The sequence below is a fragment of the Hemicordylus capensis genome, chromosome 6, assembly GCF_027244095.1.
Source record: "Hemicordylus capensis ecotype Gifberg chromosome 6, rHemCap1.1.pri, whole genome shotgun sequence".
In the NCBI taxonomy this organism is placed as follows: domain Eukaryota; kingdom Metazoa; phylum Chordata; class Lepidosauria; order Squamata; family Cordylidae; genus Hemicordylus; species Hemicordylus capensis.
This window is the reverse complement of record NC_069662.1, coordinates 1,702,270-1,811,761: the sequence shown is the minus strand read 5'-3', so window position 1 is coordinate 1,811,761 and position 109,492 is coordinate 1,702,270. Positions and strand designations below refer to the sequence as shown.

General features: G+C 52.7%; 6 protein-coding genes and 2 non-coding genes across 14 annotated transcripts; 6 read left to right on the top strand and 2 right to left on the bottom strand.

Moving 5' to 3' along the window:
• The first annotated feature begins 238 nt into the window (after positions 1 to 238).
• On the top strand, positions 239 to 12,758 carry LOC128331792 (thialysine N-epsilon-acetyltransferase-like). 4 transcript variants are annotated; one of them, XR_008310429.1, is made up of 7 exons: positions 239 to 948; positions 3,880 to 3,931; positions 7,001 to 7,084; positions 8,403 to 8,547; positions 8,828 to 8,868; positions 11,602 to 11,797; positions 12,156 to 12,758. XR_008310429.1 is itself a non-coding variant. In XM_053265682.1 (7 exons), exons 1-6 carry the CDS (start codon positions 526 to 528, stop codon positions 11,779 to 11,781), a joined length of 882 nt encoding a protein of 293 aa, XP_053121657.1. In that variant the 5' UTR covers positions 239 to 525; the 3' UTR covers positions 11,782 to 11,797; positions 12,156 to 12,758. The 4 variants fall into 4 exon arrangements, 3 of the variants coding, with proteins under 3 accessions (XP_053121657.1, XP_053121656.1, XP_053121658.1); XM_053265682.1 differs by having other exon boundaries at positions 8,403 to 8,504; XM_053265681.1 differs by having other exon boundaries at positions 8,403 to 8,504; positions 11,602 to 12,758.
• On the bottom strand, positions 12,625 to 24,811 carry LOC128331793 (asialoglycoprotein receptor 1-like). Of its 2 annotated transcripts, none has more exons than XM_053265684.1 (10): positions 24,674 to 24,811; positions 24,394 to 24,533; positions 21,147 to 21,248; positions 20,209 to 20,325; positions 18,793 to 18,888; positions 18,183 to 18,254; positions 17,001 to 17,093; positions 16,067 to 16,218; positions 15,773 to 15,879; positions 12,625 to 14,149 (listed from the first exon to the last, which is right to left on the bottom strand). In XM_053265684.1, exons 3-10 carry the CDS (start codon positions 21,217 to 21,219, stop codon positions 14,002 to 14,004), a joined length of 858 nt encoding a protein of 285 aa, XP_053121659.1. In that variant the 5' UTR covers positions 21,220 to 21,248; positions 24,394 to 24,533; positions 24,674 to 24,811; the 3' UTR covers positions 12,625 to 14,001. The 2 variants fall into 2 exon arrangements, with proteins under 2 accessions (XP_053121659.1, XP_053121660.1); XM_053265685.1 differs by having other exon boundaries at positions 18,183 to 18,248.
• A 9,286-nt stretch (positions 24,812 to 34,097) lies between these two features.
• Positions 34,098 to 49,747, bottom strand: LOC128329509 (asialoglycoprotein receptor 1-like). Its single transcript, XM_053260868.1, has 11 exons — positions 49,700 to 49,747; positions 49,525 to 49,539; positions 47,868 to 47,988; positions 44,782 to 44,883; positions 43,619 to 43,747; positions 42,365 to 42,460; positions 41,962 to 42,033; positions 41,097 to 41,183; positions 38,231 to 38,382; positions 37,992 to 38,095; positions 34,098 to 35,400 (listed from the first exon to the last, which is right to left on the bottom strand). Exons 1-11 carry the CDS (start codon positions 49,745 to 49,747, stop codon positions 35,250 to 35,252), a joined length of 1,077 nt encoding a protein of 358 aa, XP_053116843.1. The 3' UTR covers positions 34,098 to 35,249.
• A 184-nt stretch (positions 49,748 to 49,931) lies between these two features.
• Positions 49,932 to 66,864, top strand: LOC128331566 (zona pellucida sperm-binding protein 3-like). The gene is made up of 12 exons (XM_053265130.1): positions 49,932 to 50,299; positions 51,552 to 51,670; positions 52,242 to 52,345; positions 52,861 to 53,038; positions 54,838 to 54,964; positions 56,300 to 56,391; positions 57,743 to 57,882; positions 59,153 to 59,272; positions 61,186 to 61,311; positions 65,197 to 65,280; positions 65,554 to 65,667; positions 66,673 to 66,864. Exons 1-12 carry the CDS (start codon positions 49,979 to 49,981, stop codon positions 66,807 to 66,809), a joined length of 1,662 nt encoding a protein of 553 aa, XP_053121105.1. The 5' UTR covers positions 49,932 to 49,978; the 3' UTR covers positions 66,810 to 66,864.
• Positions 66,865 to 73,218: 6,354 nt separating this feature from the next.
• SENP3 (SUMO specific peptidase 3) lies at positions 73,219 to 88,704 on the top strand. Of its 2 annotated transcripts, none has more exons than XM_053265514.1 (11): positions 73,219 to 73,467; positions 75,543 to 76,522; positions 76,861 to 77,163; positions 78,640 to 78,751; positions 80,624 to 80,771; positions 81,732 to 81,779; positions 82,559 to 82,636; positions 83,032 to 83,169; positions 84,016 to 84,099; positions 86,050 to 86,100; positions 87,954 to 88,704. In XM_053265514.1, the coding sequence occupies exons 2-11, from the start codon at positions 75,556 to 75,558 to the stop codon at positions 88,062 to 88,064; spliced, it is 2,040 nt and encodes a 679-aa protein (XP_053121489.1). In that variant the 5' UTR covers positions 73,219 to 73,467; positions 75,543 to 75,555; the 3' UTR covers positions 88,065 to 88,704. The 2 variants fall into 2 exon arrangements, with proteins under 2 accessions (XP_053121489.1, XP_053121488.1); XM_053265513.1 differs by lacking the exon at positions 73,219 to 73,467 and adding an exon at positions 73,667 to 73,794.
• A 4,507-nt stretch (positions 88,705 to 93,211) lies between these two features.
• EIF4A1 (eukaryotic translation initiation factor 4A1) lies at positions 93,212 to 102,250 on the top strand. 2 transcript variants are annotated; one of them, XM_053264143.1, is made up of 11 exons: positions 93,212 to 93,318; positions 95,323 to 95,371; positions 95,595 to 95,727; positions 96,407 to 96,546; positions 97,664 to 97,832; positions 98,397 to 98,506; positions 99,366 to 99,509; positions 100,410 to 100,547; positions 100,849 to 100,938; positions 101,250 to 101,329; positions 101,445 to 102,250. In XM_053264143.1, exons 1-11 carry the CDS (start codon positions 93,296 to 93,298, stop codon positions 101,587 to 101,589), a joined length of 1,221 nt encoding a protein of 406 aa, XP_053120118.1. In that variant the 5' UTR covers positions 93,212 to 93,295; the 3' UTR covers positions 101,590 to 102,250. The 2 variants fall into 2 exon arrangements, with proteins under 2 accessions (XP_053120118.1, XP_053120119.1); XM_053264144.1 differs by lacking the exon at positions 93,212 to 93,318 and adding an exon at positions 93,357 to 93,490.
• On the top strand, positions 97,342 to 97,474 carry LOC128332196 (small nucleolar RNA SNORA48). The gene has a single exon (XR_008310613.1). It is a non-coding gene; the product is annotated as a small nucleolar RNA SNORA48 (small nucleolar RNA).
• LOC128332205 (small nucleolar RNA SNORD10) lies at positions 98,174 to 98,309 on the top strand. The gene has a single exon (XR_008310621.1). It is a non-coding gene; the product is annotated as a small nucleolar RNA SNORD10 (small nucleolar RNA).
• Positions 102,251 to 109,492: the final 7,242 nt, after the last annotated feature.

Below are 109,492 nucleotides of genomic sequence, written 5' to 3'. Positions count from 1 at the left end.
ACATTATGTGAAAATCCAGCTGCCTTGAGAAGTCCATAATGCTGGGGAAAGCGGAAGGCAAGAGAAGAAGAGGACGGCCAGCAACAGCGTGGATGGACTCGATGGCGACAGCCACGAATGCACCACGGAGAGACCTTCAAGGCCAAGTGGGAGACAGATCAGCCTGGAGAGAATCTCTCCACGTGGTCGCTAAGAGAAGGGCACTTACCCAACCAACCAATGCATCAGTGCAGTGGGAAGCAGCTTGCCTAGCGTGCAAGAGGCTGTTTGTTCCAGTCCCCACCGCCGGTGGTGTCGGGCGCTTCCCAGACTGTGCCTAGGAAATACATATATCTATATTCATAGCCAGCGATATCAGGCGGGCAGCAGCGCTATAGGGAAGTGCTGGAAGGCCTCACCCTCTCACGTTGCGCGGGAGGAGGCCAGGGCAAAGCCCTCTTGCCTGCTCCCAGGGAGGGACAACCACAGGGCACCTCTCTGGCAGTGGCGGCCAGGAGTCGACAGCGACGGGAGGCCCCCAATCTGATGCAGCAGCAGCAGCCTCACCGCCGGGCCCTCCTCGCCGCGCCCTCTGGCCGGCCAGCGACCGGGGACTCCTCGTCGTGCTTGAAGGAGCGTCGACACACCCCGCTGGCTCCAGCGCCTCCTGCCCGGCGGGCGGGCGGGCGGGCGGGCTCCTCTCTGGCGCGCCCTCTGCAGCGGCGGCGGCGGCGGCTTCCCGGCCAGGAGGGCAAGGCGGGCGCGCAGGTGCTGCCCTCCTTGGTCGAGCTGCCGCCCTCCGAGTCCGCCCTCCTTTGGCCACCTCCCCCCGAGCCAGGCCGCGGCGGCGCTGCCTCCCTCCCCTCGCCCGCCATGGCCGCCGCCGAAGCAGCTGCCGCTGCCCCGCTCCCGGTGACGGTCCGGCCGTGCAGAGCCGAGGACTGCGCGGAGATCGCGCGCTTGATTCGGGTAGGCGAAGAGCAGCAGCAGCGCCCCTCCCTCACCAAGCAGCAGGCAGGCAGGCAGGCAGGCAGGCATTCAAGCGGTGCAGCATCACCACCTGTTGGGCTTCTCCTGTCCTCTTCCCTCCCCATCCCCCGCTCTGTGGAAGGCGGAGCCGCCGCCGGGCCGGCTTGGGGAACCCTCTTCGCCGCTGGCAACCAGAAGACTCCAAAGCCTGGGGCGGGAGGGGCGCAGCCCCGGCGGCACGACCCCGCCTGCCATCCTGGGCGCCCTTACTCTGCCCTGAAGCTAGCAGCACCCCCTGGCACTTGCTGGCTTCCCAGCCACATCTCTCACACAACGCTAGAACCAGGGGTCACTCCATGAAATTGATTGCCAGGAGGTCTAGGACCAACGGACGGAAGTACTTTTTCACACAACGCGTGATCCACTTGTGGAACTCTCTGCCACTGCATGTGGTGACAGCCAACAGCCTGGATGGCGTTAAGAGGGGTTTGGATGACTTCATGGAGGAGAGGTCTATCAACGGCTACTAGTCTGAGGGCTACAGGCCACCTCCAGCCTCAAAGGCAGGATGCCTCTGAGTTCCAGTTGCATTGCAGGGGAGTGACAGGAGGAGAGAGGGCATGCCCTGAACTCCTGCCTGTGGGCTCCCCAGAGGCATCTGGTGGGCCACTGTGCGAAACAAGGTGCTGGACTAGATGGGCCTTCCTGGGCCTGATCCAGCAGGGCTGCTCTAAGGTTCTTAGGCACATGCAGAGGGCTGCGGTCAGTAGGGCGAGGAGCTCAGTCACCACCCCCCGCCGAAAGAGGCCCCCCGCGCACAGCGCATCTGGCATCCAAAGTGGGAAGAAGCGCGCAGGGTGATCCTATCCTCTCGGCCTGCTGTGCTCCGGCCTGGAAGGGCTGGACCAGTCTATTTTAGGCTGGACCGAGGTCCAGGTTCCCTCTGCTCCATACATTGTGGGTGGCCTGCCTGCCGCTGCAGTCGGGTTTCTCTGGCAGGCTCAGGCAGCTGGAGCTGGAATTGTGGCGCCCGCTGCTGGGCTTCTGGCCCGGCTCCTCGTGTCCCTCCGGTTTGTCAACTGGGGATGATGACCCAGTTGACCCTGATGACCCTGATGGCACGAAACACTCCAAGGAGAATGGCCCCGGGGAGTGCACCCAGGCATGCCCCTTGGCAGGGACCCCGGGCATTTCTTACGGCGGGGGAGGCGGCAGCTGATGCCACAGTACAGAGAGGCCAGCCGGCTTTTAGGCGCCTCCAGAGGCTCGCTGTTGATTTTGCCACCCCCCAGACTGAGCCCCTCTCCCTCGGCTGATCTTCCCAAACAAGGCTGCACTCCTCGGACACTTCCATGGCCTTTGGCCTCTTGCCTCTGTATTCAAGTGCAGAGCGTGCATGCTGGTTGACTGATCGCTTGATTAAGTGCCGACTGCACTCTGAGCGAGACCACATCAATAGATTCTCTCCAGGCTGATCTGTCTCCCACTTGGCCTTGAAGGTCTCTCCGTGGTGCATTCGTGGCTGTCGCCATCGAGTCCATCTGCCTTGCTGCTGGCCGTCCTCTTCTTCTCTTGCCTTCCACTTTCCCCAGCATTCTGGACTCCTCAAGGGAGCTGGGTCTTCACATAATGTGTCCCAAGTATGCTAGTTTGAGCCTGGTCATTTGCACCTCGAGTGAAAGTTCTGGATGGATTTGTTCTAGGAGCCATGTGTGTGTTTCCCTGGCTGTCCATGTGAGTACCCTCACAAGTGTGTGTGTATACTGTAGAGTGTGCATAATCTGCCAGCGGAAGACACCAGTCCGTGCATCTGTCGGTGGGCTCTCGCCCACAAGAAGCATCTGCCAACAACCCCCCCCCACAACCTTCCATCCTTAAGGTGCTGCAGAAGGTCCCCTGCAGTGTTTGCTACTTTGTCACTGAACTCCTGTGCCTTTATATGCAGCATAAACGCCTATTAAGAGTCTTCTTCTATAAGACCAGCTTCAAACACTAGTGCATGGAGGTAGCAGCCTTCATGGCTGCTTGCCCCCTCTCAGCAGCTGATAGTCAGAGGTAGGCTGCGTCTGAACATGGAGGTTCAATTTAACCATCATGGCTAATATCTGCCCTCTTCCTCCTCCTCCTTTCTCATCCATGGCAAATCCCTTTTTAAAGCTAGTGGTTTTTGCCACATCTTGTGGCAGCCAGTTCCACAAGTGAATCGGCACCTTTCTGAAGTGGCGATTCTCTTTGTTTAGCAGCGGGAGAGCAACTGGCCCTCTCCATCCCCAGAACAGCATCCCTCCAGTGGCTGCTGCTAATGTCTAGCTTATGTTTCTTTTTGAGGTTGTGAGCCTTTTGGGGAGCCGTTTTATTTATTTATTTATATCTATGTGGGAACTTTTGTTGAAAAGCGGTATAAAAATTATTATTATTTTTACATTTATATCCTGCTCTTCCTCCAAGGAGCTCAGAGCGGTGCACTACATACTTAAGTTTCTCTTTCACAACAACCCTGTGAAGTAGGCTAGGCTGAGAGAGAAGCGACTGGCCTAGAGTCACCCAGCAAGTCTCATGGCTGAATGGGGATTTGAACTCAGGTCTCCCTGGTCCTAGTCCAGCACTCTAACCACTACACCGTGTTGTATTCCTGCTCCCTTTTCCCCACCCGGAATCTCCTGCCAGCCAGCCAGCCAGCCAGGTTCTCCTCCTGCTTTTTAGCAAGCGTCCATGATGCCCCCACCCCCACAAATGGGCCGCTGACCAGATAGGACAGGGGATAACGGGAGGGTGTCTCTCAAGAGAGTTTCTTCGAGAGCACTTTTTGAGGGTTTGGAGGAGCATTCACACAACATTCTGGGGCTCAGGTGCAATTTTTGGATCTGGAGGGAGAAATTGGGCTGGGAATTTTGTCACCTGTTGCTGATGGTGTCTCCCGTCTCTCCTCAGGAACTGGCAGAGTTTGAGCATCTATCCGAGCAGGTAAAAATCAGCGAACAAGGTGAGACCCAACCCCTGGTGATGATTTTTCATCTCCCCCCCCGGCCATTATATCAAGCTTTTTAAAAGGCAACCAAGGAGGCAGAAGATGGGTCTCACTGGGTAGAGTGACCCACACCTGGGGGGCTACCATTGAAAAGGCCCTGCTTCCAATAACCACCCCCTGCACCTCTGGAGGTGACGGCACCAGAACAGGGCCTCTGACCCCCAGTCTTCATGAAGAGGCAGTTCGACTGCCTTGACTTGCTAAGAGCAGAAGTAACTATGTTGAGTAGATGAAGCCCTTCGTTGACTGGGCAAAGTTGTTTTGCGAGGATTATACCGCTAGGAAAGTTCCAGAAATGAAATCCAGGCAGCCGAGGTAATGTTCACGGAAACCGTGATACTGGAGTGCTTAAACTAGCCCCTCAAAATGGGTTCAGGTTCCTTCACTAAACAACTCACTCTCACAACAAGAGTGGATGGGGCTATTTCAACTTTAAACCTCTCCACACGTCAGCTGTGTTATTAATTTATTTATTGTATTTATATACCACCTCATATAAAATCTCTGGGCGCTTTACAGTTAAAACCCAGCAACAATTAAAACCTTAAATCCTATAAGACAAATTAAAATAACCAACAATAAAACTTAATGTAATAAACTGAAAGCCTGATCAAATAGGTGCATTTAAAAACAGCCAGAGATGTGGAGGCTCTGATTTCATTGGGGAGCGTGTTCCAGGGCTCTAGGGCAACCCTAGAGATTTAAACCTAACCCAATTTAAACTTGCAATGTGCGGGGCGGGGGGGGGGAACCCACACATCAGCTGATAAGTGCAGGGAGGCACGAGGAGGTTTAAAGAGCCACTACCCTGCTTCTCAGCCGATGTGCAGAGGGAGATTTGAAGATGTGGGAGAGGTGAGAGTGGATGGAGCAGGCTATGTTCCTCTGGCTGTGCTGCTCTTTTAAATCTCCCTGCTCACCAGCTGAGAAGTGGGGAGAGTGGAGATTTAAACTGTGTGCCAGTTTAGTTGAATGGGTCGGAAACGGCAAATAACTGAAACCACCCCCAACACCCGTGATAACAAAATTGGTAAACAATTGTGAATGGACGAAACCGCTCTTCGAAGTCCACCTTTACATGTCATAGAATTGTATATCAATGTGCTTGCAAAAGGGAAATTAAATAACAGTTTGAAATTTGTAACATTTCAACTGCAAACATTCATTTTACGGACTAATTATCATATATAGTAAAACTGAATCATAGTAAATTTGAATCGGAAAAAGATCTTCTGCTTCTCTTGGAGATGATGTCATTTTGGAATTATTTATTTATTTATTTATTTATTTATTTATTTAACACATTTCTACACCGCCCTAACCCAAGGTCTCAGGGCGGTTCACAACAATTATTGATCTGATTAAAAATCTGTTGAGAACAATCACAGTTAAAATAGGATGATTATAAATTTTCTTCTTTAAAAATACAAAAATAATTATTTGAGCCATTCACCCAGCATATTCTGGTATAAAAAGTAAAGCATTCCACTAATTTAAGTGGCAGCATTGTTTATGCAAAATTTGGTATCCGTAGATCACTGGGTCGCTAAGAGTCGACATCGACTTGACGGCACTTAATCAATCAGTCAATCAATCTGATCACTGGGAAGTATGATATTCAGAATTTCTTCTAAAAAATACCCCCCCAAAAAAATAAATTTGCACCATACATATCCCAGTTTTAAAAGTAGTGCAGGATTGTATATGCAAAATTTGATGTCTGTAAGTCATTGGGATGTATGACTCTACTTTGCACAAAGAAATGAACAAACAAAAACGAATTCTTCAAAATAGATAATAGATGTATTCCTCGTAGTGCCATCAGTGTGCCTGAATTCAAAATGTCAGGCCCCTGCCCCAACGGGCTTCCAATTTAAAATTCAACACAGGGGAGACAGGCAGCAGAGGAAGGGGTGGGTAATGCAAGACAGCGGAAGATCCAACAGCCTTGTCTGTTTCTGAGAAAGCAGCACTCTTCCCTTCAGAAAAGACTGGGGGCGAAAAACAGCTGTACTTCAAGGTATTCTTTGTCTCTCCGGCTTGTACTTTTCCAGGGTTTCGCTTCTGTCCTGCTCCCTGCTTGCTTCCCTGCTTCTCTCCTCCTCTTTGATTCCCCTCTCTTCATTGATGCACATTGGGAGATGCACATTGGGACAAAAAAGCCCAATTTCACTCATACACTGATGGAATCTGAGCTGTCGGTGACTGACCCGGAGAGGGATCTTGGGGTCGTGGTGGACAGCTGATTGAAAGTGTCGACTCAGTGTGCGGCAGCTGTGAAAAAGGCTAATCCCATGCTAGGGATCATTAGGAAGGGGGTTGAAAATAAAACGGCTAATATTATAATGCTCTTATACAAAACGATGGTGCGGCCTCACCTGGAGTACTGAGTACAGTTCTGGTCCCCACAACTAAAAACGGACATTGTAGAACTGGAAAAGGTGCAGAAGAGGGCAACCCAGATGGCCAGGGGCCTAGAGTACCTTTCTTATGAGGCAAGGCTAACACCCGGGGCTAGAAAAAAGACGACTGTGGGGAGAGATGACAGAGGGCTATAAAATCATGCATGGGGTGGAGAAAGTGGATAGAGAGACATTCTTCTCTCTTTCGCATAACACTAGAACCAGGGGCCATCCCACAAAATTGATAGCCAAGAAATTTAGGGCTAAGAAAAGGAATTACTTTTTCAAACAACACATAATTAACCAATGGGATTCTCTGCCACAAGATGTGGTTATTGCCGACAGCCTAAGAGAGATTTAGATCAATTCATGGAGGAGAAGTCTATCAAGGTTTTCTAGTTGGAGGGTTATAGGCCACCAACTCAGGATGCCTCTGAGTACCAGTTGCAGGGGAGTCCCAGCAGCAGGAGAGAGGGCCTGCCCTCAACTCCTTCCTGTAGGCTTCCAGCAGCATCTGGTGGGCCACGGTGTGTGAAACAGGATGCTGGACTAGATGGGCCTCCTTGGGCCTGATCCAGCAGGGCTGTTCTTATTTCTTGTGCCTCTTTCCATCCCTCCACAGAACTTTGTGAAGATGGTTTTGGCCCGGACCCCTTCTATAAATGTGTGGTGGCCGAGGTGCCCCCCGAGTGCCGAAGTAAAGGTGGTGAGTGATATTCCTGACCCACACCCTTTCCAACACTTGGCGAAGAAACCAATGGTTATTAGTGAAACCAATGTCAATGGTTATTAGTCACTAATAAGTGACTAAGTAGAACTTCCATGCACAGCAGCAGTCTAGGTGTCTGAGGAGAGAGCCATTAGTGCTGCCATGCTTTGGCTGGCCAATTGGGAAGCAGGATGCTGGGCTAGAGAGGCCTTGGACCTGATCTAGCAAGGCTCCTCTGAGGTTGTTAAGAGGTCCCCTGATGGGGCCTTTGACAGAATCCTCCTTGATGGGAGTCAGCTGGGGGTTACGGACTGGGGCAGGGGGCCGGCAGAGGCTGCCTGCGGCGGGAACCGGATGCAGGATATCTCCAGACTGGCTGCCTTCTGTGGACATGCCTCTAGTGACACTTCACTGGTGCACTTGCAAAGGCAGCTGAGATTGCAATCTGCCTTGAGTTTCCAGGGCTCCCTGGTCCAGAGAGGAGTATGGCTGCCCTCCTAGTCCTAAGCCCTCTTACTTGGGAGAAAATCCCCTTGAGCTCAGTGGGCCTTCCATCCACGTAGACATCCCGAGGATTGCTCTGCACATGCTGCCCCTGCCGCTTCCAGAAGTGGAGTGTGTGTGTGTGTGTGTGTCCCTAGGCTCCCCTGGGCACACAGAGTCAAACTGATAGAGTCAAACTGATTTCAAACCCGATTCAATCCCTATCCAGACATTGGGGTAGTGAATACGGTAGCTGCTGGGCACGCTGCCGTGTTCTGCTCTCATATGTTGCATCCCTCTTCTGTTGCATGAGTGTACAGATGTCTGTACGCTTGAACATGTGTTTGTGTGAATGACTGTACCTGCGTTGGTTTTCAAAGTGAACCTGGGTACAGGCCCCTCAAATGCATGGCCCGGGCTGGAAGGCTACTGCTGCCAGGGTGTGCAGCATAATGCGTGAACCTGTGTGGTAGCAAGCATGACTTGTCCGCTTTGCTAAGCAGGGTCTGCCGTGGTTTGCATTTGTATGGGAGACTACATGTGTCAGCACTGTAAGAGATACCTCTCAGGAGTTGGGGCCACTCTGGGAAGAGCACCTGCCTGCTTGCATGCAGAAAGTTCCCAGTTCCCTCCCTGGCAGCATCCCCAAGTGAGGGCTGAGAGAGACTCCTGACTGCAACCTGGGAGAAGCTGCTGCCAGTCTGGGTAGACAGTCCTGAGCTAGATGGACCAAGGGTCTGACTCAGTATATGGCAGCTTCCGATGTCCCTGTTCCTACGCTGGACATAATGTGTGAATACGGCATCGGTTCTCCTTTCCTGTTTTCCTGCAGGTCACACCATCGTAGGCTTCGGCCTTTATTTCTTCACTTACAGCACCTGGAAAGGCAGAAATATCTACATGGAAGATCTCTACATCATGCCAGAATTTCGGGGTACAGAGTTCAGATGGAGAAGGGAAGAAGGCAGCTTCTTCCAGTGGGTGGAAGCAAATGTGTGCTTCAGAGTGAAATGGGTGATTGGGAGGGTGCTGGTCAGCTTCTGTGGAGAACGCACGCTCTCTCTCTCTCTCTCTCTCTCTCGCTCTCTCTCTCTTGCATCCAGTGTGGCTGTAGACAAGATGCTGGGGTGGGTTCCACCAGGAAGGGGAAACGGGGTGGGAACCTTTTGGCCGGAGAGAAAGCCCAGGCATCTTGGCTGTCCCTTGCAGGTCCTTTTGCTAAGCTGGGCTCTCTCTGTTTCTTTTTCCTTCTTGCAGGAAAAGGGATCGGGAAGAAACTGATGGGCAGCATTGCGGAGGTATGCCACACTTTGCTTCTGTGCTCCCCATCCCAACATCACCCCGCGTGCAAGGAGGGAAGCGAGCATCTGATTGATTAACCCCTCGACTTGCCTGGTCCTCTCCGCTTAGCAGGAAGTGGAAATCCTTCAGGGATTCTCCCTCTTAGGTCCCCAGACGTTCCTGGACTACAACTCCCATCACTCCCAGCAAGAGTGGCCTTGGGCTGTGGTGAGTGGTGGGGATGGTGGGAGTTGCAACAACGCCCGGGGACCCAAGCTGGAGAACCGTGGAGGTGCTGGGAATCAGCCCAGCCAGCCCCTTTCTCAGCAGCAGGGGATGCAGCCCCAAAGCCACGACCTCCGGTCTTGGGCCCACCTCCTTGCTCACCTGAGAACCCAGCAGCAGCCAGCCTTCTCCCCACTCAATTCCCCTGGCTTCCCAAGGAGCGCATTCCACACCATCACTTTCTGTTTGCACCCCACTTTTCAGGCAGGATTTGCCTCCCACAGCAGCTTCCAGTTAAAAATCCACAAGTAGGTCCCATGCATTAGAGCAGGGGTGGCCCACCGGATGCTCTCCTCCAGACGCTGTTGGACTGCAACTCCCATCACCCCCTGCCACCGTTTGTTTTTGCTGGAGAGAACCCAGGAGTCCTGGCTGCCCCTTGAAGGCCGTTTTGCCATTGGTTGTGGTGGGGGTGATGGGAGTTGTAGTCTAACAGCAACTGGAGAGCCTCAAGTCGTCTGTCCCTCCACTAGAGACATGGGTTGGTGTTGGTGGCCAGGGGCAGACTCTTCCTTCCAGAGGGAGGGAGCTGCAGAGAGCCCCCGGGCCGGCCGATGGCGAGGATGGTAGCCCTCTGCTTGAGCAGTGCAGGATCTCCTGGTGAACTCTGGCTCCCCATAATACATGGCCCAGCTGGGGTGGCCAGTAGCGTCTGGTGGGAGGGAAGTCTGCAGCCCTAGAGAGGGCCAAGAGGTGATGGCATTGCAGGTGCCCTGCTGCTTTCCTTGCCCTGACCCTCGGGCCTGCAGTGGCCAAACCTGCAATGGGGTTTTAAAAGATGGCTTCCGTTTTCAAAACGACCATAAAAGGTCATCGGAGTTGTCAGAGGGATGGAAACGAAAACGGGCCGGAATGTCCTCCAGCGAGGGCTCCACCAAGGGAGTCCCACCCCAATTCCTTCGCTGCCTTGGTGGGAGCCCAACGAGCTGTGTTTTCGGCTTGTGGCGGGCGGAGTGAGCTAACTTGAGTGGAGCCGTCCCACTCCCATCATGAATGTGTTCAAAGAACTGAATGGAGAGGCTGAGGTTCAGAAACAAAGGAAGGGTTTTTTTGAGGGTTTAGGGGTACAGAAAAGCCAAAAATAATGGTGATTAAGCAATAATGTGTACCTGAGAGAGACTACGATAGCAATACCGACAAGTTCCAGAGACAAGTTCCAGCTCACAAAGAGCTGGTTTGTCTTGAGTTGTCAAATTAGGTTCACTCGGGGCTGGATAGAGAGAAAGGAACAGATGTGGATCTTGGGAGAAAGGAGAGCTTAAGGATATGGGGGTTATGTCCTGCCTCACTCCTTCCAAGAGAAATGCGTTGAAACCTGCTGGGGCTTCTCTTCTCCGGGGTGGGAAGGCAGGGAAGCAGGAGCAGGGGTCCAGGAGCCAAAAGTGAATCCTAAAATGAACAGGACCTCGGCAGCCATGAGTGCTGGGCAGACCGGGCTAGGAAAAGCCAGGATGGAGGTGGAGATCAAGGCAGGGCAGAATGGAAGGGCCGAGGCCAAGGCATGGGGGTGGGGGAGTGGTGGGTCAGAGGTGACCCAGATGACACACGGATCAACGGTGGTTTCACCAGGCAGAGGGAAATTCTTGCCTGAGGGCCTTGTGTTAAACACACCTTGCAAAGGCAGACAAAAGGGACAAAGCATTGGACCTGCCATTGTGCTTTTCAAAAGTGAACTTCTTCTTTGACAAGAGCTGCAGAAGAGTACAGTTTTTCTTGGATAAACACTAGGGAAAGCCCGGAAAACCCCATGCAGGGAGAGGCCAAATGAACACATCGAAGTGTATCTCTTGTGTTGTTTATTAGAATATTTGTGAGTGATGCGCTGTGCCAACATAGGGAGAATACTTGGCTTGTTGTTTAAAGAACTGCTCTTGATTAACTCAGGTCTGTTGAGTAATGTGGGGTGTCTGTGTGTGTGTGTGTGTGTGTGTGTGTGTGTGTGTGTGTGTGTGTGTGTGTGTGACTGCCAGGTGCGGGGGGGGGGGCCCTCCGGCAGTCTTGAGCTTTGAACTTGACCTAGGAGTTCCTCCTCCCAAGCCACCTGCCCTTTGAGTGAGCCACACAGGCGAAACAAAGTGGGGATCTCACAGTCCTGTGAAATGCAAACCCTGGTAACTACAGGCTTGTAGCTCCAAATACGACTCTGGTGGCGATAACAGCTCTGCGCAAAACAGGCCGCCATTAATCCAAACCGTTTGGGGGATGAAGATCACGCAGAGGAAGCCGGAAGAGCCGCAACGTTACCACCACCACCACCACGTTCCATTTCGGGGGGGGGGTGGACTTGCCCAATAGCGCTATGAGCATCCGTCCCCTAAGATGGTGTGGGTGGCCACAATGTGTGGGTCGGGCCCGTGGACTGCCACCACCGCCACCGCCACGTCCCTGTCTTCACCTACCCACCCACTCCCTTCCCGAGCAGTCTCAAGCCCCCCGTCTCACCCCTCTGCCTGGTTGCCCTCCAGATCGGCTTGGAGCAGGGCTGCACCCAGATGAAGTTCGCGGTGCTGGACTGGAACCGCTCGGCCATCGATTTCTACCTCAGCAAAGGGGCCGTGGACCTGACAGCCACCGAGGGCTGGCACACCTTCCGCCTTGAGGCAGACGCCATGCGGGGACTGGCGCTGGGGGATCCGGGCCAGTGAGCCACACTGTGATCAGGTGCGCGGACACCTGGGGCTGTGTGTGTGGTGGGGGGGCTATGTCGAGGTGCCGGTGCTGTGTGCCCAGAGCGGGATATCCTCCCCCCTCCCCCTGGAGAGCCCAGGAGTCTTGATGTCACGTCCCCCCCAGCACCCCCCCAGGCAGCCTAGGAATCCTGCCCCCCCACAGCACCCCCTCCCCACATGAGAGCCGGCACCAGCTGGCAGGAGGGTGAGGAATTGAGGTGGGTGTGTGTGTGTGCTCTCTGTAGGGGTCCCTACTTCACCAAGGCCTTATGGACTGGCAATCGAGTAGAAATAAAAACCGATGGAAATCGGCTACACCTTGTTTGCAGCCTTTTTCATTCTCCCCGCAGCTCCTAAGAGCCACACAAGAGTCCTGCTGGATCTGCCCACGAAGCCTGCCTCGCCCTGTACCCTGTTTTGGCCTGCCAGGTGTCCCGTTGGGAAAGGCAACTGGAAGGAATAGCCCTCTCCCATTGAATGTTCCCGCATCTAACATCTACAGGTATACTGCCCTGGACATGGAGGTTCCGCAGCTCATAGCTGTTGTTCGATCTCTTCCTCCTCCCCCATTAGATTGTCTAAAATTGGGCTTTGCTCCCATGTGCAAAGAGCTTTTGAATCCGGAATTCAGGAGGAGCCTCTTCACAATCCCATTAAATTGTGGCGAGTGGGTGCAGGACAGAAAAAAGAAAGGACTTCACAGCTCGCTTGCGGAACTCTGTTGTGATGAAGTCCATTAAGCCAGATGGATTAGGCACATTCCCAGAGGCGGAATGCAGCAATGGAACCTCCCATGTTCAAGGATGATATGCCTTTGAATACCAGATGGTTTATTCATTTATTTTTTGTAAGCCTGCCCCAAACGCACATCTCTGAGTGGTTTGAAGTAAAATAACCAACATTAAAACAATCAACAGATTCTACATATCTAATTAAAAGCCTCAATGAATAAATGTGTCTTGAGGGTCCATGGTCAACATAAGATGATGGGGAGAGGCAAGCAGTGGGGCTGGGGGAGGGAGGTGGGCTTGGGGCTCTTCTTGTGGACTCCACAGAGGCATAGAGAAGGGCAGCTGGTCTTGCAGTAGCAAGCACGAATAGTCCTTTGTGCTGAGAAGGGCCTGCCTTGGTTTGTGTTTTGGATGGGAGACCATGTGGGTGCTGTAAGGAAGAGGATGAGGCCGTAGCTCAGTGGGAGAGCATCTACCAGCTTGCATGCAGGAGGTTCCCAGTCCCCTCCCTGGCAGCATCTCCAAGATAGGGCTGGGAGAGACTCCTGCCTGCAGCCTTGGAGAAGCTGCTGCCAGTCTGTGCAGACAGTACTGAGCTAGATGGGCCAATGGTCTGACTCAGTCTATGGCAGCTTCTTCCCATGTCCCTGTCATGCTGCCCCTGCTGGAAACAGCCTGCATGGCTCAACGGGCCTTGGAGTCTGACCCTGCTTCGGCTGTTCCTGCGAGGTCGGCTCAGCAGCAGCGCCATCGGCTTCCCAACAGCCGAGTGGGGAATCCAGGGCCAAATGGGCCCAAATGGAGAGCTGCGGTCATCAGCGAGGTCCCAGGGCGTGGTACTCCGAAGGCAGCGTGCCGTGCAGCAGACCCCTTGCTGAAGTTAAGCCGTTCTGAGACGGCTGCTGAGCACCTCTCCCTCTAACTGGGATTTCTAGACCTTGTTCAGTACAACTCCCAGCATCCCCAGCTGCAATGGCCTCTGGGGATTATGGGAGTTGTAGTCAGCAACATCTGGGAATCCCTGTTGGAGGGAACACTGCCAAGGAGCCTCTTCATCCTGCTGCGTGTGTTCCATCCTGGAAGGAAGGCAGGGTATAAATTGTGTATCCCAGGGTTTCTCAGCATTGGGTCCCCACATGTGGCTGGACTACAACTCCCATCATCCACTTCTGCAATGGACTTCACGATGGTGGGTGATGGGAGTTGTAGTCCAGCCACATCTGAGGACCCAAGTCCGGAGATCCCAGGAATACACAAATAAATATGGTCCACCTAGAACGAAACGCTTCCCCCACCCCAAACATCACCATGCGTGCACCACTGTTCTTGACAGAACCATTATTTTTATTTGCTTCCGATGCCTGGGGGCTGTGTCGCAGGCTCCCCTCCTCCCTCTGTCCTGCCTTCCTCTTCACAGCATCGCAGGAGTAGGATGGAGAGGAACCCTTCGCCTTCGCCACCACTATTAGCTGGCTTCCATCTCACACAGCCAGCTGTACCGCCGAGCACAATGTTCGTCACTCCACAGGCCATCGCCGTGATACAGGTGCACGCAGTGCGCCACCTCGCCCATGCGGGGGGAATAGGTGTCGGGCTCTCCGGGCTTCCAGTCTCTGGAACGAGGTCAAAATGAGATCGCAAAGAGGCACGAAATGTTGCCTACAGCTAGGGAAGTGCAGGAGCACAGACACATCTTGAGAAGCCGTGCTGGCCTTCTTGTCATGTCCCCCCAAATCCCCGGCATCTGGCTTCTCAAACTTGGGTCCCCCCTAGATGTTGGACTACAACGCCCATCATCCCCTGCTATGGCAGCTGATGGTGAGAGTTGTAGTCCAGCAGCCTCTGGGGACTGGTGTTCCTTGCAACAGGGATTCCCAGATGTTGTTGAGCACAACTCCCATCATCCTCAGGCCCTTGCAGCTGGGGGTGATGGGAGTTGTAGTCAACAACAACATCTGGGAATCCCTGTCACAGGGAACATTGCTGGGGAGCCAAGTGTGAGAACCGCTGCCTCAAGAAGGGCATGAAATACAACAACTCACCATTTTGCTTTGGGTGGCATGCAGCGGCAACTTGACATATTGGGGGGTGGGGGGAACGCTGGGAGGGGCCAGTCAGGATCTCGAACTCGGGGCCCCCAGGGGCTGGGTTCCGGATCCTGCAGTCCCACAGCACCAACTCTGATTCCCTGGCGGACCGAGTCCTGTGCTCCGACAGCGCCATCTAGGCTGCAGTACCAGCCTGCCTGCGCCTCCCATCAGCTGACCCCCAAGGGCCAATCCCAACACACCAGGCCCTATATATAAAGCCCTCGCCTCAGCACTTCTGCTGCCTCAGTCTGAGCTGCTGGTCTCTGCCATGAGGCCGCAGCACCAGCTGACCACACGCCTGCCTGAGTCTGGCCCCTCTGAGCCTTGTTTGCGGCTCTGGAGCTCAGTCCCTGCCTGTTTTGGCCCAGGGGCCTGCTCCTGACCCATCTGGAGGTGCAGCCAGCTAGACCCCGGCTATCTAGGGCTTGACCCTTGCTGCGGTCTGGAAAGGGCTTGGTTTCTTAAGGGTGCTGGACCTCAAGCATGCTTGGAGAGCTGGTCTGGTGGGAGCCAGCATGACTTGGCCCCTTACGCTAAGCAGGGTCTGCCCTGGTTGCATATGAAAGGGAGACTAGAAGTGTTTGCACTGTAAGGTATTCCCCTCAGGGGATGGAGCCGCTTTGGAAAGGGCAGAAGGTTCCCAGTTCCCTCCCTGGCAGCCTCTCCAAGATCGGGCTGAGAGTGACTCCTGCCTGCCACCTTGGAGAAGCTGCTGCCGGTCTGTGTAGACATTACTGAGCTAGATGGACCGATGCTCTGACTCAGTATATGGCAGCTTCCTGTGTCCCTATGTTGGAGGCTGCACCCTGTGGCTTGAGAAGCTCTACCTCGTTGCGCTGGGCGGGTAAGCACCCCGGGGTTTGCGCTTTGGCATGCTCAGAGGCACTCTTCACCTCAGGCTCCAGGAGCTGAGTCAGCACTGGGGACAGGTTCTGGGGCGATGAGTGGAGTGGGCTACCTACTGCCGTCTTTCCCTGCTCCCCTCCCAAGGAAAACGCCACTGGCTCTGGGCCTTCCCTGAGGCTGCTGCTCTGTGGCAGAAGCAGGTGCCATGTGCTGCTGAATGCGATCGGTGGGGGGGGGGGCAAAAAAGAGCAAGACGGGTCTGGGAGCCGCCGCTGCTGCCGCCGCCGCCCCTGAACTCACATTCGGCGTACGGTGTAGATGTTCCCATCCACCCACTTCCAGCTGCCACCGGTGAAGCTCAAGCCGATCCAGGTGTGCCGAGACTTTGTTTGCTGGAACACGAATTGCTAGGAGGAGAGAGAGGAGGACACAGCGCGCCGCCCGTGAGCAGCCTGGTCGACTCCAGGGTGCATCATTCCCACCCCCACCCCCCCAGTGGAGTAGGCAGGAGGAGGAGGAGGAGGGCCACCCGCCACCCCCTCCTCCTGGCCGCTGAGGAAACGGGCCGAAACGGGAGGGAGCCCGGCCACTGACTTGCTCTTGATAGCTGGTGATGATGGCCAGGTGGGAGCCTTTCTCCTGGCAGTCGGCTTTGGCTTCTTCCCAGGACTTCTCTGCAGGGGCGGCCCAGTAGCAGCTGCGGCTGAAGGCAGTCCAGCCTCTAGGGCAGCAGATCCCTGGGCTGCCTGGGAGGCAAAAAGGAAAGGGGTCGGGGGGAAGCAAGGTAGTAGCCGCATCTGCTGGGCTGAGAGGGGGTTCTTCTTCTGCCCAGCGTTGGGTGCAGATGGCTGGAGAACTCCCCTGGTGGGTCAGGCCGTCGCTCAGCGGCAGCAGAGCCTCTGCTTTGCAGGCAGCAGGTCCCAGGTTCAATCCCCAGCAACACCTCCATAGGAAGATAGCAACCAGCTGCCAGATACTGAGTCAGACCCTTGGTCCGTCTAGCTCAGTACTGTCTGCACGGACCGGCAGCAGCTTCTCCAAGGTGCCCGGCCGGAGTCTTTCCTGGAGGGGCTGCCAAGGAGTGAACCCGGAACCTTCTGCCAGCCAAGCAGAGGCTCTGCCACTAAGCGAGGGCCCCATCCCCTGGGTGGGGCTGGGAGAGACCCCTGCCTCTGCCAGTCAGTGTAGAAGACGACGCTGAGCCAAAGGGCCCAAGGGTCCGACTCAGTGGAAGGCAGTTCCCTTGGAAGGAGCTGGAAGGAGAGAAGAACTCTGTGTGGCCCCCACCCGCCTGCTGCTTAGGGCGGGGGTCTCTTGTCCAGCCCAATCCTGTCTCCAGGTGACAACATGAAGATGGGACCTGGGCAATCGCTCAACCTCAGTTTGAAGGAGCACACAGTGAGCTGTGAGGAGTCCCCGGTGAGGACTGGGCTCAGAGACATCAAAGCAGACCAACGGGCCTCTCTGCCCCCCCCTCCCCTCGTATAGCCCCTGCCCCTTGCATGCCTCTTCCCAACTCACTCCTGACCTGTTTTGTTATGTTTCACCTTCTCCAGGTCACAGTTCAAGGTCCTGAGGCTGCCCCGGAGTTTGAGGATTTGGTCCTGGTACTGTGACTTCGCTGCAGCAGGAGAAAGGGGGAAAGGGTCATTGGGTATGGCTGACATCACAGGTGAGTTCTAAAACCGAGACGTTTCTCTCTCTCGCATAGATATTTATTTATTACAAATTTTATTCCACCTCACCCAGATGGCTCTAGGCGGTTCACATAAATAACAAGAAGCTCTGGTGAGAACTAATCTGCCGACTTTCCTTTCACAATGATTACCCTCTTCACAAGTGAGCCCACTTCCGCCTGAAACATTCATGTGTCCGCCATCTTGAATTGGGGTGGATGACATCACCACAAACTATGCCATTGAGGTGTCCCTACCGTACGTGGCCCTACAACTGCACCAAATTTGGTCCAAATCAGTCCAGGCATTGTGAAGGGGATAGTGCGGGCAAGCACCCCCCCAAGGAGATGGGTAATCTCATAGGGTTACTTTCCTTAAGGAAAGTAGGCTCAAACAAATAAAACAGCCCATTAACAATAATTAAAAATCAAAATTATTTTTAAAAATCATGGAATGAGCTTCTAGGACTCTTTCAAAGGATGGTAAAGAGCGTAAGCCTTGGATACCCACAGGGTGCGCGTTCCACAGCCCAGGAGCAGCGACAGAGCAGGTCCAATCCTGAGTCACCACCAGACGAATGACCTTAATGTTGGGCGGCCGGGATCATGCTGAAGGAGACACTCTCCCAGGCATATCCAGAGGTTGCCCAGTGAAACAGATTGGAGTTGAGGAGAGCTGGTCTCCTGGTAGCCAGCATGACTTGAGCTAAGCAGGGTCCTCCCTGGTTGCATTTGAATGGGAGACTTGATATGTGAGCAGCACCGTAAGAGATTCCCCTCAGGGAATGGAGCCACTCTGGGGAGAGCAGAAGGTTCCAAGTTCCCTCCCTGGCAGCATCTCCAAGAGAGGGCTGAGAGAGACTCTTGCCTGCAGCCTTGGAGAAGCCGCTGCCAGTCTGGGAAGACAATACTGAGCGAGATGGACCAAGGGTCTGACTCAGAATATGGCAGCTTCTTATGTTCCATCCCAACACCTGAGTGTAGTCCTCCTGACAGATCTCTGGCTTTCCCCCACGCGCCCCCACCCTGACTCACCGTGCTCCACCGCCTCAGTCAGATTTTTCGCCATATGATCAATCTTCACCAGTTTCTTCAGATCCTCTGTTTCTGGAATGGACACCAAAGGGTTAGGCCCAGGGGTAGGAAAGCCATTGATGAGCTTTTTCTCCCCCGCCCTCTGCCCGCCGCCACCACCACTCTCTGTCCCCAGGGAGGCGATGCAGGGCGCGGAGAGTCTCTTCAGTGGTGGCCCTCCATTGAAGGAAGCCCCTCCCTAGAGGCCCCTTCTAGGTCAAGCCTTTTAGGTGGCAAGTTAAGACCTCTTGACTTAAGACCGTGCAAGCTTTTGTGTGGACGGCAATCCGCTGAGAGTGCAGGCATGGACTGTTCCCACCACGGCTCTTTCTGGCCGTTGTAATGACTCCGATGCTGCAGAGCCAGAGCCGGGTCCTTGCAAGCAGCCTGTAAACGAACGGCTCACGAGGTTTGCCTTGCTGAAGGGGGAGCCGTTTTTGCTTCTCTCCCCTCCCCGCAGAATGAGTGATTCCAGTTAGACGGGAAGCCCATTCTTCCTACTTCCCTGGGGGTGATTCCCTTGGGCTGTATCGGAGAATTGGCTCCCCGAAGCCATCCTTTCTCTACTCACGCTTGTTTTTCAGAGCCACTAATGCCACGGAGACTGTGCGGTTGAGGCTCTTGAGATCGTCCTGCATCCCCCCCAGATCAGTGCCCAACCTGCGACCTGCGGGGTGAGAGAGGCAGAACTAGGTGAGCTACCTGGGCCCCCTGCCCTGCCCCACTCCCTGTCTAACCCTCGCCTTGAGCACTTCTTGCTTTTGTACTGCTATGGCCTGGCCTTCTGGCCCCCTCTGGAGAGTTCCCTGTTTACTTTCTCATCCACTTCCTTGAGCTTTCTCATTGACATACACCCCCAAGGGTGGCGGCCCTTTCATGAGGCACGGTGAGACGGTCATCCCAAGCAGCAGATCACTGGGGTGGCAAGATCCCCCCTGCTGCTGCCATTGGAGCTGCTCTGTGGGACCTGCACGCTTTGCAAGGGGTGCCTCTCCTTGAGCAACTGGCAAGAAGGGCAAGGAGAGAAGAGGAGGCTGCTACCCACCCGCCCTCCTCCTTGCCCCACTTGCCAGGGTTGGTTTTGAAAGGGGGCCGGTCGCCACCAGGGACAGAGGGCAAGCCAGCATTGGCAGCCTGCCCAGGCACCCCAGTACCCTGGGCACACACCCCAGGCGCGGGCAGTGAACTCGCCTCCGGGGGGTGGGGTGGCGGGCAGCTCCTTTACGTGTAAACGGAGCCGGTGCTCTGTGCCGCCCAGCAGCCCCCGTGGTAGGCAACTGCCTCCGCCACTCACCTGGCTCCCACGGAAGTGAGCCCCCGCCAGCGGCCAGGTGAGTGGCGGGGGCGATTGCCCGCCGCGGGGGCTGCTGGGCAGCACAGAGCCCCGGCTCCGTTTACACTCAAAGAAGCTGCCCGCTGCTGCCCCAGAAGCGCATTCGTGGCCCGTGCCTGACGCACACACACTCCTCCCCTCTTGCGGCTTGTGCTTTTGCCTGCATGGCCAGCTCGACACAAGCGTCTTTCCCCGTGATGACAAGTCATTCGTCTCAAGGCCCCTGGCAGGTGCCAGACACTACCCAGGACCCAGTTCAGAGGCTTCCACACCAGGGTTCTTGAGCACTGCTTTTCGGCAATGGAAGGAGCATTTCTTACAGCACTTAAAGTGCTGTCTTATCTCGCAATGCAAGTTCCTCCCAAGGAAAAACATCAGTTTCTCCACATCCCTGATCGGAGTAAGCTCCGTTCGACAAAGGTCCCCACAACGTTAATTGAATGGCTCCTTTATTGCCCCTTGCATTGCACACTGACCCCTGCTTCTCAGACTTGCTCTCGGTTTCCACCTTGGCCACATCATCCAGCATGCCCTCCTCACTTCGCCCGCACAGTGATGGTTCCCCACTCTTGCAGGATAGCTCACTTCCCCTCTTTTCCACCCGCACGCCCACCTCCCAGGCCCAGCCTATCCCCACACCCCCATTCCACTCACCACTGATGCCAAATGCAGCAGTTGCTATGGTGATGACACAAAGAAGTCCCAGGAGGATTAGAACCACTCGATGGCCCGAGCAGACACGTCTCCCCTGTGACCGGGCTGGGGGGAACTCTAAAGGGATTGGGGGAAATGCACAGTCACCAAGGGGCCCCTTTCAGCCTGCTGATCTCGCCAGTCCCACCAACTTCAGTTAATTTGTTTGTTTTTTTCCTATGCAGCATGCAAAAACAGAAAAACACTTATACCTGTTTGACAATATGAATTCATAGTATAATTATCACACCTAGAAATATTATAAATGAGTAGGGGAGGCCTGCTGTTGACCAGGCAAAGTCACTTTGCGTAGATTACACTAAACAGGAAAGTTCAAGAAATTAAATATACGTAATAGATTTTTTTAAATTAATGTGCTTGCAAGAGCAAAGTAAAATAACAGTTTGAAACCTGTAAGATTTCAGCTTCAAACACTATATTGAATAATTACCATACGTAGTAAATTGAATTTGAGAAAGATCTTCTGTTTCTCTTGGACATGATGTCATTTTTGAACTATTGATCTGATTATTGAGTGTTAAAAATCTGCGGAGAACAGCAACAATTAAAATATGCTTATTCTGATTTTTTGGGGGTGGGTGGGGGCAGAACTAAAACTTTCACCCAGCATATTCTGCTGTAAAAAGTAATGCGTTCATCTAATTTAAGTGGCAGGATTGTTTATGCAAAATTTGGTATCTGTAGGTATTCAGGAAGTATGACTTTATTTTCTACAAATGAATCCACAAACACTTCAAAATGTATCATAGATAATTTGTGCTGTTTTACTGTAACCCGCCCAGAGATGTGAGTTGTGGGAGTATATAAATATGTTAAATAAATACAAATTAAATAAATAAAATGAATAGATGAATAAAACTATTGTAGAAAATATGCACCTCTCCTGCTATCCATTTCACCCTCATTCTCCACATCCATTGATTTAATGTCTGCGTAGTAATCCTTGATCATTGTGGTTTGATGCGGATGGTGAGTCAGACCTGGAGAGAGGCAGAAAGAGACAAGAATCACTGTTGTAGCATTTTACAGTTTCCAAGAAATTTTAGTTTACAACCAGCTTAGCAAAAGTGGAGACTGAAAGTACACCCTGATCGGAAGATGCAACTATGACACCCTAACTCTGCACATGTGTGGGGCAAAGGTACTGCAGCTGGCTTTATTCTGCCTTCTCCTAACCAGCCCCCCAAAGAGGGGGCAGCTCCTTTGCAGCTTCTGTCACAGACGGATCGGTCTGCAGGCGCTTTTGCAGGCTGCTAAGATCTGGCCTTAGGAGTGCAGGGGGTGGGGGGCACCCAGATCTTATGGCACTTCAGCTGGAGCTCAAGAGATATCAGAAACACCTGCTGTGGCATGACTTACATTTATGAAGGGATTCCCCCACCCAGCCAAAGAATACTCCATCTGCCCTGGAATCCCTGCTCTTTACTTCTGAGTGCAGCGAGGGGATTGCATTTAGTGGTGGCTTTAAAAAGGGCACTCTGCACATGTCTTCTTGGCACCACAGTTAGTGACTACCGCAATTATTTCTGGGCTTAGCAAATTCCAGGGCAGATCTCTTCAACAAAGGGAAGTCTAGTCTCTGCTCTCAAACTAGACTCTCCTTTTCCTGGGGCAAGGGAAGACTTTAGAACCTAAGAACAGCCCTGCTGGATCAAGCCCAAGGAGGCCCATCCAGTCCAGCATCCTGTTTCGCACAGTGGCCCACCAGATGGCACTGGAAGCTGCAGACAGGAGTTGAGGGCGTGCCCCCTCTCCTGCCGTTACTCCCCTGCAACTGGTACTCAGAGGCCTCCTGCCTTTGAGGCTGGAGGTGGCCCACAGCCCTCCGACTAAGTAGCCATTGATAGACCTCTCCTCCATGAAGTTATCCATACCCTTCTTAAAGCCATCCAGTTTGTTGGCTGTCACCACATCCTGTGGCAGAGAGCCACAAGTGGATCATGTGTTGTGTGAAAAAGTACTTCCGTTTGTTGGTCCTAGACCTCCTGGCAATCAATTTCATGGGGTGACTCCTGGTTCTAGTCTTGTGTGAGAGGGAAAATAATTTCTCTCTCCACTTTTTCCACACCAAGCATGACTTTCTAGAGGGGTATACTGTATTGATATCCTGGCTTCTTCTTGCCTTCAAAATATCATTGTGTATTTAGAGTTGTAACCATTTCATCAATATGTGCAAAAACCACTTCTTTTTTTGAAAAGGTGATTGGTAGCTAGTTCAAAATGTGCAGATTGCTGTTATTAGCTAACTTTGAAGTGCTTGTTAAGGAAAACTATAACAGTTATAGCACTGGTGGTGGTTGTCTTCTTTTCTCCTGTAGGTATGGTATGAGTAACAGCTGACAACACAATAAATTCTGTATGTTAGGAAAATAGCCCATTCCAGGATGAGATTTAAGCACCTGCTTAAATGCCCAATTTGTCAGGTCACAGTCCAAGTGTTCAACATGTCCCCCGCTGTCTGGTTTAATACATTGTAATTTATTACTGTTTGATTATTTTTTATTTTCATCATTGAATTTAAAATAATTCTGTAGCTGCTCTGGAGGTGCTCATTAGGGCTGAAAAGTAGAGTATAACTACCTAAATAAATAAATAGGTGTTGACTCAAAATCTCATCCATTATCAGCCCAGTGTGCAGATTATATTTTGAAAATTAGTGAATGTATTTGCAGCAAACGACAAAATTTTCCTTAAAAAAGAAATGAATATTGGACTTTTGGGGGTGGTTTAACATACAAGAAAAAAATGAATCTTAGCAACTGATTTTCAACAAAGCCTCATACTTCATACAAAGACTGGCTTTTCGATTAAACCACCCATTCTGTACAACCCAAATTGCAAATTAAAATTTTGACTTCCCAGTCACATCTTTAGTGTTTGAAATGAGTTACCTCAGCCAGCAAAAAACCCAACAACAACAAGTCCTTACATTTCAGTTTGAAATGAAATTTGACTTCATACCTGAAGCTGGCTCAACTATTTAAGTCAAAATGGACCACACTGATAATCAAATTGTCTGATATTAGCCAAAAGATATGTTTTTCTCCTTCTTTCATAAAGCAGAACTAGGGATCCTCTGATTTAACTGATTGGCAATAGATTCAGGAGAGACTAAAGAAAGTCCTTCATGAAATGCAGAATTAGCCTTTGGAACTGACTGCCACAAGATGTGGCAAGGGTCAGAGACTTTTATGGCTTTAACAGGGGACTAGACAACTTTATGGAAGGGATCTATCAGTGGCTATGAGACAGGATAAGGGAGGAGAGTTGGCCTTGTGGTAGCAAGCATGACTTGTCCCCTTAGCTAAGCAGGGTCTGCCCTGGTTACAAATGAATGGGAAACTAGAAGTGTGAGCACTGCAAGATATTCCCCACAGGATGGAGCCGCTCTGGGAAGAGCCGCTCTGGGAAGTTCCAAGTGCCCTCCCTGGCAGCATCTCCAAGATCTGGCTGAGAGAGATTCCTGCCTGCAACCTTGGAGAAGCCACTGCCAGTCTGTGAAGACAATACTGAGCTACATGGACCAATGGTCTGACTCAGTATATGGCAGGGGCTGAAGACTCCAAGATTCCTTCCAACTCTAACATTCCAGCATTCAATGACCAACATATAATCATAGAATGTTAAAGCTGGAATGGACCTCAGAGGTCATCTAGTCCAACACTCTGCTCAGTGCAAGAAACTGTGACAGCATCACTGACAGATGGGGCAACAATGGGATTTGGGCTATTGCCTTCCACCCCTACTTGTGGGCTTTCCATTGGGGCATCCTGCTGGCCTCTATGGGAAGGAGGACGCTGGACTAGATGGGCTTTTAGGGACTCATCTAGCAGGGCTGGACTTTTGAATTCCTCATGAAATAGCACCCATATAACACTCACCCTATATATCCGAAATCAACACTTCAAAACTTAACACTCCATTTCCCCAAATTATTGGCCTCTTAACAAGAAAAAGCCCACAATTAAGCTACGACATTAAGTTTACATTTTCTTATACAGAACAACAGATGCACTGTCTCAGTGAAGATGTCCAGCTTCCCAAAACACGGGGACCGTTTTGTTTTGGACCCCACATTTTTTGCTCTGCAGCTGGTGGTGCAGACAGAAACATCTAATTGCTTACCTTTCAGAAGCGGATGCTTTGATTTCCAGTTGAAATAAAGTCTCTAACTGGATGTCTGCTCCATGGGAAAACACACAGCTCCCAAGATCCCTGGATTTGTCCAGATTTTGAACCACTCAAGATGTCCACAGATCTTATTGCTGCAAAGAAAGGAATCTGGAATGACACTGACATCCAAACCATTGGCCTCACCCAACAGGATTGCACAATGACATAATCTCTCCCTCTCTCACACTCACTCACTCACTCACACACACACACAGAGCATGTGCATGCATACCAGTTTCTGATGCAAAAGAAACGGGTACAAATTGGAATCGCGAGGGCTGCAGCAGGTCTTTCCTTAGTTCCTCGTTTATCCTCTGGGCCCACTTTCTAATTTTCCGTTCCCCTTTCCCTCCTACTGACAGTCACCACCCTGGTGATCTTTGAACTGTCAATATTATCTGTCCTCCAGGATCAAATTTAGAACTCTCCAACAGCACAGAAATGTGCCAGGTGCATCAAAGGGGATGCCTCATTGCTGCCTTCCCTCCAGCCAAATGTAAGCACTCAGACTGTGCCTTGAAATGGGCTCCTGCCTCCCTGCCCACAGGAGCCTTGGAGCCAGTGTGGTGTAGTGGTTAGAGTGCTGGACTAGGACCGGGAAGACCCAAGTTCAAATCTCCATTCAGCCATGAGACTTGCTGGGTGACTCTGGGCCAGTCACTTCTCTCTCAGCCTAGCCTACTTCACAGGGTTGTTGTGAGGAGAAACCGAAGTATGTAGTACATCGCTCTGGGCTCCTTGGAGGAAGAGCAGGATAGAAAACGTAAATTAAAAAATAAATACATTCTACCTTAAAATGTGTTGTCTGAACCGAAGGATCTCGGTTTATTCTGGCTGACTTCCTTCCAATAAACTAAGATCTGAACCTAAAATTTGAAGGGAGGGTTCAGATCTTGGTTTATTACAAGACAGTAAGTTTCAAAACGTGGGACCCCAAAGGCTGCAGGGGATGATGGGAATTGTAGTCTAGCAGCCTCTGGGGACTGATGTTTGAAAACCTTTAGGTTAGAATAAATTAGGCTGTGAGTGGGAGTGTCCTAGTGCTCTAGTAATGTTGGTTGCAGATCTGCCCCTCTGGCTTTTGTTTTTCTCAAGAACTAAGTTTCGTACCTGTCTTTACTGCTGACTCGTCAGTGTTCATTATATCTTTCCATGGAAAGATGCCAAACAGGACAGCGTTTAATTTCGAAAGCGGAAACCTCAGAAATGAGGGGATTCCTTAGAAGGAAGTGGGGAGGGAGAACTCTCCAGGATGCTTGGGCAATATTTATAACTGCAGTGACCAACATCCGGAGGGAAACTGCACTTGCAGAACCAACAAAATTGTGTCAACGTAAGGCTGTTGTATAATTGTACTATGTCATGGGGTTTTTCAGAATTGTGCTCTTGTGCAAAGGTTCCCTGGAAAAGGATGAGGCATGCCACAGGCTGCACACCTTGCTGTGCAAACCCTAATTTGAATGCAAACTTCTGGGCCCAACACTGTCCTTGGAGGCGCAGATGGCGGCAGTGTGCAGAAGTGCCTTTTACCAACTACAGCTGGTACGCCAACTGTGACCCTACTTGGAGAAGTCAGACCTGGCCTCAGTCACTCATGCGTTGGTAACATCCAGATTGGACTACTGTAATGCCCTCTATGTGGGTCTGTCCTTGAAGACTATTCGGAAGCTTCAGCTGGTTCAGAATGCTGCTGCAAGGATGCTCATGGGTGCAAGTCGCTTCACAAGTATTACATCCATCCTACATAAGCTTCATTGGCTACCGGTCCACTTCCGAGCTAGATTGAAGGTGCTGGTCTTGACCCTTAAAGCCCTACACGGCTTGGGGCCGGGGTACCTGTTGGTCCACATTCGCCCATATGAACCTGCCAGGGCCCTCCGCTCATCATCTCAGGCCCTGCTTATGGCCCCGCCATTAAAAGAGATCCAGTTGGCGGGGACTAGAGACAGGGCCTTTTCGGTTGTGGCCCCTTGGCTTTGGAACACCCTTCCTGAAGAGCTTCGCCATCCTCCCTCCCTCAGTGTTTTTAAAAAACATCTTGAAACATACCTTTTTAAGGAGGATTTTTAATGCTCCTTTTTTGTTGTTATATCTGTTAGGTTCTTTAGCTTTTTATTATTTTCAGTTTTTTAGCTTTTAAAATAACCTTTAATTTGCACCTAATAATGATTGTGGTTTGTAATCTGTCAACTTTTTTGTTTAGTTAATTTTAATACTTTTATTGTATCTTGAATCTATCATTGTTATGAGCTGCCCCAAGCAGTAGTGCACTGGAAAGGCGGGGTATAAATATTTTAAATAAATAAAAACAAATAAGCGCCAGACTTAGCACAACAGCCCTACACAAGTGTCGAGCTAGGATGTTGGCCATTGACAGGAGCTTGGATTTAATGTACACCTTGGACTGGGAAAGGTCGCTACAAGTCCATGAAGGTGCCAGTGCTGTAGACAATGAAAGTCCAGGGTACCATAAAACCAAGGAGGCTCCATCAATTGCTGGAAGATTAGTGATGAATTGCCCCTGAATTGCCCCATAATGCTGGTTTTTGTTCGGTAGGGGAAGGTTCCTTGCATTAAATTGCATTATAGCTTTCTTTGAATTAATATGTCTTTTCTTTTCTATAGCAATATCACAGTATTTTGCTATGACAAGAAAAAAATGATGACAGGAAGAGACTCATAATTAAAGCCTCTGTTGTATTCTGTCCCATATCTTTTATGTTTTGTTGTTTAGAAATTTGTCCCAGCGGGGATCCTGTCTGGAGTGTGGGGAGTGGAATCAGAAAGGAAAAGGGAGCGAAAGGAGAAGGAGAAAATTCCAAAGTTTAGGAAACTTTTGTTTTGTTTTATTTTTACATGTATATCCTGCTCTTCCTCCAAGGAGCCCAGAGCGGTGTACTAAATACTTATGTTTCTCCTCACAACAACCCTGTGAAGTAGGTTAGGCTGAGAGAGAAGTGACTGGCCCAGAGTCACCCAGCAAGTCTCATGGCTGAATGGGGATTTGAACTCAGGTCTCCCTGGTCCTAGTCCACCACTCTAACCACTACACCACACTGGCTCAGCTTTGTTGAAAGTTTGCAGAATGGAGTTGTTTCCGAATAATTAAATCGACATAACTTTGTGTTTATGAAGGAAGCAGCTATAGAACAGCCGCCTATGCAGAGGGGACAGAATGGATATGAGGCCGTTAGGAGAGACCTTACTTCAGAGTAAGCATGCCTAGGGGGATTGCTCTGCTCCTGCGCCCAGGAAGGGAGGGGGGGCTTCAGGCCTTCCATCTTCTCCCCCTTCCTTTATTGCTGCAAACTCTGCTGCCTCCACCTCCTAGACTCTGTACTTTTAAGCCAACTTTCAGGCTAATTTATGTCAAATGCTGAATGAGCTTCCCAGCCTTTGGCCTCTCTCTCTCTCTCTCTCTTTCTCTCTCTTTTCAGGCAGAGGCAAATTTGATATTTGCGAACTGATTCAGAAAATGGGCCACATCCCTCTTAGAAAATACTCTTTGTGGATCAGGCCAGACCTTCCTGTCTGCTTTCCAGGAGGTTTTTCACACAGGGCTCTATGCCTTGGGGTATCTGAAGAGCGAATCTGCTTCGCAGCAGATTCGAGGCATTTTAATTCAAGGGATTAGATGGACCATTTGCATAGCCATCAGCACCTCCACCAACACCTTCGGAGAAAGCAGAAGCCCAGGAGTTTTCCCCCCAAGAGCTGCTAGAAATAGAGGATTTTTTTTTACCCCGGACGTAACTCACATAACTCGAACTAAGCCAGAATTCGCAGCCTCCCTTTAGAGAAAAACAAAGCCTGTCCCGCAGGAAGGCCGGGTTAAATCCAAGGAATATGTGGACTGGCACACTCCAATCAGGAGTGGATTGCGGGGGGAGCCCTGTCTGTAAAACTGCCAGGTGAGTTTTCGTTCCCTGCCCAAAACTATGTAGCAGACAAGCTGAAGAATGGGGCGAGAGGTCAGTGCCAGGGGGCTCGCCAGTGGCCATGGGGCAAGCTCAACTGGAGTCCCCCTTCTCCTGCGGTTGTCTGTGCGCCGGCCACACACCTTGCACACGGCGTCATCCACAGGGCTGTGTGGCCACCAGAGACAAGACGGGCAAGCTCTCTGCCGGCCGGCTGCACTGGCACTTCCTTGAATGCTGTTGGGGTCGGCTGGGGGGATGAGTTCTTTTGCTGCCCGGCCAGACTCAATGGCACACCCAATGCAGCATGCCTGTCATGGGGGTGGACGGGCGACTCTGGCGGCCCCCCTGAAGGTGTGGCCGGGAAGCCTGGGCGAGCCTCTCTCTGGTGGGCCCTGGCAGTGCTTGGGGCCACAGCAGCGGTGAGACGCTTGTCCTCCCGGGCTCAGTGATTGATGGCCACACCCCTGGTACTAGGCCAGCTGAAATCAGCAGGGGGGGTGACCCTGCACCCCCCCGCCCCACACACACATGGTCTCACCCAGCCCAGTTCCTGGCCAGGAAGGAAGCAGAGGGTTGGCCAGGCTCCTGGGAGGATGGAGGCATCTCCTACCTACCTACCTACCTACCTACCTGGAGGCGTGCGCGCAAAGGCCTGAAATCTACTTGGCTGGTTTCAAAGTAGAAGGCGGGCACGAGCGAGGATTTCCTTTGCCGCTCTCTCCACCTGCTTCCAGCACGTTCACTAGCTAGCCCGCCCGCCGCCCACCACGACCTCACCTGCCGTGGTTTGGGAGATGGGCACAGAGCTCTCGCCACCATCCCTGCCGCCGCCACGCAGCAGCAGCAGCATTAAAAGTAAAATAACAAAGTCAAATGATAAAGTCAAAATGCGGGAGAAATGGAGTTCGGAACGGGGTGAGCATTTCCCCCCAGGAAATAGGGACATCCAGTGCAATGCGGGACAGTTGGCAACCCTAAATTGGGACATATTTGGGATGGGGGGAGCACCCACTACCTCTTGCTTACCCATTGAAGTTATCCCTGGGCAGCGGATGTGAGTTTTGCTCCGCACTGGTTCCCAGGAAGCACAGCACAACTGGACTGTGTTGTGCCTCTTTCGTTGTCTTTGCGCAAAATTCAGGAATATACTGTTGTCCACCAACTTTGGGAAATGGTTTTGTCTGTGTCTCCAGCCCCATGTTCATATTACCAATAATTCCCCAGAAACTAAAGCCTCAGATACTTTGGTGCATGCGTGATTCCATCATGCCAGCATTGCATCATGGGTGTTACAGTCACACATACAAGTTTGGCCCAAATGCTGATATGGCAGATATTTGCTATGCAGAACTGGGCAAGATTGGGCAGATCTAAATTCTGGCACAGAAGCTGCTTTGCTGATAATTTGCTGATAGTCCATATTTTTCTGAGTTTGCAGAAGATAGTATAGTGCTGCAATGGGCACTTCCTGATTAACCACTACAACACTGTCACAACGTATCTGCTAAGTGTCTTTCCATACGTGCTGTGTTATGACACTGCAGTCCCTACTCTGTCCACAGAGTGCTGTTCACATTTCGGATGCCTCATGTTGGATTTTATCACTGCAATTTAGTGCTATAACGTTGTATGTCCGCTGCAAAAAAGTAGCTGTATTTTCCCATTGTAGATTCTGGGGATCATTTTCAATTCGATCCTGCCAGGGGCGCTTTCCAGACCAGCTGCTGGAACAGCAGCAAAATGCCTCCGTTCGGGCAAGTCGCATTTGGAACGTAAACAGTAAGGGGAGCAGTCTTGCAGCAAATAACAACCCGGAAAAAGCAACTTTTTCACGCCGGATGTATGACCTCCTTGCTCTATATCGCAGCAATTACATTTGCAACAAGGCATCAGAAATGTGAACGGCCCCCTGCTGTCCCCGTAGGGACTGCGGTGTCAGGACGCAGGAAGTGTGGAAGCACCCTTCCGAGATTCGTCCTGCCCCCGTTGTAGGGTCTAGTCTGGAAAGCGCCCAGCCGAAGCCTTTCACCACAGTTCTAGCCATGGTAAATCTGGAAAGCGCCATGGAGAGTTAGAAATACAACCGGCTAAATTGTAGAGATCATATATACCGCCTAAGTCCCTGTTTGTTTGTTTGTTTGTTTGTATATTAAATTTATACCCCGCCCAAACTTAAGTTCCTATTTGACATTGTTTTACCCTGACCATCAACCTACTTTCCCACCCAAGGGGCAAAAGTGCTTTTCACTACCACTGGTCAAAGTGGGCATCAGCCACAAACCCTATGGAATCATTGAACGTTGCAGTTGGAGGGGACCCTGGAGGTCTCCTCGTCCAACCCCTTGCTCGGTGCATATTCTAAAGCAGGGTATGCCAGATTCCGTCTAGTTCTGTGGGAGCAAGCATGCATTGTGCTAAGCAGGGTCCAGCTTTGCTTGCATTTGGAGGGGTGATTTAGCAGGGGGAGAGCGGCTAGCTCGTTCCAACCCCAGCACAGCATCCCTGCCATGGCTGTTGCTGGGGTCTACCTTGTGTTTCTTTTTGTAGACTGTGAGCCCCTTTGGGACAGGGAACCATCTTATTTATTTACTGTTTATTTTTCTGTGTAAACTGCTTTGGTAACTTCTTTAGTTGAAAAGCGGGAGAGACTCCTGCCTGAAACTTTGGAGAGCTCCGGGCAGTCAGTGTGGACAGTGCTGAGCTAGATGGGCCCAAAGTCTCGCTTGGTTTAAGGCAGCTTCCTATTGTGAAGAAATATCTACGGTGCCCCAACCATTTCTGATCGGACTGTAGATGCTAACGGAAGAGAAGCATGATGGTTGCACCAGACACACACACACACACCGTGTGCTCCTGGTTCTCCTAGAACTGTGTGTGAGCTTTGATGGAGGGGACCGTATGTATTCTGTGGCCAAGAGGCCATTTCACACACTATGCCACAGAAAACTGGGTTTCTGCACCAGAGCTACAGTCAGTCCTGGCTCTCTGCTCCACGGACATGAATGACAGATGCGTTTGCGTACATGCATTGCATTCCCAGTCGTACGTGCTGTTCAAAAGTGTGCTGTGTGAAGCAAAAGAGGGCTTGCACAAGAGGGCTTCCAAAGTAACTCCCTGGAGGCAGTTTTCCGTCCAGGTTTTGTTCTCCCAACCACCAGGCCCGGAAACGGCCCTGCCTTCCTTTGCTGCTGTGATTTCCTTAGAGGGGTAGACTGTGGACGGAGTTTCATCTGCTGCAAATGGAGCTGGAGGACACACACCTGTAGACTGAGTGACAGTAATAAGGTGTGGTCCATTCTCAGCTGAGTTCCTCCAGGGTTGTATTCTCTCTCTTTTGAGCAATGGGGTGGAGTGTGGGGTGGGGGGTTGGAGTCTGCATCAGCGATCTCCACTGTTTCTGAAGCAGGGGCCCTCTTGGGCAAAAACCCTTCCATGCGAGAGCCTTTTCCCCCTGTGCTGGCCTCTGCACAGGGCTGGGCTTTTCTCAGTGCTGCTGGTGGTGGTGGGGCTTCAAGAGAGATGGAGCCCACCCTCAAGAGCTCTGTGGGGAAAGCGCTGGGGAGGGCTGCACTTCCCAGCAGCACTCTGCACACATCTTCCAAGATGGTGCAGAGCCTCAAGAGAGATCTGTTTCCCTAAGGACCCCCTGCCATGCACCCACACACACACAGTGCTGAGCAGAGCAAAGCACTGAACTATGAGAATGGTGCTGGTGGGAGGGTGGGACTGTGCAGTTTTCACAGAAGAAACTCCACCCAGGCCACATAAAGAATTAGGGAGCTGCACATTTATCATTGCAAAGTCAATAAATCAATAATAAACATTGATTAAATTAATTAATAATGGTTGCTAGAATACTACACAATTAGTCATAGAATTATGATCCAGTTACATAATTATAACCGAAGTCCAGGGTACTGCTTCCCCCCTCCCCCCGCCGCCCCCCATGTCAGGTCACTAAGCTAAAGGGTGGACTTGGCATCTAGCTGCCTGCTTAGCTTGCAACAGATTAGCCCTTCCTGTATGAATCCCCTCTGTTTCCCCTAAGAAAGCCTGGAGAAATGGCTCTTTGTTCTGTAACCGCGGGAGATAAAGGAATACACACAGAAAGTGACACTCAGGAGCCCGAGGGATCGTGCAACGATCGTGCAATGTTAGCCCACGTTTATCAAAATGCCTCAGGACTAGCAGAGATGGGAGGGGGGCGAGCGGAGTCCTGGTGTCACTGGAACTTTGGAAGTTTTCCTATCTAAGACTGATGCGAAGTGTGCTGTCTGTGCTTGCTTTGGGAGTGATCCTCAGCGCCTTTGTTCTGCGCAGAATAAACTGGGAAAGATTTCTACCCTTGGTGCGCTCACTGACTCTTGCACGGCAGGCACGAACCCCATTTTTTGGGACCACACGTGCAAGATATCATCGGGGAGCACTTTAGGCACAATTCAGGTTTTTCCTTGTGCATTGCGGCTGATTTATGTCTGGGGTGGCAAAATCCGCTTTTTGCGTCAGGGTGTTTTTTTTTACAAATTCGAACTCACAGTGAGCCTCTCAGTAAAGCCTGCTGTCTGGGAAATCTCTAGGTGAAGAGCTTTCTATTCACTCAGTCTTTAAAAAATTAATTTTAAAAAAAGTTTTAAAATTGTTTTATATTGTTTTTTTCACTTTGTGTTGTGATTTTTATACAATGTTTTTTGTGCTTTTATTGGATGTTCTTTAATGTTGTGAGAGAACAATGTGTTATGGGGCGGCTAACAAAGTGTGTTGTTGTTGTTATCAGGATTGACTAGGTGATTTCTGCTGAGACACACAGAGGTATCCTTGGTTAATTGATGGCTCATACTAAGGGATTCTCCTAAAGATTACTTGCACTTCTGGAAGGCTATTCCAACAATAACATGATTCTTGAGGATGCATGCGCCCACCCCAACAGCCATGCCTATCCCAATGGCCACACACCACACTTAACGCGGTGTGCAATAATTTGGAGGAGTTTCCGTTACAAGAAATCGGGGACCATTTCCTAATTCTGCAGAGCTCAAACCTCACGTGGGTCAGTCACAAAGTGGACGATACTCCTTGTCACAGAAGACAGGAAGAAGACAGGTAATGGAATCAGTTCTAGTCTGATATGGGATGACTGTATTTACCCCAATACAAGATGACTGGATTTGAGACGAGCCCTTTAAAAAACAGCGGTTAAATACAGGCTATACCTATAGTTACCCCCCAAAACCCACGCTGGAGTAGCAAAAGCAACACACCATTTCCATGGAGAAAGCCAAAGGTTTTGCGTCCCTGCTGAGACCCTGGAGGGGGGAAAGCACCAGGACTGTGGCCCTGCCCATCCCTGCAGCACGATGCCACCTGTCTGTGGCTTTAACAGCTCCACAGTGGGCAGGGATCCAACAGGTGCTGTTTTTCCCCATCTGATGCCAGGGAAAGTGGAACCAGGTGCCCTGCTGAATGTCGCCACAACCTGACATGAAAGCAAAGGCAGGTGTGGGGCAGCACCTTCTGTGCAATCCGGGGCACAGGGCCTATCTGTGGCTCTCCAGGGCCGCCTCCTCAGGCAAAGAGGGGCCTCCCTCTGCCCCTGCGCATTTTCCACTGCAGAGGCCGAGGCCTGAACCCGTGTCCCTGCACAGGCACAGCAGGAGCGAGAACAAACCCTGACTGCTCTGGAAACCGATCTCCTTGCCATGAGGCTCCTTGCGAAGAAATGCAATACTCAAAAAATGCTATGCTTTAAAAAATAACTTTATTAACTGTTTAAGCATAGATGGATATAGATTTCAATTCACAACCCAACAGACTCCTACCCAGAAGGGTTAGGGTTGGATCACAATACTGCTCATACTCTCCTTGACATAGGGACAGAGGAAGCTGCCTTCTACTGAGTCAGACCCCTTGGTCCATCTAGTTCAGGATTGTCTACACAGACTGGAAGCGGCTTCTCCAAGGTTGCAGGCAGGAATCTCCTCTCTCAGCCCTGTCTTGGAGATGCTGCTAGGGAGGAAAATTGGGACCTTCTGCATGCAAGCAGGCCGGGGCTCTTCCCAGAGCGGCCCCAGACCCTGAGGGAGATATCTTACAGTGTTCAAATGTAGTCTCCCATTCATATGCAAACCAGGGTGGACCCTGCTTAGCAAAGAGGACAATTCAACGATGCTTCCACAAGACCAGCTTTCCACCCAATACACAGGGATTCTCAAGCTTGAGTCCCCTGTAGTTCTTGGACTGCAACTCCCATCCCCCAAAGGCCATTGTGGCTGGGGATGATGGAAGTTGTAGTCCAAGAACAACGGGGACTCAAGCTTGAGAACCTCTGTCTTACACACACAAACCTGATTCCTACTTTTAAAAGACCAGTGTGGTGAAGTGGTTAGAGAGTATTGGACTAGGACCGGGAAGACCCGAGTTCAAATCCCCATTCAGCCATGAAACTCACTGGGTGACTCTGGGCCAGTCACGTATCTTAACCTACCTCACAGGGTTGTTGTGAGGATAAACATAACCATGTACATTGCTCTGGGCTCCTTGGAGGAAGAGCAGGATATAAATGTAAACAATAAAACAGATCAGGCTGTCTGACTTGACCCAGTTGAGTCCATGCCAAAAGTGGGATCAGAATTCAGGAGGACCACCCAATGCTCTGTGCACTGGAATACCCTGGCGCATGTATGTAGTATGTGACCAACCCTTCTACTCCCCCCGCCCCCCAGTTGGAATGCTCATGAACATTCTGTGACATTCACCCCAAGCAGCCAATCGCTGACGAGAAAGTGGGGTGGCTGAGGGCAGCCTGTCTTAGCCGATTCTATACAAAGATGATGATAAAATCGGTTATATGGGACTCTCTGCAGGACTCGGAGGGTTTGCATTTGCTTCATGCTAGGCGTTCAGCTCCAGTTCACACATCCAGGGGAGAGGACGCGAGCAGTGGTTGTCGTTCCATTGGCCACTGGCGAACATTTGAACGCAGTCTTCCCCGCCACCAAGGCCGTGGCCATACCAGTGGTCTGGCTGACCTTCACCCCAGTCCCTAAAAAGAACGGGGACAAGAGAGAGAGAAAAGAGCATCAAACAAGACGACCCCAGCTGGATCGCAGGGGCCTCACGGAAGGCCACAGCCAGGACTGGAAAACGGCAGTCCCCCTCCCTCATTGCTCCCCTGCAACTGGTATTCAGGGGTACACTGCCTCTGAACAAGGAGGCTCCGTATACCTGCTCCATATACCTAATAGCCACTAATAGACCATCGGATCTATAAAAGAAAGCTGTGGCGTTTTTACAGATGTGTTCTTGTGGCACTGCAGAAAACGGGTGTAATATTTTGAATTAATTAACCCAGCATGGTTTCCAAACCATGGCTACAGATTCTACCCTCACTTAGAACTCCAAATGGAAGCTCTGAAGCCCTCTTGGGAAGAGGCAACCCAGTTCAACCTCTTGCAGCAACCAGCAACAGAAAAGCCATGAAAATCTATGGGTGAGTAATGTAATTCACGGGCAATTATTTTATGAATAGCCCTTGGTATTCAAACGTGGATGTAATTTTAAAATTTAAATGTGCATGTAAAGAGCAAAGATATTCAGGGTATAACCTATTAGCGTTCATCTAATTTCACACGTAAATGCAGAGTTAAAAGCAGCAGACTGAAACGAAAGGTAAAGGTAAAGTTGCGCCATTGAGTCGGTGTCGACTCCTGGCGCCCACAGGGTCATGTGGTTGTCTTTGGTAGAATACAGGAGGGGTTGACCATTGCTTCCTCCCACGCAGTATGAGATGATGCCTTTCAGCATCTTCCTGTATCACTGCTGCCCAATGTAGGTGTTTCCCATAGTCTGGGAAACAAAGCAGCGGGGATTTGAACCGGCAACCTCTTGCTCGCTAGGCAAATTACTTCCCCGCTGCACCAGACTTGCTATATTGGATGCTGGAAGGCACCCTCAGAGGTCATCTAGTCCAGGGGTTCCCACCCTTTTAAAACAAGTCTACCCCTTCAAAAACCTCCAGCTCAGGTATGCCATAAAGAGTTTGGGTGTGCGCGCACATGCACATACATTTAAGTGTTACAGTTAAGGAGACAGGCTATTCCAGTCACTGGCTCACATCCATACCAAGTTACTCATAAGCAGTCTTATTGAAATTAATGGGACCAGAATTGGTTTCAGTGGGAGCACTCGGTGCTAATTTTCTGAAGGCTGTCAATCAGGCTGAAGGGAGGGGTGTGCTGAGCTTCAGCCCACAGCCAGCCAATCGGGAGCAGAGGAGGTGGGTCTTCACCTAACTACCTCACATTGCTGAGGATGGGTTGGCTTCAGGCTTCAGAGAGTGAAGAGGCAGGAGGGCTCTGGATACCCCTTGGGAGCCCTTCAAGAGCCCTTAGGGGTACTAGTACCCCTTGTTGGGACCCCCTGTTCCAGTCCTGCCTAGTACAGGAATCTGCTACAGCATTCCTGACAAGCGGCCATCCACTCTCTGTCTGAGAGCCACTGGTGGAAGGAAGAACCCTGAACCTGCTTGCTTGTAATTCCTCTATGTAATTTTTTAAACATTTGTATGGCATTTTTAATTTCCTTGTAATTTCACTTGTAACATGTAAACAACATTTAAAAAGTGCATGCTCTTGAGTTGTCAGGTCTCAGAATATTTAGAAGCATACACGTAATTTCCAACTCAAGCTGTACATTTTTGGATGTAAATTTAAACCATATTCAATGTGCTTTACTCTTCTAATACAATACTTCAGTTCAAACACTCATGGCAAACGTTTGAAATCATTATACAGTTAATGCAGAGTACTTTTTTGGTTCTCTTCTCTAAGCCATGGAAACATGCTCAGCCAATTTTTCTAAAAAAAATTCTAATTCAGAATTTCCTGAACACCCGCCTCGCTGGTATTGGCAGTGAAATTTTGCACGGCTTTCCTGCAAAAGACCAGCCGTGCTCCGTCCCTGATGGCACTCACAGAAGCAATGGCTGAGAGCAGAGCTGGTCTTGTGGTAGGAAGCACGGACTGTCCCTTCTGCAAAGCAGGGTCTGTCCTGCTTTGCATTTGAATGAGAGACTACATGTGTGGGCTCTGGAAGTCGAAGGTATTCCCCTCAGGGGATGGGGCCGCTCTGGGGAGAGCATCTGCATACTTGCATGCAGAAGGTCCCAAGGCCCCTCCCTGACAGCATCTCCAGATAGGGCTGAGAGAGACTCCGAGTCCTGCCTGCAACCTTGGAGAAGCCATGGCCAGTCTGTGGCTAGATGGCCCAATGGTCTGACTTGGTAGAAGGCAGCTTCCTATGTTCCTACCTCTATAGGTAGCTGCCTTCTCCTGAGTCAGACCCTTGGTCCAGCTAGCTAAGTACTGTCTACACTGACTGGCAGCGGCTCTCCAAGGTTTCAGGCAGGAGTCTTCTTTCCCAACCTCACCTGGAGACTGAACCTGAGGGCTTTCTGCCTGCCAAGCGGATGCTCCTCTGCCACTGAGCTAAGGCTTCATCTCCAAGTTCTCTTCCGGAAATCTTTTGTGGGGTACTGATAGGAACTAAGATTAGATGCACCAGTGGACAGTCAACTTCCTCCCTGGGAAGGGGAGTAATATTGGGAGGGCGAGAAGGATAAGGAACTGAGCTCACTCTTGTCGAAGCGAGTAGGACGATCCATCCACCCACTTCCAGCTGCCGCTAGAATCCGTCAAGCCAATCCAGATGTCCGACCTCTTGTGCTGATTCACAAAAGCCTAGCACAAGAAAAGACAGCCTAAGCCCCGGCGCTGCTTCTCCAGGGAGGGTGCCTTGGTGGGGGGGGCTCCCTTCCCACCCCTTCCAGATCCCCCTCCTGGAGGACCAAGGGCTGCCAAGCTCACGCCACTCACCTTCTCGTCAGGTGAGTTGATGATCACCAGGTGGGCAGACTTTTTCTCACAGTCAAGTTTCGCCTCTTCCCATGGCAGCCTCATCCGAGTCGTCCAATAGCAGCTCTGGTGGAAAATCGCCCAGTTCTTTGGGCAACAGCCGGTTTTGCTGCCTGGTGTGGGAGAAGAGTCCGTGATGGAGAAATATGGAGCCTCCACATGAAGCGAACCTAAGGACAGCCCTGCTGGACCAGGCCCAAGGAAGCCCATCTGGTCCAGCCTCCTGTTTCCCACAGCGGCCCGCCAGGTGCCTCTGGGGAGGGATGGCCCTCCCTCCTGCTGCTGCTGCGGCTGCTGCTCCCCTGAAACTGGGATTAGGAGGCATCTTGCCTCTGGGGCTGGAGGTGGCCTATAGCCTTCAGTTTCATGGGATGATGACCCCTGGTTTTGGTATTATGTGAGAGGGAGAATAATTCTCTCTGTCCACGCTCTCCACTCCCTGCATAATTTTATATACCTTGATCAAGTCCCCCCCGTAGGAGAGGAGAGCTGGTCTTGTGGCAGCAAGCACGACTTGTCCCCTTAGCTAAGCAGGGTCTGGCCATGTTGCATAGGAATGGGAGACTAGAAGTGTGAGCAGCACTGGAAGATCTTCCCCTCAGGGGATGGAGCCGCACTGGGGAGAGCAGGTGGTTCCTCCCGGGCAGCATCTCCAAGATCGGGCCGAGAGAGAAGATGCCTTCCTGCAACCTTGGAGAAGTTGCTGCCAGTCTGTGAAGACAATACTGAACTAGATGGACCAAGGGTCTGACTCAGCATATGGCAGCTTCCTATGTTCTTAGTTGCCTCTTTTCCAAACTAGAAAGCCCCAGATGCTGTAGCCCGGCCTTCTAAGGAATGTACTCCAGGCCCCTGGGTTGCCCTCTTCCACACCTTTTCCAGGTCTACCTATTTTGAGATACCTCCCTAGTAGCTGGGGGGAGACGGGAGAGCGGGAGAGAGTGCCTGCCTTCCTGCCCTGCTTGTGGGCTCCCTAGAAGGATCTGGACCAAGCAGTGATGAGAGAGGCCTCCAGGCTCTTTCAGGCTCATGGAGAGCGACTCCCATGCAATAAACGTGCACCATTTCTTGCTGCTAGGTGCAACTTGCTCATCTTGGTTTTCTCTGCCTTTCTTTACGAGGGGCAGGGCCTTTTCAGTGGTGACTCTTGCCATGTTTGTAGAACCCTGCTCCCAGGGAAATGGGCCAGGTAGCCCATTTTGCCCTTCCAGGTGGTCTCAGGAGCCGTGGGCTAAGATGACTGCCGTATGCTGCTGGTTTCAGGAACGTGCTTCTGCTGAGGTTTATCAATTTTATTTGATTTTACCAGGGATTCTCCTGGGCTCATGTCTTGCAAGCCGCCTCAAAGGCCCTGCTGGGCCGAAAGGCACAGAATAGCTGTCACATGGTTCATGGACTGTGGTTTTATCTCACCTTTCCTCCAAGGACGTCAAGATAGAATATGTTGGGGGTTCTCAAACTTGGACTCTCAGATGTTGCTGGACTACAACTCCCATCATCCCCAGCCACAATGGCCTTGGGCTGGAGCACTCCCAACATACATGGCATACATGATTCTCCCTCCCGCCATCTTGGTCCTCCGATGCATGAAAGCTAGGAAGACAGGAGGGCAGTCCTCCTCACGATCTTTAGTAGGGTAGGGCCAGCATCCTACCCACGTTCGGAAGCTGCCTGAACTCCTGGTGTTTGATCATCTGCAAGGGGGAAACGAGCTTGGAGGCACCAACAGTGATCTCATGCTAAGCGGCAGCTGGGGCGGAGAGCTTTTCCTGGTCTGTGATTGTAATAAAGGAACTGGATTGAATTGAGAGCTTTTCCTCTACCTCATTAAAGAGCCGGGTCCAGCTGCAGGGGTGGGGGACGGGACAAAGCCCCCTGACCCAGCTGCCGCTTAGCAGACGATCACTGTGGGCACCTCCGACCCTTGCTTTCCCCTTGCAGATGATCCCAAATTGGGAGCACCCAAAGCTCTTGGATGAGGGTAGCTCGCTTGACCTACCCTACTCATGAACGTGTGAATGGGCCTAGTGACTCGCTGCCACAGGGTCACCCCACTGCCCCACAGCCGAGTCAAGGGACTCTGACCTTATGCCTCCGCAGGCCTCCTCAACCGTCTCACCACTAGACAACCCTTCTTAACTCACTTAAGAAGAGGCTGAGCTAGCATCCTTCCAAGCCCAGGAAAACCCAGTCTGGACATTACAACCCTCTGGGATCTGGAGACAGCAACCAGGCCTGCACATGGCCCTGTGGAACTGCTGCGTGAGCCACCGTTGTGACCTGTAGGCCCTTCCAGCTCTGCTCCCACCACATGCATTGGGGGTGGCCATTCAACATCCTCACCGCCGCCCCTCCCCCACCCGCCAGTTGACCAAGAACTGGTCAACCCTGATAATCCTAGCATCTGCAGCAATGATGCGTACATTTAGGAACATAGGAAACTACCACATACTGAGTCAGACCCTTGGTCTATCTAGCTCAGTATTGTCTACACAGACTGGCAGCGGCTTCTCCAAGGTTGCAGGCAGGAATCTCTCTCAGCCCTGTCTTGGAGATGCCAAGAACTTGGAACCTAGATATTCTTCCCAGTGCGGCTCCATCCTCTGAGGGGAAGATCTTCCAGTGCTCACACATCAAGTCTCCCATTCATATCCAACCAGGGCAGACCCTGTTTAGCTAAGGGGAGAAGTCATGCTGGCTGCCACAAGACCAGCTCTCCTCTCCTTAGGGCATCAGAAGGGCCAAGCTGGGGAGGGAGAAGGGGACAGCCCCACTAACCACCACCCCTAGCAGCAAACACCCCCCCCCATACTTCCTTGGTTTTTACCATTGCTTTTCAGCTCTACTAAGTCACAATGGAAAATTCTGGAGTCTCGCTGCAAGGAATCCAGATGGTTTTTCAGCCGGGTCTTGACTGGGAGAGTAGAAAGACGCAGTCAAGGAGAGAGCGGTGGCCAGCTCAGAGAGTGGGAGGCTTAAGCCCCACCCATACTCTCAAAGGGCCCTGCCCCAAGCCTTAAGCCCCACCCCAACCACCAGGCCCCGCCCTCAGTGTCTCCACTACTTTGGCCCATGATGAAAGCAAACTCAAGAACTAACTCCGTCGCTACATTCATTCAGGTAAGGTCCTAAGCCTGGGCATCTGAGCCTTGGGTCCCCAGATGTTGCTAGACTATGACTCCTATCATCCCTCAAAGCCATTGGGGCTGGAGATGATGGGAATTGTAGTCCAGCAACATCTGGGGACCTACAGTTGAAAACTTCTGCCCTAAGCAGATTTACCGGTTCAGGACTGCGGTGCAGGGAGAGAGGCGATTTCCCCTTTGTCCCCACCATAGTCCTCATCTAAAGTGGACTGCATGCAAGTTCATATGCGCGCACACACACACACACACACACACACACCCTGCATCTTTGCCCTTGCGTTCTTGTTCTCTAAACAGCAGCTGCTGCCAGGGCAAAGAGGTACTTGATGTAATGCATAGCTTGTGGCTTAGAGCTGAAGTTGGGGCAACTCAGGTTGAGCAACGGGCATCTTCATTCATGTGCGGTGGTGCGAAGGGCTGGCCAAGCCTGCTTGCCAGAGACCTCAGGTCTGTCTGAGCTGCCTTCTCAACATGCGCCACATGCCCTGTTGGGCCATGCAAAGCAGCTGCCTCTCGCTCTCACACACACTCTCCGCTGCCACCCACCTTTCTCCATCTTGTTTCCCAGGCTGCTCAGCATTGTCTCCAGCACCTTCAGCTTGGATCTGGTGCTGTTCTCTAGAATGGGCAAGAGGAGGGGCGTGTCAGGACGGAGCTATCCCCCTCCCAACGAGGGGCGTGCCAGGGCAGGGCTATCTCCCGCCCCTGCCCCCCCCCAACAAGCGGCAAGAGCCCCTTCTTTTCTCTTCTGCCCAGGGATTCTTACCTGCTGGGCTGGGCCCCTGTGTGGCAGGCAGGCAGGCAGGCAGGGGCCACGTCCTCCCCTCCCAAGGCCTGGCCCCTGTGGCTCTTCAGGCACAGGCCCGGCTGCCACCCCAGAGACCTCCCGCCCCAGGGGCCTGGCGTCTGCCTCGGCCCCTCCCGATCGCCCCCCTGCCCAGTCACTCACCCTTGTGCTGGCCGCCAAGCAGCCCCTTCGAGAAGGTCACGTTGAAGCTCTGAAGGGCCTCCCGCGCGCCTTGCTGGCCTGTGCCGAGGTGAGCCCCTGGCAGGAAGCAGAGACCCCAGTGTGGAAGCAGCAGGACGGACCCCTCTCCTGGCCTTGCAGGCTCGTCTGGCTGGCCTTCTGCTCCCCCTCCCTGGACCCTCTTTCCGCCGGCACCGACCTCCACCTGGCCCACTCACACCTCCCCAGGCACACCTGCCTGCCTCCTCTCACAGGCCCCTCGGGAGCTGCCGCCTTCTCCCGCTGGGCCGGGGTCGGGCCCTTGCTCCAGCCAGAGTCCCTGAGGGACTGGTCTGGCCGTGGCCCTCCAAGGCGGTCTCAGGCCGGCGGCGGCACTAGCAGCAGGAGTCTGCCTTCCCCAGACTGGCCCGCGTGGGGCGTTCCCAGGTGGCGGTTGTGCTTGGCTTAGCCACGGAAGGGCAGGTGGGCCTTCTCACCTGGTCCCGCTTTGGGGTCGCAGCCCCTCCCTGAGAGCTCTGGGGGAGCCCTCCAGACACGAGTCGGGGTTTTCAGGGCTCACGGGAGCGGAGCCCCACCCCCGGTCAAAGGACGGAGGGGGGAACAATCCCTTGTTTGCGCCGGGCTTTAAGCCACCCACATTCGACATATCTGAAAGCCGCAGGAGTCACGTCACCCCTGGGCATCCCGCGGGAGAGCCTGGAGCTGCTGCCAGGGGTGGGACCCGGGAGGACCCCCTTGTGCAGGCCGCGCAGGGAGCGCCGGCGGCCCCCTCTTTCCTCCTCCTCTCGCCGCCTCCTCCCCGCTTGCGCTGCTTTGGGGGTACCTTTTCTGCAGACCCGCTTCATCCGCGCCTGGCTCTGGCTTGGCAGCCTCCTCCTCCTCTCTCCATCCCTGCCCCGCTGGTGCTGCCTCGCCCACTCCCTCCCTCCCTCCCTCCCTCTGCCCACACAGCCGCAGCCTCGCCCTCCCAGACCGCGCTCGGCCAGGAGTGACTCTGCTGCTGCCGCCCAGCAGCCCTCTGTGCCTTGCCTTGCCTTGCCCTGCCCTGCCCAGGCGCCCAGTGATTCCCCCCCCCACCACAACCACCAGCTTGATGCCGGACTTCTCTGCCGGCCAGCTGCACGGGGCCTCCCTTGTGCAAAGGAGCGCCCCCCACTCCGCCCAGCACCCCCACCCCCACCCCGGGGCTGCTGCCTCCTCCGTCCTCCTCCCTCTGCCCCACGGCCAGGCACTCACTCTTGACGCCCAGGATCACCACCGAGAGGCTGAGGAGGCCGCAGAAGACCGTCAGCACCAGGAGGAGGCGGCTGGTGGGGCAGATGCGTCTCCGGGGCGACTGGGGCGAAGGCAGCCCTGCTGCCGCCGCTGCGGATGCCAGAAGAAGAGTGAGGCTCCCCCCGCATTAGCCCTCCCTCCCTGGCTGGTGGTGGGGCCCAAGCAGGGAGCCCAGCTGCTCCTCCGCCGAGCCTGCTGGAGAGCCTCTCCTGTCTGGGGCCCCTGCCCACACAGCAGACCCCAACAGGATTCCCCAGACCGGAGTGTTTGCCGGGTGAAGGAGAAAGGGGGTGTGGAATTCAGGGCACAGGGGCAGAGGGAGGGAGGGAGGGGGGGAAGGAGCCACCAGGAACGCCAAGCGACAGGCTCCAGGACAAGGGGGGACCCCCCCTGCTGCCCGCCCGCAAGCCTTCTTTTGAGCATGGCTCTTGGCCTGCTGCATCTTCCCACCCCCACTGGGGAAGCAGATGCTGTTGATGCTGGGGCTGGTTTCCCTTTGGCCATCGATATGGGCAGTCGCTAAAAAAGCCACCACCAGCTGCACACTGAGATGATGGCTCTTACATTCCGTGCATCCCATTCCCAACAGCCCTTTCGTCGGAAGTTGGAGCCCACCCATGCATTTCTCCCACCCTTCCTTTCGGGACATCCCACAAAAACAAGGCAGTCCCTACCAGCTCAAGGGGAGGGCGACCTGGGGATCTGGGAGCAGAGGTGCTCTGACCCCTGGACTCCACAGCCCCTGCCCCCCCCATCAATCCCCTTTGGTCTGTCCCGGGTAGTGTGGTCGCCCAGCAGCGCAGGATGATGCTTAATTTGCAGAGCGGGGTGGGGGTGGGCCTCCAAAGGCCTTGAGGTCCAGGCTCCAAAATCACCCGGGTGCATCTCTGTCTGGGAGTGCAGGCCGGTGGCCTCCTCTTGGCTCCACGATCGATCCTCCTCCTCCTGCTTCGCAGAGCAGAGCCCGGCCTGCACCCACCTCTCCTCTCCTGCCTACCAGCCACCCCACCACCAGATGCATCCCAGGAGGAGGCAGAATCCTTCTCCTTGGACCTCCCCCCTGCCCACACACAGCCTGGCATTGCAAGCAGCCAGAGCAGTTCTCCCCGCAGGCAGGCAGGTACCTCTCCGGAAGCCTCCTGTGTCTTGGTCCACCACATCCCAAGGCTTGCTGCTGGCCTCCTCATCACCTCTGGGCTCTGTTGGGGGCTGGGCTTCCAAGGCGCCTAGGCTGGAACGGGGTGGGGGGGGACAGCAGCAGAGGGATGCAGGTGAGAAGGGGAGGAGGGAGAAGAAGAGGCCTCTGTGGAGTCAGGCCAGGGGGAGAGCAGCTAGGCATGACTGGTCCCCTTAGCTAAGCAGGGTCCACCCTGGTTGCATAGGAAAGGGAGACTAGAAGTGTGAGCCCTATAAGAGATTCCCCTCAGCAGGGGATGGAGCCGCTCTGGGAAGAGCAGAAAGTTCCCAGTTCCCTCCCTGGCAGTATCTCCAAGACAGGGCTGAGAGAGGCTCCTGCCTGGAACCTTGGAGAAGCTGCTGCCAGTCTGTGAGGACAATACTGAGCTAGATAGACTAATGGTCTGACTCAGTAAATGGCAGCTTCCTATGTTCCTTTGGGGGGGCTGCAGCGGAGAGGCTGAGGCCCCCATCTGAATCTCACCTCCTTTGACCAAATCCACTCGTGTCCTCACTCTGCAATATGGAGATCAAACACCATCCTGCCTTGGAGGGTTGTTGCAAAGTTTACAACCCGACAAACAAAGTTTCATCCCCATATGTGCTGATGGCGTGTGTGTGTGTGTGTGTGTGTGTGTGTGTGTGTGTGTGTGTGTGTGTGTTAGAAGCCCTGCTAACTAGGCAAAGAGGCACCTTTTAACGTGGTGATTCTCGTTATTTAGCAGGGGGAGAGTAACTGGCCCTATCCACCCCCAGCACAGTAACTCCAGTGACTCTTGCTGGTGTCTATCTTATGTTTCTGTTTAGATTGTGAGCCGTCTGGGGACAGGGATCCATCTTATTTATTTATTATTTCTCTGTGTAAACTGCCCTGAGCCATTTTTGGAAGGGCAGTATAGAAATCGAATAAATAAATAAATAAATAAAGTGCATACATACGTACATATATGTATATTGTATAAAATACAAGCAGTGTTTCCTCTAACAGGGATTCCTTGTATCCCATACAGGAGGGAATGCCTCTTTTTCTGAGATTATAGCCCTGTTCAGACAGTATGCTGTATGAGTGTACAGTTGTCTATCCACTCATACATGTGTTTGTGTGAAGGACTGTGCTTGCGCTCATGTTAAAAGTGAACCAGGGCACAGGCTCTCGAATGCAGGGTACAGACAGGAAGCATACTGCGGTACCTGCGTTCAGCATAAGGTATGGATAACTGTGCGTGTATCCATGAGTGTTGGACGTAAAGTGTGAATGGGGCTTATTCACTGTGAAATGTAAATGCGCCATCTGAACGCAAAGAAAGAATGCTTTTTGCTTCAGCACAATCATTTTCACCCATCTGCAAATTTAAACAATTAATTAGTCAGCCAAAACCTACACAATCACTCCACTAGGATTTCTTTACTCAGGTGACAGCCTCTAAACAGAAGAGAAGCAAAGTTTTTTGAACATGACATGAATGCCAATTATTATTATAATGGCATTAATCAGCGCTTCTCACTGTATAATTCTTTAAGATGATTCTGCTGGCCAGAAACATTCATATCTGTCATGTTTATTGATCCTGGAGGCTGCACAGTTGTGTACAGGGATGGATTTGTATCTGGGCGACTGGTTTGTGTAGCCCCTAATCCCAGGTGTGACTGTGGGGTGCGGGGGGTTATTCGACAGCTCTGGAATTAGAGACCCATGACATTTAACACTGTATAGAATGAAGGAAACAAAAGGCACTGCTTTTTAGGAAACTTAGGGCCCACAAAATGAAGTACTTTTTTACACAGTGCGCAATTAATCTATGGAATTCTCTGCCACATGATGTGGTGCTGGCCACTAGCTTGGGTGGCTTGAAAAGGGGCTTGGATACATTCATGGTGGCCAGGTCTATCAATGGCTACTAGTCTGGTGGCTATTGGCCACCTCCAGCCTCAGAGGCAAGAGGCCTCTCAATACCAGTTGCAAGGCAGCAACAGCAGGAGAGTAGAAGGCATGCCCTCAACTCCTGCCTGTGACTTCTGGTGGCATCTGGTGGGCCACTATGTGAAACAGGATGCTGGACTAGATAGGCCTGGGGCCTGATCCAGCAGGCTGTTGTTATGTTCTTAGGGCAGGGTAAGACTCCTGCCTGAAACCTCGGAGAGTTGCTGCCAGTCAGTGTTGACCCGGCCTGCACAACATAAGACCCAGGCAAGGGTGTAGCTATAATTGAGCGGATGGGTTCAAAGAACCCGGGCCCCCGATCTCCTGAGGGCCTCCCAGCTCCACCCCTCCCTATTTTCTTCATTATCTCCCTCACTCTGAAGGGCCACCGGGGGAGGGGTGAACATGGGCCCCCCTCTCCCCTAGCTAAACCCCTGGGCCCAGAGGCCAGATCCAGCCCACGGGGACTTTTTTGTGCTGGCCCTCAGGTAGGACTATCCTGCAGCAACAGCAGGAGCCATGCAGAGATCTTGATCTGTCAGCTGACATGCAGCTGTGGCTCGGTGCAGTTGCTCCTTGACGCTAGGTGCCCCCTAGCTCTGGGCCAGAGCCCAGTGAAACCCTCCCTCTTCCCCTTTTTGCTTCATTCTCCAACTCCAATCTGGGGCTGGCATGCACCCAGATTGTGCCCCACTGATTGACAGGGACAGAGCCTATTTTCTGACCAGTATTCATTGTTAAAGTTGTGGGTCCTTTGATGCAAATCCACAAGCCACTAAGAATTGCTTCCATTCCTAATTTTAACGTAAATGAATGCACTGACCTCGGCCCCACACACCAGGTCATGGGTGGCTCTGGCCCACCAGGCCATTTAAGTTGTGCACCCTTGGTGTAGTAGACAATACTGAGCTGGACCACTCAGTATATGGCAGCTTCCTATGGTCCTGCGCTGGTTATGATCTCCATAGTCTGAACGGTGCCTTTGCGGGGAGGGGGATTCTGTGGGGCTTCATCAAGCAGGCAAGAACCCCAGAGGCCAGGACCATCACATGGCCAAATCCATGCCAAGATGCTCACTGGAAGGCCAGATCTCCCATCTTTTCAGTTACTTACTTGACCAAAGAGCTTGCCATTCTCCAACTTGGAGTCGGTCTTCGCTTGTTCTCTGATGGGACTGAATGCGCAGCTGGGCCACACAAATTCCTGCACTTCCGACGTCCGTCAAAAGGTTGACCTGGGCAAAGTTTGGGAAGAGTGAAGGTCTGCCCAGCGACTGATTTCCCAATCTAGCCCCAGCGGCATCGCTGGTGGCGTCCAGATTAGCAGGAGAGCTGTGTGGCGGCCAGCTTGCCACTGGTGGAAGCCGTGGCCGGGGAAAGTGCTCAAGGGCCGGGACTGGATGGACCCCCCTCTTCCTTCTCCCCTCTCTCTCCCTGATGCCCAGGGGGGCACCCCAGACTCGGCACTCGTGGCCCGGCTCGTCCCAGCAACCTTTGCTCTGTCAATATTATTTCACTCAAGAGCAGCCAAGCGCAGGACTTTCCAAAGTACCAAAATAACTCCCGGGGCTTGGTCTCAAAGGTACCCCAGCCTCAAGCCCATTTCGCTGGCTCTTGTTTGGACTTTCAGGGCCCCTGGCCAAATTCCATCTGATGCACTTTTGGGGAGAACAATTCCCTAAAATAATGAGCATTAAAACCTGCACTGCTGAATGCACTTACAATTAAATTTAATGCAACCCTTCCCTGCAAAAGGATTAGGCTTATCTGTTACAGTAATCCCTCACCAACCGCAAGGGTTCTGTTCCGGGAAATCCTCGCAGTTGCCAAATTCGTGGTTGGCAAGCAATAGAAATGCATTGGAAACGGGGTTAGGGGGATCATGGTCGGGAAAAGACCAAAAAATAAAGAAAAAAGCCAAAAAACCACCATGCCACCCACCACCCAGAATCAGTCATACCTGTAGTTAGCAAGAGGAGTGAGGTGGGACTTCCAGAAATAACCCCAACCCCCCCCATCACCCTCATCACCTCTGAATCCCTTGAAATCACCCCAAACCCCCGAAAATCCCAGTAGTGGATACTTAAAACCACGATTGGGAAACCCACAGTTGTTGAGGGATGACTGTATATATTTTGAAGAATGTGTATGTATGTTTGTGCAAAATAAAGTCATACTTCCCGCACAGATACCAAATCTTGCATACACAATCGTGCCTCTGAAATTAGTAGGATATACCACTTTTTACACCTGAATATGCTGAATGAAAATCTAAAATTTATATATATATATATATATATATATATATATATATATAAATTTTGAATATAATCATGTTTTAACTGTGATTGTTCTCAACAGATTTTTAACACTCAGTAATCAGATCAATAATTCTAAAATGACATGCCCCTTGTGCTGGCCCTTGGCTTGGCATCCAGCCTGAAGGGAAGTTCTAGAGAACTCAAAAAGGCTTGTTCACAACAACTTGGCAATGCTTTAATTGGTCAGCAACTACCTCACTGCAATTTTGGGATTAATACCTAAGGCCATTAGGGCTGGGGATGGTGGGAGTTAGGAACATAGGAAACTGCCATATACTGAGTCAGACCATTGGTCTATCTAGCTCAGTATTGTCTTCACAGACTGGCAGAGGCTTCTCCAAGGTTGCAGGCAGGAATCGCTCTCAGCCCTGTCTTGGAGAAGCCAGGGAAGAAACTTAAAACCTCCTGTTCTTCCCAGCACGTTTCCATCTCCTAAGGGGAAAAACTTACAGTCTTCACACAAGTCTCCCATTCATCCAGGGTGGACCCTGCTTAGCTTAAGAGGACAAGTCATGCTTGCTACCACAAGACCAGCTCTCCTCTTTTCTACAAGTTGTTGTAGCCCATCAACACAGGGGCCTCAAAGTTGAGAACCCCGGCCTGCAATCAGGTGATCTGAGAACACCGGAAACTGCCTTATCCCCGGGGGAAGCAGCCGTCCATCTCGGTCCATTTCGTTGCACTGACTAGCAGCTGGTCTCCTACAGATGCCAGATCCAGGAACCAGTGGACTTGAGGACTCCAATGACCGGCTGCTAGCAGGCTGGGAAGGGCGGAGCTGGCTCATAACACCTTGAGTCAGGTGACCCTTGTGGGGTGGGCGGGGCCAGGAGAAGGCCTATAAAAGGCCTTGCAGCCGAGCGCTCAGAGCACTTTGTTTGTGGGCTGGGTGAGCAGGGCAGAGATGTGGCTGTGTTTGCTTTGGGGTGTATGCACCTTGCAGGTGTTCTGTGGGGCTCAGCAGTGGGCCGCTTGGAGATGGCTACAGACCCCCCGGGCCCCGCATCGTGCTCAGCTGCCTCTGGCCTCCCCTGCAGTCACGGTGGCGTGTGGGCCTGACCGCATGGTGGTGACTGTCCGCAGAGACCTCTTTGGGGTGGGGAAACCCGTTGCCCCCACAGACCTGGCTCTGGGAGGGACCTTCTGCCCTCCTGTGTCCTTTGACTCTGCAGCGGACCTTGTTGTCTTTGAGGCTGGTCTCCACGAATGCGGCAGCGTCCTGCAGGTATTCTGTGGCATGTGGGGCTGCCCCTTGGCAGTATCTGCAGCTGGCTCTAGATGCTGCATTACTTGGGATGGAAAATACCTGGAGGTGCCAGGTACCCACACGGGCCCCATGCTCTTGTGCCCTGGCTGTCTGTTCCAATGGGGCTTGTGCAGGAGAACTTCCTAGCAGGTTCATTGTGCCCTCCTGTGGGTCAGGCCTGTCTCTTGCTGCTGCCCAAATCCTTGCTTTGCACTTGCTCAGAGGACGACTGTTTCTGTCAAAACTCTGGTGGGCTCTCCAGAAGCCTAGTGCTAGCAGTTGCCACTTGGGGTGGAGGGGAGGACCCCGGTGGCTTTCGGGACTCTTCCTGGCGTCATTTCTGTGGTCTTCCTGCTGCGTATGTCTCTAGCCAGGGCTTCCTGACTCTGGGTGCCTGGTGCTTGTTGGACTCCGAGACCCATCATCCCCTGCTGCAGTGGCCTCTGGGCATTGGGAGCTGCATGGAATTACTGTGACATCAGAGGAGCTCAGCTGGTGCCTAGGGCGTTGTCCAGACTGCAGGGCTTCTCCACCCTGGGCCCCCAGGTGTTGTACTACAGCTCCCATCATCCCCAGCTACAATAGCTGGGGATGATGGGGGTTGTAGTCCAACGTCTGGGAACCTAGGGCTGAGAAGCTCTGCCTTTTGTCCTACGTTGTCAGCTGCTTTGGACACCTTCCTGGGAAAATGGGATACAAGTGAGATAAAGAGGAGACAGTGTGGTGTAATGGTTAGAGTGTTGGACTAGGACTGGGGAGACCAGAGTTCGAATCCCCATTCATACTTGCTGGGTGAGTCTGGGCCAGTCACTTCTCTCTCGGCCTAATCTACCTCACAGGGTTGTTGTGAGGTTAAACATAAAACCATGTAAACCAGGAAGAGTGGGATATAAATGTAAAACTAAACTACATATGCCTAGTAAATGGTTGCTACTGGCTTGGTTGGTGGTTCCTCAAAACTGGGCCTTTTCTAGGGCTGCCCTGGGACCTTGGAATGTACTCCCTCACAAAAGTAGAGCCTCCCCTTCTCTGGACGTGTGAAAGAAAAATCAAACCTACCTGTTTAATCAGACCTTTTAATTTAAAGTTTTAATTGCTTAGTTTGTATCCATCTATTAAATTCTGAATTGTGTTAACGTTTTGATTTGTATAATGGGGCGGTATAGAAATGTGCCAGATAAAAGAAGCTTCAATGTTCTAGACTGAACATGTCCAACCCGCCTCGTTCTAGATGACTCCGGACTTGCTGATCTACCAAACACGCCTCTATTACACTCCGTCTCCTGCTGCCAACCAAGTAATTGTTAGAGCCAATGCTGCGGAAATACCCATTGAGTGCCGCTACCCCAGGTAAAAGGGGTGGGGAGGCCTTGCTGTGCTGGATTTCTCTTACCCAAGTCCTTAATGTTGGCCTAGCTGCCTCCAATGGAGCCCCTTTACAGTGGGGGGGGGGAAGATGCTGGGGAATGGGGTTGCCTCTCCCGAAGGAAAATTCCTACACCTTTAAGATCTGTGGGGGCACAAATCAACAGGTGAAGCTCTTGGCTGGCCAGAGGCTTTTGAGTAAGATTGATCTGGCACGGTTAACTTGCAGGTTACTCCATCAAGTGGGAGAAGACTGGTGTCTGCCCCAAAGAGCTTACAATCCCAAACTCTGAGGGAGACAATGAGGGGAGGGGAGGTAGGCTAAACAGGGCAGTCACACAGGGTGCCTCTGGTCAAGGTGGGCTTTGTGGAGGCATCATTCAGGGGTCTTGGGATGGGATTCCAGGTGTAAGGGGGAGGAAGGGTGGAGTTGGGACGAGCAGGAGACTGTAGGCTATCTGTGGAGGACTAGATGGCCTTTTGGTGCCCCTTGAGCCTTCGACTAAGTCTGTCAACTGGCCACTCCAATCCTCAGCTGCTTTTCTTCCCTGCCCAGGAAAGAGAACATCACCAGTAAGGCCATCAAGCCCACCTGGACTCCATTCAGGTCTGCCTTGTCAGCTGAAGCAAGACTGAAGTTCTCCTTGCAGCTCATGAGTGGTAAGGCTGAGGGATATGGGGGGAGAGAGGAGGACCGAGGGAAGAGCTAAAGCCGGAGCTTGGCCCTGCCGCGGGCAGCCCAAGGGGACCAGGGCTGAAGGACAGAAGGCTGCTGCAGGATGAGAACAGCAGTCCAGCATACTGCCTCCAACAGGGGACAGCCTGGTGTTTCCAAGGAGCTCTCAAATAGGGTGCAAAAGCTTAAAGGCCTCCCTGCCCTGCCAGCCTCTGATATTTGGAGGTAGGCTGCCTCTCAGCATGGAGGCTCCACATGACTAATGACCTCTGGTAGACCCCTCTCCCACCATGAGCATGTCAAAGCTGCCTCAAAATCCATCCAGCTTGCTGCTTCTCTTCCTCCCCGCTACTTAGTTCTTTCCCCCCAAAGAAAACGAAGGTGCCTCTGTTGGGGCATGCTGCTGAGAAGCTTTGTCTAGCCAACTGAGCCCTGCATAGGCTTAAAAACTGTGGGCCCAAGAGTTGGGGGTCAGCTGCTCTTTCTCTCCCTTCCCCAGAGGACTGGAGTGCAGAGAGAACCTCAACCACTTTCCAGCTAGGAGATGTCCTGTGCCTGCAAGCTGAAGTCAAGGCTGAAAACCACTTGCCCCTGAGGCTCTTCGTGGACAGCTGTGTGGCTCACCTGAGCCCCGAAACCACCTCGAGGCCCCAGTACTCTCTTGTTGACTTCCATGGGTAAGATGACATGATGACAAGCCAGGAGCATAGGAAGCTGCCATGTCCTGAGTCAGACCCTTGGTCCATCTAGCTCAGTATTGTCTACCCAGACTGGCGGCAGCTTCTCCAGGCAGGGGTCCCTCTGTCCTGTTTTGGGGATGTCGGGTAGGGAACTTGAAAGCTTCTGCATACAGATGCGCTCTTCCCAGAATGACCCTGTCCCCTAAGGGGAATATCTTGCAGTGCTCACACGAGTAGCCTCCCATCCAAATTTTAAAAAGGGCAGACCCTGCTTAGCAAAGAGGACAATTCCTGCTTGCTGCCACAAGACCTTCTCTCCAGGAACCCATGCACTCCAGATGAGCTGATAGCCAACTGGTAAAAGGTGTGTCTCACCCTGCAAGTCTCTTCGTTAAATTTAGGAACATAGGAAGCTGCCATATACTGAGTCAGACCATTGGTCCATCTAGCTCAGTATTGTCTTCACAGACTGGCAGCAGCTTCTCCAAGGTTGCAGGCAGGAGTCTCTCTCAGCCCTATCTTGGAGATGCTGCCAGGGAGGGAACTTGGAACGTAGATGCTCTTCCCAGAGCGGCTCCATCCCCTAAGGGGAATATCTTGCTGTGCTCACACATGGAGCCTCCCACCCAAATCTAAACCAGGGCAGACCCTGCTTAGCAAAGAGGACAATTCCTGCTTGCTGCCACAAGACCTTCTCTCCAGGAACCCATGCACTCCAGATGAGCTGATAGCCAACTGGTAAAAGGTGTGTCTCACCCTGCAGGTCTCTTTGTTAAATTTCTGGCTTACACTCTGCTTGAGCTCTGAAGCTACTTTACAACACACCAGTCTCTTGGGTCAGCTTTAGGTTGGTGGGGAGGAGGGGAGCTGGAAGGAGCTCTCCCTCACTGCCCTGCTACGCAGGAATGCTGCTTTAAGGTAGAAGGGGGAACTTCTGTGTGGCCTTTGCTGCCTCGATCCCACCCCTGCGGTGGCTTTTAGAATCAAAAAGGGGGGCCTTCCCCCTCACCACTCCCACCCTCACTGCAGCAGTGGGGACGGCAAATCCTTGGCCACCTACGGGCAGCAAAAGGCTTAAACCGCCCTTGACCAGAGCCCTGTGGTTGCCTCTGGTAGACTACAGGAGGGGTTGACCATGGCCATCTCCTGCGCAGGATGAGAGGATGCCTTTCAGCACCTTCCTGTATCGCTGCTGCCCCCCCCCCCCCGATAGAGGGGTTCCCTATCGTCTGAGAGACATGTCAGCGGGGATTTGAACCAGCAACCTCTGGCTTGCTAGTCAAGTCAAGTCTTTTCCCCGCTGCGCCAATGGTGTGACAATGCTTTGAAAAGGCAAGACGACTCTAAAACTTCATCCAGGCTATCGGAGGAATGGGCAGCAATGCCCTCCGGAGATGACTCCCTGGGGAGAGAGTACAGGCACTTGTTGGTCAGCCCAGCCCTTTCCTCTTTGCAAAATTTCCTGTTTTATGCTAGTAGGTGGGGGTAAAGAACAGGCAAGGAAGCTGCAAGCACAAGAAGGCTCCTGCCTACTTTCCAATCGGGGGTAGGGGGGAGATGTTGCCAAAACTCACTATCTGCATCTCCCCCCCCGAGAGGTTAGCAGAGGCCAAAATCTGGGGGCCTGGCTGATGCACTCGATGATGGTGTGGGGTGACCAGGATTGCAGGCACCAGGGTATAAACCAGAACGGCTCCTCCTAGCATCTTACACTGAGCTAGATGTTAAGAAGCACAAGTTATCCCTGGTTGGGTTAGAGCAGCTGGAAGGTGACCCTCTTCTCCTCCTTGGCACAGATGTCTAGTGGACGGAAGACAAGCCCCCGCCGTCTCCTCCTCCACATTCCTTTCCCCTCGGCCCTGGCAGGCGGCCCTGCGCTTCACGGTCAAAGCTTTCAGGTTTGCTGGAGACGCCAGGAACGTGGTGAGGATTCCTTCTTGCTGGGAGCTACGGAGGAGGAGCAGGGATGGGAAGAGAATGGATGACCCATTGTGGATCTGATGGGTGGAGAGCAAACATGGGTGTTGGTGGGGGGCAAGAGGGGGCATTTGCCCCTCTGGATTGAGCCAGTCCCCATTGAATTCAGTGGGGCATACTCGCAGGGAGGGTGGGGTATAGGATTGCTGGCTTTGCACCCAGCAAAAGCCCTGTGGATGCTTGGTATAAAACTCTGAGGGAGGGGCTCCCAGCCTTGAGTCCCCAAATGGCATGCTGGGCTACAACTTCCATAATCCAAATGCCACTGGGGATTATGGGAGTTGTAGTCCAGCATTTGGAGACTCAAAACTGAGAATGCTAATATTATAATGCCCTTATACAAATCTATGGTGTAGCCACATCTAGAGTTCTGCGTACAGTTCTGGTCACCATACCTTAAGGACATGATAGAACTGGGGAAGGTGCAGAAGAGGGCAGCCTCTTTACCTTGGAAAAGAGGCAACTAAGGGGAGACATGACTGAAGGTGTATAAAAGGATGCATGGAGTCGGGAGGGTGGACAGAGAAATGTTTCTCCCTCTCGCCACACTAGAACTAAGGGTCTAGAACTGTGAAACTGAAGGTCGGGAACTCTAGGACCGACAAGTGGAAGTCCTTTTCCACACAGCACACAATTAATCTATGGAGTTCTTTGCCATGGGATGTGGTGATGGCCACCAGCTTGGATAGCTTTAAAAGGGGCTTAGGCACATTCACGGAGGAGAGGTCGGTCAATGGCTACTAGTCGGAGGGCCACAGGCCAGCTCCAGCCTCCAAGGCAGAATGCCTCTGAGTCCCAGTGGCAGGGGAGTCACGGCAGGAGAGAGGGCATGCCGTCACCTCCTGCCTGTGGGCTCCCCAGCGGCATCTGATGGGCCACTGTGTGAAACCGGATGCTGAACTGGATGGGCCTCCTTGGGCCTGATCCAGCAGGGCTGGTCCTCTGTTGAGAGCTCTGCTTCCCGGCACTCTGTGCATGCTTCCCAAGAAGGTGCAGGGGCTCGAGAGGGCTCCGTTTCCTTTGGAGGATTCCCCCCAAATGCAGCATGGCATGGGGGGGACAGTTGCCCCCGCTTGGTGCTGGGGGGCTGCGCAGAGATTTCGGCTTTGGCTGAAGCTCCACACCAGCCCGATGGACCATTCATGGGGGAGCTGCACTTGGGGTTGATGGGGGGGCCTTGCCATACAGAAGAGAGGTGCTGAAGGAGGAAGGCCTGTTTGCAGCCCCCTGGGCCACGCAGGCAGTGAGGAGGGTGGGGCTGCCCATTCCCTTCTCTTCTAGATCTATATCACGTGCCACCTGAAAGCGACGCCAATGGACCAGGCGCCAGACGCCCAGAACAAAGCGTGCTCCTTCAACGCAGCAAGCAATACGTGAGTCCCTCGGAAAAGAATCTCCCTCTCCAGGGGCAGAGGAAGAAGCCCCCTTCTACCCAGGCAGGCCCCCCTTGGTCTCTCTAGCTCAGTCTTGTCTACACTGACTGGCAGCAGCCCTCCAAAGTTTCAGGGAGGAGTCTCTCCCAGCCCTCCCTGGAGAGGTCGAGGGTGGAACCTGGGGCCTTCTGCATGCCAAGCAGAGGCTCTGCCACTGAGCTACACCCTGTCCATCCCCTCGGGGGGGGAGTACCTTACTACGCTCACATGTAGTCTGTCCAAATGCAAGAGAGGAGAGCTGGCCTTGTGGTAGGACGCATGACTTGTCCCCTTAGCTAAGCAGGGTCCACCCTGGCTGTGTATGAATGGGAGACTTGATGTGTGAGCAGCACTGGAAGAGATTCCGCTCAGGGGATAATGGGGCCGCTCTGGGAAGAGCATCTAAGTTCCAAGTCCCCTCCCTGGCAGCATCTCCAAGATCGGGCTGAGAGAGACTCCTGCCTGCCACCTTGGAGAAGCCGCTGCCAGTCTGTGAAGACAATACTGAGCTAGATAGACCAACGCTCTGACTCAGTATATGGTGGCTTCCTATGTCCCTATGCAAGCCAGGGTGTCCCCTGCTTAGCAGAGAGGACAGCTCATGCTTGCTCCCAGCTCTCCTTCCCACCTTGGAGTGAGTGGCTGAAGGATGGATCCCTGGGCTTGCGAAGCAGAATGGCCTCTGGATATGCGCAGAGCTCCTCCTGTTGGGAAACAGGCCCTTGACTCCTCCCGTGTGCTCCTCCTGTTGGATGGGGCCAGGGCTGGCTTCTGTGCAAAGGACTCCAGCAGATTGCCCATCCTCCTTTGACCACACGGGGGATGATGGGAGTTGTAGTCCAACAGGCAGGGACTCGGTCTTGGGAACCCTGCTGCGCGGGGCCTGCGGACTCGCAGAGGACCAGCTCCTACTCTAGGGCTTTGAGCCTCCCTGGAGGAAAAATGTGTGACTTTCTGCAGAGGTCTGTGGCGCGCCCCACCCTCCACTGGCTGAAGTCTGGCCTGGGCTGGGAGTGGGGGGCGGAGAAGAACAGTAGGGGCGGCAGCCCGGGTTCCTCCTCCCGCTCCTGCCCTGCCTGGGAGCTGCGCTGCCTGACAGGCTGACCATTCATCAGGCAGAGCTGTACAGTTAGCTGCAGAGCTCTGTCTGATGAAGGCCAGCCTGCAGGCAGCAAACTGGGGAGCGTCGCCAGCAGATACATGGCCAGGAAGCAGAGGCTGCTGTGCCTCCTTTGGTGCCCCCCCCCGTGCATTAGGACCAGCCACTACTGCCTCAGCCTCTCCCCCCCCCCGCCCCGCTTTCTCCCTGCAGCTGGCTTCCTGTAGAGGGATCTCGAGACATCTGCGGCTGCTGTGAGTCCGGGGACTGTGGCGGGACCTGGGAGGAGCATCCCCGACATCTCGGCCCGAGACCTCGGCCCCTGGCAGCAAGCTGGCAGAGGAGCATGCCAGGTAGGCCTGCCCCTGGACTGGGGGGTGGCGTTCCATCTCCCACCACTGAGCGGACCTGATCCTTAACTGGTACTACACTCGCTAACTGGGAGTGGCTGCAATGGGTGTACCGGTCTACTTGGCTGCATCCTTACTGAAGTGTGCCGCCAAGTTGGTGTCGACTCCTGGCGCCCACAAAGCCCCGTGGTTGTCTTTGGTAGAATCCAGGAGGGGTTTGCCCTTGCCTCCTCCCGCACAGTATGAGATGTGGATGCCTTTCAGCACCTTCCGAGATCGCTGCTGCCCAATATAGTACCAGCGGGGATTCGAACCGGCAACCTCCTGCTTGTTAGTCAAGCATTTCCCCGCTGCGCCACTTAAGGTGGCATCCTTACTACTTTACCTCTTATTGCTTCCACTGAGAAAGAAGCCTTTTGCTTTTGCCTTCGGTCAGAAGACTTGGTCAAGGCAGTCTTCCGCTAGTCCAGCAGCCAGGCCGGCAAAGGCTGGCTTTTGATCAGCACCACTGGGAGGGACGAATACTCCTCGCGGCACTGGGCAACATCTGCCTCCTTAGGGAGTGCTGCTCCACTGACAGCTTTCTGTGTGGTTTATTTTAGTTACACGTCTATCCCACTTTTTCTCCATGGAGCCCAAAGCAGTGTACACAGTGGATTATCCTCACAACAACCCTGTGAGGTAGGCTAGGCTGAGAGAGAAGTGACTGGCCCAGAGCTGCCCAGCAAGTTTCATGGCTGAAGGGGGATTTGGACTCGGGTTACCACCCCTCTTTCCCTACCACCAAACAATTAGGGTCACTTTTGCACAGAAGAAAGGGTTAGGGTCACAAACAACTGAGGAACTTTGGAGGACCTTCCTGCCAACTCTCACTTCCATTCCTCTGACATCAGCGAACCTTTAAGTCATTTTTGGGTTGAAGCTTTGCAGTGCAGGGGCTGGTCCTTGGCTGATGTTGGGAGCACCCACACCTGGCTAGTCAGGCGGTCGGCCACTGATCTGATTAGGCGCCGTTGCCTTGAAGGGGTGGGAGCTGTAGCCCCGCGACCTCTGGGTGGCCCTCTGGGGACTGGCTGGGTGGGGCCAAGTCACCTGCTGCTTAGGAAGAGGCAGACCTCCACTCCCCCTCCGGCCTGGGCCAGCGGAGTCCAGTGAACTCCTGGAATGGGGCTGGGTTCTGAAGCCCAGAGAGGTTGGGCTGACCCTCCTGGACCCTGACCAGCCCCCGCCCCCCAGCAGAACTCACCTGGTCTTGGCTCCCTCCTGTCCACAGCCGACACAGCCCCGCATCGGACCTGGCTGGCCGTGGGGCCCCTCCTCGTCTCTGATCCCCAAGAGAGCTTTGGAGAGTTCCCTGGAGACCCGGAGGATGGTGAGGAGATGGCGAGGGAAGGTAAGAAGGGGGTTTCGGAAGGGGGGAGGAGTGGGGAATCCTCCCTGGAGTTCCTCTTCAGCGTTCCAAGAATAGTGCTGGGCACTCCCACTTCCTGAGTAGCAAGAAGCCTGAAGGAGGGCAGTGCCGGAGGGGGTTCTGCTTCTTTTGGCTGACTCAGGGGGCCCTGGGGACACGCCACACTTTCTCTAGAACAGCCATGCTGTGTCTAGCTGCCTTCTGCAGACCCTTTGCCCGATGGCTGCCTCTTCCACTCATCCAGACCCAGCTTGGGAGTCTGAGCAATCCAACCCACCAGCTGCATCAGCCTTGGGGAGGAGAGCAGGTCTGGTGGTAGGAAGCAGGACTTGTCCCCTGAGCTAAGCAGGGTCTGCCCCGGTTGCATTTGAATGGGAGACTTGGTGTGTGAGCACTTGTAGGATATTCCCCTCAGGGGATGGAGCCGAGCTCTGGGAAGAGCAGAAGATCCCAAGTTCCCTCCCTGACAATAGCATCTCCAAGAGAGGGCTGAGAGAGGCCCCTGCCTGCAACCTTGGAGAAGCTGCCGCCAGTCTGGGTAGACAATGCTGAGCTAGATGGACCAAGGGCCTGACTCAGTCTATGGCAGCCTCCGAGGTTCCTAGCCTGCCTCATGTGGCCAGGCAAAGCACCCATAAGGCTGCTGTGCCTTTAACTAAAAGCTTTCAGATCTGGACCCTTGTCTGGGTTCCTTGGAAGTACAGCTGGGCGGTTATGCTGAATGGCCCCTTTGCTCTGCTCTTGTTTCCTGTTCAGGGAAGCTGCTTCTTGCAGCATAAATGGCCCCAATCCCCCAGCTGCATTCAACAGGATGAAAGGAGGACTGATCCTGCAGAGAGGAAGCTCTCTAGCATTGCAAGGGATCTCGAATGAACAAGCCTCACTTACCTGTATGCCCCAACAGAAGATGCTGAATTTACAATTCCCTCCTTAAAAAGAGGTGGTAGAATAGAGGTTATATACCTATGTCTTTATTGCATGTATATACCACCCATCCCAGAACAGTTCAGGGCAGTTGACACAAAAGTTAAAATACAACATGTTTTTAAAAACATTCATTCTTAAACCATTTAAAACCAACCTAACCAAAGAGGAGGAGGAGGACTCTGAATTTAAGATGACACCCCAATCTCCCAGATCAAAGAACTTGAACAGTGGAAGCTGCCTTATACTGAGTCCTGCCCTTGGTCCCTCCAGCTCAGCATTGTCTGCACAGACTGGCAGCGGCTTCTCCAAGGTTGCAGGCGGGAGTCTCCCTGGGCTTGACTCGGAGTGTCCTAGGGACACGCCACACTTTCTCGAGAACAGCCACGCTCTGTCTAGCTGCCTTCTGCAGACCCCTTGCCCAATGGTGCTTCCAAGGAGGGAACCTGGAACCTTCCTTATGCAAGCGTGCAGGCGCTCTCCCCAGAGCGGCTCCATCCCCTGAGGGGGAATATCTTCCAGTGCTCACACAAAACGTTTCCCGTTCTTATGCAACCAGGGCAGACCCTGCTTAGCAAAGGGGACAAGTCGTGCTTGCTGCCACAAAACCAGCTCTCCTCTCCAGCAAGCCCACTCTCTCTGAGCAGGCGGGGCTTCCGTCGTGTGGCAAACTCCTGAGTCCAGAACTGCAGAAAAGCCATCCCTCGGCTGCTGAGGCTCAGCTGTGCTGCTACATGGCTCCACTGTGGAAGCAACCACCGGGCTCCTTGGCCCCTGGCTGTTGCTCAGTCACAACAGAGGTGCCACGTCACGGTCACCTCTTGCAGAGGCAGGTTGGTCCCAATAGCTGTCCCGCCCCCCCCCGCCCCGCCCCCGAAGCAGGATCCTAAGCAAGACTCCTCTGAAGTCTCTGTTGGATGCAAGTCCCTGATGGGCAGTGGCTGGTGCTTGCTTCTGTCTCCTGGTGGCAGAGTTCATTCCCGTGGTGGCAGAATCCCAAATGGACGCAGCGGGATCACGGTCGCTCTTCAGGGAGCAGGAAGGGTCGGCCAACTTCTCAGAAGACCAAAGACTTGAGCCGGTGATGCCGCTAGGAGGTAAGAAGGGCCAGGTGAGAGGCAATAAGATTCGGAGGCCGAATTGGAGCTTGAGGTCCCTGGCGCTTTCCAGATTAGACCCTGCAATGGGGTCACGGCAGATCTCGGAAGGGTGCTTCCACGCTCCCTGCGTCGTGACACCGCACTCCCTATGCGGACAGCAGGGGACCGTTCACATTGGTAATGCCTTGTCTCGAATGTAATTGCTGCAATATAGAGCTAGGACGTTGTATATCTGGCATAAAGAAGCTGGTGTGTTTTGGGGGTTGTTAGTTTCCGTGAGACTGTTCACCCCGCTGTTTACATTTTCAATGCGACTTGCCTGAACGGAGGCATTTTGCTGCTGTTGAGCAGCTAGTCTGGAAAGTGCCCCGGTGTAGCCCAGGAGTTCTCAGACAGGAGTCCCCAAATGTGGCTGTACTACAACTCCCATCATGTAGTCCAGCCACATCTGGGGACCCGAGTCTGAGAACCCCTGGTATAGGCCCTTTTGAACAGATTCAATGAGGCCGCACTTAAGAGCCCTGCTCCATCAGACCGAATTTGACTGAGCAGAATGTCATCCTGCTTCCACAGTGGCCAATCAGATGGCTCAATTAGACCCCCGCAAAGCAGGGCAACCATCCTCTCCCTGCTGTCCAGCCACTGGTAGGCGGTGGTATCCTGCCCCTTAGAACCTCCAAGTGGTTTGGCCATCAGGACTGCCTGCAGGTGATAAGCTTGCCCTCCCCCTCTGAATATACCGAAGCCCCTCTTAAAGCCATGGCTACATCTTGTAGCAGAGAGTTCCATAGGCTTGTGTTTCAGGACAGGGGAGAATCCCTTTAATCTACTGTGCATCTGGTGCACTGCAGTTCTTGTGGTGTTAGAGAGGGAGACACTTTTCTTTCCACACCATGCTTTTAAAACTCCATCGTGTCCCCCATTGTCTTAAACCCGTGCTCCTCATTGTAAGACCCAGGGGCCAGTGGTGCCCCCCTCTCAGCCTTAATTCCAGCCCCCTGACTAATTGCTGGGCTTGTAAGAAGCTTCGGCCAAAGCAGGAACTCTGCCCAGTCTCCCTGGCACCATGCCGAGATGAGCAATCTCACCGTCTAGTGCTGTATTTTGACTGGCACTGGTGGGGTTTCCTTTAGGAGAAACGGAGCCCTTTTGAGCCCCGGCATCATCTTGGAAAGCATGCGCAGAGTGCTGGGAAGTCTAGCTCTTCCTGGAGCTTTCCCCATATGGCTCTTGAGAACAGAGGTGCAGCTAGGTAACTCTGGACCCTGGAACTAATGAGCTTACCCAACCACCCCAGCAAAATAAGCATCCTTTCTGTGTGTGTATATATGTACTTCACCCCCAAACCCACAGGTCTGGGCCAGAATGCATTCCCCCCACAAGGCTACACAAGCCCCAATGGAGTCACTCGACTTCTTGGCCATTCACTACCTGGCACACAACACGTGTCCCTGGCTTCACAATTCTCATGCAGACCTTTCAGATCACAAACCAACTTGAGCATAGTTTATTTGTGTAAAAAGGCGGCATGTTCAGATGTAACGGTTAGTTCCACTTTCACTAGAGGTGAAGCACTTGATGGATAGGGAACTTTCTGGCCACTTTACTGCATTCGAGGTGGGGGGATTCATCAAACCACAGGACTGACCAAGGTCCTTGAAATGAAAATAGCATCCTGGCATATGTGTGCCCAGTTTCAGAACTCTGAGCCCAGCCATTCTGAAAGTGTAAAGAGTTATTGGGCCAAAGGCAGGCGTGCTTCACTCTTTTATGAAGGCAGATTCCTTCACATGGGGGTGAAATGATGGACCCAGGGAGGGGAGGCAGGGGGGCTTCAGTTCCAGAAGTTTTTGTAATTTTCTACCATGAAACAAGCCTATTATATTATTTCTTGTTTACACAGTCAGACAGGTGTTATTGACTGGTTTGTTTTATCCAGACATTGAGTCCTTCCCAAGGACCTGGGATGGCTGAATTTTATTATCAGTGTTGTTGCTGTTGTTGTTATAGATATCGTCACAGAATATAGGCTGTTCCCAGTAAAGCTGCTTTTTGTGATTGGCTGATGGTGATTTCTGTGGCCCCTATGGTGTTGAGGTGCTCTTCAAGGTCTTTTGGAACTGCACCCAGGGCGCCAATTACCACTGGGATTATTTTGGTCTTTTTCTGCCACAGCCTTTCAATTTCAATTTGTAGATCTTTGTATTTTGTGATTTTCTATTTTTCTTCTGTTCTGCTATCCCCTGGTATTGCTATGTCGATTGTTTTGACTTGTTTTTCTTTCTTCTCGACTACAGTCATATCTGGTGTATTGTGTGGCAGATATTGTCTGTTTGTAGTCGGAAGTCCCATAATATTTTTAAATCTTCATTTTCTACCACTTTTTCAATTTGATGGTCCCACCAATTATTGGCTATAGGTAGCTTGTATTTTTTGCAGATGTTCCAGTGTATCATCCCTGCTACCTTGTTATGCCTTTGTTTGTAGTCAGTCTGTGCAATCTTTTTACAACAGCTGATTAGGTGGTCCACTGTTTCATCTGCTTCTTTACAAAGGCGGCACTTGCTGTTTGTTGTTGACTTTTCTACTTTTGCTCTTATTGCATCTTAGTGCCTGTTCTTGTGCAGCCAGTATTAAACCCTCTGTTTCTTTCTTCAAGTTGCCATTCTTAAGCCATTGCCAGGTCTTGGTGATGTCTGATTTTCCACTTATATTGTGCAATTATTGACCATTCCAGTGGCTTCTTTTTCCATTTTTCTGCTCGGTTCTTGACTTGTTCTTTCTTGTAGGCTTGCTTTGTTTCATTGGTGTTGAATAGTTTCTCGTTCTTGACCATTTGAAGTGCATCTTCTTCACTGTCCTTGATATATTCTTCCAGGCCTCTTTTCTCCTCCTCTACTGTTTGATGGACTTGCAGCATTCCTCTTCCACCTGAGCTGCGAGGGAGGTAGAGCCTATCTACATCACTGTGGGGGTGCAGAGCATGATTGATGGTCATGATTTTCCTGGTCTTACGATCTAGCGTCTCTAGCTCTGCCTGGGTCCAGTCTATTATTCCTGCAGTGTATCTGATAACAGGTATAGCCCAGGTGTTTATGGCTTATATGGTGTTCCTGCCATTGAGTTTGAACTTGAGGATTTTTCTAACTCTCCTGATGTATTCACTTCCCATTTTTCTTTTAACTTCAGTGTGTGCGATGTTATCAGCCTGGAGAATGCCCAAGTATTTGTAATGTTCTTTCTCTTCCAGGTTCTTGATCTTGCTTCCATTGGGCAGTTCTATTCTATTCTATTTTTCTTATTTTCCCTCTGTTCATTATTAATGCAGCACACCTGTCTAGTCCAAACTCCATTGCTATATCGCTACTGAATATACGGATAGTGTTTAGCAGTGATTCGATTTCTGACTGGGACTTTCCATACAACTTCAGATCGTCCATGTACAGCAGATGGTTGAGTTCACTGGATGTTTTAGATGTTTGGTATCCAAGGCCTGTTTTGTTTAGTATTTGTGAAAGTGGGGTCATGGCGATTACATTATTATTATTCTCTTAGCGGTGAATGCCTTTCCAGCAGGAAATGGCAACACATATCCAGCCTGGCACCAGCAAGTGTGCAGTATGGCAACCTGTCAGGCCTCTCCTAAGTTGGCCCCACGGCCAAAAAAGGCAGCCGAAGTCTGTTGAGCCTTATTCTGCAGAAGTCCTGGGAGCTCGGCCTCTAAACTGAGCCCAGGAGGGAACACTCGCATCTCAGAGGAAAGGGCTTCCAGCGCTCCTTCTGGGGGCCTTCCCTGCCTCTTCCAGCTTGGACGGGCTGACCTAGAACTCTGTAGCCCTTGGTCTATCGGGTGGCATATAAATAAAATGTTATCCTTTGCAGCATATGTAAGGGGAGGACCCAGTTTCTTCAGCGGAGGGCAAGATGGCTCTGGGTTTGGAGACCGCGGAGAAGCAGCTATACCAGGTACAAACCTCTGCGGGGAGGATGCATCCCAGAGCCCACTGGTCAGGTGGGGTATATAGTCAAGCAGCGGCAGAAGGGCCTGGAGCCTCCTCGGCATCTTTCGACCCGCAACTAAGTTAGTAGAGTTAGTTGTGCACAGCTCTGCTTTGGCTTGGTTGCTTGGGTTCTGCCGGGCGTCATGTTGGGAAGTGGCGCTTGCTGAACTCCGAACTCCAAAGCCCTCGGCAAGATGGCTGCGCTCCTGGCTCAGCCGTGCTGCCTTCTTCCCCGCAGAGGAGAGGAGCAGAGCCCTGGAGTTCAGGGCAGGGGTGGTGTCCAGGCCCCTTGAAGAGGCTGTCTCCAGCTCTGGCAAGCTCCCTGCAGAAGCCGCCAGTGTGACAGCAGAAGGTAAGCAGGCCAGCTGCAAGTGCTCCCGGCTCAGCTTGGAGGCTTTGGGGCTATTGGGAAGGGGCTGGGCAGCGAGTCACTAAGTGGGGCCCTAAGCCTGAAGACTGCTTGGATGTTGCCAAAAATCCCAGGCGTGTGAACTAGCTGTGGCTAGGTGTGAGGGAAGACACACTGTACATGCCCGGAAGCACTCTTGCACTCCAGGGCAGAGCCAAGTTCACACGACTTGCATTTTGTATTGAGTAACTTAAAAGCTGCCTGCGATGGCTCCACAAGAGAGCTGGAGTGAGGCATATTGTCAGCACCAGAACTCTGGCTGCAGAATGCAAAGTCACTCAAATGCCCTCTGAGATGGTCTTTGCCCACAGGAACATAGAGTCAAACCCTTGGTCCATCTTGCTCAGTATTATCTTCACAGACTGGCAGCAGCTTCTCCAAGGTTGCAGGCAGGAGTCTCTCTCAGCCCGATCTTGAAGATGCTGCCAGGGAGGGAACTGGGAACCCAGAGGCTCTTCCCAGAGCGGCTCCATCCCCTGAGGGGATTATCTTGCAGTGCTCACACATCAAGTCTCCCATAAATATGCAACCAGGGCAGACCTGGCTTAACTAAGGGGACAAGTCAGGCTTGCTGCCACAAGACCAGCTCTCCTCTCCTCTCCTCTGAAGAAGGGAGCTCTCTGGTATTTGCAGTACAAACTCCAGCTGGAGCTTCTTCCTTCTGGGCTTCCCTCCCCATTCCTATTGACATCTGAAAATGGAGCTGGGCTACAAATCTGGGCTCCTAATGTGGGGGTCTCCAGATGTTGGACTACAACTCCCATCCTCCCCAGCCAGAGCTGGTGGGCATTGGGGCTGGGGTCTAGCATCTGGGGGCCCCTGCCCTGGAGAACTTGTGGAGGTCGCCCACCCTCTGCTTGTAAGCACCTGCTCCGTAGGCTGTTGCGTGACGGGCGGCTGCTGAGAGGTGGCCCCCCAGCCCTGACTCCGCTCTCCCGCTCTCTGCAGGTCTGGCAGAGCAGTCTGGCACTGGGCTTGGCTTGAGTCTCCTGACGGCCGGCCTCTCTGTGGCCCTCCTTGCTCTGGGTGTCTCTGTCCTGGTCAAAAGATGCCGTCCTTCCTCCCCGTCTCAGCGCAGCCCGTAACTCTAGCAGCAGCTTCTGTACATACGAGAGCCAAGTAAAAGTGCTCTAAAGTTTGGCCTCTGTAGACTTATTATCATTTGGGGTTAGGGTGGGGGCGGCGGTGGTGAATCTTGCTCCGGTGACTAGCCTTGAAGGGTGCCTGGCAGGGCAGGGCGGCAGCCTCCCCACCGTGGGGGTGGGCCCAGGGGCATCTGCAAGAGCAGCCTGGCGATGATGCCGAAAGCAAGCGTCCTGAAGAAGCAGATCCCCCCCCCCGCAACGCACAGACGCTGGCTCAGCCAAGACCTGGTCAGCTCTCCTGCCCACACTGGGCCCCACCCCTGCTAGGAAACCCCCCAGTGGTCCTTCAGAGAAAGAGCAGCTGCCTTGTTCTTGCTCTTCCTCCCCATCAGGCCAGGTCGGGTTATTCTCCCCACCGCCACATTCCACAGACACATGACCCACTGCAGCGAGTGGTGCCCCCCCCCCTTGGAACAGCAGCAGCTTGGTGCTGGGTTAGGAGCAGAGAGGGATGCTGTGCCAAACCGGAACACGCAATGCCATGTTCATGGACACACAGTATGGCACAGTGCCCGGACAAGTGGCCGCACGGATCGCCCTGAGTCAACGAGCGGAATCCCGGCATCCAATCTCCAACGTGGCTCTGAAAGATCAAGAAGAGTGAGCCGTCACTCTCTCTCAGATCTGAGCGCTGGAAGTTTGGGTATGCAAGTTCCAGTATTGCCACTGGGCCGCTGTTGGGAACTAGAAGAGGGCAAAAGACCCGAGTTATAAACGGCATTCTTTCTTAAGAGTGTGTGCCCTCCTTTTCTACAAAAAGGGGCTCTAAGATAGCAAAAGGTAGGTCCTAAAGAGGTTTCTGGGCACTTTCCAGATTAGACTCTGCAATAGGGTCACGGCGTGTCTCGGAAATGTGCTTCCACACTTGCTGTTTTGGGGGGTTGTTTTTCCGCAAGACTGCTCCCCCTGCTGTTTACATTTTGGATGTGACTTGCCTGAACGGAGGCATTTTGCTGCTGTTGAGCTGCTAGGCAGGAAAGCATCCTGGTCTGCTAGGAAGACGCCAACAGCAGCCACAGAGGGATGCTGTGCTGCCTTGAATAGGGACACTTGCTCTCCCTCTGGATACAAAGCTGCTGCTTTCCCCTGGGCCCAGATAGTGCAGAGAACGTACAGTCATCCCTTGCCAATGGTGGTTTTCCCAATTGCAGTTTTGAGTATCCGTGACTGGGAAATTGTGACCGGTCTCACCAACCACAACCCAAATACCTGCAGTTTGGAAAGATTTTTTAGTGATTTGGAGTCGTTTCCACAATTTGGGGGGGTTCAGAGGTTCAACCTGCTCTTTCCTCTTGCTGACCCTGCCAAATCCTTGTGACTTTGAATGATTTGGGGGGTTCAACATTTTCCTGAGGTTGTTTGCTCACTCCAGGTGAACTTTGGCAATTTATTTGTATTTCTTTCTTTGATTTTTCAGTCTTTTCATGACCACATGATTTCAATTGCTTGTCAGCCACGAATTTGCCAATGGCAAGGTTTTGCTGGGACAGAACCCTCATAGTTGGCAAAGGATGACTGTTCTGTTTTTACAAGTAACCTGCTTACTACTCTGGGTGCAAGACTCAGCAAGCAGTCAGAAGTGTAGTGAAGGTGTGTAGTATGTAGTGAAAATGCTGTTGCCAAGCACTGATCTCCAGGGTGGGGTGTGCAGCCTGTATGCTTAACAGAATCCAGGAAGGGTGCTGTGCAGTCCAGATGGATGTGTTTCTTGTTGGATCTTGTGTTTATTTAGCAAAGCACCAAAAAGAAAGCTACCCACTCCAGTTACAGAGCAGAGTGCAGAGTTTAGTTGTTGCAGTTATTTAAAGAACACACATGGAGACTGCTGTACAATCAAAACTAAATAGGTTTATTGGTGAAGTACATTATGGATAGGAAAGACCTAGTCCTATCTATCAGCTACATGATGGATACATAGGGGGCGAGAGAGATGTTTCCATCTATTCTCTAAGGGGAAAAGAAGAGGACTGACTCGGCACAAGAAGTACCTGAGGAGTCAAGGCAGGTGTCAGAGAGTAGAGGCAAAGCAGGGGCAGGTAAAGGAGACCCTCACTAACTATCTCTACTCCCAATGCCCCTAGTGGTCATTAGGATAGTTGGTGCAAAAGGGCAGGGCACTAGAACGCCATCTCCAACAGTTCTAAGGGGTCGTGGGCCAGCATAAAGTGGCACCCCTCCAAGCAGGTCCTGGGCAGGCTTGATTCAGCAAACTCTTCTAGCTTAACAACATCAAGGTGGCTAACATGCAAGGCCTCAAACAAGCATGGTTAGTTTCTTTAGGAATCACTTGGCCCAATCTCACAGGAAACCATACTTTCATCCCTGCACTGCAGTAGAAAGAACAGGCTTCAAGCACTCCCCAGGTCCTCCTTCCACATACACATCTGCCAGCAAACAATCTGCTTCAACACTGATGATGCGACTGGCAGCTTGTGTCATAGTGATCACATCTCCATGGTCCTTCTTCCTCCATGTCTCCCCATGGCAGCTGTGACGGGCTATCCACATTACAAGGCTGAGCCAATCTCCTGAACATAGGAAGCTGCTATATACTGAGTCAGACCAGTGGTCCAACTACCTCAGTATTGTATACACCAGGGATTCTCACCATTGGGTCCCCAGATGTTACTGGACTTCAACCCCCATAATTTCCAACCAAAGGCCGCTGGGGCTGGGGATTATGAGAGCTGAAGTCCAATAACACCTGGGGACCCAGCATTGAGAATCCCCGGTCTGCACAGACTGGCAGCAGCTTCTCCAAGGTTGCACGCAGGAGTCTCTCTCAGCCCAATCTTGGAGATGCTGCCAGAGAGGGAACTGGGAACCTTCTGCTCTTCCCAGAGCAGCTCCATCCCCTGAGGGGAATACCTTGCACTGCTCAAACATCAAGTCATAAGAACATATCATGCCCAAGGCCCATCTAGTCCAGCATCCTGTTTCACACTGTGGCCCACCAGATGCCACTGGAAGCCTACAGGCAGGAGTTGAGGGCATGCCCTCTCTCCTGCTGTTACTCCCCTGCAACTGGTACTCAGAGGCATCCTGCCTTTGAGGCTGGAGGTGGCCTATAGTCCTCTGACTAGTAGCCCTTGTTAGACCTCTCCTCCATGAAGTTATTCAAACCCCTCTTAAAGCCATCCAGGTTGTTGGCTGTCACCACATCTTGCGGCAGATAATTCCACAAGTTGATTATGTGTTGTGTAAAAAAGTACTTCTGTTTGTTGGTCCTAGATTTCCTGGCAATTGATTTCATGGGATGACCCCCTTTTTAGTGTTTTGTGAGGGAGAAGAATTTCTCTCTATCCACTTCCTCCATACCATGCATGCTTTTATAGACCTCTATCACGTCTCTCCACAGTTGTCTTTTTTCTAAACTAAATAGCCCCAGGTGTTGTAGTCTTGCCTCATAAGAAAGGTGCTCTAGGCCCCTGATCATCTTGGTTGCCCTCTTCTGCACCTTTTCCAGTTCTACAATGTCATTTTTTAGATGTGGGGACCAGAATTGTATGCTTTCCATCAATTGCCTGGAACGGACATTAAGCTAACCGGCCTATAATTTCCCGGATTGCCCCTGGATCCCCTTTTGAATATCAGTGTTACATTGGCTACTTTCCAGTCCAGAGCTTGATTGCAGGGATAAGTTATATATTTTAGCAATTCTCCAATCCATATGCAACCAGGGCAGACCCTGCTTAGCTAAGGAGACAAGTCATGCTTGCTACCACAAGAACAGCTTTCCTCTTGAACCTGAGTTCCCAAAAGCAAAACTTGACTCTGAATATGGGCAATGAGCATTTTTTGGATTATACTTTATAGCATGGACAGAAGTGGGGTTGTGATCTGTGGCCAAGTGAATTTCCTGCCATAAAAGTGATGTCCACATTTCTTAATACGCCGGACCAACACCAAAGCCATTCTGAGCACGGCTGGACTCAACAATCTAAAAGCTAGGGGTTGCTTTGTGCCTTCAGGCAGTACATGGGAGATCACCACTCATAGAGCATATGTGGAGGCATTACAGGCCAGATTGTAATATCAATTGTGAGCTGGATGAATCAACATTTGCTCTGATGCATACACAACAATTTTGTAACCCGATTTGCAGAAGAGCAAATTATATAGTCTAGTGTAAGCATTTGGGCTGCTTTGGGGAAGGAAAAAAGTCAAGATCTGTATACGAGTGGACCATTTGTGCACTTTAAAGGCATATTAATTTCTCCTGCAGTTACCTTAGGGTCACTGGTGTGGACTTCCTGGACTTTAGAAGGGGAAGAGCATTAAATGCCTTGTGTTTTTTGTTACAATTTTGGACTGACTTAGCAGAGGGTCGCTTTATTAAACCGCTTCTCAATGAAGTTCTCAAAGTGCTTCGCATAGCAAAAGGAAAGAAGATGCTGTGCTGGGCGCTTTCCAGCTTACCTGCTCAATGGCAGCAAAATGCTTCGGTTCAGGCAAATCGCATTCAAAGCGTAAATAGCAAAGTGCCCAGCAGGGGGAGCAGTCTCATGAAAACTAACAACTGGAAAATACAGCAACCTTTTAATGCCCGACATATGTTAAGCAATAAATTGCAACAATTAAATCCAAAACAAGGCATCGGAAATGTGAATGGCACCCTGCTGTCAGCGTAGGGACTGCGGTGTCACAACACAGGAAGTGCAGAAGCACACGTAGGCAACAAGACACCTGTCGGAGCAAGACAGGGCAAATGACTGAAACTTGAGGGGATTGCCCCTCCCGCTGGAAAGGAGGAAAAGCTTCTGATTGGCCCTGTCTCAGAGCAGGAGGTCGTGGCAACCCATAATAGTCTCGGATGCAATCCTCTCCTGAGGGAGAATAAGTAACATTTTGAGGGAGTAAAAGCTGGAGCCAAACTTAAGCCTTGCTTTAACATCATTCTAAAATATTTCATAAGGTGGTTATTCCACTTCCCCCCAGCCTTCCTCTGGCAAGATTGACACGCTTCCAGAAATGGCTCTTTCTAGGACTTTATCTGGGGAGGTGGGAAGACAAGCATTAAAGGTAGCAAATGTTTGGACTTGGACTTCATCACTTTTGTTCACAGCATCTCCTCCATACTCTACAGCAGTGATCTTTCAGGCAGGGGGCACTTGGGCAAGCAAAAAGCCCCTGCCATCACGAGAGCCATTTCCCACTGTGCTGGCCTCTGCATAGTACTGGGTTTTCCTCAGTGCTGGGAGGACCCTGGGAGAGAGAGAAAGCCCCTTCTTAAGAGCTCTGTGGGGAAAGCACCAGGAAAGGCTACACTTCCCAGGACGCTGTGCACGCCTTCCAGAATGGTGCAGGGGCTCGAGAGGGCTCGGGTTCCCTTCAGGGAGCTCCCTGGGGATGGGCACAGCACTGCAGGATGAGAATGGTCGTCCCTGCATGGTGCCAGGAAGACTGTGCAGAGTGTTCCGCTTTGGCCAAAGCTTCACACAGGCCCAGTAAACAGTCGGGGAGCCGCCCCTGGGCCTTACGAAGCACCCCACAGCTCTATCAGTACGACTCAGGTGGGGGACAGAGGAATGAGCCAGCTGGAGGGAGACTCTTTCCTTCTCCCCACGTGTGGCGGTTCTTCAACACTGTGGAGCCAAAGAGCGAGTCATGCTGTCTACCGGGGGGGGGCGTGGGGGGGGCAGCCCTGGCTGCAAGAAGGGCTTTGCTGGGGCAGCTCGCCAGTCCAACCTCGGATTTGGTGGTCCCCATCAGCAGGCACCCTGACAGTGCTGGGGGAATTCACAAGGGGGACATGATTGAGGGGGCAGCAGCGGCCCTCCTGGGCTGGGGCGGGGTGGTGGCTTAAGCTGCAGGCAGGGGTTCGCCTATTCCTCCTGGAGGCCCCAGTTCTCCGGGCTAGCTGAAGTTAAAGCTCCTCGGGCCTGGGCGCAAAGCAGCAGGTGAATGACCCCGGGGCTGTTGAGAGCTGCCTCTGAGGAGGGTTGCAGCAGTTTGCAACGTCTGAGCAGAAGATCAGGCAGGGCTGCTCCGGCGAAGCCCTGGCGCCGCGAGGGCTTCTGGGAAAGGGGCCTGCAGTGCGGGCCATCGGAGGCCTCTTTCCCAGAAGCCCTCGCGGGCGGCTCGGGAGCTTAGCCGGAGAGGCCCAAGAAGAGCCCACCGACTTGCTGCGGCCGGTGACGCCAGGACGTACGCTCCCGGGGAAGGCGTGCTGACGCCACCGCGCGCGGCTCGGCCTTTGGTTGCCGCTGGAAGGAAGGCAGGCGGCGGTTAGAACCATAGAGACAAAGGAGAGAGGGAGCACGCGCGCGACGCAGGCGGAAGCCGACCCGCGTGCCACCCAGGCCCGTCCTTCCAAAGGGAGGGTGCCTCCGGGTCTTGCGTCGTGACGTCAGGCGCCGGCTGAGGCGACGCGGCGTTTCCTCTTCATCCCTCCTCTCAGCTCGCCCCGCCCCTCTTCTCAGACGCCGGTTGATGACGCCTTTGGGCGGCGCCGGCGGCCGCGGCGGCTCCTGAGGGAAGGAGGCGGCGGCGGCGGCGGCGCTGGGAGCCGAAGCGAGAGGCTTCCCCTTCCCCTCTCTCCCCCTCCCCCTCTCCTCCTCCCTGCGTCCCCCCGCGCTCGGCCTCGCTGCAGGATACGGTGAGGCGACCCCTCCCTCGGCGTCCGCGGCCGCCCTCGCCAACCCCCCCACCGCCGGGGGGCCCTTCGCTCCCCCCTTACCTCCCGGCATCCCCTGCGGCCGGGCCCTCAGGCACTCCTGGCCACGCCCCCTCGACCCCCGCCCCACCCTGCCTGTGGCCGGCCTCCCCCTCTTCCCCCCGCCAGCCACGCCCCTTCCCCGGAGGGCGTCCCGAGGGGGCTGCTTCCCCCGCCCTCCGCAGAGACCCTCTTCCGCCCCGGCCGCAAGCGCGTGCGCACACATAGGCCCCTTTGCCTAGCTTAGGGCAGGAGGAGGAGGTCCCCCGGGTGAGCACCCCCCACCCAGCTGGGTCGGGCCTCACGGCGGTCCCCTGGCCTGTGGCCCTGGCGCAGAGGGTGCTGGGCTCGAGAGCCCGGCCCCTGCCGCCCTTCCTAGCATCGTGGCTGCAAAAGGAGCTTGGGGGGCTGGGCTGGGGGTGGGGGTCTCTCTTGGCCGGAGGCCTTGGGGCACCGTTCCTCCCGGGCATAGGCAGGACTGGCCCAGGCAGGCAGACTGACAGTATGGGGCAACTGAGTAGGTGGAAGCCAGCAACATCAGTGCAGTAGGGCCGAGTTGGGAAACCCCTGCCGGTTAAACAGACTCTGGCACAGCCTGGCATCTTGCAGCTTCATGTGTGAATGCTGGTGGAGAGTCTTCGGTTCCCTCTTCTAACAGTGTCCTGACAGGCTTTCCTTGCACAATTATTTGATCTCTTTTGCTTCTCCCTCCACCTATCTGAACCCTCTGCTGAGAATCTGTGCAGTGGAGAAAGCTTTGAGCATGGCTCTGGAAATGGGTTGAGATCCCACTCTGTGTTCCCTTTAACAGGGATTCCTAGATGATGTTGACTACAACTCCCAGAATCCCTAGCTGCAGTGGCTTTTTCTTGGGGGTTATAGGAGTTGTAGTCAACATCTGGGAACATCTGGGAATCCCTGTTAGAGGGAACACTGATCCCACCCCTCCTATGAAGTTCCTGAAAGGCCTCCAAGCAAGGCTTGTTCTCTCAGCCTTGGTTCTCCCTTTGGCAAAGCAGTCACTCTCTTGTTATGATGGGATGGATGTGGTTACAAGTTGGTGTGTGGTGCTTTGGGCCTTGTAGAAAATATATCTGACACTCAGTGTTGCCCTTAGATTTTCCCACTTAAACGTGTGCCCTTCCACCACCACCCCTTTTGTAGCTGTGCAAGGGAATAATGAGGTAGTGGTCCTGTTGTCTAGCTGGGCTGGGTTTGGTGTCTTTGGTCTAACACGTCTCCAGGGTTTCCTGTTAGCTCATGTGTGCTTAGGAAACTGAATTAGATTTTCCAATTCTGGTCCAGGTGTTCTCTCAGCAGTCTCCCTGTCCTGCAACAGAGTGTTCTGCAGCTTAGCACCACACCCATGCTAAGAAAGCTGTGCAGGTATCCTGAGCAGTTGAGCCAGGTGGTAGGAGAATGCCAGATATTTCCACAGAGGACATTCTGTGTGCCTAGTTTAAAAGCAAAGAGCCTAGGGTTGAGCGTGTGAAAAGGAAGCCCTCTGCCTCCACTTGACGTGCAAATGCAGGACCAGGCCAGCCTCCTGTCTAGACTCAGAACACTATCAATGGTCCTGCCAGGACTCTCGCTGTCTGTTCAAGCTGAGGGGGAAAGGCCCCGGAGGCAAAAGGGCTTGTTCCAGAAAAGAGCCTGTGTTCATTCCCATGTTGGTATCATGTATACACAGAAGGTAGCCTTGGATGTGTAATTCAGCATCCAAAGTAGATTGGAGTTTGTGGCTTTCTTCCAAAGCAGCTTCTCCCTCTCACGGCTGCAAAGGTATACTTGCAAGCGCTGGGCAAAATAGGTGGTGAAATCCTGGAGGTCTTGCACCCATTTGGGGTTGGTTTTTCCGTGTGTTCTGCCCGGCTCCCTTTCCCTCCGCATAACTGCCATATTACTCAAAAGAAGTTACTCTTTCCCTATGGACTGCTATTGCTGCTTTCTAAAGGGGAAGGTTCCTCCTCTTGAATCCCTTGTGGCCCAAACACCATTTTTCTCTCTCTCCTCCGCAGGCACATTGGAACCATGAAGGAAACTGTTCAAGACAAGAAGTATTGGGGGACATCCCCTGCACTCCATGACCCCATGGGGCACCAGGACAAGCTGTGCCGGTCTTCTCAGGAATGGGGCGAGCCAGAGTGCAAGCACGGCGGCTGTCTCGAGGGAACCCGGCACCTGGCTTACACTAAAGAGCAGCCTTCGGGCTTCGACCCTCTGTCCTCCAGCAGTGGTGAAGATGAGGAAGATGAGGGGAAGTGGGATCTCCCTTGCATGTCCAGTTGGGGAGTGGCAGGGGGCAGGTCTGATCCAACGCGGAACAAAGCCAACAGGGGGAAGGTGGCCAGGAGCGGGGGGCGAGCTTGGCACTTTGAGGTCGGGGCCAGTTCTAATCCCAGAGGGCGCCCACAGCTGCTGGGGACCTCCAGGCGGCGCTGTTTCCGCCGTCGCCGTGCCCTGCGGGCCTTCCGCATGCTTCTGTATTCCAAGAGTTCTTCCCTGTCCTTTCATTGGAAGTTGTGGGGCAAGATGGCCTCCAAGGGGCGCCGGCGGGGATCAGCAAAGCGAGCCCGATCGTCCCTCTCTCTTTCCCCCGGCTCTCAGCCCGATGATGATCACCTTCCCCTCTACAAGAAAAGCTGCCCCCTTGGGGAGGAGGACTGTCAGGGTGAGGCCAAGCGGAGGCCCCACCCCACCCATTTCAAGCCCCGCCCCTCTGATCCCCTGGACTATGAATTGGATGGGGCCTTCCCCCACTCCTCCTCCTTGCCTCAGACCTCCCGTCTCAGTTTGCTGGGGGCCCTGATGGATGATGACACTTCCCCCTACCCTCAGTATGTGGAGCTAGAGAGGGTCAGCTTTGACAGAGACCCTGGCGCGATGGAGATGGATGAGGAAGCTGCTGCCATGCTGAAGTACCCTGCGGGGGTTGGCCAGGCCTCCCCCAGGTCTAGGCGGATCGGAGAGGCCGAGCACAGCCTGGACGGGGATGGAGGTACGTTTCGAAGCATGTTACTGCCAGTGCCCCTTGAATCCATCGCAGTGTTCCTGATGCTGACACAAAAGTAGGGCTGCCATTGCAATGAAGATCTCTTCTTGAATGAGCTGTTTGGCTTTTAACTAGTGCATGTGTCCATTTATGTTGGGTCGCAAGAGATGGTGTTGCATCATGGTGAAGAGTGCTAGCTGAACAGTCCTGAATTTGAATCTAGGTGGCCCAAGGCAAGCCACTCCCAGCTTGGTTCCCAGTATGTCTGATGGGGATGTCACTGCTCTGTTTTAGGAGGTTGTAGTAAGGCCTTCAACACTCCCTCGATCTCTTGCCCCTTGTAGGCCCCCTGGATGCTCTTCCCAACGGCTTTGCCTCCCTCACTCCTGACGGCGATCTCCGCTCCCTCCCCGGAGTCACGGACGCCACCATCCTCATCAGCAATGTCCGTAGCATTGGAGGCCACGCGGCTGAGGAGCTTTTCCACGGCTCCCGAGACAAGGACAGGCCTCTGGATCCTTCCGGATTCCAACTTGAAGCAGGGAGCCAGCAGGTGGAGTTGCCCACTGAGGGCAGCCAGGAGAGGCCTGGAGAGAAAGTGGCACAACACAGCCCACTGAGGGAAGAACACATTACCTTTGTGCACAGTAAGGCGTGTGTGTGTGTGTGTGTGTGTGTGTGTGTGTGTGTGTGTGTGTGAGAGAGAGAGAGAGAGAGAGAGAGAGAGATGGAAGGGTGGGTGATTTTTTTGCGGTGGGGTGAGTGGGTGTTGATCTGGAACCATGGCTTGAAGTTAGCACAAACTGTGGTTCTGCACATTGAGACATTCTCTGGATAAACCGCAGTCAGGGCCATTGCTCCACCTCCATGGAAACACAAGTGAAATTACAAGACGGGGTCCTGAGCAGATGGAGGCAGAAGCAGGCAAGCAGCTCTAAACCAGAGTATGCCTGTTGTGCTTCTGGAAGTTCAAACCATATTGTGGTTCTTAATTATGGTTACCACAAGCCGTGGTTTTGTGTTATGTCTGAATTAGGGGGGCTACGTGCCCAAGACTAGCCTGGACAATCCAGCTGTCTGGCGCCAATATTTAAAAGCCCCATAGTCTTTCTGTGGCCCCAGTGCTGCCAGCTGGCTAGGTTGACTCTCTCTACATGACTCCGTAACCCCTTTTCCCTCCTTTTTGTGATCATCTCTAGAGTTTGCGAGGGTCTACCAAAGGCTGCAGTAAGGAAGCGTAGAAGGAGAAAAAGGCATGCTCCAGGTCCACCTAGAGTTAAATGACAGTCATTTTTATAAGGGAACACTGAAGACATGCTTCTTTCATTTCTCACCTATGCTTGTGTTGCTCCACATGTATATTATTGAGGTGAAATGCTCTTAACTGCCTCCTGTGCAGAGAACGCTGTAGGGGGAAATGCGCAAAGCAGCTGCCAAGCTCCATTGTCGAGCACTCTTTCCAATCCTGGTTCGAAAAAGTCGGGCTTCAGAATTTGCACCTCCCCCTTTTGACAGCTGTGTCCAGGAATTCTCTCGAACAAAGGAAGCAGCCCTAGCCTGAACCCAGCCAGAGTTCCAGAAAACAAATTAGGATCAACCAGGGGTAGGGATGTGCCCGGAACCATTCCGGCGCTCCTTTTCTGGAGTGCCAAACCGGTTCCATCGGCTAGCGTTTGAATGCGGGGAGGGGGGTAACTTTAAGAGGCAGGGAAGGCGCTGCCTACCTGCCAGCCCTTGCCCCGTCACTCTTCCCCCACTGGCACTCTCTCCAAAAGCGAGCACTCAGGACTGCAGCGTTCCTCCCTGCGCCCTGTTCTGCATCGCCATGCAGATAGTTACCAGTTCCACCCCCGCCCTCCCAGGAGTGCACAGAACTGGTTCCGTACACATCCCTAACCAGGGGCTGCCCCAACAGGCCCTCCTGTTCCTTCAGCCTGGCTTCTCTCTGGCTCCCTGGTAGGCCCCAGAGCTCAGGGCCTCCTTTGCTTAGTTTTAGCCCTCCAGGTGCACTGTGTGTCTTCAGGCCATTCTTTGGGCGACCTGATCTGGGCCCTCGTTCTTTCGAAGCCCTCCCAAGGAGATCTGCTTCAGCTTCAGCTTTCTTCTCCTGCCCTTCCTGCCAGATATCTTGGATGAATTCCTGCAGATGTACGGCAGCCTCATTCCCATCAGCACAGATGAGGTGGTGGAAAAGCTGGAGGACATCTTCCAGGAGGAATTTTCAACCCCTCAGAGGTAGGACTCTTTACTCTCCCACCCCAGCCATGCTTGGGTCAATCAGACCAGAAGCCCTTCTCCAGCCCAGTGCTCTGCCTCTAGGCATGGCTAGCCTGCTGCTCCTTGGGAAGCCTGAGAGTGGAGCATCCTGGGTTGTCTGGGAGCTGGAGCTGAGTGGGAGGGACCAGAGCAGGGCTAAGCAGCCGTGGCTCTCCAGCTGTTGTTGAACTACCACTCCCATCATCCTCAGCCACAAATTACGATGGGAGTGGTAGTTGAACAGCAGCTGGAGAGCCAAGCTTGCCTACTTCTGGACTAGAGCCTGGAGCGGAGGAGCAGAGCACGGCCTGATTTCCTGGGAGCTCTGGAAGACCCTGCTAACTAGCCGTGTTGTCTTGGCCAGCTGGGACTTAGGTTTGCTTATTGGCAAGCTCCTTTCAGTGCAGGAAATGAATGCCATGCTGCAAAGAGGTTTCATTTGTGCCAGACTAATAGGTCATGTGTCAGGGTGGGATGATGAGTAGGAAATGCCAACCTGCTGAGGTGCCTGGTTTGTCTTTTCAAGTCAGGGCTGTTTGCCAATTCCCCTGGGACAGTGTCATTAATGACTGACTTTCCAGACTCGCCATCTTTTCCCTTACTTCTCTTGGTTCAACCTGTATCCCGCTGTGTTCTGTGGGCTCAGAGTGGCTTACAGCATTTAAATATGAGAGCATTTATGGTGGTCTCCTTACAGCATACGTGTGAGTGGACCATTGCTGAGGAAGCACAGTCATACGGGGCGGGGGGGGGGGGACACATTGCCCTCTCTTCCCCACTTGGGGTGGGCTTCCCAGAGGCACCCGATTGGCTGCTGCGTGAGGCAGGATGGTGGACGAGATGGGCCTTGGCCTGATCAAGCAGGGATTTAAAAAATGTGCTTATTTGTTTTGTGCTTATTTGTGGTGTTTTCCGAGAGCCCTGAGAGGCTCCGGGGAGGTGTGGAACCTCTCCACTCCAAAGGGAATATGCCTCCAAATGCTAGATGCTGGGGACGAGCAATGGCCAAGGGCTACCCATTGCTTTACTGCCAGCTTTGGCTCTTTCCAAGGACTTCCGTTGGGATCAGACCACTGGATTTGGTGGGCCTGATACAGTGTTGTGCATTTTCCAAATAACCATGCATTGGGATACATCGATGCCCTACATAGACTGTGGTTTGATTTAGCATGTTTGACAGAATTCTTACACTAACAAACTAGCTAACTGGCTAGCGAGCTCACTACCTCACCTAACTTCTGTGTGCTCCATATATAGCTCAAAAATCTTTTCTAATAGCTACATGTATTTGAACAGAAATTTCATCAGCAACAAATGCAATAAAGCACATTAAATTGAAAGCTTTATGTGGAAATTGTTCTTATTGGAATAAATTTAAAGTAGTAAAAACAAGCATTCACTACAAGCACTTCCAGCCTTCCTGTCTCAACAAAAGCAATGAAGCATCGTGTGTTTGCTGGAAGTGAGACCACAATGAATCACAGATTTGAGTTTTGTTTTGACTTCTTGTCTTAGAAAGAATTGGAATTTTAGTTTTGGTTTTTATTTTGCTTACTGCCAAGTCAATTCACAACTTGACATTTGGTTTGAATTATGTGTATTTGCTTGTGTGTATGTGCTCTCTTACTTCCTAGAGAGATTCATCTGAAAAGGGTTAATTGGTGTCCATTCATTATGTTGCACTGAGAAATAAAATTTGTCCTTTTAGAAACTGAAAAGTTTCCACAGGACAAATAGCACTGGAAATTTCCATCTCACATTATTGGTCTGATATAGCAAGGCTATTTTCTGAGTGTGGCTTGATGTTCAGTAACAAGTGGTGTTCTCTCTCACTCTCCCCGAATCTCCCAGGAAAAGCTTGGTGCACCAGCTGATCCAGTCTTACCAGCGCCTGCCTGGCAACGCCATGGTCCGGGCTTTCCGGGTCACCTACAAGCGCCATGTTGTCACCATGGATGACCTGCAGACGCTCTATGGGCCTAATTGGCTCAATGACCAGGTATGGTGGGGAGGGACAGAGAGCCCAAAGCATGGTGGAAGGAAGGCTTAGGCAGCGGGTGTCTGGGGATACGGGCTGATTGGAGTGGGGGAGGGTCTTAGTAGAGGTGCCTAACTGTGCAGTGTGGGTGGCGATTGGATATTGAGAGCTGGTGCAGCAGAGTGGCAAGAAGGCAGAGTCACAAACGGTGACATTCTTATGAAATTCCATACTTCAGTGTTGCCCTCGCAATGAACTCGTTCACTGGCGCTGTGGAAGCCTCGCTCACTTTCAGTCCTTGCTGCTGTGTAACAGGAGGAGGATCGTCCTAGCCTGCCTTACAGGCTGGTGGTTAAGAGTCAGAAGGGGAATGGATGGGAAGTTCCCTCCCTGGCAGCATCTCCAAGTTAGGGCTGAGAGAGATTCCTGCCTGCAACCTTGGAGAAGCCGCTGCCAGTCTGTGTAGACAGTACTGAGCTAGATGGACCAAGGGTCTGACTCAGTATATGGCAGTTTCCTATGTTCCTATGCTTTAAAAATATCTAGATGCTGCATATCCTCAGTGGGACAGGGAGCACAACTGATGAAGTTCAGGAAGGAGGAACATAGGAAGCGGCCATATACTGTACTGAGTCAGGCCCTTGGTCCATCTAGCTCAGAATTGTCTACATAGACTGGCAGCGGCCTCTCCAGGATGTTGCAGGCAGTAGTCTCTCTCAGGCCTATCTTGGAGATGCTGCCAGGGAGGGAACTTGGAACCTCAGATACTCTTCCCAAAGCGGCTCCATCCACATCTCACAGTGCTCACACATTTAAGTCTCCCATTCATATGCAACCAGGGTGGACCCTGCTTAGCTGGGGGACAATTCATGCTTGCTACCACAAGACCAGCTCTTGTGGGAGTTCCTCTTGTGGTTGCATTGAGAAGAGCACACTTGGGGATGCTTAACCCAGCCTCCTCTGTTTTCGTTGTCTGGACAGGTAATGAACATGTACGGGGACCTCGTCATGGACACAGTGCCAGACAAGGTGAGTTTCTGAAGCCATATTTTCTGCTTGAGGAGGTGGGTTGGGGGTACAGAGATCCTTGAGATGGAGTTGCTCGTCTAGGCTGTGAATGGACAGATTTCCCCCTCTCTCTTGCCTCATGCCCAGTTGCTTTGTGAGAGAGGACCGTGGTCTTAGCAAGGGCTTGGTGAGTGCTTGCATCTTCCCTTAAGGAAAAGGGCCTGGTTCTTGTCTGGGGTGAGGGCACATCCTTCAGCTAGCTCAGGGTCCCCAACCTTGGGCCCCCGGATGTTGCTAGACCACAACTCCCATCATCCCCAGCCACTATGGTGCAAGGGAGTTGTGGTCGAGCTACATCTGGGGAACCCCTGAGCTAGTTCATTAGTTCTCAGTAGGTGGGTTCTGATACACAACTGGGCCGTGGCCCCTTCTTGGGTGGATCAGACTTGTGTGACCACCATCTTTCTATTTTTATTTTTGCTGTGTGTTTCATGTGTTTGAGAGCAGAAGGGAAAACAGGGATGGGCAGAAAGATTTCTTAAAAATGATGGGTTCACACTGCAGGTTGAGTTTAAAAGTAGGGCTGGCTGAAGTGACTGTCATTCTGAGAGTCTGCCACTTGGTGGTGCTCATGGAACTGTCATGACCTAGTTCTTGCAGCTAGAAACCTAGCTGGCCAGTTCAGCTTGGCATGAGAAATGGAGCCCCCTCCCTGACTTGGCTGCCACTCCCCTTGCCTCCAACCCCAGTTCCTCAACTTTCCTTGACTGAGTAGAAATTGCTCGTTTTTCTTCTGCCAGGTCCATTTCTTCAATAGTTTTTTCTATGATAAGCTACGAACCAAGGGGTACGAGGGAGTCAAACGCTGGACCAAAAATGTGAGTTATGGCTCAAAATGCATGCCCTCTGGCACTTTGTGGGGAGGGGGCAGTAGAGGGTGTGGATGGTGGACCTCTGTAGGGGATTGCCGTGGAGAGGCTTGACTCTTGAAATGCTGGGCCTCTGCATGGTTAGTCACACCCTAGCAGATCTTAAGCATGATTCCTGAATGCACAATATATTGCTGCTGTGTGTCCATGGCAGGGCACTCTGCATATGTGCAGGGCTGCTCTTGATTGCATCATGTCCCGCACCTGAACCACAGCATTGAAACTGGGCCCAGGCCTAAGTCTCAGTTGTACAGGATGGGGCATTGGATCAGTGGGGATGGAAGCGACGACTGGGGTCTTTAGTAAGAGGCAGCTGAGCCTGTCTGGTTCCCCTGCCCCCACAGGTGGACATCTTTAACAAGGAGCTTCTTCTCATCCCGATTCACCTGGAGGTTCACTGGTCTCTGATCTGTGTGGAAGTGAAGAAGAAGAAAATCACATACCTGGACTCCCAACGCACGCTAAACCGGCGGTGCCCCAAGGTGAGAGAGGCAGTGTGGGGAGGACGTGGGCAGAGAACCAAGCCCACCTCTCAGCTGGTTTAAAAGTAGCTTCGCCATTGTGGCTGCCATCAGAAAACCAAGGGATCTTGAGAGAAGGCTGTGAGAGGTTTTCTCTGGCCTCCACAGAGCCCTTGAGTTCCTGGGATTCCTTGACGGAAGAGACCATGACGGTGAGCCTAGGGCTGAAAACTGGCTTGCACCTTTCGTGCAGGTGCATCTGAATGGAAGAAGGTGCACGAAGGGCTTTGTGAAAGCCGTAGAGAGTCTAGCTGTCCAGTAAAACTAGAATGCTGCCACTTTCCATGGTGGCAAATTGCATGGTCACGCAAATGGCCTCTGCACATGCGCGGAGGTAACTAAAATGGCCTCCACGCATGCACAGAGGCCAGAAATGGGCTGGAAAGGCCCAAACTGGGGCACTGCTGGCCCTGGCTACTCTGGGGGAGGCTGGTGGGGTTGTGGGGGAAGCTGCCACCCCACCCCAGTGGCCGCTGCTGATAGTACTATTAAATGTCTCCCCTCCCACCCCCTCAGGCTTAGGGAAGCCCCCCTGCCCCTTTACTGGCAAAGTGGGATCCTCAATGGATTCCCTCTTACCAGTAGAGCTTTGAACTGGGTCCAGTTTGACCCCGCACCTGTCGAGCTGAGCCATTTTGACATCGAGCCCGGCTCTAATTGAGCCAGCTCGCCTGCTCCTAGCCAAGAGTGGTGCCCTAGGGCGCAAGCGTGTTGACTAGCGGCACAACAGCGCCTCTAGTGGACGGGAGTGGGAATTGGACTCTTGTGCCATATTATATGTCTCTCCCTTTCCTCCCTTCCCCCCAGCACATCTGCAGATACCTTGAGGCTGAAGCAGACAAAAAGAACCGTCCAGACTTCAGAGATGGGTGGAAAGGGGTTTTCCAGATGGTGAGTGTCCCTCCTCACTGGCTTGAAGGGATGGGGGTGGGGAAGAGCAGGGAGAACACAGGGGCCTGTGGGTCTCTCCTGGCCTGGGCAGCAAGAGGAGCCCTCGCAGGTGAGGTCTGCTGTGAAGGAAATGGGGGTGGGTTTGTCTCCTTTGCTAAGCAGAGTCCCTTGGCTTGCATTTGGGTTACATGTGAGCACTGTCTGTCCGGAGCTATTCCCCTTAGGGGACAGGATCATAGCTCAGTGGAAGAGCCCCTGCTTGCCTTCAGGTGGCCTTGGGTTCAATCCCTGCCAACATCTCCAGGTAGGGCTGGGAGAGACGCCTGCCTGCAACCTTGGAGAGCTGCTGCCAGTCACTGTAGATCGCCCTGAGCTAGAAGGGCCAAGGGTCGGGCTCAGTAGAAGGTGGCTTCCTCCGGGCTGCTGTGGCCTGAGTGTTCTTTGAGTTCCCAACAGGCCAGGTCTGAACAGCGGCTTGCATCTGCCCACTTCATCCTGGGATAACCCCTGTCAGGGCACCGAGGGGCCATGCAGAGTGGTCTGTCGCTGAAGGGCTGCTTCTCCCCACCTCTCCTGAAACATCATGGTTTCAGAGGCGGGGACCCGCAGGCTGGCGAGTTCAGGGCCGACGGGAGGCTCCAGAGCTCAGTGGCTGAGCATCTGCTCTGCATGCAGAAGGCTCCACGTTGACTCCTCAGAAGCAGCATCTCCCCTTCGGGGGCAGGTGGAAGAGCCTTGCCTGAGAAGCTGGGCTGGACTGGCCAGAGGTCCGACTGGGTAGGAGGCGGCTCCCTCGGTCATCTCCCAGCCCATACTGGGCAGGGGGGTTGGCAGCCAGCAGCCTGTAGAAGGTGTCTGTGGGACCTCCTGAAGCAGGGAGGAAGGCGGAGGGGGAGAGAAGGCCCTTGCCTGCCTTGCTTCACTCTGGAAGGGGGCGGGGCTCCTCCCCTTCCACCCTCCAAGATGACCACATGCCTTCCTGCTGCTGGTTGAGTCCACGTTGGCTGGATCCCTTGCTCCTGCCTCTCCCCATCAGCAGAAAAGGGGAGCCCAGTTATGGGGCGAGCCAGCGTTTGTAGGGAGCCAGTCTGGCCAGCCACACTCCACTCTGTCCTCGGAGAGCTCCAGCCAAGTTGGAGGCCTGTGCAGGGCAGGTGGCCCAGAGCCACCTGGGGAAGACAGGCACCCTGTGGGGAAGGGCGCCTGCAGGAGAAGATGCAAGCCGGGGGCCCAAGCCATAGAGTGCAGGCAGAAGGCAGGGAAACCAAAAGGCCAGACCAGGCTGGGGAGGGAGGATTCCTCTCTGACCCCCAAATAGGGCAGTTGGTTGGACTCCGCACCAAGCTGCCCCGTGTTGTGCCCAAAGCAGCAACCCTCGGAGTTTCCAGCAGCAGGGAAGATGGCAATTATGGCTGTAGTCCTCGATTGGCACAAATGCTCAGGGCTTTAGAAACAAGTTGTTCTGGTAAGAACTAATCTGCGTGCCTTCACAATCATCTGAATTGAGAATTGCCATCTTCTCCAGTTGGCCCACTTCACACATCTGCCACCTTGGATCGGGGTGGGTGACATCATCACAAACGGCGCCTCTGAGGCGTCCCTTTGCGTCGCTCCCTACAGCTGTAGCCAGCTTGGTTCAGGCATTGCAAGGTCAATCGGGAGGGGACACTCTCTCACGCTGCCGGGTGATCTCAGAAGTTCTCTTTCCTTAAGGAAAGTAGGCGAAGACATGGGGGGCGGGGGGGCGGGGCGAAGGGTGCAAACGTGTTTGGCCCAATTGCTGCCCTTGCCCAAATGCCGGAGGGAGCAGCAGCTGGAACCTGCCAGCCAAGCAGGAGGGTCCAAGGGGTGAGGCAGGGCCACTGCTTCTCTGCGACGGCCCTGGACTGGTGGCATCGCCCCCTCCCCGGTTGCCTCTGCAGGCTGATCTTGGTTTCTTTCTCTCCTCAGAACATTGCCAGACAAAACAACGACAGTGACTGTGGCGCTTTCGTTCTGCAGGTGAGACCCAGGGGTCAGATGTGGTCCCTCCCTGCCTCCGTCACCCCAGATCAGGGCTGCACCACTGCAGACCTCCGGCTATGTTTGGGCTGCAGTTGTTCCCATCATCCTCAGCCTGTGGCCAGTAATCAGGGGTGGTGGGAGTTGTCGTCCAGCAGCTGCAGGGCTGACAGAGCTGTGCAGCCCTGTCATGGAAATCACCACCTCAGTTTCACAAGTCCTGACTGACACCCTCTGTATGCAGCCCTCCTGCAGGAGGCAGAAGCAGTTCCCCTTGTCAAAATAGTTGGCCTGGAATCTCTTAAATGCTGATAGGGGCTTCTAACAGTGCTTGAGGAGTGGGGGGGGGGCAGAGGGGAGCTCTGGGTTCCACCTGGAACCTTGTGGCTTCCCCGGCTCCACCTGAGGAGGGGCTTGAGTCGCGCTAGGCTTTGGGAGCTGGCAGGAGGAGCCTTTCCCTCTTGCCGCTTCCGCCTGCTCCAAGAGCAGCACGATGCAAGGACTAAGGAGGGGGGAAGAGGAGGTGGGCCTCCCATGGCACTGGGCAGTGGCCCTCGCTTCGTGGAGGCCTGACCCTGCCGCCCTCTTGAGTGGCACAGAGTTCCCACCTCCGATTCCTGGCTGGCCTCGCTCAATCCCATCATCACTATGTTGTGGCTTGACTTGGGAGAGAAGTGGCAGGATTCCCCCTCACTGCTCCTGGCCCAGGCAATGCTGCTAGCCATCTCTCAGCTTAGCTGCTCTCTTTGGATACTGGGCACTGTGGGTCTTGCCCATCCGCTCAGTCAAGGCACATTCAGCTGGATAAGGCAGGGGCTCCCAGAGTTGGAGAAGTGGGTTAAGGTCATCAGAACAGCCCTGCTGGATCCGGCCCCCCAAGGAAGCCCATCTAGTCCAACATCTTGTTTCACACTGTGGCCCACCAGATGCCACTGGACGCCTCCAATTCTTTTGGCTGATGTGGCTGGGAATAATAATAATAATAATTTATTATTATTATTATTATTATTATTATTATTATTATTATTATTATTATTATTATTATTATTATTATTTGATTGATTGATTGATTGATTGATTGATTGATTGATAGTTGTTAAACTCTATTTGTTAGCTGCCCCATAACAAATTGTTCTGTGGGCGGCTCACAACAGAGGATTAAAACATACAATAAAAACTTATAACCAAGAAAGGTGAAAAAAGAATACAAAATACAATACAAAGCAGCTTAAAAAACTCATTTTAAAATTAGTTAAAAGTCAGATCAAATCTGAAAAACCAAATTTGAAAAGCCTGGGGGAACAAAAAGGTGTCTAAAAGCACAAAGTGGTGAAGCCAAGCATACCTCCCTGGGGAGGCCATTCCATAAACGGGGTGCCACCACCAGGGAAGGATGGGAGTTGTAGGCTGAGAACCCCCTGACTGAAGTGGGCAGTCACCCCTCTGCCTCTGGAGAGGCTGAGTGGAAGTAGACAAGGGTAGAACTCTCTTCCTCCTACCGCACAGGGCTTCTCCAACTTGGATCTCCAGATGTAGTTGGAATTCCACTCCCATCATCCCCAGCCATGGGGGCCGAAGGACTTCACCAACAACATCTGGGGACCCATGTTGAGAGCCACCCCTGATATAGCACCATCTCTGTGTATGCCGCTTTATCAAGTTAGAAGCAGGCAGGGCCCTGCCATGCTGGGCTTACGCCTGACAGCGTGCACAGGGAGAGGGTGGGGTGAGACAGGGGGAGGATGCACATTCATTGACGTTACGGGGCTTGGGTTTAACCACAGACTGGCACGGGGATGGCTACATGAAGCTGACCTTCTGCCCCCCCCCCTCTCTCTCTCGTGTGTGCACAGTATTCCAAGTTCCTGGCTCTGGGCCTCCCCTTCACGTTCACACAGCAAGACATGCCGAAACTCCGCCGACAGATGTACAAGGAGCTGTGTCATTGCAAGCTCAGCGCGTGACGGCCTGTGCACGCTCCAGACCCCCACACACACCCCACACATTACAGACACAGGTACACACTGCTGCGGACAGACACGGATCCACCAGTTCCCCTTCCCATGGCTGGGAGCAATCTCTCCAAGTGACGGTTCCGATGCTCTCCGAGTCGGGGTGTGCAGAAGGGGACTCTTAGGTCACTGGAACACGGAGGTTTGACAAGCAGGACTCCTTCGGGGGCAAGGGTGTGTTTTTCTATCCAAGTTACCCCCTCCTTTTCCCCTTTTCCCGGTCTGTTTTGGTTTTTTTATATATTTAAGTCCAACACAGAGTGGCATTTCTCTAGGTTGGTTTTGTGGGGAGGGTGGGATTGGGGGAGGTCATATACAGATCATCCACTCCCAAACGGGGGGGATGGAGCCCTAAAATGGGGGGAGGAAGGAATCTGTAGAGGCCCCCCTACTTCTCCCCTTACTTTATTGCCCTGTTGGCTACTTGTGTTAGTGAATAATGTATGTTTTTCCCCAGGGAGGGGGGTGTTGGAAAAGGGAGGGGGCTGTGAGGGTTGGGGGGGACAAGTTTATACACTGGGGCTGAGATAATGGAAACAAGCATTTTTTATACAATGGCTACCATTGTGGGTAATAAAAAGCATTCTTTGGAGCATGTGGAGAGAGACTTCCCCTGCCCCCCTCCCTTCTGCATCGTAGCGTGTGCTGGAGTACTGCAGCCTGAGAACCGGGCTTGTTTTTTAAAAACACAGCAAGTTGCTAGTCCCTCGGACTGTGAAAGGTTCTAGTGAGCCAGTGCAGGAAAGGCTCAGCAGCTTTGTGGGTGTGGGGCAGGTCTTCTCCTTCCCATGGTATTCCAGCACTCTCCGCAGCTTGGAGTCCCTCCAGGCCAGTCATATTTGGACTTCAGAACTGGGGCTTCCTTGGTGTGGGATGTTTCTTTTGCACTGTGCTATTGGAGAGGCTGAGTGTCATGTAGCCCAGCAGCCACTGTGCCCGTTGAACAGCAAACTCCGGCCTGCCTGCCTCTGCTTGCAGATGTGTCTGGGAGTAAAGGCGCAAGTGCGTTCACGCGATTGCGGTTAGACTGGAGAAGCCGCCTACCCTAATTGGGAAGTGGGGGCACCCTTGATTTTTGATGATGTGTTAGATCAGGGGTGGGCAAACTAGGCCCTCCAGCTGATGTTGCACTACAACTCTGTCTTCCCCCCAGCCATAATAAAAGGGTGGCTGGGGACGATGGGAGTTGTAGTTCCCCCATAGCGGGAGGCCCATGTTTGCCACACACACACACACCCCGTGTTAGATAGAAGCAAAGTTGGAGGCAGGGAATGTGATCCTCAGTCAAGTCCCCGCTGGGGAGGGCGATTTCCCCACCTAGCTTGGTCACAGGCTGGGGACGGGATCTGCGTAGCTGTCAAGGGGTGCTTGTCCTACCCAGCTGGGGCTTGAAAGGCAAATCAGGCTCCACCTCTTGTCTCTCTCTCTCTCTCGCACACCAGCGGGAGGGTGCCCAGCTCCTGACGGAGGGGAGGAGGCGCCCGCCACCCTCAGGACGAGCGTCGGAACTGCTGCCCTGAGGCCTGCCAGAGTCGCCTCTGCCTCTGCCCTTGCCCACCACTGCTGGCCCCGTTTGGCCCCCCGTGTCCTGTGTCTCCTTATGATCCCGAACACGTCTCGGTGCACAGTGACAGGCGGGAGGCATGGCCTGTCTGCCCCAAGCCTGGGCCGCGAGGGCTGGCTTTGCTGGGCTCTTGGCTCAGGCCTCCTTGCAGGCACCAGCTCGGCGTGATCTCCAGAGGGTGGCCCCCAGGATTGTGCCTGCCCAGCCACACTGTGCCGGGGGTTTCCCAAGCATTTGCCCAGGGGTAGTAGCCATCGGTTTGACTAGGTGAGGAATGTTGTCAACATGGAAGGGGAAATCTCCCACCCCCTAAATGGGCATGTCAGTTTTGCCTAGAACTGGAAGGGCAATTGGGAGAGGGGTGCAAGGAGGAGGCTGCCTTGTGGGGTGGAGGCCGCAGCTCTGTGCTAGAGGACTCTTTCGGTACTTTCCCATTGTGGAGCTGGGCTCCTAGGCAGTCCTCCAGCCTGGCCTTCGTGGGCTCCGAGACCGTGCCCTGGGTCAGGCCTTGCTTCCAGGAGGTCTGCAGTCCAGTGCCTGGCATCGGAGGAATGGCAAGCAATGGGGCTGGGGCTGGGGCTGTTGCTCAGTAGCAGGCCAGCTGCTTGGCATGCCAAGGGCCCAGGTTCAATCCCAGGCAGCATCTCCAGGTAGGGCTGGGCGAGACTCCTGCCTGAAGCCACGAGAGCCACTGGCAGTCAGTGTAGACAAGGCTGAGCTAGATGGACCAGTGGGCTGACTCAGTAGAAGGCATCTTCCTGTGACTGGGAATGACCTCCTTTATGAGACATTGGAGAGCTGCTGCCAGCCAGAGTAAACAGAGCTGAGACCGATGGACTCAGTTTAAAAAACAACCACCCCAAACCACCTTCAGCATTCTCAGGAGGGATGGAAGCCAGGTCCCAGGAAACAGGAGCCAACAGGGATTCCCAGCTGTTGTTGACTACAACGCCCAGAATCCTGCTACAATGACTTTAGCTTGGGGATTATGGGAGTTGTAGTCAGTAACCGCTGGGAATCCCTGTTAGAGGGAGCACTGGCTCTGGCAGCTCTTGTGCTTTAGTCGTGCCTCTTGGCAGCCAGCAGAAATCTGTTTTGGGGTTGTTGGAGCACCATGAGCGGAGGCGAATACAGCCATAGGACTGGAAGGGGCCTTAGAGGGCATCTAGTCCACCCACCTGCTTAGTGCTGAAGCCTGCTAAGGAATCCCTGACAGAGAACAACCCGGCCTCCGTTTAAAAGCCTCTGCTGAAGGAGAGCCCCCCCCCCCCCCGCTGTGCGAGGCCATCAGCTCTCGCAGTCAGGAAACTGCCCCTCCACCCACTCCCCGCCCCATGTCTCGACTGAGACGACTGCCTTGTCATTCCAACCCACTGGTTCTGGTCCTTGGGAGCTCCCAAGAACAAGGCAGTGGGGCAGCCTTCCAGACATTTGGGGAGGGCAGCTGTGTCTCCCCTTCATCTGGTTCTCCCAGCAAAGCAGCCCTTGTGGCCCGAGTGCCAGGCCGAGTGGGGCAGCTGCTGCAGTGGCTGGCTGCCCTCCCCCTGCCGCCGCCGCCGCCACGGTGTTTGGCCGGGACTAGGCGATGCACGGCCAAGGCCGCTTTCTGCTCCCAGTGCCCTCTCTCTTGCAGGCCCCAGGAAGGCCTTGGGCAGGCTGGATTCCATGCCTGGCAGGCTTTAGCCACACTGCGGCGATGACTCGGAGCAGGTTCTCCACAGCAACCCTGGGAGGCTGTGAGTTTTGTGCCTGGCTGGTAACTGGAGCGGGCCTGGACCTGACGCCCCCACGCCAGCCACGCCGTCTGCTGAAAGGGGCCAACGAGCTCACGGAGGTGGCTGTCCTGGTGGAAAGAGAAGGGCCAGGCGCACTCTCGGGAGGTGGTGCTGAAGACCACACCGTCTCCTCTCATAAAGCTGCTGGGGAAGGTTCCCGAAGCGAGGAAGCAGCGCCTGTGTGGCATATGCTCACAGACCTGTGACTGAGGCCGTTTCGCCTGGAGTGTCAGAGGGCTGACTTGCAGCGGGCCTTTCCCGTCCAGGAAGGCCACCCAATGTGCTGCCAGTGCTTGTGAGCTAGGCCAGTGACTTCTGGGGACGTGTGCCCTGGAGGGCTGCGCAGGCTCCGTTCAAGCAGGGCCCAGCCAGCCCCACAGTTGTGTCTCACCCGCACTGGCTAGGCGCACACCGCCCATGTTCTGGCTTCCCCAGGACCAGCCTTGCAGGATAGAAGGTGGGGTGGGGAGGAGGCAGACCTCAAACAGCACAGCCAGCCCCAGGTCATCCCAAGACGCCGTCACAAAGCTGGGCTGCCACCTTGGCCACAGGCCTGTGACTTACAGATAGATGCCTCGGGCAGCTTCACCCTGGTGTGGGACTCCTCCTGCAGGGAAAGGCAGCAAGTTCACACCAGGGAGGCCTGCTCTGATGTGAAGGGGGAGTACATCTGCCCATCCACTGGGACTGGCTTGGAACCTCCAGATGACAAAAGCAATCCCTGATAGCATATTGGCTTGATAGTTTGAGGGAGGGGAGAGAGGAGAAAATAGTAATTTTCCTGGGGAAATAAAATCTCCAGTAATCATTTCTGTGGGAGTGTGCAATGCAAAGACTAAGCCATATCAAAAATATGATGGCCTGATATTATGAAAAACATCAGAGAACAGATGAGTAATGTAAACCAGCCTGAGCAGCTCCCTCTGTTCCTATTACCAGAGATGTCCTTTTCCAGTAGTTTTTTAAATTATTATTATTACAATAGCAAGAAATTAAAATAGGTTTAGCCTTACGGTTGCTAACTAGGAGTTGCAGGGCACCTGCTTTGCAGGTAGATGGACCCTAGTTCAAGCCCTGGAAGTCTCTTTGGGCAGGGGAAGGGAAGACCCCTCTCAGGAATGCTGTGGAGCTGCTGCCAGTCAGAGTAGACAGTACTGAGCTAGATGGACCAAGGCCCAGACTCGGAATAGAGCAGTTCCCTATGCAATATATGTATTGTAGCCCTAAGAGAAGGGCTGCCTACTTTATTTCCTTCCACCAGTATCCCGGCCCGTGCCTTCTTCCTCCTCTTCCCCACCCCAGGCAGGCCTAGCAGGCCTTGTCACCACGTGGGCTTTTCTCGCCTTCTATCATCCGCCCACACCGTTTCTGCGCCCTCTTATTGGTTACGCTTCCCCGACAGACGCGGCTCGCAGCCAGCCGACAGCTGGCGCTGTCTGCCTACGTCATCGCGTCTGTTGCGCGAGCTTCAGACGTTGCCGCCATTAACCTCTCGGCACGCCGCTACCTCCACCCCTTGCCGTCTGACGTCACTGAAGGCGAATGTTCGTAGTCTCCTCCCAATCAACGCTCGCTTCGGGAATTACGCCAGCCGTGACATGATTCTAGTCCCGCCCGCCGAGGCGGCGCTGGGCCAATGGGATCGAAGCCGGTTGCTGTTTTTTATTTTTTTTCCCCTTTTAGAAGTGGGGAGGATGCGAAGAGCGATGCGAACCAATGGGAGAAGCGGAGCGAGAGGGCGGGACTAAAGGAAAGGGGCCAATGAAGGAGGAGATGGTGGGCGGAGCCGAGCGGGCGGTTATAAGGGGGCGCGAGGCAGGCGGGGCTAGGACCTTTTCCCCAGAATGTCTGCGAGTCAAGAGAGCCGGTGAGTGAAAGAGCCGGGAGCCCGAGGCCGGCGGGCCCGGGAAGCGCACGCGCCCCGCCTGGGGGCCCCGCGGCGGACCGAACCATCCCAGCTGGGGGGCGGGAGGGTTGACTGGCCTCCCGTCCTCTGGCCGCGTCATCTGCTTGGTTTTCCTGGTAGCCAAAACTCTAGGGTGGGTTCCTCTTCCGTTCCCTGGCCTTCTTTTCTTCCACGTGGCTGATGTCCTCGTGGTCCCCCCCCCGTTTCGGTTGGTTTCGTCCTCTCTCCCTAACTTCCCTGCGCCCCTCGGTCCAGACCATTTTCTTTTTGGGGGGGTCGCTTGTTGAAAAGAAAGGCACGCAGGCGCTGGCCCTGATCCCGTCCGTGTTCACCCGGCGTAAGAATAGGAACTTCCACCAGGGGGACCACGCCATTTCGTCGAAGGGGAAGGGAAAGGAGGAGAAGCGAGAGAGGAAAACTGGTTCCCCGTAATGGCGTTTTCTTCTTGGCTCCCCTCGCTCTCTAGCACCCCGGGCGCGTCCATTTCCCGCAACGTGGGGGGGGAGGTAATATGAGCTTGCCCAATTTTTAAGGAGGCGGAATAAGACAGTTATTTCGGTGGACGGGGGGGGAGAGGGAGGACCGTTTGCCCCCCCCATCGAGAGGAGCCATCTTGCGTTATTTAGCCCTATTACACAACAACTCTCCTGCATCCTGGATCTCCACCGCCCCAGCCTTGATTTAGTCTCTTCTAGTCGTCCCCCGCGGCCGATACTTGGTACCTCCCAATGAGGCAAGGCCCTTTCTTCGCCGCATAGGCTAAGAACGGGCGGGACCATTTGGTACACGGCGGAGGGGGGAGAAATTTCCCCCCAATTCTTTATTCTCTTCTTCTACCCTCCCCTCCGCCGGGCGCGACCATTTTTCCTTCGTGCCCATTGTCCTGCCGCTTCGCATCCGGGAACTCTTCGCCCGTGACGTCACGGCCTGAAGGCCAAAGGCGCGCGCGGGGGGAGGGAGAGAGGGGAGGAGTTTCCTTGCCCTTAAAAGGGAAGGCAGGAAGGGAGCACGTGGGAGGGCGGAGGGGCGCGCGGCTCTGCACCCCGGGAAAGAGGGGCGTGGATGGGGAGGGGGCGGGCGGGAAGTGGCTCCCTCCTGGCGAGGGGGGTCGGCGGTGGCAGCCACAAGACTTGCTCCTGGTGGCCTCTGGCTCGAGGGGGCCAGACAAAGGGCAGAGGGCCTGGCCGGCTCCACTGGGCTTCCGGGCTCCTAATGACAGCTGCTGGGGTCTCTGTCTCCCCGGTAAGGCCAGCCCCTTTGGGCCTTGCGGGGTGGGGTGGGGGGGCGCCTGGCTCGCTGATGTTGGGCTGAGATGGTCCTCGTTTATCTCCCATGTGTGTCAGCTCCAGGCTTTTTAACCTGTAGGAGTGCAGCAGCTGGAGCATCTTCTTCCAGAGATGATTCACAGTGAATTGGCATTGAGAAAAGGATCTGTTCTGAAACTGTGTGGGCAGGAGATCTAATAATAATTAATTATAATTAATTAATTATAAACATCATTTGTTAGCTGCCCTGTTGTTCTCTGAGCAGCTCACAACAGAGCACTAAAACATGAAACATAAACTTTTATAACACATTAAATCTTCCGACCAAAAGGGGCACACAAAAAATACAATACAAAGCAGTTTTTAAAATTCTATATAAATTCAGATAAAAATCAAAATTTAGAAGGCCTGTGAGGAAAAAAAAAAGGTTTTTACCTGGCATCTAAAAACAAAGTGATGGAGCCAAGTGAACCTCACTTGGGAGGCTATTCCATAAATAGATTTGGAAAGATTTTAGCCAAGAGATACAGAGAAAGGATACTGCAGAGGCCAAACCCCAATTTCTGTTGTTGGGTGTCAGGAGCCTGGGACTAGGGCTTGGGGTAGCTGTGTGATTCCTTTGCTGCGCAACAGAATTCTATACTGTTGCTGTCACTTCCAAACTCTTAAAATCTTGTTTTGTATGTGTTTCTCCACCTAGATCCAGAGACAATGGCCCTGAAGGGATGGACCCCGATGGTGTCATTGAGGTGAGAGTCGAGTGGTAAGGTGATGAAGGATAACCAAAAGTCACAGGGGAGAGGGGGGGCGCAATAATGTGGAAGTGTTACCATAAGCACACTCCTGACTCAGTCTCCCAGTTTCTTCCTCAGGGCATATTCAACAGCATTAGGATTGCCTAGCAGACCCAAATTGGTGGGGAATGCAGTTGTGGTGTGGGAGTTCAGCCTCTTTTCCTGCTTCTCCCTGCAGAGCAACTGGAATGAGATCGTTGACAGCTTTGATGATATGAACTTGTCAGAGTCACTTCTGCGAGGAATCTATGCCTACGGTTTTGAGAAACCCTCTGCCATCCAGCAGCGAGCCATTCTCCCTTGTATCAAGGGTGAGGTTAACCCTTTGTGTGTGATCTTTAAGGGGGGGGGTGGAGGAAGCCTTTGCCCCTAAGTAGCCAGGGGCAAGTTGGGAGGGCAGCAAGGAGGAGAGGCGCAAGTTAGACAGTCTCGGAAGGGAGACTTTGCTACCCAGGGGGTTCTCTTGCTGGCTAAGAGTTGAACTTCAAGTTTTCCCCTCCAAAGAGCCATGAAGGTCCACATATGAAACTGTTGTAAAGCCAAGTTTCGACCTGCTAGCGTTGACTACTCTGGCTGGCAGTAGTGCTCTGAGGTCCCAAACAGAGGGGAATGTTTTTCCCGGTCCTTCAGTGCCAGGGAATGGAGCCTCGTTTCTTCTGTGTGCTCCCTGCGATGCCTGGGTCTTGTGCAATCTAGCTGTTGCTATTGGATGCCAGTTCTTTGATTTGGCATTCTCCCTGCTAACTGGGCAAGGGGGCACCTTTCGTAGTGGTGACTCCCTTCTGTCTAGCAGGGGGAGAACAGCTGTCCCTGTTCATCCCAGCACAGCGTCCCTCCGTGGCTGTCTGCTGGTTCATGCTGGGGAAACACAAAAAGCTGTAAATTTCAAGTGCTTCTGCCTTGGCTCTCCTGGAGGTGCAGCAGCTGCTTCTTAGGTAGGAAAAGCATTTTGTATTTCTTGGTGTAAACATTTCCTTTTCTCCTGCTCAGGTTACGATGTGATCGCCCAAGCCCAGTCTGGAACTGGGAAGACGGCTACGTTTGCTATCTCCATCTTGCAGCAAATTGAGCTAGATCTCAAGGCCACCCAGGCTTTGGTTCTGGCCCCAACAAGAGAGTTGGCTCAGCAGGTAAGTCAAGGGCAGAACCCTGGTCTCAACCTTCTTGTGTCTCCCTTACGTTGGAAAGGACCACCAAGCCAAGATGGGCTGATCTGGTTGCCTTTCTGGATGCAATGCATCTTTGAGATGGGGTGACCACAGCTGTATGCAGGATTCCAGATGTAGCACTTGCTGTTTTTGGTGGGAGCTAGTGAGTGTTGGGGGTGTAAGAGGCCCCCCTCTTGAGAAGGCAGTGTCTGGTTTCATCTGATTAGCGATGGGCTAGCTCCTGCTTTGGGCACAATCATGTCTCCCAGGTTTCTGTCTTTTTGCTTTTGCTACAAAATAATGGTCTGTGGCGCATCCAAGCAACTGCTTAACATTCCTGTTGTTTCAACCTATCTTGAATTGCGGGGGGCGGCGTTTGCGTTCCACTGACCCTGTTCTGCCGAGGGAAATTGTGCTTTAAAACAAATTTTAGTGGATCCTCCCCCTACTAAGGAAAGGCTGCACAACATCAGCTCATATTGTACTTGACTGTAGCCCACAATGGCTGTGCTGATGGGAGTTGTAGTTCAAAAACAGCTGGAAGGTCACAGTTGTGCTGCCCTGCTCAAATGCGGGTTCCCGACACAATCTCTTCTGCAACTTCTCCATCATCCTTGGCCATAATGGCTGGATCTGTGGAACCTTAAAGCACAAGAGGATAAGTCCCTGCCCCAAGAAGCCTACAGTCCAAAGTTTGGCTGGGGAAAGTAGATGGCTGACAGGAGTGTGCTGCGTTCTCCTTAGAGTAGACTCGGCTGTGGTTCCCTTGGCTGCTCCTACCCCTGCTAACTGGGCAAAGAGGCACCTTGTGAAGTGGTGGCCTTCTTACATCTAGCAGGGGGACAACAGTGATCCCTGTTCATCCCAGGGCAGTCTCTAGCTGTTGCTGGTTCATGCTGGGGAAACAAGACTGACTGAAATAATGTTTGATGTGGAGGTACATTTGCTGCCTTTACAGTCCTTTACATTTCTTTGGTTCCTTTGCAGTCGCATTGGAAGATAAAATGTGCAAGCCCAAAAGGTGCATTTTGGCACAGCTGATGAAGAGAGCTGGTCCAGGCCAGCCAAGTCTTAACTGTCTCTCCTTCCTTCCCTGTAGATCCAGAAAGTGGTGATGGCCCTTGGCGACTACATGGGTGCATCATGCCATGCTTGTATAGGGGGTACAAATGTCCGGGCCGAGGTGCAGAAGCTGCAGATGGAAGCCCCTCACATCATTGTGGGGACTCCTGGACGAGTGTTTGACATGTTGAACAGGAGGTATCTGTGTAAGTGTCTCATCCCCACAATGGCCAGTCTCCAAGGCTGTGTGACCAGCTGACTCTACCGCAGCAGAGCTGAATGTTCGCAGAATATCTGCAGCTTCAAAAAGCCACCTCTTTCTCTTGGGTTTGTGCTCCTAGTCCTTCTGGCTGCAGAGGAACCAGAAGTGGCTGGTGAATTCCCAGGAGCAAGACAAGACTCTTAAGGCGTTGGACACTTCATGTGCTCCTGACCTCTCCTTGTGCCCAGTGAAGCCAAGGAGGCCTCAATTGCAAACATTTCTTGCTTGCATAACTTTCTGCTTAAGTTGCCCAATGCTGTGGATAGTGTCATTTGACATCTTGCTGTTCCATGATGATCCACCCATGCGTGTCATCTGACCCCCACACCCCCTGTTACCCCCTGGCTGGCGTTCTGCTGTGCTGGGGAAGGACACAGGGTTTTGGGGGGAAGTGATCATAACAGACCAGGTCCCTGAGAACAGCAGCTCCCACCTGTCCTCTGGAGGCATGGCTTGACACACTCGCCACACTGGGAGACCCAGCTGATGCCTCTTATCTTCTCTATAGCCCCCAAGTTCATCAAGATGTTTGTGCTGGATGAAGCAGATGAGATGTTGAGCCGGGGCTTCAAGGACCAGATCTATGACATATTCCAGAAACTGAGCGGGAACACGCAGGTAGGTTGGGCACCCTTCATGGTGGTGGGCGACTCCTTTGGTTGGCCTAGCGGAGGTGGCCTTGATGCGGGAGGCAGGAGGAGTGACGGGGTGGCTGCTTGAGCTCACTTCCAGTCCTGTATTCTAGGGTGTCCCGATCAGCTCAGGAAACTACTGTACACACACTGGCCAAAGGGGGGTCTGCATCTCCTGAGAGGTCTCTGGGTAACTTGCAGTATATTGATTCCTAGTACTTTTAACGCTTAACAGGGTTAGGATACCAAAAAAAACCTTTGCCGTGGCCGGCCTCTTGCTAACTGCCTCACTTCCAACCTGTGTCTAATCTTAAAAAGTAGAAATGGAATTTGCTGACTCTGGTAGAAGTTCATGGGTGTTCCCTGATCTGTAGTCATGTGGATGTAAACTGGTACATGCAGGCCCGCCCAGTTGTAGGCCTCCAGGGGTGCTGCAAACAGATGCCTCTGACCACCCAAGTCCCTGCCTTGCACCTGGGCCCGGTTGGGAGCCCTTGAGTCTAGTTTTAAAAAGAAAGCCTCCTCCCGCCTGAGCTGTACCTCCCTTTGCCCTAGGGTGGGGATTCCCCTCCGTGGGTCCCCCAGGGGTTGGACTGCCAGTCCTCTCCTCTCCAGCAACAGTGGCCAAGGGGGTGATGAGAGTCGAGGCCCAACAGCAGCTGAGGCCCTTGCTCTAGGGTAGGGCTGCACAGCCTTGGTCCTCCTGCAGATGTTGACTACAACTCCTATCACCCTGACTGTTGGCCATTGGCTGATGGGAGTTGTAGTCCAGAGACAGCTGGACAGCCCAAGTTGCACAGGGCTGCTGCGTGCCTGTGATAACCCTTGGAGACCTTGTTTCGTAGGTGGTGCTTCTGTCTGCCACCATGCCCATGGATGTCCTGGAGGTGACCAAGAAGTTCATGAGGGACCCGATCCGGATCCTGGTGAAGAAGGAAGAGCTGACCCTGGAGGGTATCCGGCAATTCTACATCAATGTGGAGAGGGAGGTATGTGCCAGCCATCTCCTTCAGGTGTTGGGGATGGGGGAGCTGGTCTTGGTCTTCAAACAGGGCTGGGGGAGCCTGGTGGCTGAGCTGCAGATCAGGAGCTTTGAAGTTGCAAATCTGGAACTGAAGGGTTTGAAGTTGCGGGGGCAGGGCCTCGTGGGCTTAGGCAAGCCCCCCCCCCCGGTTTGCATATGGGGATAGGAACAGAGGAAGCTGCCATATACTGAGCCAGACCACTGGTCCATCTAGCTCAGTATTGTCTGCACAGACTGGCAGTGACTTCTCCCAGGTTCTAGGCAGGAGTCTCTCAGCCTTCTCTTGGAGATGCTGCCAGGGAGGGAACTTGGAACCTTCTGCTCTTCCCAGAGCAACTCCGCAAGATCAGTTTGAACACTTGAAAATGCTTCACAAGTGAGTGTTGCCAGCAGTACAACAAAGTCTGTGGGTGCTGTGTAAAAGAAGGGGCTGAAGTGATGTGTGATGACCTGCTTCTGGGTATTCCTTTGGGACAGGCCGACAGATCCAAAGTTGGGTGGTTGTCATGGCTCCTAGGTGGGGACTCCTGGGTTGTGATGGGGCAGGGATCGCAAATGAGTGGAATTCTCAGGGGTTTCAAGGGAAGCCACAGCAGGAAAGCGTATGTTTGTGGTGAGATGATTTCCTTAGTGCTGCCTGTAGGTCTGCAGAACTTGTGGCAGTCACTGGAGGATTTTTGGGGGGCTGTTGGCTCCTGGAATCCAGTTGTGTGTATTTGCAGAAAATCAGTCACTTGGCTCTTCCAACATTCTGACCACAGCATTTCAAAAGGAAGCTGGCAGCAGGCTTCTGTGTTGCCTCTGCCACACTTGTGTGAGGTGTGGGGCTCAGTGGTCACTCTTAACCCTCCTTTCTTCCCCTAAGGAGTGGAAGCTGGACACTTTGTGTGATCTTTACGAGACCCTCACCATCACCCAAGCTGTCATCTTCATCAACACCCGGAGGAAGGTGGACTGGCTGACTGAGAAGATGCATGCCCGGGACTTCACTGTTTCGGCCATGGTAGGTTGAAAAGGGGGTGGGGAAAAGTTGGGGGAGAATCTAGCTGATTTCGGGCAGAGCCAAGGGAACCTGTGAAGAAAGATGGAGCTCGCATCTCGGCGACCTGCCCTGTCTAGCACTGTGCGGGACCCTCCAAGTTGGCGGAGGCAGGGGGGGGCGGCACAGGAGTTGGAGGAGCAGGTTTTGGGAGGGCTTGGGCACAAGCCCTGTGTGTCAGGTGAGTAGGAGCTGGAAGCAGGCGCAGGGGGTGGAGCAGCCATCATGGTGCAAGGAGAGTGAATTTCACATTCCCCCTCTGCAGCATGGAGACATGGACCAAAAGGAGCGTGACGTGATCATGAGGGAGTTCCGCTCTGGTTCCAGCCGTGTCCTGATCACCACAGACTTACTGGTGAGTGCCACAAGCCGTCGTGAGAGTTGGGGGTGGTCCTCTGAGCCGGCTTGTTTCCAAGAAGATTCCCTCTCTGCCTGGCTGGGGCAGTGCCAGTGCTGGATTGTAGCTTCTTGGCACAGGAACTGTGCGGGGGCTGCTGCTGCTGCTTCTCCACGGCTGGCACCACGGCCGTGGCCGGCCACTGCAGAGCAGCCCACAGATGGGAGTCCTGCCACTTAGCAAGTCCATGGCCTGTGGCCGGGCCTTCTCCACAGCTGCGCACGGACGCTGGCTGGCTGGCCTGACACCGCGTTTCCGGTCTCTTCCAGGCTCGTGGCATTGATGTGCAACAAGTGTCGCTGGTCATCAACTACGACCTGCCCACCAACCGTGAGAACTACATCCACAGGTGAGGGTTGGCTTCTGGGAGGGGCTCCTGGTGCCTCTCCTGCTTCGAGCCCAGTTGCCTTTTCTCTAGCTCCCTTGTTCTCAGCATCCACTGTAACTCTTCCCCCCGCCCCCAGGATCGGTCGAGGTGGCCGTTTTGGCAGGAAAGGAGTTGCGATCAACATGGTGACGGAAGAAGACAAGCGCACGCTGCGTGACATTGAGACGTTCTACAACACCTCCATCGAAGAGATGCCTCTTAACGTAGCTGACCTCATCTGAGCTGCCTCTCTTGGGGGTGGGGGTCTGCTGTTCCCACAACCCCGGGTGCAAAATCCCCATCCCCCACCCTTTTCTATTTTTGAGTTTTCTCGCCTTTTGAATAAATGTCACTTTTTTGGAGGCAAAACGAAATCCTTAGTGTTTACTGGCGCTTTCTGTGTCTTGGTCTTCTCCTCCCCCTCCTCTCTACTTGTGACTTCATTTTTGTAGCTCTGTTATCCAAGCAGTCCCTTGACTCTGGAGCCCAGGTGTCCCTCTGGCCGGGGGAGTCAATGATATAAGCTGGGGTTCCTGGCTTCTGGGCCCCTCTTTCTGCCCTGCTGCCCCAAAATACAATATTTGATTTTGTAGTTTTCAGAAATAACCGACAGAATCATGGTGCTAACAAAAAATGAAAGCTTGAGAATCTAACCCCTGCCTCGCCAAGGGTTGTGGTTTTCTCTCCCTGCCTGAAATCATTGGTTGAAACAAATTGCCAAGCTGCTTTCTCCAGACAAATGGAAGGAGACTTCCCCATCACTTTAAAACAAAAAACAAAAAAAAATTGAAAACTTTTCATATGGCAAAAAATCTGTGCGTGCAACCTTACTTTTTGTATAGCTATTATTTATTCAAAAGGAAAGTTACAGTGACCAAAATAAACGTGATCTTGAGAAAACAACTTGCTTTGGGTGATTTTGTAAAACTTGGATTGCTCAGGGGGAACTGGCAGTTCAACTCTCAGGGTTGCAGAGGAACACCCTGCCCCAATCCACCCAGGGTGTCTGGCCCCTGGAAATGCTTCGTGGCTGCCCAAGCTCTCTCCAGAACTATGAGGCCTAGAAACCTGTGCCGCGTTTGCTTTTCAGGAGGGTTGGGCACCTGGCGCTTGACCGCCAGGTTGTTTAATTGCTGGACTTTGTGACTTCTGAAGGAGCAACAAGGAAGAGAGGGAAGGGGTGGCACTAACCCTAACCCTGAGGGCCAAGGAAGAGGACAGAGAGCAGGGGGGGCCGAACAAGGGCAGCTGGAAGCTTGGCCTAAAAGGGAAGGAGCCACCAGTGCTTGGTTAGGTTCCATGGCAACATGCCTCTCCACACCCTGGCCTTGAGCAAAGGTGGCAGTGGCCCAGATCCAAAGGTGCATAGTTGCTTGGACTTCCACAATGGTGTGGCTCACCAGAAGGGACCCGCAATTGATTGAGCCCCATGCAGGGAGGCTGAGGCAATCCTCTTGGAGGCCTTGCTCCCAACTCAGCTTCTGGTCAGAGGCAGCTGCTCCAAAGGAGTTAACCAGCTGCTAGCGGGAGCTAGCTGCTCCTGTGCCTGACCATGGGGATCAGGATGCCTCATTTCCCCTCAACTGGTTGGAATGGGCTTTGGCAGCAGTCTAGTCTTTAACTCTGCTCAGGAATCTGCTGCCGTATCCCAAGGGCCTCTGTTTTGAAGACCTTCCCCAAAGGAGCCCCCATCAGGGCTGCACAGCCAGATTCCTGCACTGTCCAATACGGGGGATGACGACTTGGCCCTCCAGTGGTTGAACTACAACTCCCATCATCCCCACCCCCAATTAGAAAGTTTTGAAAAGTTATCAATAAAAAGCTAAAGAAACCAACCACATAAAAGCAGAGGAGAAGATACTACAAGGCCTCTAAAAAGAAGTCTCTTCAATTGTTGCTTAAAAACACTCCGGTCTCCCTAGCCTACACTTGCACATCTTGGTGGGTTTTTAAAAAACCTAGATGTTCAAGGTACTGCATTTGTCTCCACTGAACTCCATCTTGGTGATTTTGACCCAATGTTTGAGACTCAAGATTGTTGAGAATTCAGACTACTTTCTAAGGTGTCAGCCACACACACTCACACTAATTTCTTAAATGAACATCACAGGGCCCAGGACAGACCTCTCTGGCAAACCCGTTGATCCTGGTTAATGTGGAGCCACTAATGAACAGCCCCTTGAGTGTTATCTAGTATTGGGAGCAGAGCTGGGCTTGTAATGAGGATGAATTGTTTTGCTAATTCGGCTCTACCTTGGTTTGCATTTGGGGGAGAGTACATGTGAGCACTGTAAGATATTCCCCCTTGGGAGATGGGCCATGGCTCAATGGAAGAGTATTTGCTGTACAATCAGAAGGTCCCAGGTTCACTCCTTGGTGGCATCTCCAGATAGGGCTGGAAGAGACGCCTCTCTAGTCCTGGAGAACTGCTGCCAGTCACTAGTGTAGACAATACAGATCTCTGGCTGGAGTTGTCTAAACAGCCTACAGCATTCCTGTGACCTACTAAACTAGTAACAACATCCAAAAAAGGGGGGAGATGGGATTAGCCTGACATGACTTGTTCTTGGCAAATTGATTGCTGTCTCCTAATCACTCCATTCTTTTTGAAGTGACTGCTTCACAGACTGCTTAATCATCTGTCCTAGGATCTTGTAAGATATTGACCTCAAGCTGCCAGGTCCGTAGTTTCTTTGTCTCTCTGCTTTCAACGGAAGTAGCTGGGTGCTCTCCCACCATCTCTCCACCTCTCTTGAACTACGATTCTGTCCTTTCTTGGTTTCTGCAGTGGTTGCCAGGTTGGGCCACCTTTCCGGAGTGGGGGAGAGAAGGCAGAAGCAGAAGGGGAATGAAGCAGCTCTGCCTTCTTTGTATCACCTGTTTTTTCACCATCTTCTCTAAGCAAAAGGCCTCCTGCATCCTTGACTTTCCTTTTATTTCAGATATACCGGAAAACTTTGTGTTTTGGCACCCCTGTTAAACGGGCTCATTCTGAGCTTGCTTCATTCATTCATTCATTCATTCATTCATTCATTCATTCATTTTATCATATTTATATACCACCTGATATGGGGGTCCCTAGATGGTGTACATAATTTAAAACACAACAAATATAAAACAAGATAAAATGATTAAAACAGCTTTAAGAAGTAAAACAAGCAAATGGAAAGTAATTAATTAACTAAACATCTGAGCAGACAGGTGTGTCTTAAGGGTCATTTTAAAAAATAGCCAGAGCTGGAGAAGCTCTTATTTTGAGAGGGGGTGCATTCCAAAGCCCTGGGCCAGCCACGGAGAAGGCCCGGGCCCAAGTTGCCCCCAGACGAGCCAGTGGCAATCGTGACTGGACCTCCCCAGAAGACCTTAATAGGCAACAGGGTTCCTGACAAAGGAGGCGCTCTCTTTAAAACCCTGGACCCAAGCTGTTAAGGGCTTTTAGGTAATGACCAGCACTTCATATTTTGCTCGGAAGCGAATTGGCAGTTGTTTTAAATTCAGTGTTATATGGTCTCTTTCGGATATCCCAGAGACCAGTCTGGTTGCCGTGTTGTGCATCAATTGTCGTTTCTGTACAAAGGCAGCCCCACATAGATTGCATTACAGTAGTCAAGCCTGGCGGATGGATACTGACCACATCTCTAAAGGTTCAGACTGTTCTTTTGTACTCCTCATATGCCCCTGCTTCCATTTCCTCTATGTGTCCCTCTTGCTTCTCAGATGTTCAGAGAAATTATCTGCGCCTCTAGCCTGGTTTTGTGAGAGATCATCCAGGTTTCTTATGGGAATTGTTTGCAATGGTTCTTTCTTTCTTTTAGTCTCCTCTTGGGCTCTCTTCTCCTTTAGAATTTCTAGCCAGGAGATCCTACCTTTTCTTAAATTCATTCAGATATGCTTTTCTGAAATCCAGGTTACTGGTCCTCAGTTTTTCCTCTTGACCTGGTGTGAATTCCAAGATGGCACAGTGACCTCCCCTCAAGTTTTCCACCACTTTCCTTCCTCAACCAATTGTCCCTCTTGGCAAAGATGAAATTCAGAATAGGTGAGTCCCTTCTCCTCCCATCCTCTGAAAGATGTTGCCAGCAAAGCAGGTCGGGAGTTGGTTGGACTTTCACTCTGACTGGAGTTCCTCTGGTAGATGTTGAGATAGTTGAATTCCACCACCACCACCCCTGCCCATTACTGCTCTGGCCTCCCTCTTTGCCGGCTTGTTAATCAGATTAGGAAAGGATCCTCTTCCATGTCCTCAGTTTGGCCAGATGGTCTTATCCTGCATTGGTGTCACTTTTATTCCTTCATTTACTTTTACTGATGACGTGAGATCCCTTTTATTTCTTTCATTTTTACCTGGACACTTTAGATTGGGCTTCCATACTTGGATTCATGGACTTTTGTGCAGCTCCATATATTCTACACATATAATGTAACACACACACACACACAGCGCCTTTCTGTTGGGAGTTCCTTTCTGTGGCTTGATTGACCAGGCATTTAAATGGGCATCAAGCTTCTACAAATCAAACCATCTGCCCTGTACTCTTCCAAAGCTCACTTCTGTGTGAAGATGCTACCTTGCAGGCTTTGACAAAGTGAGCGGCTTGGAATGTAATCTAGTGGGTGGTCCAAAATGGCCTGGGACACACATTCAGGCTTGGTAGGAGCTGTTGCCCCATGGAAGAGCTGCCTGCCTCATCCAAAGGTGGACTCTCCTTTTGCTGGGAGGTTTCCAAGCACAGCCTGGAGGGTTCCTTCTTGTCTGGGACACTGTAGCTGTTTCCTTCAGGGAAGTGGGACGAGCGGATCTCGAAGGTCCCTTGCCCCTCTAAAATCCTGTGATGCTCTCCTCCGGCTTAGCAAAAGCCTTCTCGCGCTTCTCCGTCCTCCTTGGGAGCAACCCAGTCAACCTTGACAGCTCCTTGTGCTGCTTCACCCCAACCACGTGGGAGCTGATTGCAGCTGGTCAATGGCACTCCGCACATCCTCTGAGAGCCGGTTTGCCACCTCTTCATACCTCTAGCCAATTATTTACAGAGCTCCCAAATGTTGATAGGTAGCCCTTCCTTTTTCATCCACAAATCATGATGTATATTTGAGCTGCTTTGGTGAGGCCAGGCAAAAAGACTATAGACCTTAAACAAAACTGAAACGTGGATGAAAAAGAGCAGCCAGAGGCCACAAAGAAGACTAGCGAGCAAACTTTCCACCCAAACACACACCCTCATCTCCAAACGGGTAGAGGTTTACCTCCAGCAGACGTCCTACAGGTGGCTTCACTCCCATTCAAAGAACTGACAGCTCAGGGCTTCCCAACTTATTGGGTCCCCAGATACTGTTGGGAATGATGGGAGTTGTAGTCCAACAATAGCTGGGGAACCAATAAGTTGGGAAGCCCTGAGTCAACTAATAAGGATCTTCTGTAACAACCCTTTTCCCTATAGGAAATAATTTAAAAATATGTCCTTGTCCTAAGTGTACGTTGTGCCGCACTTGTCCTTTGCCAAGTCTAAAGAATGGCACCGCAGCAAGGGGTGGGCTCTTCCTCCAGGCTGGGATCCCAGCCCCCTCCCCTCCCCTCTGGGCTTTCACCCTCTAAGAACCTAGGTGTCCTGGCCGCCCCTTCTCGTTCTCCACGAATGGAGAAAGTTGCCTTGGTATAGACCAGGCCTGCTCAACAGAAGGCCCAGGGGCTGATTTCGGCCCACAGGGACTATTTTACTGGCCACCAGGTCTCCTGCAGCAACACAGGAGAGCTGGAAACTGCCTTATAGCACCGTCCTAGGCATGTTTTCTCAGAAATGAGGAGTATAGTGAAAATCAGGAGAGTCACTTCACTCCAGAATGCATGGAGTTTACTCAAAACCACAGTACTAGAAGCCCAGTTAGATTGTATACCCCAAAAGAGGAAAGGTACCACTAAGTCCAGGAAGATGCCAGCATGGCTAACGGGTACTGTCAAGGAAACCATAAAAGGGAAGAAGACTTCCTTCCAAAATTGGAAGGCTTGTCCAAATGAAGAGAACAGAAAGGAACACAAACTCTGGCAAAAGAAATGCAAGGTGACAATAAGGGAGGCCAAAAGAGAGTTTAAGGAACATGTAGCTAAAAGCATCAAGGGGAATAATAAAAATTTCTTTAAATATATCAGATGCAAGAAACCTGCCAGGGAGGTGGTTGGACCATTAGACAATGAGGGAGTGAAAGGGATCATTAAGGATCATTAAGATATGGAGGTTGCAGAGAAGCTAAAGTGAGGTTTTTGCGTCCGTCTTCACGGCAGAGGATACTGAGCATATACCTGTTCCTGAACCAGGCTTTTTAGGGATGGAGGCTAAAGAACTGAGTCAGATAGAAGTGACAAGAGACGATGTTCTAAACTGTCTGGAAAAGCTGAAAGCTAACAAATCACCAGGGCCGGATGGCATCCATCCAAGAGTCCTCAAAGAACTCAAATGTGAAACTGCCAACCTTCTTGCTAAAATATATCTTATCCCTGAAATCGGGCTCTGTAACAGAGGACTGGAGAGTAGCAAATGTAACACTGATTTTCAAAAAGGGATCCAGGGGCGATCCGGGAAATTACAGGCCGGTTAGTCTAACGTCCATTCCAGGCAAATTGATGGAAAGCATCCTCAAGGATCAAATCGTAAAGCACATAGAAGAACATCGGAGAGGAGAGTTGGTCTTGTGGTAGCAAGCATGACTTGTCCCCATAGCTAAGCAGGGTCTGCCCTTGTTGCATATGAATGGGAGACTTGATGTGTGAGCACTGCAAGATATTCCCCTCAGGGGATGAAGCCGCCACTCTGGGAAGAGCATCTAGGTCCCAAGTCCCCTCCCTGGCAGCAGCATCTCCAGACAGGGCTGAGAGAGATTCCTGCCTGCAACCTTGGAGAAGCCGCTGCCAGTCTGTGAAGACAATCCTGAGCTAGATAGACCAATGGTCTGACTCAGTATATGGCAGTTTCCTATGTTCCTAACAGGCCCTGCTGGGAGTGAACCAGCATGGCTTCCGCAAAGGTAAATCTTGCCTCACCAACGTTTTGGAGTTATGTGAGAGAGTCAACAAGTGTGTGGATCAAGGTGATCCAGTTGACATAGTATACCTGGACTTCCAAAAAGCTTTTGACAAAGTTCCTCATCAAAGACTCCTGAGGAAACTTAGGAGTTATGGGATAAGGGGACAAGTATATGTGTGGATTGCTAACAGGTTGAAAGACAGGAAACAGAGGGTAGGTATAAATGGAGATTTTTCACAATGGAGGGAAGTAAGAAGTGGGGTCCCCCAGGGCTCTGTAACTGGGACTGGTGCTTTTTAATTTATTCATAAATGATCTAGGAGCAGGGGTAAGCAGTGAGGTGGCCAAATTCTCAGATGATACCAAACTCTTTTGGGTAGTGAAATCCAAAACAGATTGTGAGGAGCTCCAAAAGGATCTCTCCAAACTGGGCGAGAGGGTGACAGAGTGGCAAATGTGGCTCAGTGTTGGCAAGTGTAAAGTGATGCACATTGGGACAAAATGCATCACTTTACACTTGCCAACACTGAGCCGCATTTGCCACTTTGTCGCGCACTCACCCAGTTTGGAGAGCTCCTTTTGGGAACTCCTCACAATCTGTTTTGGATTTCACTACCCAAAAGAGTTTGGCCTTCTCCCTGACACGCTTGCTTCCCAAGAGCAGGAGGTCTTTTTGCCTGGAGGAGTCGTGCATCACGGGCCCTCTGCTGGGGTGCAGCCCAGAGCCAGAGCCAGAGCCAGGCTGAAGCCCCTGGCCGAAGGAAGCCTCAGGCCAGACAGCCGTTCTTTCCCATCACATGAGTGTCAGCCCCTCCTGCTGTGGTCAGAGATGAGGAAGGAGAACCCGCTGACTCAGAGGCATCTGCAGCTGATGCTCTCCCTGCAACCGCCCCCTCTGGGAAGGAAGGGGGCCCACTCCAAGCCACCCTCCTCTCCCCGGGCACAACAACTGCCCAAGGGGGTCAGCTGGGGGGGGGGAGACCTGCTTGAAACAGGTGCAGGAAAGCCAGAGAGGACCAACCAGCCTCCCCCAGGGGCCCTTTGAGCCGGGCTCCTTCCTCCTGCAGGGGGTGCGTGCTCACAGGCTCAGCTTATGGTCCGTGTTACATACTGTGATTATTATTACTACTAT

Excerpts from the sequence above, each read along its gene's own strand:
- LOC128331793 (XM_053265684.1), bottom strand. The coding sequence starts at position 21,219 with ATGATCAAGGATTACTACGCAGACATTAAATCAATGGATGTGGAGAAT. Across the intron at positions 20,326-21,146 it reads TGAAATGGATAGCAGGAGAG|AGTTCCCCCCAGCCCGGTCA; the intron begins GTGCATATTTTC and ends CAATCCCTTTAG. Across the intron at positions 18,889-20,208 it reads TGCTGCATTTGGCATCAGTG|GTCGCAGGTTGGGCACTGAT; the intron begins GTGAGTGGAATG and ends CTCACCCCGCAG.
- SENP3 (XM_053265514.1), top strand. The coding sequence starts at position 75,556 with ATGAAGGAAACTGTTCAAGACAAGAAGTATTGGGGGACATCCCCTGCA. Across the intron at positions 83,170-84,015 it reads TAAACCGGCGGTGCCCCAAG|CACATCTGCAGATACCTTGA; the intron begins GTGAGAGAGGCA and ends CCTTCCCCCCAG. Across the intron at positions 84,100-86,049 it reads GGAAAGGGGTTTTCCAGATG|AACATTGCCAGACAAAACAA; the intron begins GTGAGTGTCCCT and ends TTCTCTCCTCAG.
- LOC128329509 (XM_053260868.1), bottom strand. The coding sequence starts at position 49,747 with ATGGACCGAGATGGACGGCTGCTTCCCCCGGGGATAAGGCAGTTTCCG. Across the intron at positions 41,184-41,961 it reads GGGAAACAAGATGGAGAAAG|TCAAGACCCGGCTGAAAAAC; the intron begins GTGGGTGGCAGC and ends CTACTCTCCCAG. Across the intron at positions 38,383-41,096 it reads AGTAGAGCTGAAAAGCAATG|GCAGCAAAACCGGCTGTTGC; the intron begins GTAAAAACCAAG and ends CTCCCACACCAG.
- EIF4A1 (XM_053264143.1), top strand. The coding sequence starts at position 93,296 with ATGTCTGCGAGTCAAGAGAGCCG. Across the intron at positions 95,372-95,594 it reads ACCCCGATGGTGTCATTGAG|AGCAACTGGAATGAGATCGT; the intron begins GTGAGAGTCGAG and ends TTCTCCCTGCAG. Across the intron at positions 98,507-99,365 it reads AACTGAGCGGGAACACGCAG|GTGGTGCTTCTGTCTGCCAC; the intron begins GTAGGTTGGGCA and ends CTTGTTTCGTAG.
- LOC128331566 (XM_053265130.1), top strand. The coding sequence starts at position 49,979 with ATGTGGCTGTGTTTGCTTTGGGGTGTATGCACCTTGCAGGTGTTCTGT. Across the intron at positions 50,300-51,551 it reads AATGCGGCAGCGTCCTGCAG|ATGACTCCGGACTTGCTGAT; the intron begins GTATTCTGTGGC and ends GCCTCGTTCTAG. Across the intron at positions 52,346-52,860 it reads CTCCTTGCAGCTCATGAGTG|AGGACTGGAGTGCAGAGAGA; the intron begins GTAAGGCTGAGG and ends TCCCTTCCCCAG.
- LOC128331792 (XM_053265682.1), top strand. The coding sequence starts at position 526 with ATGCAGCAGCAGCAGCCTCACCGCCGGGCCCTCCTCGCCGCGCCCTCT. Across the intron at positions 949-3,879 it reads AGATCGCGCGCTTGATTCGG|GAACTGGCAGAGTTTGAGCA; the intron begins GTAGGCGAAGAG and ends GTCTCTCCTCAG. Across the intron at positions 8,505-8,827 it reads CATCATGCCAGAATTTCGGG|GAAAAGGGATCGGGAAGAAA; the intron begins GTACAGAGTTCA and ends TCCTTCTTGCAG.